This window comes from Erpetoichthys calabaricus, chromosome 14 (genome assembly GCF_900747795.2).
Source record: "Erpetoichthys calabaricus chromosome 14, fErpCal1.3, whole genome shotgun sequence".
Classification (NCBI taxonomy): Eukaryota; Metazoa; Chordata; class Cladistia; order Polypteriformes; family Polypteridae; genus Erpetoichthys; species Erpetoichthys calabaricus.
The window spans coordinates 53,528,529-53,672,707 of record NC_041407.2 but is presented as its reverse complement, the minus strand read 5'-3'; the positions used below and the strand labels follow the sequence as shown (position 1 = coordinate 53,672,707).

The 144,179-nt window shown below is 37.9% G+C and overlaps 1 protein-coding gene across 1 annotated transcript; it reads right to left on the bottom strand.

Moving 5' to 3' along the window:
• Positions 1–34,823: 34,823 nt before the first annotated feature.
• Positions 34,824–134,562, bottom strand: angpt2b (angiopoietin 2b). Its single transcript, XM_028818910.2, has 9 exons — positions 133,785–134,562; positions 90,339–90,494; positions 82,809–82,930; positions 75,437–75,669; positions 74,908–75,026; positions 55,785–55,886; positions 42,039–42,205; positions 39,100–39,230; positions 34,824–35,963 (listed from the first exon to the last, which is right to left on the bottom strand). The coding sequence occupies exons 1-9, from the start codon at positions 134,070–134,072 to the stop codon at positions 35,803–35,805; spliced, it is 1,479 nt and encodes a 492-aa protein (XP_028674743.2). The 5' UTR covers positions 134,073–134,562; the 3' UTR covers positions 34,824–35,802.
• Between the last annotated feature and the right edge of the window lie 9,617 nt (positions 134,563–144,179).

The window sequence follows — 144,179 nt, the reverse complement described above, 5'->3', positions numbered from 1 at the left end:
GCGAGAAGCTAGATTTACCAGCCATATAATGAGTGTCAAATATGAATAGAGTGTGAAAACAGCACAGAGGAGAGAGAGGATACATTTGACATTCATTATTCATACAATTTCTTCTTTTCTGATGCACTATGGGGAGATGTATTCAACTCTGAAGTGCACTCACTAGGGTGAAATAATGCTCAGGAATTGATCTCAGCACACATACTCAGTACCATGAAAATTAAATAACTCTGTTGAGCAACAGGCATTGTGTTACTACGTGATGTTATTTGTTTGTTTTCAGTTACAATATACTGTAGAAAGTGGTAAACACTTTTGAAAACATCAATAAGCTCTGTAAGCTAACAGATATTGGCGTAACACCATTGCCAGACAAACTACAAATAAATTGATCTGAACTAAAATTGATTGTTTTTGCACTAAACTTAATGCCCCACTGTAAGGTAGTGTTGTCTAACATGCAACACACTACAGACGTGAACTCCTTCCCAGTCTTTCTGTGTCTTCTATTTACTGTGCATTACATCTATGTTTACATTTTTATTTAGTTTATTGCCATTTGCATGGAATTTTATTTGGTAAAGGTTGCAGAAATCCATTGTTCTCAGTTTCTAAAAACAATTTGAGGAAACCACTCGACTTGTTTCAGAAGAATTTAATACCATGATGTTGAGTTCATGTATCTTACAGCTAATGTGTAAGAACAATTATGAAGCCTGATCCATTCAACCTGGAGCTGCTCTTCAAGGGTGACCCTGGAGTGAAATGCCATCAAATAAGCTGAAGTATAGAAATTAGGTTAGCTAAATAATTTATTCATACACAACCTATCAAAAATATTCCACATAGTCATGATCACCTCCAGTATGCATATTGCCACAGAGAGGATTCAATATCCCTTGAACTCATGCTATTCTGGCACATCAGGATAATAAAAAATATTATTCCAGAGTCCTGTTTATAAACTACGCTCAGCATTAAGCACTGTTGCACTAGCATAGCTGACCACCAAACCCCTCAGCTTTAGACTCAGTGCCACCCTCTGCAAATTGGATTTTGACCTCCTAAACAGCATGCCTCAGCATGTGCAGATTGGCAGCACCACATCATCCATGCTGAACCACAACACAGGCTCTTCACAGGGTAGTGTGCTGAACTCCTCTTTCTGTACTCCTTGTTCATTTCTGTCTGTGGTGCTAGACATCGCTCTAACACTGTCATTAAATTTGCTGATGACACCAACATCATAAGCCTGATCAATTCAGATAGCACATTGTGGACCACATAGACATCCTTGTCAGAGGGGATGTAATTGAATGAATGAGCAACCTTAAATCTCTTGGAGTGACTATCACTGATGAACTAAAGTGGGCACAACACAATTCAGCTCTTGTCAAAAAGGCTTACCAGCCCCTCTACTTCCTCAAATGCCTGAGGATGGCTAGCATTTCTTTACCTGCTCTCACAAAGGTCTAGAGGTGTGCAATGGTGTCTATCTTTACTGGCTGCATAACATTGTTATATGGTGCCTACTTACCTCAAGATCCTAAATACCTAACATGTTCTGTCCTGAGAAAGGTTGTGAAGGTGGCACAGACCATTACTGACACCCAGATGAGTTCTTTAAAATGCAAATTGCATAATTAAAGTCCTCAGCCATCCTGCATTGCCAGTTTTTTTCACCCATTTGGGCAAATGTTACAGAGCAAATGGCACTTGCACCAGTAGAATCAGGATTCAGGTTTCCAAACAGTTAATCATAAGAACAAATATACTGAGAACATGCTTTACCCAGAGTGGACAGAAAGGCATCCCGGTCAAGAGAGGGAAGGATGGCTCACATAGACAAGGCTTTCCTAATGGACAGACGGTCATCCCAGCCAGAATAGAACATTGTTCCTTACCTGGGTTGGGAAGCCCCAGGTACATGGACAGGCATCCCAACAAGACATATGTGTAGCACCTTCCCTGGCCGGGATAAAAGGGGAGGACAGAGATGGACTGTCTCTGGAGGGTGTTTATTCTCCCTAGTCGGTCAGACCTGGGGAGAGGATGAGCAACACTCAACTGGAGGAGAGCAGTGCGGTGGAGAATGGAGAGGTGTTTGGAGCAGAGATAAATTGTGCTTTTTGTGAGGTATTTGTAGAAATCAACACTCATTTATTTGAACCCAGAACTATATGGGTGTGTTTACGTTGGGTTTGGGCACTCTGATACCCCCGACATTTCATAATATGTTGCACTCTATGTATACTTTTCATTTATTTTTTGTATTGTATTTTTGTTAATGCTTCTGAGGAGTCATGGAAGTAAGAATTGTCATTGTGCTATGTGCACATGTAAATAGACTTGACTTGACTTGACTTAATCCCACATTTAACACTGAAACGGTCTACAGACTGAAAAATTGCCTGAGATATGCTGGTGTTTGGAGCAAAAAAATTACAAATAAAGTTAACACATTGTTTAACAATATTTAGTTATTTTGAAAAGGAACTCTTTACAACTCTGTGCTATTTTATTAATTGACTGATTAAGGGAAAAGTATTCTAACCATCCTGGTCAGAAGATAATGCTGATACTTCCTTTAATGGTCTAGGCTATGTGTCCTAGTTCACTCCTCTTTCTTCTTGTGACAAACAAGTTGGCACCACAGTAGACTAGATAAGGTTTTCCAAATACTTCAAGAATGTCTGGTGAGCATAGCTTCACTTTATGGACACCAGAAGTCACAAAAAAAAGGGTCTGCTCAGTGAGGTCAAAAGAGACCATAAGAACCCTGATCACCTAGTCACTTGGTCACAAGACAGCGAATAAAAGGAGATACCAGAAATCAAGAAGACAGTGCTAGTTATAAACTGGCAAGAAGAAGAACTCTGAAGTGTAGGGATACCATAGAAGGCCTGTATTGGGCAAGAAACCTCTTGTGAGAGACTATGGACTATGGGCACTTTAGGGCGTCTTTTTCTACTTAACGTTCCCAATATTGACGGTAGAGATGTTAAAACTAGTTTATTTGCAATTCATTAAACGTTGTTCCAATAACTGTCATTTATTTTCTAGAAATTCAAGAACTTGTCAGTGAGTTTATGGTTGGCAGAGTGCTCTATTGGAGTCTCACATGGTAATTGCTGTAGCTGTCAAAAGAAGTGCTATATAATGGACTGTGGTGGACGGCCAGGGCTCTTACCCGGCCTGGACACCTCAACAGTGGATGGACCTGGGGAGAGAACTTATCTCCCCCAGAGCGCTAGATGGTAGCCCCCCTGGTTTGCAGTGGTGTACTCAGTCTCCCACAGGACTCCTTGGGAATTTGAGTTTGGAGCAGCCTTGCTGGGTTCTGTGGGTTCTGTGCCAGGGGGCACTGCAGGCGCTGTTGGGCCTTTTATCGCAGCACTTTCGCCACACCTGCAAGTGCAGCCGGAAAAAGGACATCAAGCACCTGGAGCACTTCTGGGTGCTGTATAAAAGAAGCCAGGCGAGGAAGAATAGAGGAGGATGTGACTTGAAAGAGAGACAAGAAGAAACAAGTAATTATACTGGACTGCTGTGGGGAGTAAGGGAAAAGCGTTTTCCAACAGAAATAAATGTATGCTGTGAACTTGTGTCTCTGCCTGTCTGTGTCGGGGTTGGGGAGGCTGGAGCGCCCCTGGTTTCCACAGGACATAAGGAAAACAGAGTCATTTGCAACTCTCATAACTTATCATGTGACTGGGAAGGGACTGTATTATATCTTTTTGAACTGCGAGGAATGATACAGGACCTCATTATATTTCCTTCAAACAGTTGCACCTTAACACCGCTCTTAATTGGGAAGGTCTTGGCCATTAAGGTCCTAAGCGGGATGTTCCCCATCCGCTTCTCACTGTTTATATAATCCATCCCTGGCAGGATTTACCACAGGGCAATGGGTCATAATATAAATAATTAAAATCTAAAACCATCTCTGTTTGGAGATTCTTCTGGGAATAAGATTTTTTGGCTGTATGTACACTTTTTCTTTCCCAGGTTTGGATCCTGTCCCATGTACTTTTACTTTGGTGACAGGCTTAGGCTATCCATAACACACACTGTAAACTTGGGGGGTTGATGAAAATACATGGTATGTTACTTTATATTTAACATTTGATTACTGAAAATTGAACACTAATACAGAAGCAAAAAATATACTGAGCTTTGACAGAAATGGGAAAAACAGCCAAAGAAGATTATGCTAGTGAAAGGGAAAGCCAAGCACCAGTTTTATTACCCAACTGTTTATGTTTGTCCAATTAGCAAATATGCTTGTAAATGTTTGATTACTTGTAAAACACATCTGCTTTTAGTGAGATGAGAGCCTGTCTACCATCCTCCTTTAAGTACTTGTATTTATTTTTAGATAGGCACTTTGTGTTAATGACCTTGTTTTACTCTGACCTTGTTAAAAGATTTAAAAAGGATTTAGGAAACAACCTGCTTGGAGTAACTTTTATATCCTGTATGTTAAAGGAACTCAGCCTGCTTTCACATGGTACATTTTTCACAAAGCTGCTTGGGAAAGACACCAATCCAACATCCTGTCAGACAGTTAATGAGTTCAAAATAAAATTTCAGACGTATTCATCTTTCTTTCAGGAAAACTCAGTTTTGCAATCAATTCTAAGCATGTACTGTTCTCCTGATTCCTGCCCTCTAGCTAACTGACTCTTTCTCTGTTTCATGTCTGACAGGTAAATATATTTGTAACAGATTGCAATGTGGACTGGCAGATAGTGTCCAAACACCTAGTGCAGTACCCTTGTTTCTTTGGGCAAACTCTTAGATTTGTCTCCATTTTGTATCCTTTAGGGGAAATAACATTACTTTGTCATTTTCAATCAGTACTGTTCATAAAAGTGATTGGCCACGTGTAGCCCAAAGTAAAGAACTAAGTAAAGACTTGATATACTCCAAAATGTAATACTGAAGTACAGCATCTACTAACTGTGTTACATTCAGTATGTCCGTTAGCCAAACCTGCTCAGCACCAGGAATTAAATTGTCCTTTAGGGGCCTTTTTGTCGTTTGAGCCATAACAGTTCCATAAAGTTTTCAAAATAAGAATTTTTGATTACCCGAGTTGATGCCTGATTTGTATGTTTTCAGAGGAGTCATGTTTGGCAGTACACCATCTGTCAAAACCCAGTCTCTTTGTCTCGAGCAGGCTTTTGTTTTCATGTCCATTATGCTTTATTGCGTCAAAAATTAATTTGTAAAACCAATGCCATGAGCACAGAGCAATAAATCATGTTTGCCTTTTTTGTTTAACATCAAACGTTAAGTGTTTCACATGAGCATCTCAGTACTGATCAGAAGACGACATTGTTTTTGTAGCAAATGGGGACAAAGGTGACACATAATATTCATCTTGTTGCTTAAACGGCAACTTACTACTGTTCATATGACAAAGGAGAAACATCATTTGTGCAGCTTTTATACAATCATTAAAGACTTCAATTAAAAGTAAGTTCAAATGTTTTTAGTAATGTACTATTTCTTATGCATTTACATGACATGAACCAAAAATACTCAGCATTACTTTAACTATAGTTCTCATAAAAATGCAATAACTTAAATTAAATGTTTGATATTTTTAATGTCAAAGTTATTTCTTTTCAATCCTATTAGTTTGTCACATAAAATCATATCTCAAAGGGAACCATCTTTTATAAATTAAAAAAAAAAACTACCTTTTTTTGCGTGTTAAAATGGAGGTAAAGGGGCACAAGTCCAAATATGAACAAAAAAGCCTAAAATCTACCAGATCCATCTACTCTAAAGGAGCAAAGTTTTCGATTTAAGAAAATGTGCCTTCTGCAGTTCTGAGACATGTTTATGGCAACAAAAGTAAACTTATGTGATTTTGGGCAATACAAAACAAATTGTATTGTATTGTAAACTGCAAGTAATCACTTTTATCACAGATTCTTGATATGATTTTCGTGAAGTATGAATACTTTTCCTGTTCACTTGGCTGCTCCCCATGGCCATTGTGGATAGAGTTTTTACATTTTGCACAGGTGCACTCCCCAAATCATCAAATTTTACATTACATTTTCTTACTTGGCTGACACCTTTATCCAAGGTGACTTACAACATTTATGATATAATTTGTTACATTTCTTTTGGAGCACAGGCAGGTCAGGTGACTATATCGACAGCTTCAACAGGTTTATTCTGACATTGGGTTGTAAAAGTATGTTGTGGCCATGAAATCATCAAAAATGAATATACTTCTGCTGTGATCCAAAACATGTGCCAACACAGGTGTACTTAAATCATATTATTCAATGCCATGTGCAGTCAAATATACAGTATTTCTTGGCTCACACAGACACAGTAGTTTAATGACAGGTACACACTCAAATCATACAATGATGTGTTCCCTACTTTTTGACTATTACAGTTTGTGTTGTTATTCTACATAGCCAACAGAGCTAGATTCACACCAGTTGGCAGCATGCACATAAGAGTTTCATTGCACTTTGTACACATGACAATAAATCTGAGCTGAAGAGAGAGCCAAGACAACATGCATGTCGATGCTAAGTTAACAATGTCAGTTAATATTCAGCATAACATACTTTCTGTGTGTGTCATGTGCACACATGATAAAAAAAAATATTGAGAAAATGAAAATAGCAGGTCAAGCGACAGAGTCAAAACACAATGGAACAGAATTGAAGTTCCTCAAACCTGTTATGGAATTTTATAGCACATACTTGAGTTGCTCTTTCTGAAGATATGAAAATAAAAAAAAAATGTTGACAATTTTTTTGAGTGAGTAAATGTAATTACTAAGTTTCACTGTTTCTTCCTGGTAGACATTTACTCATGCCCTTTATTTAATGAGGTAGCAATTTGAAATCAACTTTAAATTATTTTTATTTTTATTTTTATTACATGCAGTGAAAGACTGATTGTGTGACAGTAACACTCCTTACTTGACAAATTAACATATTTAGTACGTTGTAAGGTTTTTGCTTTAACAATTTGACACATGCTCCATCAACTCTATTTTAAAATACAAGAACAGTCTAGAATTTTTAAAATTTAAAAAACATGCTTCACTTTAGAATACAATTTCATGTAGCAGATTTAAATATAGCATGATTGCAATGAAATAACTTGTAATATATTTTTTCTTTGTCTTAAATGTATATTTAGTAAATTTCTGTTAATTTATATCAGTCATTTTATTCAAAACATATTTTGTTGTATCGTTCATAAATTAACCTTTAATTTATAAAGCAGCACTAAAAGAATATACTATCTAATGTCACCTTATAGAACACAGAATTACATCTGGCTTGCACATTGCCAGACTTATTTTTCCAGTGGTATTGGTTTTAGGTTTTAGCAGAGAGAATTAGTCAAAGCAAAGGTTAGCTATGTCAGAGTTCACTGTACGTGCCTGACATTCTGATGATAATGGACTCCCCACCCTCTCAAAGTTCATAGGACTGAGGTGGACTAGCAGTGAGTGACAGACATAAAATAGGCCTTTTTCAAAAGATGCAAACAAGGTAATGTGTGTAATGTGCAAATAGTAAATTAAAACAAATCCACAAAAAATACTTAAAACCTTTAAGTAATTTCAAGCATCAAAAAGTAATAAAATCCAGGAAAGACAATTAATTGCAAATAATTAAAAGGTCTTCATTAAAATGAGTCTTTTTAAAAAGAGCCAGCAAACACCAGGGGCCTGACATCGTGCGTAGAATTCACACTAAAACATGGCGTATGGACAAAAGCATAAATGTGTGCGTACGCCAACTTCCACGTTCTTCCGCTCCATAAATCCCATTAAATGTGAAAAGTAATGCACGTGCACACGCCTGCCACCACTCCTAAACTCCTCCCAGAATTATGTCTCTTTGAATATGCAAATCAATATAAATAGCCCTTAAGCACAGCGTTCTGTGAAAAGACAATGGCAAAAGCACAGGGGAAAATAGTAGAATATAGTGAAGGCAAGGAAAAACGTACTATTTGTTGGATTAGACAGTGATATAAACAACAAAAGGAAGTTGATCTGTGAAATAGAGTGTCAGAGAAAGTTGAAAGTTCAAGTTGACAAAGTCGCACAGTGCCTGAAATAAAAAAGAAGTTGTCAGATATGAAAGTCGCTCTGAAAAGGCGAGTAATAGCCCACCATCTGAGAGTCATATGGAAGCTTATTAGGGTACAGAGAAAAGAAAAAAAAAATAGGCACACAGTGGGAAAAAAAGCTTGAAATGTCAACTTTAATCTTGAAATTTCCACTTTAATCACGTAGTATATTTTGTCATTAAAGTAGAACATCATAAACTTCATCTTAAAATCATTTAATTTACTAGTTTCTCAAATACCATCGAAATGAAAGTAGCATGTTAAATGCTTTGTATTGCATGTGTCCTTCTATGTGCTCTATGTGTGTGATTCACTATGTGCTTCTTAAATGGGCTTTTTCTTCCTCCGACAGGACACAGAAGAACATTCGTGATAATACAGCTGTCTGAACAATTAAAATACTGAGATGTATACTTGATATCATTTTCATGATGATAGGAGTTAAAGCATGTTATTAAACATGGGAACACAGTGGCGCAGTGATAGTGACGAGCTGGCGCCCGGTCCAGAAATTGTTCCTGCGCCCTGCAAGATGCTTGCTGCGCCTTGCGCGACCTTCAATGAAATAATTTATTGCAGCAGTACTGTCTCTTTCAAACGTACTAACCTCCAATTCCTATCCTTCCTTTTCTTTCTCCAAGTACCCAATCGGCACACAATCAGCTCTGTAATAGATGTCAAACCATCTGTAAACTTAGAACGCCGATTGATTCTTCAAAACTTTTAAGGAACATTGAAATATCTTCATAGTACATGTTTAATTATTCTACCCATCTATCCATCCAGTGTCGCGCCAGTCCCAACAAGCTCACAGCGTGAGGCCAGAACAATCCCTGAATGGGGCGCCACTTCATCGCTAGCGCTGAGACACTGTGTCCTCATATGTTTAATTATTAACAATATAGATTATTTAAATGATGTTAACATTGAAATGTCAATCTGTATAATGTAATAAACATATTTTGTTGCATTTCATCTTAAAAATGATATTGTCATCATATGTAAATACGCGCTTTATAAAGTGGCTCAGGTTGTGCAATATTATAACTGTATCACAGGTTTACAGTGAGGTAATTGTACTTATAAGTACAAACAGTTCAACAAGGAGCACTTGATGGGCTAATTGAGTGCATTTATAGTTCTTGGGATGAAACTGTTTTTGAACCACGATGTCCCTACAGGAAAGGCTCTGAACCGTTTGTTGTATGAAAGCAGTTCAAATAGACAGCATGGCTGAGGCAGCGTGTGCTTGATGCTGTATACCGATAATTCTCTTTCCAATCAGCTGCTGTAGACCTGTGATTCCACACTCAGATACAGTGGGATAAATACTTGAGAGTAACAACGCTAAAGCAGCTATGGAATTTGGAATAGTTTGACCATTCCGTGGACCATTATATTGTTACAGCATAATTACAATCAGACAACTTAAACTAATAAACAATATACGGTTAATTTTAGTGTATTTGAGAAAGCTGCGTCAGGGATGTGGATATAAAAAAGTAAGGGAAACCGCACTGGAAGAAAAGCACTGCTTTGACGCTGGGTGTCGCCAGTTCGCAAAACCGAGCGGAGAACTTGCGTATGCCAGGGATTGAGCTTGCATGAAAATGTGCGTGGCTCTACGGCAAGTTTAGTTTTTATATGCAACATTTTTGTGCATATGCACTGTTTATACATGAGACCCCAGGAGAATAAAATTTGACAGCACCAGAGATTAAACTCACATTTCTAGGACATCGTCCATCTGTCATAAGCAACCGATAGCACACTTCCTTGCTCTAACAAGTTTTGCCTAGTCACAAACACTGGCACTCCCATAGACCCTGACATATCCTAACTGTGATCTTCGTCTCTGCTCTGTGGCAGCCGGGTTCCTCATCACCCCAACTCGTCACACTGTACCATCAAGAGGTATTTCCAGCCACTGTCAGCCATTGGCATCGGCTCTTGGTGGCCTGACCTACCTCGACATATGGGGCTTCTCATCTCCCACCTCATCCCCTCTCTGACACATTACGAATGAGAATTCTCTGTCTCACCCCCAGTGACTCTCCTTCACTTGTAATTCTTGAAGTCAGTTTTAAAATTTCTGACTCTTTTAAAATAAATCTCTTTCCTGATTAAAGTTCATCATTGTCTCGATCACATCCATCTTGCTTCTTTCATCTGTGAACCTCTTGACTCCTCACCCTCTTCTCCTTTCACCATCTAATCTTTTCACAAATTGATGCCTCTTTCCAATTGCTGCTGCGTTTTAAAGCATTTCCACCCCCTCTGCCCCTACCGGCCTCCAAGCACCTCACCCATACAGCGGTGATTATTCAATTTAAATAAGACCAGTAAGGGGATGATGCTTCCAGGATAATGATCACCTATCTAGAAAAAAAACACAAGTTATATATATATATAAAAAAATAACAAAACATGTCACTAAACCCCTTTCATACTGCACCACAATACACATTATAGGCAGAGATTCCTATCCTAAATGTGTAGTCATTTAACAAAATCAAAGTACAAAACATTCCAAATCCTTCACAAGATCTTTCCTTTATTTTCTAACAAATATCAGAGATGTCTGGATTCAAGCATTCAACTAAAATAAAATGGCTGCCATGGGTCATATAACTCTGCATTATGTGCATCATACCAACTAGACCCACCAAAGGTCAGTGCCATTAAATCCAAAAACACCAAATAGTGGCACCCATGCAAACAAATAAAAAAAATTGCCTGCGCCCATGATAAACAAATACATGAAAAAATGATGGCAATATGATAACAAGTAAATTACAATGAAACAAAAACTAAATATTTAAATAAAAACACAAAAATCATTTCCCTAAATTTCCAATAATACAATATAAACAAAATGACCCAACAAGCACAAAATAGAATAGAAAGTATTACTCTAAAAGTATTCCTGCAAGATTTTAAATCAAAGGTTAGAATGAATCTGAACGTGTGTGAGCGAGTATGGGTGTGTGTCTAAACCCTAACCCTTACCCTTAAATTGAGCGGTGATGGATGAACGACGCCAAACTGCAAGTACAAAATTACAAAGAAGGGTAAAGCATTTTAACAGTTCTAGACAAACTACCAGAACAATATGAAATATAAATACCTGGGTTGTGCTTTCAAAAGGTGGTAGACAAAGTAAATTTTGTATATACAGTACAGTGGTAGTGGCAAATTGTTCTTTGTTAATAGAAAAGAAACTAATAAATAAATAATAATCTAGTAGAAAGTCAGAGAGGAAAAGTTTATCTTCAGTTTAGATTTTAATGTTGAGATTGATGAAGTCTAGCCTTGCAGGGCCAGACGTACAGTATATATTACATGTCTGGTTTAAATCTGACTGGTAGTAGACAGATACACTTTGTTAGTTATCACAGCGTTGCTTCACTTGTGTCTGCAGTTGTATTCCAAATGTTTACAGCATATGGAGTGGAGTGAATTAGTGCAGGTCTTCAGAAAGAGCACTTGTGAACATAGCCTTTCCACTGCTGGACTGCACAATATGAGCTACCGAAATTTTAAATAGGTCTCCCCAGGTTTAGAATCACGCCTGTTGCTGTAAGACTAAAAGGGGTTACACAAATAGATGTAACAAGAGAGCTGATATTGGCAGAAGGCTAGTTTTTTTTTCAAATTGTGATTTTGGTTATACAAGGTTTCATTCTTCCATTACTCTGCGTAAAAGAGAACTAATTGTACATTTGAAGAATTTCCTTGCAAAATGTGGTAAATGAAACTTTTAAAACATATGCTGTGGAAAAATCAAGAACCCCATGTTTTTGTAAAAATATATTTTAGAAAAGCATGACAAATTATGTTGCACAGCATTTTAAAATGTAGGTTTTCATTTCAAAATGCTACAATATTCGCACCACTTCCCTTTTAGGTCAAAATGCTATAAATGCTTTTAATGAATCACTATCTTCCAGACATTCAACATGACTGATACAATTGGAGAGCAGAGATAAAAATCAAAGCAACAAAATTAAAGGGCATTTTTGAAAAATGATGTACTGTTTTCTTAACATTAAAAATTATTTAATATTTCAAAACAAAACAAAAATATTTTATTTAGCTAGAGGTTTGAAAAATAATGATTGTCACAAAATTTTGGATGTTTTTTGGTCTTAAAAATCAGAAACTACTCATGAAACATTTGTGACTATATCTTTGTGCTGTAGACCTCCCAAGCCTCCCAGAGGTTCCAGGTGTCTCCTGTAAATCAGCCTCTTCTCCCAGACTCCTGCAAGTGAATCCCAATCTGCCAGAAATCCCTTCTGGATGCACCTCACCCAAACCTCCCTAACATCAGTTCTGCAAAGGTGGGATGTCTGGTGTTGCAATATTATACTGAAATGCATGCTGCAACTGAACAACGTGATATGTCAGGAAAAAAAAATGATGGGAGAAGCAATAATTAATAAAGCTTAGCACACAGAAAAATTACAAAAGTGACGGTGAGAGCATTCAACTTCTGGAAGCTTTAACCAAGTGCTTCATTTATATTTCATTGTCATTTTTCATTCATCATTTCCTGACATTTTGACAACCAATTAAAATGATTCCTAACAGCATTAGTGGCTGGACGAATTTTTTGCAGGTACCGACAGTTCAGCTACAATCAACTCATCTTTTTTTTTACATTCAGTTTTGGTACAACAAACACAGATGAGCCCCTGTTTGGTTTGTGTAGTCTGAAAACGCCCATTTTCCTTCTGTTTTTGCTTCCATATTGTATGCATTGTACATTCTAGCTGATGGCACATTGGTTGTTAACTCCATCAGAAACAGGAGCCCACTCATTTGACTTAAGACCAAGATCAAAAACCAAACTGTGTTGTGGTGAATCACAAAGTTCTATAACTAAGATGCTATGGTTGTCACACCATATGACTAGCGATCACAGCTACATGCAGCGCCTGTTACTCACTATGATTATGTAAATGAAGAGCCTTGGAATGTGAAGCCTTTTTTTTTAAGCTTTTTTTTTTTTTTTTTGCTTTTACAGGAACTTGAAGTGTTGTTTTTAATGTAAGTGAACTTATAAAGCCTTACCTATTATCGTGAAACCACCGCCGCTGATACACAAACCCAGGCGTTTTGCAGGCTTTTTTTTGGGGACAAGGGGGGCTGAATTGAAATCAGCCTCTACTGGTTACACTTAACCCATCACTCCATTTGGCAGTCCTGGCAGTGGCACAGCAATTTTAACTGTGTGGCGCATCTGATTTTGAACTGCAGTGCAGGTGTTATCAGTCGACAAAGCTTGTCCACAGTGTTTTAGTGCTTGGTGGTGTGCTGCACGGGGGTCTGTAATCCCTGAAATTTCTCAATTGTTGATCATATATTGTTTCTTTGTGGCGTTTGATTCTTCGCTGGATACCTCAACCCCTGGATCATCACTCAAGTGTCTAAGGTTGACAGGGGAAGCATTTCGAAGATTATTGAGATTTATAAAGGTAAATTGCTCGATTTGTAGTTATATTTTATGATTTTTTATGCATTTACATTTTCTTTTTTTGAGTTTGATCTGTTCACTCGCAGTACTGTATGTGGTTCAATTTGTGGTTCAAAAATTTGACTTCTCTAACTTTTGTAGGGGGTGTGAACATAAATCAAACATTTTCCAGGAGTGCAAGACATAGAAAAGGTTGGAAACCACTGATACAGACGGATTGCTTTACTTTAAACTTTGATTTGTGCGGTTACATTTTGAATTGACAATTGATTCTTTTTGTTTTCTTTTATTTAGACATTTTTTCCTGTCACTAACTATGCCTTTGTTTGCTCCATTCAGTTAGTGTCCATCTTCTGGTCTTATTTGTTTTTCTCTCTGCCATTTGCCACCTGAGTACTCTAGGAAAATCATAATAAATTTGTCCATATTATTTACTTTCTGAAAATACTTATTCCAATACAGGGTCACTAGTGCTAATCCTGATAGGAGAGAATGAAAGTCTTTTACAGGTCACACAAAGTCAGTCTAATTTTGAATTGGCAATTTATGTGTTTATTTGATATTTAGCATTTTTTTTATTATGAATTTTTACAAAGCCGTCAAAACATTGCATTTCATAAAGCAGCACTTAATCAGTAAAATAAACTAACCAATTCTGAGAAGTTGAGGGGGTTCCTATACCACAATAATACCGCCTGGCAGACACAATTAACAAGCATTCCTATTATATCACACCTTTCATATTCATCTAATTTTGCTCCATATGATCTTTTTTCTGTTCTTTAACATCAAAATGAAGCTGAAAAGATTAATAAAAGTCCAACCATATCTCATATAAGTGAGATACACACACCCTCACACACACACTCAGGTGACACAGTCATGAACAGAATAATGATTGTCTTAATCAACTGATTTGACACTCTAATTTAATTAAATTCTTATCTATATTAAAACATGCTTTGAAAATGACAGGTCTGTGTAATAAAATGTATTTTAAACTGACTCACACAGCAGCATCAATAGACTAATTAAAATCAAATCTATATCATTTTTACGGTTTATTTGATGGGATTTCTCTTGCTGATGAGCATTTTTTTTTCATCAGAGAGCAGTATAGTTAAAATCAATGTTTTTCCTACTTACCACTAATAAAAAGGTAAAATGGAGACATTTGAAATACTGTTGATTGTGTTTATAAATTCATCCTCTTGCTTAAGTAATTTTAATTTATGTTTTACTCCTAAAGTATCACAGAGGGCATCTCTAAAGGTATTCAGTTTCGTATATGAATCTCTAGACTAGAAAGCACAGAAGCATGGCTGAGGCACTTAAAGAATTCTCATAAGATTTTAGGCATTATTGTAAAATCAGCTGAACTTTTTTCTTGAATGTTTAAATTTTAAATTGTGCAGGCAATATATAATATTTAAAGTTTCTACAGACTTACTGAGATTTCTAATTTGTACATACTTATTCAGAACAGGTAATCCACTGATTTTAAGCATGTCCAATACTTGGATGGGAGACCAACCAGGAAAAACTTGGCTTACTGCTGAAAGAGGTGTCGGTGAGGCCAGCAGGGGACGCTTACCCTGTGGTCTGAATGCGGGTCCCAATTCCCCAGTGCAGTGTCAGGGACACTGCAATAAAAATGGCACAGTGGTTTAGGTGAGATGTAAAATCGAGGTCCTGGCTGTCTGTGGTCATTAAAGATTCCTGGACATCCTTTGTAAAGAAAGCGGTGTATCCCAATGCCCTGGCTAAATTGCCCACCACGGCCTAGTCATTCTTGCTCCCTAATCATTCCATGTCTCTGCAGTACTGATGTGCTGACGTCATCTTTACAATCGAGAGAGAAGCAGCTGGGAGTTGCTGAGAGTTTTTGTGTTTTCTGTGGTATGAAAGTCAATTAAAAGAATACATTTTGCCCCTAAAAACTTGGGTTTTGGTTGCTGCTAAGGAACCGTGTTAGAATTTTTAAAGTTTTTTTCCCTTTAGAAAAGATTTTTGCTTTTATTTTTGCCTGCACAGGAGCAAAATCAGCTGCTCGTTTGGGGGTGCACTTGGAGAAGCTACTTGTTATGTGTACCTATTTTTTTTGTTATTTGTATTTGAACTAGAGTCAACGATGCAGGGCAGAAAGCAGAGGTAGTTTTACTGGCATCTGTAAATAAATATGTAAATAACCAGCATTGTAGCAGTAAAAAATTAATAAGTAACAAAAAAATCAATTCCTTAGTTAAAAAAGTAAAAAAGGGCAGTGGCTATCTTCAAAGTAACAAAGGGAAAGTCTCAGTGGTGCGTAATCTGCGCAAGCACAAAGGGCTGTAGGAGCAAATAAGGTAGTAGGAAGTTTGCTAACAGAATATTTTCACTAAGTAGTTTTTTTTTAATTGAACAATTCTTAGCTGCCAGGAAGTAGAGTAGTCAAGAAGGGTGGCAACGTAACGTTTCATTGATACGAAGGAGTACAAACAGTGTGAGTGGAGAGCTTTTATGTAAGGAATAAGAGGAGCGCTAAATTAGGAGAATGGAGAAAGAAAAGTACCTCACAGAAGAACAAACAGCAGGCAGTCGAGAGGGACAAGATTACAGGAGCTTAGGAGGCCAGAAGATGTAAAATAGCTGTAGCAGTTCTATAATCTAATTTGTTTGGCTTAAAGTTTTTTAGTTTTACCATTTAAGTTAAATCATTTAATTTTGATTAAATTTATATTTTACTAATCCTAAATCAAATTTTAACAAAGAGGCCAGTGCAGTGCAGGTTCTATTGGATGTTAGACTTTTAGATGACGGCTTGGAGGAGCCAGTCTTCTATAAGATCTACATCTTCAGGAGATGCCAGATGATCCAGCACCTTAAGTTCAGGGTCGCTGAACTGGAGGAGGAGTTGGCTGGCCTGCATGGTAGTAGAGAACTGGCGGATCTGGCCCAGGTGTCCTTTAGAGAGGTAGTGTGCACCCCTAAGGTGGCGCGGGAGGAGAATCCATACCAGGCAGGTAGAGATAGGTGGGTCACTGTAACAAGGCATAAGGAAAATGGTGCACACTGTCAACCCCAGAATTGGAAGTGTCAAACCATTTTTACATTCTTGCGGAGCTGGACGATGTTTCTGAAGATTCTGAGGTGGTAGGCAGGGATAAGTAGCCCAATGGGCCTCCTCAAAACCAGTTCCCAGAAATAGGGAGGTAGGACTCAATCATTAGGGGGATGTTGATGTGCAGGTTTGCTCCAGAGGCAGAGAGTCTTGCACAGTATGTTGCCTTCTGGGTGCACAGGTGGGAGACATCCCTGGAATGGTGGATAGGCTCTTGGCCAGAGCAGTGGTGGATCCAGTTGTCGTTGTCCATGTTGGAACAAAAGACATACAGAAGGGTAGTCTAACAGTTCTGTGATCCAAATTTAAAGAGTTAGGTACCAGGCTGAGGAGCAGAACTGACAAGGTAGTCTTCTCTGAAGTTCTGCCTGTGCCACACACCAGTCCAGGTAAGACAGAGGAGATTACAAGGCTTAATATGTGCGTAGCACAGGACAGAAGGGTATAGTTTTATGGGGCATTGGGACTCCTTTTGACACACATGGGACCCACTGTGATGGGGGCACCAATGTGTTGGGGAGGCCAATGAGTAGGTTAGTTAAGGATTGTTTAAACTAGGGAACATAGGACCAGGGAGTTTAGGACAGGCCAGGTTTATAAATGTACATGGTGGAAGTAACAATAGTGCAAAAATAAAAATGCATATTACTGTAAATTCTAACCCAACATTCAAATGTGAAAGTAAAAAGAGTAAAACATTAAAAACACGTTGCCTTAATGCTAGGAGTATCAAAAATTAAACAAGTGAGTTGGAGCTGTATGTAGCAGAGCATAATTATGATATTATAGCAATAACGGAAACCTGACTAAATAACAATGATGGGGATGAGTATAACAAAGAGGGATACACATTTTCTAGGAAGGCTAGACAGATCAGAAAAGGAGGTGAGGTTGCTGTTTATGTCAAACAGAATTTAAACACAAGTCCTGTTCAGCTGGATGATGAGCCCCATCTTAGTGAGGACATGTGGCTTTGCCTGGAAAACCTTAGGGATAGAGGTATTATTTTAGGAGTGTGTTATAGACTGCCCAATGCATATAGTAATTGCAACACACAACTTTTTAGTAATATTAAAAAGGCAAGTTTTTAAGGGGATATTATATTCTTGGGAGACTTTACCCAAATATTAACTGGGAAAAACTTGGAAATAGTGGAGCACGAGCGCAGGAGTTATTAGCAGTAATCAGTGACTGTTTTTTAACTCCGTATGTTAAAGCGCCAATGAGTGACAGGTTGAAGCCTGTCTAGATTTAGTATTTTGTAATAATCAGGATAGAACTGAGGGCATAGAGGTTATTGACCCACTAGGACCATAATATAATACAATTCTCAGTGTTTTGTAAGAGTGTGGATGCAAAGAAAAAACTGTTAAGTTAAACTTGTTAGGGCATATTTTGAGCAAATGGAGCAATGTTTAAGGAGGATAGACTGTGACAAGCTTTTAAGAAGGAGTGGAATAGATTTAAAAATGTTTTACAGATAATGCAGGACAGGTACATACCTACATTTGGAAATAATAGTAAATTAAGAAAAACTCTACAGTGGGTTGATAAAGACTGAAAAAAGAAGCTGCAAAGGAAAAAAACACAGTTGTGTAAGGTGTATAATACTAATAACTTCTATCTGAAGCACCAGGGAGTGTGGAGCTGACCCGGACTGCCACAGCGTACTGGCGCAAAATGGATGCCATCACATCATACAGGTGGATGCTGCACATTAGTGGTGGTTAAAGTTTATCCCTACTCACTAAGTATAATGCATTTAGTAGTGAGGAGGGCACTTCATAAATCTAAATAAATATTGTTGGAAACTTTAGCTTTTGCTGATGTAAAGGCTGAATTAAAGTGAAAAAATATACAGGTAAAATTCCGTTACAACGAATATCTTTACAACGAAATTTTCATTACAACAAAGTATTTTTATGGTCCTGACAGCTTCCCCATATGACACGAGTCTATAGAAATCTCGGTACTACGAAATACATTCAGATACTTTCGTTACAATGAAGTGCCCAAAAGACATTGAAATGCCTGAATGAATCATCCACAGAGCAGTTAGCTCTGTGGTCGCAGCTCAGTTGTGCACACCGATCCCCTACCAGAAACACTAAATTTTTTTTTCTTTCTTCAAACTTTCGTCTTACTGTTTTTTGTTTTTTTTTTGCTGTTTTTTTTTTCTGTGGTTTTCAGCGATACCTTTTGCTTATTGCTCGTCAACATTTGAAAAACATCCATTGGAATTTAACTCATTGTCACCCTATAGAAATGGCAGACATGAAAAAACGATAACAGTTCATATTAGCAAAAAAAACCAAAATTTTTGCAGCTCTCGATTGCAGCAAAAAGAAAAAAGACGTTGTCAGCGAATTCAGAATTTCAACTTTCTTGAAAGGCCGAGCAAAAAAAGAAGAAAAATCTCGGGTTGCAAACGTATGCGAACTGCTGCACCTTGAAGATGTCGAAAAAGCAGTTTTTATGTGGTTCAGTGATGCTCGTTAAAGAAAATGTGAGGTGTTTAAACTCTCTTGGGGCCTCCCCCAACTGGAAAATATGCCTAAGAGCCTCCCGAAGTGTGATCCCAGCATCTGTGGAAGACTGTTTATCCATTTCCGGAGCAACAGCAGGCTCACAGCTCTGCTGCGGCTCCTCACCGAAGCAAACAGAAAAGATCTCGATGGGTGATGCAAGGAACATTGTAAATGCAGGGAACAGTATTCCTTGGCCACTAACCTGGTCACGACCCTGCCTGACTGCTGTGTCTGAGTATAGGAGAGTGGCAGATCACGCTACAATAAATAACCCTGCTGTTCCTGTTTCAAGCCAAATAAAGCTGGTTTTGCTAAAGTACTGACATTTTAAGCTAATAACCTTTTGAAGGATACGTTTTGTGTTGTTTGTTATTGTCTTTTATATATATATATGAGTGTATGTATGTGTGTTGAGGTTGAGGTTTGGATTAGGATTGGGAATATACCATTGAAGTTAAAGTATGAAAAAATGTATTTTACTTATTGAATATACCTGCAGAATTGACAGGTGAAGCCTTGGACTGGTTCAGAATAAATTAATTGTCAGGATGATTCTGGTATTGTTGGAACCACCTTTGAATAAATGTTGCCTTTGGTAAGTAAATATGTACAGGAATACATTATTTGTGACTTGCTGATTTACCTGGTGATTGTTTGTTTTGTCAATTTTCATTTGGTAAACACATGGATAAAGACGTTGGTTTGTACATTGCAATAAAGAAATGTGAATATAAGAATATTGTGAATGATAAAATTATTTTAAGGGCTAATACTGTATGGTTTTACATAGGTTTGAGAAAAAGACTGACTTCTGGTCACCATTAGCTTTTATTTAAAAATGACTGCATTAATTATTAATTTAGTGTAGGTGAAGCAGCTCAGACCACCAGGATAGTACTTTGCTTATCTTCTACCTCAGTGCTGAAGAGTCTGGAGTCCACTCCCTTTTGTCATCATAATTTGATACTAGATGTGTACTCCATATAATGTGCTTTAATGTATCTGGGTATAGTGGTCCAATTTGTTGGGTGGCTGTTTGTTGAGATGGTTGCCTCACTCCCACACCCCAGAACTCCTCATTTCATTGAGTCCCCTTATTCACGTATGAGCTCCACCCACAGACGAACGAGTCAGTCAGTCAGTCTCTCCCTCCTCTGTGGTAAGTATTGTATTTTCACTGTCTGAATACCGTCTGGCATTTACGATGTGGCACCTTGCACAATGGGGTCTACCTTTACCTTGAAACCCCTGCTTTTCCACCTTGGCATTTCAAGTCACTCTCCACCTACCACTGTGGAGTCTTTCTCTCTCTAGCTGAAGTTTCATGTAGGATGTCCACCTGTCCTTGGCTGTCTTGGACTTGCGCTTGCCAACCAGCTAATTCTCCAAATATAGTATAGTTGTTTTAGTTGTTAATCAGGCCAAGTGAGGATTTGACTGATGTATTGTGACCCTTGTTGGAACACGAAACATTTACCATATTTATTTCTCTGCCTTAGGTGCTTCTTTGCCTTGGAAACAAGAGGTTTCTGTTATCAATTCAGCCAGTTCATTTAAAGCTGCAAACACATTTTTACAATTTTTGGGCAATGTTATTTTAATAAATACAATATATTTATTCATGGTGTGTGTGCTGCTACCTGGAATTAAAACCCCTTTATGAATGTCACTTTTATTAAGCCATAAAAAACTGTTGACATTCTGGAAGCAATGTATGTTGGGTATATAATTCATCTTGTCCTGCAGAGGAATTTAAACTGTTAGCACTGCAGTTTCCATTTCTGTTGGTTGTTTCCAATGGAAATAATTGAATGCCATTAAGCTGTCACAAATGAAAGACAATTTAAAAGAATGATTGTGGATTTAATGAAAGCTGAAAATGGGTCTCTGTCAATTTTATTGTTTTTGGCAAGAGCAATCTTAAAAAAAAAACAGCCCCTGATGTTCAAAGAGTTATGTAAGGGTTTTAGATGACACAAACAAATAAATGCTAGTGCAGGCAGGAATCTCTTTGAATGAATGGAATTGCATATAACTGCAGAGCACAATATGCAAAACTGACAGCTGTACGTCAAGCCAACTAAAAGCACTGAAGACGTTTGCTTTTGAATTTATTTATTTATCTCTTTATTTAGGTGATATGTGTCTAACACTGTTTTGTAAGTGTACAATCGAAAGTTTCATTATTTGTGTGATTTCTTTGACAAACTTAATGGCTGTAAGAGCCCTGAGACGAAAAATTACATTTGAAGAAAGATAGAGCACAAGGAACATTTTACAAGACTTGAAGTAAAAAACAAACAATTGAGAAAATCAGAAATAAGCATGCTTATAAATGAGAAAAGACCATCCAGTTTTGCTGAGCTAGTAATCATCATTTGTTTGTTTTCTGAAAGATGCAGCTTGCTGAAATGAAGTGCATCTTCGGTTTCACCATGAATGTACAGAAGTTCAGTATGGTGCTGTTTTTAATGTTTGTATTGCTGGCAAGCGGTGGGGCAGGGTGACTGAAAGCAGTGAGCAGTCTAAACGTGGACCCCCCATCTCCCCTAAGAGAGTGAGAATATCACACTGGAAGTATGTGAGCAACTCCTTATGCCATTGAAGGGAAGATGAGGAACAGCAGAGGCTTTCTGCATAAAGAATGCCTGACATGTTAGCTGGAGTAAGCCTGGCAGGAGGCGAAAAGACTGTCAGGTTAATATCTTGATCAAATTCTTCTTTATGTGCTTTGCTTTATGCTCCATTTGTCACTAATTATCATCAATTTACTAGCAATCAAATCACATAAATATGGAGTCAATGTTAGAAACACTTTCAGGCAGTGATGCTATTCTCTGCAGCACCGTAACAGAATAATTTAAGATTTCAGTCCTCTTTAGTTTACACAATTTTTAATTTGTAGATTTTTTTAATGATGATACCTTATATTTACAATGTGCTTGCACCCTTTGATCAGCTTTATCCTAGATATAACATTGCTGTACCTAAAAACTCTTCTTTTTGTATTTACAAGCTGGAAACTTTGTTAAACTGCTCCTACCTAAATTCTATGCCTGAATATATTTTATCTAGTAATGAAGAAAATAGCAGTAGTATGCATAATCAAATCATTCAAAGGGACATCTGTATTGATATTCCAGTCAAGGAATGGAATTCAGTTGTTCACAGTATGCACTCTTCATAAATCCATGTAAGACAGATGTCTGTTTAGGAGACAAGCAAGTAAGACTTTCATCATACTATGTACACTCAGCACTATGTAAAAATGACAATAAAATTGAACTTAAACCTGTCAGTAAAAGTATCCAAAATATATCTAGGATTGGAGCCAAGCTGTGAATGGTGCCATGTTACTCCAGCTTTGCTAGGTTTTATGTATTAAGACTGCCTTACATTAAGACCATTTTGGGGAAGATAATTGCTTACTTGTCAGTGTTAGATTTACTTTTTTGCCAGTAATCCGAGCATTAGCTGGGTTTAAACTATCAAGTTTTAAGTATTCTCCTATACTACACTGTTAGAGCTGTGACTGATTTTGCTTAAATGGAAGAACTGCAATGCCTGCTTCACAACCCTAAGGAAAAAAGTTATATAAAAATATAAAGAAGTCAATCATTCTTTGCATGTAACAGTAAAGAGTCATTTTTAGAGTTTGTCAAGAATTATTTAATGTTGTAATATAATAAGCATGCTGGGTTATTGCCTACATCTCCAGTTTTTAATTAATGTAAGAATCCATAATATGCTGTGTTTTTTAATATCAAATAGTCCTATGCATTTAAGGCAGGGATTTCTAGTTTTGATTGTGACTAATATAATGATTTTTTCTTTAATATGTCACATTGATAATATGTATTAGAATAGAGTAGATTATTATTTAAAATAAACTTTATTAATCCCAAGGGGAAATTCAGATGCATACAGCAGCAGGAACATAAAAAACATGGATACAGACTCAGAGGACAGATAATACAGCCAAAAATCCAATGAATGAATGAATCAATAAATAAATAAAATTATATTGTGCAGAAATTTCAAAATGAACTTAAAGAGTACATCGGGGGAAGCACTGAATTGCCTGTCAGCAGTTGGCAGAAATGGCCCCCAGAGGTGCTTCTTAGCACACCATGGTGGAATAAGCCTGTGGCTAAAACTACTCCAAGATAGCGCCTCCTAGAGTGGATGAAGGGGATTGTTCAAGATGAAATCCAATTTTGACAGTGTCCTGTGTTCCACAACTGCTTCCAGTATGTCCAGGGTTCACCCTGTGATGGAGCAGGCCTTCCCAATAAGTTTGTTCAGGTATTGTGCTTCTTTTGAGCTGAGGTTGCTTTCCCAGGAGACTGCAGCATAGAACATCACACTGGATACTATGGACTGGTAGAACATTTCCAGCAGCTTGCTGCATACATTAAAAGACCAGAGTCTCCTCAGGAAATACAGTCTGCTCTTGCCCTTCTTGTGCAGCTCCACTGTGTTGTCAGACCACTCCAGATTGTTGCTTATATAGACCCCTAGGTACTTGTTGCTCTGCACTACTTCCACGTCCTCCCCCTGGAAGTTGACAGGCCGCAGAGGCTCCTTGGCACACCTCAAGTCCACCAGCAGCTCTTTTGTCTTACTGATGTTGAGTTGCAAGTTGCTGTCCCTGCACCACAAGAGGAAGTCCTTCACAACCTTCTTGTACTCTAACTCGTCTCCATTATTAATGCTTCCTATGATGGAGGAGCCATCGGAAAATTTCTATAAGTGGCAAGCGCTCTTATTGTACTGGAAATTTGTCATGTAGAGGGTAAACATGAAGGGAGACAGAACAGTTCCCAGCAGTGCTCCAGTATTACACACCACCATTTCTGACACACACACCCAGAACTTCACATGCTGCTGTCCGTTGGTCAGCTAGTCAATGATCCAGGAGATTCTGATTATGGATTTCTTTTCTCCATATCTGTGTGTGTTTGTTTGTTTAATTATAATAAAATAAAATTTAATTATAAAAAAGAATTACAGGTTTAAAGCTCATAGCCTGTGGTTGATCTTTTAAGAGGGGGCCCATGAAATTAGCACAAAAGACGTGCACGTATTAGGGTGGCAGCTCCAGATCCCTGATTGGAATTGAGAAGAGTGTGTTGTTTGTTTCAAAGAGCAGGAATCTAAGAGAAGACAAAAGAGGCCCAGTCCCTCCATGGGTGCATAGGTGAAAAGGGATGCAGTGTTGCTGGTGTCTACAGAAAGGAGCTCTAGCCTGGTGCCCCTGCAGAGATGACTAATCCTTGATCCTTTGATATCTTACTCATTTAAGATCTGTGGCTTTAAAAATATTAAAGATGCTCTAGTATGAGAAGTAGTGGCCAGACCTGTGAGAGATAGAAACACCAAAAAATAGTAAAATGAACTAAATGTTAGAGGAACAATGTTTGGTGGTATTCAGGAAGTGAGCAAGTGGGAAAGCAAATGCGTCCCAAATGTAGGAGACGTAGCAGGAGATAGCTAGCCCGGGGGTCAATTTTTTTTTTTTTTTGTATTTTGCCTTTCCTTATGCATGTTTTCCTAAATACAAAATGTCCATCTTCCAAAGATCTTTTAGTCAATCTATTAAATAGTCTTCACTTTATACTGTCTCTTTAACTACATACATTACCATAACGTGCATCACAGAGCAAGCAAAATGTCCTTGGATTTAATCAGTATTCCACAATGAGGACAGATGCCAGTAGAGCTCCATTTCTAAACTGCAGATGTGTCCTCCATAGAAGGGCAATACTGAATTCTGAGAAAAAGTTTCTGATTAGTTATTTAATTACTGCTTAGCTAATTTTTGATATGTTTCCATTGAATTGGGAAAAAATGTATTTCAATGTGAGTCAGGAACACAATACTTCATACAGCATCCATTGCATTTAGTGACTGGATTGGTATAAATGCACCAGGAAACTGCAACTCTGAGGTCTTAGTGACAATTTAGGTTTGTTAGTAAATGCAGACTGGCTAAAGTCAGTCAGTCAGTCAGTCATTCTCCAACCTGCTATATCCTAACACAGGGTCACGGGGGTCTGCAGGAGAAAATCCCAGCCAGCACAGGGCGCAAGGCAGAAACAAACCCCGGGCAGGGTGCCAGCCCACCTCAAGGCACACACACACACCAAGCACACACCAGGGACAATTTAGGATCGCCAATACACCTAAACTAATGTCTATGGACTATGGGAGGAAACCAGAGCACCCGGAGGAAACCAATGCAGACATGGGGAGAACATGCAAACTCCATGCAGGGAGGACCTGGGAAGCTAACCCAGTTCTCCTTACTGCGAGGCAGCAGTGCTACCAAGTAATTACAAAAAAACTTGTTTTCTGGAATGATATAACTATTAGCTTATATACAGACAGCTGTCAGTTTGTTTTAGTTGACTGAACAGCAATACAGTTTGTGCAGTGAGGCACTAAAACTTGACAAAAGATCATTGGGTAGACTTTTTCTCAATGAGTTCCAGGTTATTATGATTTATGTCTTTTTTGGGTAGTCCTGAGAGGAGTACGTTACAGTAATCTAGTCGACTGAAAACAAACGCATGAACTAATTTCTCAGCATCTTTCAATGATATAAGAGGTCTAACTTTTGCTATGTTTCTTAAGTGAAAAAATGCTGTCCTAGTGATCTGATTAATATGCGATTTAAAATTTAGATTACAGTCAACAGTTACCCCTAAGCTTTTTACCTCCGTTTTGACTTTTAATCCTAATGTATCCAGTTTATTTCTAATAACCTCATTGTATCCATTATTGCCAATTACCAAGATTTCAGTTTTCTCTTTATTTATTTTGAGAAAGTTACTATTCATCCATTCTGAAATACAAGTCAGACATTGTGTTAGTGAATTAAGAGAATCAGGGTCATCAGGTGCTATTGATAGGTACAGCTGTGTGTCATCAGCATAGTTGTGGTAGCTCACGTCGTGCCCTGAGATAATCTGACCTAATGGAAGCATGTAGATTGAGAAGAGCAGCGGACCCAGGATAGAGCCTTGTGGAACACCATATAGGATGTCATGTGTCTTTGAGTTGTAATTACCACAACTAAGAAAGAATTTTCTCGCTGCCAGGTAGGATTCAAACCAATTTAAGACACTGCCGGAGAGGCCCACCCACTGACTAAGGCGATTTTTAAGAATATTATGATCAATGGTGTCAAATGCGGCACTCAGATGTAAGAGGATGAGAACAGATAACTGCATTTACCCGCAAATCATTGACTACTTTAACGAGTGCAGTTTCTGTGCTGTGATTTGTTCTAAAACCTGACTGAAATTTATCAAGAATAGCATGTTTATTAAGGTGCTCATTTAACTGCATAATGACTGCCTTCTCTAGAATTTTACTTAAGAAAGGCAGGTTAGAGATGGGTCTAAAATTTTCAAGAGCAGAGGGGTCGAGGTTATTTTTCTTAAGTAGGGGTTTAACTACAGCAGTCTTAAGACAGTCTGGGAAGACCCCCGTATCTAATGACGAATTTACTATGTCAAGAACATTATCAATTAGCACGCCTGATACTTCTTTGAAAAAATTTGTTGGTATTGGGTCAAGGACACAGGTGGAGGGTTTCATTTGAGAAATTATTTTATGTTAATCAGGTAAATCTATCCTAGTGAAAGAGTTCAATTTGTTTATAATGGAATACTGGGGTTTAGGAGGATCCTTAGTGTTGGGGAGATATACTATGTTATTTCGAATATCATTAATTTTTTGATTGAAAAATACAGCGATAGCCTCACAGGTTTTACTTGAAGTACTTAGGATGCATTCCTTTGAGTTACTTGGGTTTAACAGCCGATCAATCGTTGAGAATAAGACTCTGGGATTACTAGCATTGTTATTTATAATCTTAGAGAAATAGCAGCACCTCTCAAGACAGACTGTGTTATTGTATTCTGTTATTTTAACTTTTAATATTTCATAGTGGATAGTTAGTTTAGTCTTCCTCCATTTTCGCTCAGCTTTACGGCATACTCTCTTTAAATCAGACACTCTTTGGGTCTTCCATGGTATAACAATGCTAGAAGATTTTTTAACTGTCAGAGAAACAAAGAATAGAAGTTCATTTTATAAACTATTGAATTTACAAATGGTGTCAATCAATGCAAACATTTACTCTGGTTGGTTCATTGGTTTACACTCAAATGACTTATATAAAATAAAAGTCTGTTATATTATATTCTGGTTCTTCTTATGCCTTTGAGTTGCGCCACCACCCTTGAAATTTCTGTACATATAACAATTGTCCATTCTCATTTATAGAACTTTTGCTGATTTCTTAGTCATCTCTTAGTCATCCTTCAGTACATTTTGTATATTACATCAGCCTTTCTTCTGGTACATTATTTACTTGACCCTCTCGGTATTTTTCCTAAACCACTTCTTGTATTTCAGTGTTTATTTTGTTGTTCACTTAATCACGAGAGACAGATAAATGCAGATCCAGGTCGCCACATACCTATCCAGAGCTTGCTGCTGTCAGTGCCGGACCTGTAACGATCTCGCAATTTTCACAAAACCCCGGGGTTCAGTAGTATCAGGACACGCCGAGGACCTTATGGTGAGAACGTTTCTTTTTTTTTATTTCGGGAGAGGAGCGAATAATCAAGTGCTTACATATTGCAGTTATCGCTGGACAGTTTCTAACCGGTTCAAAGTCATTTCCATTAATCATTAACTGGACAATTTCCTGGACTTTACGTGTGATATATGTTTCTTGTGTGTCATATCTGTTTTATGTTCAGTGAAGGGTCAAGGGAGGGTTTTTACTGTATTTGTTTTTGCTGCACCATTTTTTATAATATTCTGCCAAGTCACTTGTGAGGTTGGAAGTGTTAGGGGAGGGGAGAGGTGAGATATTTACACTGTTTGGCATTTTGTTTTACTTATTTTTCATTAATATATATATTCACTTTATTATTTTACATACTGCTTGTCCTTTCGCTTGTTTTTGATCGCCAATTGGGGAGGTTATTGGAAGAGGTACGGTTTATCTAAGTCTGATCTCCTCAGGTTGCCAGGCCACAGGTTTTGGCGGTGTAGTTGCCGGTCCAGACAGTTGCGCTGACCGTTACACATTCTAAGAGTAGCCTGTAAGTTTTTTTATTATGCTTAATATAACAGGTGTGTTATTATTAGGCAGATATGGAGGATTCCTACATAACCATATCAATTTGCACTTCCATTTTTAATCATACATTAGATCATTAATCATCATCTACAAAGCATAATAAATATGTTCCAACTAACTAAAGTCTCACCTCAAAGGCTAAGTACATTGTTCATCCTCTTCTTAGGGAAACAGCTGCCACCCCACACATTCTGGAAGCCAAATAATCTGCAAGCTAGGTCTTAGTGCATCAACAAAAATGGACCACAAGCATCAAGAGGATACTATGAAGAAGCAAAGAACAGAATAAATAGGCTCTGGTCTTGAGAGGAAATAAAAGAGTTTGAGATGGGAGATGGAGAGTGAGAGAGACTTTAATTTAGTTGTGTAAGCATTATAAGTAAGACAACCCACAGTACTATGCCTTCGTCGTTTCAAGGAATCATGTAATATACTGGCAAATGCATGATTCTTCTTTTCATTCTGCATTTATGGAAAATAAAAAGTCATGTATTAGCATAAACAGACATAAAACTAATTAAGAGCTTCTATAAGCATTAAAACTTAGTATGAATTAGATATGTCAAGCAATTAGTTAAACAAAGGCATTTGTTTATTATTTCTTTTTTAATTTACGCTCAGAGCAAAGCCACCAATATTGAGTAACTTGGAAAAACAGAGCATGACGTACAGAAACTACCCAAGGACAGAGAAGGGGGAGCACCTGTTGTTTGAAGGTCAACTAAGAAATAAGGGAAGCAGAAAATAGTATTGAATGACGAGATGCAGAAAATGTTAGTGGCCAAGAAAGGCCAGTGAGAAGCCAACTGGAGTAGTGAGTCAGAATAGACAGCAAAGGCATTGTTTCAAACAAGATCAAGATGATAAGAAATGATTCAGGCTCAGCTCAGTTTGGCCTAATTGGGTTGAGACTGTGTTATTGTTTATTGCAATAAATCTAATTACTCTGTTTGCCTATGCTTCGACTCCTTGAGCCTTCTTTTAAAGTGAGAATCTTCTGCATATTTTTCACTTTGATACTTGTAATTGGAATATCCTAATACAAAGCCATACAACATCTTCCATCCATCCATCCATTTTTCAACCTGCTGAATCCGAACACTGGGTCACGGGTGTCTGCCGGAGCCAATCCCAGCCAACAAAGGGCACAAGGCAGGAACCAATCCCGGGCAGGGTGCCAACCCACCGCAGGACACACACAAACACCAAGCACACACTAGGGCCAATTTAGAATCGCCAATCCACCTAACCTGTATGTCTTTGGACTGTGGGAGGAAACCGGAGCGCCCGGAGGAAACCCACGCAGACACGGGGAGAACATGCAAACTCCATGCAGGGAGGATCCGGGAAGTGAACCCAGGTCCCCAGGTCACCCAACTGCGAGGCAGCAGCGCTACCCACTCTGCCACCGTGCCGCCCATACAACATCTTAAAAGTATAAAATGGGTATCAGTAATGAACAATGGATTCAAGCATTTGAATCATCATATGAGCAACAGTATAGTCTATGCTTGATATTTATCAACTAATTCCATGTTCTGCACACCAATATAAACAATAGATAAAACAAATGTTTGCTATTTGCAAATGTAGGCTAGCAGTTCACTTTCCTTTACCCGGCTTCTGTTTCACTTAGGGGTCGCTTCCTACAAGGTGAACTGTACTGTAGCTCAGCGTTTTTCTTATTGTGGTCTGGTTGGGCTTGGGCATTGCAAGCCTTGAGTCCTGGTGGAGACTATAGGTAGATTGAATTGGCGATTAGCATGAAATGAGATAACACAATATGAAAGGCTTTTTATCTGAAATTCTTTATTAATTGAATCTGACGTTAAAACAGAGTAGAAAAATCATATATAATAAAAATTATTAGGTATCATTCTATTTACACATGATGAGTTTGAAAATGTAACACGTTTTGTATTGCATCATACTACCTGTACTTGCTATACACAGATAATGAATACATCCTTCTCTCTTCCTTTTAATATGTGTTAATTAACAAATGCACTATAATAAAAGGTTCCACTTGCTCACACATTGCTTTTAATCCCAATACTGTATCATTTTATTCTTGTCACCAGGATACCAGTATTAATAATTGATTAGACGTATGAAATAAAAAAATTAATGTATCTACATTCACAAAACAGCTGAAAAACCTACAGCTCAGCTTTATTTGGCTCAAGGAAAAAGACTTACCAAAAGGCACAGTAAATAATTATTCCATAGTTTCAGAACATTTGCAATATGAAGATTATGAACACTGAGTTTTTCACAGAGGGAGGGCAGGGGTGGTACAGTTATGGCACATAACTCTGTCTCTAAAGGGCTATATTATTTCAAAACAATTTTTTGCAGAGATGATTTGAAAGTTTTCTTACCTGACAACTGCAATATCGGAAAGAAAATAAAATTCTCTGCACAGCAACATTTCACTTTTCTACATGTTCAAGTGATCTACTGTTTAATAATCCATAAGCCCAGATGGAACTTATAGCTAAAGCTGTTTTATGCTTGCTTTCTGTTACAGTCTTATATAGCTACTGTGCTATCTGCCCCAGCTAAAACAATGGAAATTGTAATATTACTATCTTAGAATCTATGTTTATGTATTAAATTAATGTTATTTCCCATTTTGGTAAAGTATTTTTCTTTTATAGTGGAGTGCTCTAAAGTGCTGCCTGTAGCTATTCAGATGAAGATATCTATCTATCTATCTATCTATCTATCTATCTATCTATCTATCTATCTATCTATCTATCTATATATATATATATATATATATATATATATATATATATATATATATATATATATATAGATATAGATATAGATATAGATATAGATATAGATATAGATATATATATATATAAAATATACATTTCACAAACTTTAGGTTTGTCTTTTCGGCATCATTCTATATCTGGAAGATCACCTTCAAGCATGGGAATTACTTTAGGAATTTTGAATTCCTTACGATACAAAGATAAACATCTTTATTACACATTTATATGCCATCAATCTGTCAGGCAGACCACAGTTTGTGAGACTCAAGGACTGTGTTTCTGATACTGATGTGAGCAACACTGGAGTACCACAAGGAACAGTCCTGTCTCCCTTTCTCTTCACTCTGTACTTCTCAGACTACAAATATAACACAAGGTCATATCATTTGCAGAAATTCTCAGATGATTCTGCAGTTATGGGGTGTATTGATAAGGGGGATGAGACTGAGTATAGGAGCCAGGTGGACAGCTTTGTTTTGGTTTTTTGGTGCAAAGAGAATTGTTTGCACCTTAACATCAGAAAACCAAGGAACTGGTTACTGACTTTCACCACACCAAAGAGCCTCTATGCCTAGTCACTATTCAGGGAGTGGATGTAGAGGTGGCCCACTACTACAAGAACTTGGGGATCCACATCAATGACAGGTTAGACAGGTGTCGGAACATGAGAACTCTGTAAGAAAGGACAGAGTTGGCTTTTCTTCATTAGGAGACTGTGTTCCTTTGACGTAGGAAGTGACATCCTTTACATCTTCTATAACTCTGTGATTAGCAGTGTGATTTTCTATGGTGTGGTATGCTGGGCTGGTAACGTCACCTCAAGAGAGGCCCACCAAATCAAGAAGCTAATTAAAAGGGCAAGCTCAGTTACAGGATACACACTGGATGCCCTGGAGGTCGTAGCAAAGGAGAGAGTTAAAACAAAACCAAGTGCCATTATGAACAATGCTGCACATCCTCTGAAGAAGCCCTACGGGTGCTCCTTCTTACTAACATCAACATGTGTGCATAACGCTTCACTGTGACTGTGACTGCCAAGTCAGAAGGTTTGTTTTTTCTTTCTTTTTACAATTTTCTTCATTTTTATTCATGCTGGAGTGTGTTCAGACCATAGTTTGTGTTTATATATATTTATTTATCTATCTGTTTATTTATTTAAAGAGCTTCTGTAACAAGCCAAATTTCCCCCTGGGAACAAATAAAGTTCTATCTATCCATGTATTTATATATCTGAAGCTGAAATAAGAAAAAGATGTATTTACTTCACTGAAAAAAAATTATGTAGTATCTTCAGAGTCCAAAGTGACAGCATATGCACTCTAGGAATTTATGGTCCACCAAAACACCGAATTATGATGTATAATAACAGAGTCAAGTGTCTGACCAAGGTCAAAGGAATTAGGGTTAGATTGATACTGAAAGTTTTCGACTTTGGTACCTGTGGTAGCTTTGGCACCTCAGTACCGATACTGTATATAAATGGATAATTTGGAAGTCTTACAAAATAAAATGCAAAGTTAGTGTTTTTCCACCAAAAAAATACTTACAACACTGAATGCTGGCTATAGTAACATAATAATTGTGCAATTAAATTATTTTAAATATGTTTAGTGTCTGAAATATTCTAACATAAATGTAGTTCAAAGAAATAAACAACATGCAGTGAGAAAATCTTTCCTGGCATCCTTTGAATGATTTAAACTTAAATCTGAAATAAAACACTGTTCAAATGTCCTTTAAACCTTTATTTCTGAGCTCTCAGAGCACTTGTAATTTCTGAAACTACTTTTCTGGGTAGCAATGTTGTACTCTGACAGTCTAAATTGTTATGTATTCACCAAATGTGCTCTATGCAGAATGCATAGACTAAATTGGACATTAATGCTATTTAGTATGGTACAGAATCATAATGATTAGGCATGAACTAGTTTGTGTTTGTGTCATCAAACAAGCTTTGGGAAAGTATTCTTTTTGAACGTGTGCTGTGTGAAAAACCATCAAAATACGCTAATCTTAACCTTTCTTGTTTTTATTGTTAATATCCTTTCAAGTTCTGTACTCCTGGAAGACATTACAGTGATCAAGGGACAAATGCTTGGCAAGACAATCCTGACAGGCACTATAACGTCTTCATAAGCAAAGTATCATCATATCTCACTTCGACCTGTCCTGTTTTTCATCAAATTGTGGATGACTAGTATTGTCAACCGTTCCCATCTGTATTTTTGCAGACTGAATTGACAAGTTTGTAACAAAGCTCAGCCTGCAAGTTGTGGTTTTCTGCAAGTTACACATATGCAGCGCCACACATGAACTATCTGTAGGCCTACTCTTACTTTGTGCTGCTCATGCCTTTCCTAAAAACACAGAGCTTACTTTTCAATAAAAGCACTGCAAAGCATTTTCAGCCACATTTTCATGTATTAACATTACAATATTTTTCCTAATGCTGGTATAGTACAATTATAAAAATGTTGTAGCTTCTTCTTTTTTATTATTGATATACTGCACAGAATTAGCCAGAAGATGTATCAGTTGTGAGAAGCAGGGTACCACAATTGACCAGTGTAAAGGTTCTGGGAGTAGACTCACGGATTACACTACACATTATAGGAAAAAAGTTAACGCAAATGAAGGACAACCATGCTATCTGGTAAGTCATAATGCATACTGACCGAGTGTTACGAGGTTCTGAAACCCCGTTTACCTTATCAGCAGTCAGACTAAATTTTTCTTCATTTTGAGAAATTCCAAGGTTAGCTTGAAATGGAGTACTAGGTGTTGCATTTTGCCTCCTTACATACTTTCTATGACTCAAGAGCCAGGATGGAGCCATACAGTATGACAAGAAACGGCAAACAGAGACAGAAAAAAAACATCCCTGAAATGTGTAAAAAAAAGATGGTCATTGACCCCCCGTTAAAGCAGATGGATCCCAATATAGGTAAGTGGAGATCTGTGATTTTTCTAAAGCTTTTTGTTTTGCCTATTTCATATCATAGCCCTCCCCTGTGAAAAAAGGAAATATATATATATATTGAATATTGTGGATGCACAAGATTTTTATCACTACCTTGCCTTTCATTTGAAAAGTAGGTAATGAAAAGTGAAGTAAAATGTCACTACAGAGCACAGCATGTAACTGAAGTTTAATTATGTTTTTATGACCTGTTCCACTTGGGCAGTGACCAGTGATGATTTTGCTGACTCCTCACTTGCCAAGTTACTGTACTCACACACTTACTGTGTCCATCTGCCAAACCTTGTTGTCATGTTCACCTGTGCTAAGTGACATGAATGCTTTGCCGGAAGGATTTATGTGCCTATCTGCCTAATGTAGATGACTGCGTGTTCTTTGCATAAGATTTGTTCAGCAAAATAAATCTCAGCCTGTAATTTAACCTTGTTTAAGAGATTGAAAAGTAACTTGTTGGTAGGTAGCTGGACAACCCAAGTCCTGTCAAAATGCCATAGGAAAAGGAAACTTAAGTGCCATGTTTCTGGCATTTTCAGGCTCTTTTGCATTCAGCAGATCACACATTTAAATCAGAAGGGCATTTACCTGACCCTGACATTTACTATTTTAGATTAAAATTATTAATGTTTCTTGCTTAAGATGTATGAGAAAACAAATGTGTCAGAAAATGAGCCTTATTAGATAGAGAGTTTGAAACAGCAGAAATAACTACTTAGTGACAGTGGTTAAAGAAACTGAAATCAGAAGCTGTAAGCTTAAAATTAATCAACATTTTGTATGAGGTCTCTAATTGGGCCTATACTTGGAAAAAGCAGACAGACCAACATTTATATGAGGGCCTAGAAGTATAATATGTAAAAAAAACCTCATACTGTTCCAGTGTCACCCGCTGCATTCGGGTCCCAATCCAGGGTGTCCATTATGTGGTGGGTGCAGCAATACGCTGTAATCAGCACATGTTCTCAACCTCTCTCTTATAGCTGGATTTCTACTGCATAATCACAGTGGACTGTTAGATTTGTATGAATCTGATCTATGCTGACAAATCTTCATTACACAGACCTACTGCTTTACTTATGGATATCAAAAGTCTCTGAATATTCATGTTGGGGTAAGAGATGAAGAAAGAAAAGTATTTCATGACATGCCTCTGTAACATGTAATCTTTCTGCCGTCTTGTAATGTTTGTGTCCCCTGAGGAATTGTGGCTTGTATTATTTTTATTTTAGTGAAAAGGATGAGATTTTATATTCCAGTAAGGCTTGGCAGCGGTTAGTGGTTATACTCAACAAAGTCCCATGAAGCACCAATAACAGATAACTAAAATCCCTTTGGGTTTGTTTTAAGCATTTTAAATTGCACTAAGCACAAATGACATGGGAATGGAGTAAAGCCTGTAGCGTCCTACAGAAGTCTATTTCCAGACACTGCTAAGCTTAATGGTGTCATATGGAGAGCTATCTGTTGCTGATATGATGTTTGTACAAATCTTCCTGTGCTCAATGCAAACTCGAAAAGTCCCCACATGTGTGCAAAAGAGAAATTCAAGTCCATACTTTCTCATAGCCCTTTTAAGAATCCAGTGAGAGCCATGCTTAGCCACTTATTCGCCACGACATCAAGGGGATCCTCAAACAGTTCAAAAGTCAACTGGTCGAATCATCATGGTGGTCTCTTTAAGGCTCAGGCTCGGCCCTTTCCAGTAATACCATTTGATTCCATTATAACGGGCTGTGCTTGTTTTCCCGTTGTAGTAAATCCCATTCAGATTGGAGGGCCCACATGCGTCGAACCACCAGCCTGCATTTAAATGAGAAAAGAAAACTTTTATAATTCAAAGAATTCAAGAAAAAAAATATTCTTCCTCTTTCTCTGTCTTCAGAAGTGTGTATTTGCTTTAGAAGGTAGTCTAGACAAAGCAAAAAAAAGAGTTACAGTATGTATGACACATTGAAACATGCCCAAGCTCAAAGTGCATTTGTTCTTTCTAGAAGAACTTTCAACCATCTTTTTAGATGTTTCTGCTGCTGCACTGTTAGCAGAGAAGGCATGAATGATTGTTGTCAGGTCTCATCATCTACTGGCATCGTTTGCCACACCAATCACTTACAGTGACTTCACTCTACAGTCCATTATGTACCATTGAGCATCAATTCATTGCTCAAGGTACTCAAAGTTTCAACTTGTGTTAAGGTGTATATCCATATTACATGTATTAAGTTGACTCCAAAATTTTGTTATAATAATGACATTGCAATATTTTGAACCTTATGAAATACAGCAATTCAATCATATAAACTAAAAAAGTGGAAAGATTTACAAGTACTGGACAGCAGGTTAGTGTACTAGCTGTCATTACTGCTCCTTCATGGTTCCAACATTCTGGTCTTGCATTCTGCAAGATGTTGTTGTCCGCAAGGAGATTTCATGCCTGTTATGTGTGTCGCATTTCTTCTGGATTTTCCTCCCACACTACATGTGACATGCATGTTGGGTTAATTGTTGATTTTAAATTAGCCCAGTGTGATTGATTGCTGAGGTCTCCAGGATTTTAAACAAATCCAAAGCATATTATGTGATATCATCTACTGTTAAATTCTGCTCTGTACTTGTAATATTTTTATTTTACTGTTATACTGTATTGAGGATTACTCGTGTTTTGTTCTGTGTATTGTATTGACCCCCTTCTCTTTGACACCTACCTGGAAAGGGTTCTCTCTTTGAACTGCCTTTCCCAAGGTTTCTTCCATTTTTTTCCCTACTAAGGATTTTTTTGGGAGTTTTTCCTTGTTTTTTTAGAGTGTCAAGGCTGGGTTGCTGTCAAGAGGTAGGGCCTGTTAAAGCCCATTGCGGCACTTCTTGTGTGATTTTTTTACTATACAAAAAAAATTGTATTGTATTGTATTTCATGTATGGGTATGTGTAAAAGTGGACCATCCCATAGTCTGGTTCTCTGTTAAGGTTACTTTTGTATGTTGAATCCCGAGGTGCCAGGTTATCAACCCTGAACTGGACGAAATGGGTTTGAAAGTTTAAGTATGTACTGTATGCCAAGATACTGCACTGAAAGTTTTTAAAATACAAGCAATATGTTGGCCTAATTCAACTATCCATTTTTGAACTTTCATAATGCACTTGAGTGACACATGGCCAGAACTGATATTAGCATTATTCTGACAAATGAAGGAAATGACAATATTAACTTTGAGCAACCAAAAGAATAGGTGTAAACCAAAAGACTGTCAGGATTCAGAGTTGGGATATTCAAACTGTTGCTGAGCCAAACAACACAATTCAAACTCAAATATGAAGCACTAAGTTCAATAACACAGAAAAACCTAACCAGCTTCATTTGTTTTATCCACTATCTCGGATGGCAGGAAATGTGTGCTGTCAAACCTTTAAACAGTTTTGGCAGTGGTGTCATTCGTCATGCACCTCTTGGCTTCCTCATAGCAATGTGGTAGCAACCATTCCACAAAAGAGCGGCACCCATGGAAATTAAAAAGGCATTAGGAAAACACACAATAAATAAGCAACTATTGTCACACACAAGAGCAGAAATAGTTTAGTGGGAGCCCTGGTCCGCTAAATGAAATGTGGACAGGTATGTAGGGGCACACTAACCTCTCCTTCTGTTGCAGTCCGAGAATGAAAGAGGAGACATGTGAGGAGCCCTAAAATCAATTCCAGTGTGACCAGGAGCCCTGCCTCGTCTGGCCCCATGGACACATAACAGACACTCCCACTGGAAGAAAGCGAGCAATCTGAACCCAGCAACTGAAGGAGCCTAACTAGCCCTTAGTGGTGTTACTGTAAAGAGCTCTAGAAATAGAAGGTACTGCTTTTCTTTTAATATTCCTGTGTTGTGTAGTTGTTACACATGCCCTACCCCAAACCTTTACCTTTGTTTTGCACATTTTTTTTCTATTACAGAGTCACACTATATGAAATAATTGTTTAATACAAAACAAATATTTTGAAAATAGGAATCATCATACTCAAACACTTACGTAGAATGCAAGAAAGTAATAATGCACTGGAAATAACAGAAAAAAATTAAAGTAGAAATATATCACAGTTATCTTTGATTACAAAGAACCAATCCTAGATGGGTGCTCATCTACCGCAGGCACATTTACACAGGCACACACACTGGGCCAGTTTACTTGTCCAATTGCCAGTTAATCTAACACACTTATTTTTAAGAGGTAAATGAAGAGAGAAACACATACATAGGGATAATGTGCAAACTGAACAGAGATAGCACCTAGGTGGGTAGTCTAAAGCAGGACTCAGTAGCGCTTACTATTCTATCCTTTCTGACATTATGTGAGTGTACAAACTATCCAGTAATGACTTGCACAGTATGCTATCAAAAGAATGAAAGACCTTACCTTACATTTATTATCTCCTGAACAGATGAGAATGCATTACAGAAAAGAAGAGGATGCATTATATACAGTCAATTAAGCAAACAATCTAGTGTTATCTAAAGCAGAAATTGCATGATACTTAATTTCACATGCAAATCACCCATATTTATATTATGTGACAGGAGGACTACATAGCACATAGAAGCAAACAACAAGGATATTATCTTCAATTGACTTGTTCCGAGTAAATGAAGAAATTATCTTTTTTTCTTAGGCGTATGTTTCTCACATGTCCCTACTAATTTGTTAAACCAACCCAAGCAAAACAGAACAGATTCAAATCACATACATTCAGAACTTTTTACTAAAGAATAATATTTGGTAAAATGTATGTCATTTGTTCAATTTAGGAGACTGATGGCAAGTAATTGTAAAAGAAAAAGCTGAGTCACCTAATGCAGTATCTGCTTCAGTCACTCTGTAATTTAAAATTAAATTATACAAGACGAAAAGTTATTACAGTACCGAGTGTACACAGCGACTTAGCAATGTATTCTTACCTCCTGTTGCCATCTGGGCACACGTGCAACTGCATTTATCGTTGTCTCTGTCTTTGGTGCTGAACTCCGTACCCGAATGGCTGAAGCTGCTTGTACGGCCAGCATTTCCAGTGTAGCCCTTAATGGTCAACCTGAAAGAAAATGTCAGATTTGATTATTTCTTTTTTCCTTTAGTATAGCACCACATGTCTATGGTGTCTAAGGTGTTTCCCTTAACCAGGAGCAATACAGGTTGAAAACTTGTTACAAGCATACATTTTTACATGTGAAATACAGGGAGCTCAGGTATTTGGTCTAGGTCGCACAGTGAGCTGTAGGTTTTGATTGATTATTCTCAATTCTCTAAACCTATTCAGTCATTAGATGGGAGCTGAGTTAGGAGAAAGCCTCATCTTGTAAAAATGTAGGACAAGTCAATAACCATTTTTAAATTTAAATTAACCATTCCAAGAGAAGGGCCTCACCTTATTTCTGACAGTGGTATTTTAGAAACAAAGATAAAAGCACAGTTTGATCATTGAGCTTAAGAAAAGTCCAGATTCTATATGTATTTAGGATTCAACTTAATTTGTAGGATTCTATGTGGTGGAAACAGGGCAACTGAAAGTCGATAATAGTGTGAGGCATCAGTATATTTTCTGACCCCTTCAGTTAACACTGAATCAGAAATACAAGCTGAAAAAGAAGTATCCTTTTGGCATGTTAATATTATTATTGTTAAACAAAAACAGCCATATTTTTTTTAAATACAGCCCTTTGCCTGCTCCATGCCAGTCCTCATCTGGTAGGCAGGCAGCTTGTCACCATATAAAGTATATAAAACACTAGGATATACAGTACATAAAGAGGGAGGGAGTAGCTAGATCTGTCCTAGAAAAATGGAACTGTACTGTTTATCCATATGTTTCTGTCACATTGTTACTTCTCTAAATGCGTATTTTGAACAAAATGGAAACAAAATTGACAAACTGAGACAAATGTGCCATTTTGTAACTATCTGTCTGTAAATACCTTATTCTTCCCAGTAGTATGTTTATGTTGGTGTGTGTTCATAATGGATTTTCACTTACCTCATTTTCAACCATTAGTTTCAGGTTGTTGTTAGAATAAAATGGCCATGTATTATCAGGGAAGCAGCAGCGAGAGAGCTGGCATTCAGCAGGGACGCTGTAGCTAGGCAACATTGCATTTGTGCATTTATGAATTCATGCCAATGGCCCATCTCATGATGAGATTAGAGAATAGATTTGTGATGCTCACAGTCACTTTGATTTACATTGCATAACACTGCTTTTTAATTTACAAGTTAGTATATGCATTTTTTGGCTTTCTTTTTTATGACAAAACAGGTAAAAAAACTTCATAAATATAAACCATGACATCCAAAATGCTGATATGAGATTGGCATAGGAATAATAAAAAGAGAGGAATGAACAAAACTGATAACATAAGAGACATTACAAAGGTGATTTTCCACAACAATAAAAAATATGGAACATAAAGTGCCATGTGGCAGGAAAAACTGATGTTTTGCCTGGCTGTCACCAGTGATAAGGCAGAACTAGCAGCTCCGAGAAGGAATAACAGACAACAGGACATTGTTCCATAAAAACACATCTGAATAAACTATGGAAGCTGAGAAATAATATGTTGATAGTAGCCAACCACAGTGAACTGCCCCACAGCAATTATTTAAATAAAGAGGCTTCTAGATTAAGAATGTGATCCCCACCATTGAAAATCCCTTCCTCAAATTATATACAGTACTATTTCAAAATAAAGTCATTCAAAAGTTTAAATTAGTGACAGCCACCCCAGGTATTCTACACCGACTTTATGTACTTGTCTTAAACCAAGAGGATAATAATCATTTTTTTTTTTTTTTTTGTCATTAGCTGGTTCCAGCTCTTGATTTATATAATAACTGAATGAACTTGTGCATGCTGCCTTGGTTTACTCTTCAAGCATCTGCTCTTCTGAAAATGACCACTTGTTCTGTATCCATCCTTTTCACTATTGCAATGTAACAATTCCTTTCAGTAAGGGTTAGTCATCATTACACTGTAAAGGCCCATTAACCAATAGTCTACCAGATTCTTCTTCTTCTTTCTCTTCACCTTTTCGCACTTCTATGTGGGGTTGATATGCTTGATCAACCTTCTCCAGTCAAGCCCTTTTCTTTCAGATCTTCATTTACTTTATCCATCCACTTTGGCCTCCCTCTCTTTTTCTTCTCCTGTACTTCCATTCCCATCACGCTTTTGCCCACATATTCATTGTATCTCCTCATCACATGTCCATACTACTACTCAAACTACTATCCTTTACTTTCTTTGATACAGTATCTTTCCCACTTTGTTGTGTCTCTAATTGTCCCATTTCTTTTTCTGGCCTGTTTTGTAACTCCACACATGCTCATTTCTACCACATCTACTGCTTTGCTGCCCACACCTCAATTCCATACATCACTGCTGGTCTTACCACTATCTTAAAAAAACTTACCTTTAACCTTCACCTTCATTCTTCATTCAGTCAATACACCTTATACCTTCTTCCAATTGTTCCATCCACTCCACCCACCAGTCTACCAGACAAGTTTCTAAATTCAAAATCAGCTTGGAGATCTCAACTAACTTCAATAATAGATGATCTTAAATTGTCCAATAATCCTTCACTTTGTCTTTTTTCCTACATATCCTTTATATTTTCTGTGCAGAGGTATTATGTTGCTGCTTGTCATCCACAATATAACATTAGAAAATGAATAACCTTAAAGTGTTTTAGGTAAATTTTATAAAGCTAGAAATCTTCAAAAAAATGAATTTTAATTCTTATTTATTCATTTACATTATACAGTGTGTAATCATTAAGATAAGACTGAAGATGACAACAGTTATCATTATGAATGCTCACATTTCTTATAGTTTGCCCTACTGTACCTGTAATTTTGCTCCTCGCTTCCAATGCTGAACTGCTCATACAGTGAGAAAGCCTCATTCCCATCCCAGTCCTTGAGCTGGACCCGCAGAGTGTATGTATTACTGCTTGTCAGTTGATGGAGGAACTCATTGCCCAGCCAGTATTCTCCTGATGGGTCACCAAAGCCCTGTGCAACAGAAAGACCAGAGACAGATTCAGCGTTACCACTCTGTGCTGAAGGAAGGCAATGTTGCAGATCATTTTCTTCTTGTTGCCTTTTACTTTAAATGTGGGTGTGGGTGTGTAGGATTGGCAGTGCTGAAAGACACTGATCATCATCCTTAATTATTGCTTATATTATTATAGATATAATCATACAAAAGAACAGGAATAAAAACTGTCAAGGCAGAGCTGCATAAACTACAACTTCAGTACAAATATTTCTCTGTAGCACCCAGCTCAGTTCAGATCACCTACTCTTCACAAAATAGCATTCGTTTACATTAGTGGGATAGAGTACTGCTGCCTTAAGAATCCTGTGTCCTAAGTTCAAATCTTGTGCCCAATTGTTGTCAGCGTCGAGTCTATATGTTGTGCTTTGTGTTTCTGAGGTTTTTCCCTTTGGAGTAATCTGTTTTTTTCTTCCATGTCTCCAAAGATGAGCAGGTTTGACTAGTTGGTGATTCCACCTGTATCCATGTGCAGGCTCTAAAATGGCCTTGTCAAGGACTGCTTCCTGAGTTGTGCCTAGTGCTGCCACACTAGCCCCCCTATGTCTCTGAATTGGAATAAAATAGTTTAAGAATGTTATCTTATGCTATTGTGTTCATTTGGCAGGTACCTTATAAGATAAAGATGAGTTTAAGTTTTGTTGTCAAATACACTAAGTTCTTCACAACTGACACATACTTGGCTAAAATAATTTGGTGAAGAGTTGAAAATGAGGACTGAACTGACGTAGTCATGGATATGGATATAAATCTAATGTCTTAACCTGTAGCTCCTCTAATTGTTTACTACACTATCAGTATAACGTTTTAATAGTGAATTACAAGCTAGTAATACCTGCTGTAAAGGGTTAATGACAATTTAAGCTGTGTACTTTGTGAAGACCGGCCTCTATGAACAGACACCAAGACAGCTATATCCAAAACACACTCTTTTATTGTGTTTTCTCCTTCCAGTACAGCACAAATCACTCACAGTCCTTCTTATTTTCTTCTCCTGCCGCCTCCACTCCTTTCTCGTCAAGCTCCGTCAAACTACCCCCCAACTCCGGCTCCTGGAGTGGAGTGAGGCGGCCCTTTTTATCCAGTACCAGGATGTGCTCCAGGTGCTTCCTAACGAACTTCCTGCAGCACTTCCGGGTGTGGCAGAAGTGCTGCAGTCCATGTTGCCTGGAACGTTTGGGTGTCCCCTGGCGGTGGCCACGTGCCCCAACAGGGTGGAGCTTCCCAGCTCCAATCTTGTAGCTCCACTGAATCCCAGGGTGGTAGCCCCCTTGTGTCCCGGGGGAGGTATTGGCGCTCTCCCGGTCCTTTCACGTCCCAGACATCCCAACTTATGATATAATACTTATAATTACTTATAATTGTAATACTTATAATTGAGCAAGTGTGTGTTAATCCATCCAGTTATCCACCCATTTTATCAACCTACGTAGTCGCATACATAGAATGTTCATATTTTCTAAGTATTTAGCAACATTCAGATCAATTGGTCATGTTACGTTAGCTAATTTTCTTTAATTTATTCAGTATTAATCAACATTTTTTTCATGAGGGTTTTGATCTCTGTAGTATTAAGTTTCACTTTCATATTTATTTCCATTTCTATTCGAGATTTCTTATTCATTTTACACTCAGATTTTGCATTTACTGTAATGCCAACTTACAGTATCTTTGATATGGGTGCTGGCATTTTGAGCACACATTATATGACATGGGTGCCAACACAGTTTGAGACAATGCCATGTTAGACTCCCCATCTAAGTTTCTAAAACCTTTTACCATTTTGGTTCTTTCTAGTTTGAGAAATTCTTGATTAGGTTCCTAAGACTTTGATTTTGGTTGGAATACTGGGCTTTGTTGCATGATAGTTTGATTCTTGGTTTTGATCCCTGCTTGTCTTAAGGTAAAGATGTTATCTTTTGGTCTTTTATCTTCTTCTGACTTTGTGGTCTGCCAGCTTATACCCATGGTAGAAAAGGCTTTTGATATGAAGTATAAACCGGTGGTCCAACTTTATTCAGTGATTCTTCAAACTGATCTGATCTGGTTGTTTGTATTGGGTAGAACTTTGTGTAGACCTCAATGAGGTATAATGTCTTATCAATTTAACCTTGACTCACCCACTGAACAGGATTCATTTAAATGAGGATCGTCAACACCAATAAGCATGAGAGTAAATCAGTGGTCACATTATTATGGTCTTGATTTTTTCATTGACAGACATTTTAAGAAAACATTTGTACTTTTGTTACAAAATCTCAAGCACCCCCTGTCCTCAATCTTGTATAAAAATTTACTCAGTAATTGCCTTAAGTGGTTTTGTAAATGTTATCTAATAAGAGCTCTTTTTTCTCTGCATCCTGAAATGAATATGAAAAGTGTGGCAAATCCACAAGGTGGAGCCATTTCCAGGCATTGCTTTTCATGGATAAGTAGAACTACAGTACAAATATAGTAAGAAAACTAATCACAAGTGTCTCTGCTGCTTTGCTCCAACATTCCAACAAGACTTGTTTTCACACCAAACATCTATTAGTGGTGGGACTTTTGTCTAGACATTTTTTATTTTTGGACAATGCTTTAAATTACTTTAACTTGAATCCAAAGTTTAAAGCTGCAGAATACTATATTCTTCTCTCTTTTACTCCCATATTTAACCCAAACAGCATGGGGAGGGTCAGTATGGGCTAAACAGACTCCTTCCTTTTAAATTTGTAACATTTTAGAACATTTTAATAAAAGTAAAATAAAGCACTGCATTAATATAGAACATAAAACAATAAATGCACACATTTGTAAGACACACTATATACACAACAGGATTGAAAGAGCCAATACAGAATAGTAGATGGATGGACATCACTGCCAAACCAAGCATTTAAGTAAAATGAGGTCAGGGTGTAAGGCAGGACTCAAATATGGCCTGGTACTGTACATTCACACACACCCTCTGACACTTACGTTAGGCCAGTTAAGAGATGACAAGCACCCAACACACTTATCTTTGAAACATCATAAAAACTCCTGGTGAAAAACGCATGTGGGCAGAAAGAACATTCACACTCCAAATAGACAATGCCCAGCTGGGGATTCACAGCCACCATGCTGCTGCTAATGGCAATGGCACAACAATAACTTGCTTCATGTGAGTGAGCGAGTGAGCGAGTGTGGAACTGAGCAGTGCTGGCTCTCGCTTTGCCACTGGGTGAGGTCTTGTTCTGATGTTCGTATGAATGGAGGAGAAAGCCATCTCAAAACTTATTTTACACAATGAATGCCTTATGAGCATTTTAGAAAACAACTTCTCACAGTCACAAAATGATTTCATGCTGTAATCTTCCTAAATAATACTAAACTACTAGATAAAACAATAATTAAATATGTATGGGAATGTACATTGTGGCCTCCTTTCTTGTCTTGGTCCAGACAGCTCTGTGTTAATGTTAATGAATTTATTTTTTATTTTATAGTAATTGAAATTTACATTAGATAGATAGATAGATAGATAGATAGATAGATAGATAGATAGATAGATAGATAGATAGATAGATAGATAGATAGATAGATAGATAGATAGATAGATAGATAGATAGATAGATAGATAGATAGATAGATAGTCTATGTATAGGAATGTGCATTGTGGCCTCCTTTCTTGTCTTGGTCCACATCCTCCAGGATAAGCTTCCTGTCTTTCTTTACTGAATAATAAATGTGTAGATGAGCACCCATTATGTTTTTGATAAACCTGCTTTTATTGATGTTATGAAGATTAAGCACATCTTTCACATTTGGATGAGGATTACTAAATTTCACCGCCTTCTTTATAATACCATTAGCTTCTTGTACATTTCTCTAAAGACTGACAAATGCAAATTGGCCTGTTATGAAAGAGTGAGGGTGGGATACAAGTGTTGCCTGAAATGGCGTGGTATTTGGTTCAGAAGTTGGTCCCTGTGAGTCCCTGTGACCCTGTACTGAACAAGCACTTTAATTAAGCAAACCTAATTTGGGGAAATAAAATAAAAATCAATGGTTAATGAGTTCTCCCCGTGTCTGCGTGGGTTTCCTCCGGGCGCTCCGGTTTCCTCCCACAGTCCAAAGACATGCTGGTTAGGTGGATTGGCGATTCTAAATTGGCCCTAGTGTGTGTTTGGTGTGTGGGTGTGTTTGTGTGTGTCCTGCGGTGGGTTGGCACCCTGCCCGGGATTGGTTCCTGCCTTGTGCCCTGTGTTGGCTGGGATTGGCTCCAGCAGACCCCCGTGACCCTGTGTTCGGATTCAGCGGGTTGGAAAATGGATGGATGGATGGTTAATGAGTTAAAACTGATATTCTGAACGCTAAGCAAAATTAGCTTTGAGTTATTCAAAGAAGTTCAATTGTGTGGCTTGGCAATAATTTTATTTATTTAATGCAGTTTTTTTTCCAATTCAAAGTTTCAAAAACTCTTAATGATCCACATGGAAGTAATGATCCACAGTTTAAATTGTGCTTTTGTGATTTTTATTTTCTTCTGTTTTTTTTCCTTCTTCCTATTTTCTTATAGTCAAGCATTGGAATGCCATTTTTTTTATATACACGTTTAAATACAATTATGTATTCTTCAACAAATGCACATGGATAACAATCAAATTTCATTTTCAAGCCATCCTTAGTGAATTCAAAATGAACTGTTCAAAGGAAGATGATTTAGGAGTAAAAACACACAAATATCTAGGAATCTTTGATAAATGAGACGCAAGAAATGCATGAGCTAAGCAAGATAACAGGCTCCCTCTGGTGCAGTTATAAGCAATACTGTAGCCGTACATTTCATTGCAGGTGGTAACACTTTGATGAATTTTGAAAGGCTGAAAGAACAATATTTGAGATTTCTGGCTTGCTGCAAATTCCCTCATGTGATTTATCTTTCACACGGATATGAAAAAGCCTGCTATTAAAACATTACAAACACTTTCGAGGTTCATAGACCTTTAGCATTACTTGTTTTTATTGCAAATGATCTAAATGCATCCAGCCATGTAGCTTCTGAATCTGCTTAGCACATTTCAGGGTTGTGGAGACTGGAGCCTTCCAGACAACATACAGCATAGGAACCAAACCTGAATGGGACACCAATCTAATGCAGAGCACATTCTCTCATGTCAGCCCACTTTAGGGTATTGACTAAACCTAACAGGCAAATAAATTAGAGTATCCAGAGAAAGCACCGTACAGGTACAAGTAGAGTATATTAGCAACACACGGACAGTGATCAGGACAAGATTTGAACCCATTCTGCAGGAGGTGTAAGGTCGTACCACTAACTTCTCTGATATCTACATGACATAAATGACTGCCTGAATTAAAATTCATATTCAGTTGGACTTTATCACATATATATTTTTAATTACTCAGTCTTTATTTAATACCGAGTCTCACACATAAAGCAGAATCACAAAGCAAGAAACGCTGAGAAAGAAAGGGAGTATTATGAAGCAAACTTGCGTTTCAGAGGATATAAAATTCATTTTGAAAAGTGAATTCAATAAAAGTGTAACCTGCATTTTTTTTTAAAATGTCAAATATATATTTATGTGTTACTATATTTTTGGCTTTTGTTTTACAACTAAATAACCTGTCCCATTATGGTACACTTTTGAATTAACATTAAGAATCTAATCTATTCATTAAATTTCAAATGAGTGCAATCTCTTGTAGGATTGTGGTGGACCAAAGCCTATAACAAGAGCACTCTCCATCAATCCACTCACAATAATTTTACCAGTTAACCTATCATGAAAATCTTTATGATGTGGGATTAAAAAGAGTATCCAGAGAAAAATGCGCATAAATATGGAGAATGTACAACTTCTCTGTGCAGATATTTCACAGACTCACATTCAAAGTCAGCCTGCATGATTAGCAGTGGTAAAACTGCAAAGGCATTTCATAAAAGTGATTAACAGTTTATTGAGAGGTAAGTCAAACATTTTGCAGAAAGAGGAATGCCACTTCATCATCACCTTGTCCAAATCCATCAAAATCAGTAACTAAACTCATTTCAAATGCCTGGATCTAGTAAGGACTTTCTCAGCAAGACATTTAAAAGATATCACAGTCACGAAAATGCTTAAACATTTATTTCAATATCTGAGTCTTTGTTCATATAAGAAGCATACATGACTGGCACAGTGGCAGACTGTTACTGCTGCTGTGTCATTGCTCCTTGGGCACTCTCTGTGTAGTCCTACATTGTGCCTGGGTACGTTTTTCCTCAGGGTATTTCAGTTTCTCAAAATACATGCATGTCTCCTTCATGTGTCTGCTGTTCCATCAAAAGTTCAGACATGAATGCACTGTTGCACCACATCTGGGTTGTCTTTTGATTCATCCATGGATAGGGATATGAGATCAGCCTGACTGACACTATCTATGAACAGTCTGTCAAAACACGAACAGTTTTCCTCTTTCACAGATCCAGTAACATTAGCCACTGATTTATCTCTAGTAAACTTAGGTAAATGCCTATTATGTGTTTTTTTATTAACAATTAACATTATCAATTGAATTAGTTAACAGGTGAATATTTTTCTGCTGTGATTGTGGCTTGATTTCAAAGCCACTATTTTCCTTTTCCTGTCTTCAGACAATGCACATTAAGATTCATTGAAAGTACAACTCTTCTGAACATAGGCACCTCACATTGCACTGTTCATTGCAGATCAGACAGGACATTAAGCATTTCACAATTCACAGCATTGTAGCAACATACTTTTTGGTCCGTTTTTCATTAAAATGATGATTGTCTATATTAACTTTACTCTTAAGACATTATGACAGAGACATTCTGATGTCTTACTTGCAAAGTGGATTTTGAGTACTGGGTAATCAGTAAAAGCTACTTGATTGGGAATAACCAACGTGAATTTTCATGAGACAAAATATGGTTTCAAATGATTTAGCTTGCTCATTTGGAATAATAAGAACACCGGAATTAATTTAGGGCAGCATATATTTGATGATTCCTTATTTTACACAGATATAGATTTGACAGGTTTGAACTGACTTTAACGTTTCTTTGATGTGAATGTGACCATGTGTCTGTTAAAGGGTGTAAGGCCTGGTCCAATGAGCATTTGTTCTGCAAGAATTTGACTCCACTGCGTGTCAGTTTTCCACCTTGTAAGAGTAATTTGGTGTATAATTAAACATTTGGAGGTTTGAAATTAGAAAGAACGCCTTATTAAAAAAAAAAGTTTACTGGTTCTGGTGGAAAATCCCTCTTCTTGAATTATCAGCTGACAGCTGAATAACAATTGACCTCTTTTGATCCCTGAGATTGGAATATTCTCCAGAGTAAACAGCAGTGCAAACACTAAACAGGTGTCATGAAGAGATATTTTACATTAGACTGGCCTATCTAATTAATCAATGCTTTTCACAATGAATATCAATAGATGGTGTAGCAGTAGAGCGTATTAGTGCTCCCTTGAACCCTCAGGTACGACTCCAAACACCAGGTAAAACTATAATTATTTATTTTATAATAATAATGTGCACCAAGCACTCTACACTCCTCACTATTCATACAAGTACACTACAATCAATAACCAATACAATAACTAATCACAATACCAATCCTCCACTCCCAGACGCGTTGCCACCCTTCCTCCCAGCTCAGCTCAGCGTCTGGGCTTTCCCAGAGTCCTTTTATACTCTCCGACCCAGAAGTGGCTCCAGCCCAGCAGTCCATGAGTCCTTATCACTTCCAGGTCAGATTAAAAGTCCTTTTCTTCAACCCGGACACACGTCGTCCCTTCTGGTCATATGATGATGACGTGTTTCCGGGTTATAGGGCATGCATAAGTCCTTGAGCCTCCCTGCAGCGTCCTCTGGTGGACCCCACGGTGTCCAGCAGGGTTGGGAATAAAAACTCCACTGTCCATAATTCCCTGCTGGTCTTTGGGGCACTCCCATGCCACAGGGAGGACTCCATCTAGCGGCCTGGGGTGCTGTCCGGGATAAACAGCCGGCCATCTCCCACAATGGTAAATCAAAATCTACTATTAGATCAAAGGGTGAAATTGTTTCGTTTTTATCTGAAAAAGTTAACATTTGCCACATGGGAAGGAGTACTTGTCCGCATGTACTTGTCAACTGTTTATGCAATTGATTTAATTACAAAGGTCCTGTAATTATTGATCATTTTCCTAAACCATTCTAAAACTCTATATTATGTTTTCCTTGACCAATCTAATGTAGACCTCCATATGTGTTTACATCACTGTTACTCTCCAGAGGAACTCTTTATAAACAGAGCAGAGTCCCATGTTTCTTCAGTGATGACAAGTCATTCAAAAATGCGTTTCTTTGTTTCTTTCATTCTTGTAATGGACAGCCGGGTCCCATGCCCGGCAGGAACGCCTCTGCTACATCTGTTCCGGGGGAGCAGCTATGGACAGTTCAATGCCTCCCCCGGGACGCTTGGTGGCAGCCTCCCTGGCGGACGATGACTCCCCAACCTAGCGCATGGCTCCATGGGAGATGGAGTCCTCCACAGCCTGGTTGGGGGCTCAGATGGCGGCTAGGGGGAGCTGCAGGGAGTCAGCAGCCCAGTTGGACGTATTTTCAGCCCCACCCGGAAGGGCAATTAGGACCAGGTGGTCAAGCACCTGGAATACTTCCGGTTGGGATATAAAAAGGGCCAGCCACCCAGAGTTGGGAGGAAGGAGACGAAGCTTGAGGAGGAGTGGTGGTAAAAGGAAGAAAAAGAGTGTTGTATAGTGTGGGATTGGTGCTTTATGGACTGTGTATTGCCTGTGGGTCACGGGGAAGATGTGCGCCCACGGGTGAAGAAAAATAAAAGTATTGGTGTGTTTATACGTGTCTCGGTGTCCATCTGTGTCGGGTCGGGCGCCTATATAGCGCCTTTGTTACATTCTATACACCTAATTTTTGTTGACTTTTCTCTGAACATTGGAATGTCCTTTTTCCTTTTTTATACAGTAAACCCACATATTTTTCTTTGCTTCTTTCTTTCCATCTTGGCCAAAAGCTTTATGTCCAACCAATACCCATCCCTAAAAGCAGAAGGACTCCAAACCTTAAAATCTTTTTTTTTCTTGGTGTCTATAACCACCAGAAATAAACATGCCCTTTGGTTGGTAGATTCCTATCAAAAGGAAAAGATGCTATATCTAAAATATCACCTGTTACATCATAGTTTTCCATGTAAGCATTAATATATATTTATGATGTACTCAATACATTTAATTTCAATGCCCTAAGCACCAATTCTTAAACATAGACAAGACGTCAAACAAACATAAAAAGCAATGGAAAAATGATACAATAGACTGAAAAAAGCTTAGAAAAGTACTGTATACAAACATCTACAGATTTTGTCATCATTTACAGTGCCATAAAAAGTATGGAAGTTTTCACATTTTTTGTTGTACAGCATTGAATGAACTAGAATTTAATTTGGCATTTTGTGACACTGTGTAGCACTGCCACATAAATAAAAATAATATGTTTCTCTGCTGTCGATCGGGCTTCGTGGGGACTGTACTTACAGATTGAGATTGACAGCGGTACCCCAGAGGTGGGACGTCCGGTTTCCTTTTTTTTCATTTTTGGGGAGCAATTTGCATAAAGCACGCTGTTTAAAGGGAGAGAAGACAGCCAAGAAGAAGATGGGGAAAATCGAACGAAGCAGATCAGCATCTGCCTGGGCCATGAGACGAAGTCCTGGAACTTCTAAAGTCCTGACGGTTAGGTAGAAGTCGGTAATTCTTTTTTGACTGGAAAATTGGGCGTTCCGCTATTTCCCACAGACGCGGGTGAGCTTCTCGAAGACCTTTGTGTTCTTTATCATGGCAGAGTCTGACTGTATAGCTTTTACTGGGAAGATTTTTCGCTGCTAGGAGTCAGCACCTATTACTACTCTTCGTTTCACCTGCTGCCCACAGGGGCTGGAACTGTGGACTTACTTATAAGTTCTGGAAGGGGAACTGGGGGGGGGGGGGGTATTCTTATTGTATATACAGTAATCCCTCCTCCATCGTGGGGGTTGCGTTCCAGAACCCCCCGCGAAAGGTGAAAATCCGCGAAGTAGAAACCATATGATTATATGGTTATTTTTTTATTGTCATACTTGGGTCACAGATTTGCACAGAAACACAGGAGGTTGTAGAGAGACAGGAACTTTATTCAAACACTGCAAACAAACATTTGTTTCTTTTTCAAAAGTTTAAACTGTGCTCCATGACAAGACAGAGATGACAGTTCCGTCTCACAATTAAAAGAATGCAAACATATCTTCCCCTTCAAAGGAGTGCGCATCAGGAGCACAGAATGTCAGAAAGTGAGAGAAAACCAAACAAATCAATAGGGCTGTTTGGCTTTTAAGTATGCGAAGCACCGCAGCACAAAGCTGTTAAAGGCGGCAGCTCCCACCCCCTCCGTCAGGAGCAGAGAAAGAGAGAGAGAGAGACAGAGAAAAACAAACAATCAAAAATCAATATGTGCCCTTCAAGCTTTTAAGCATATCGCTTCATGAAGCAGCTGCACAGAAGGGAGCAACATGAGGATAATCTTTCAGCATTTTTAGACGAGCGTCCGTATCGTCTAGGTGTGCGAACAGCCCCCCTGCTCAATCCCCCTACCTCAGGATCAGAGAATGTCAGCGCAAGAGAGAGAGAGAGAGAAAAGTAAGTTGGGTAGCTTCTCAGCCATCTGCCAATAGCGTCCCTTGTATGAAATCAACTGGGCAAACCAACTGAGGAAGCATGTACCAGAAATTAAAAGACCCATTGTCCGCAGAAATCCGCGAACCAGCAAAAAATCTGCGATATATATTTAAATATGCTTACATATAAAATCCGCGATAGAGTGAAGCGTGATATAGCGAGGGATTACTGTAGATATATTTTTTGTATCACCACATAAGGGATTGATATGTTTTTTTTTCTCCTGTCTTTTCTTTGATGTAATATATTCCTCATGTCCATATTTGTCTCAGAATATAAATGTTCAGGTTTGATTGAACATTTAAAATAGGGTGTGTACAGAGGGCTCTACGGGTTGTGATTTTGGCTTAACCTTTTTATCATCTGCCGCAAATTGGGACAGATTAGCGGTAACAATCATCTTGGTTCAGTGTGGTGGGCCGAATTGTTACAACTGATCAATAGAAACATGTCAGTTGATTAATATGACACACTAAATCATCACTGGTGCAGCCAATTGGTTTTAGAAGTCACATGATTAGTTCAATGCAGATCATCTGTCTTGGGTTTCAGTTGATTGCAGTATAAATGCACCTTATCTAGAAATGTGTGGTGAGTCAGTCTTGTGGTCTAACTTACATAATGAAGACAAAAGAATGCTGCGAGCAACTCTGTGAAAGGATGATTAAAATGTAGAGGGATGGAGACTGGAAAAATCGAGGATGCTGAATATCCCTAGGAGTCGAGTTAAATCAATCATTAAGAAATGGAAAGAGTATGGCACATGGAAAGAGTGTTGTCCATGCAAAATGAAGACTTGTGAGGAAGGCCACTAAAGAACGTATGATAGCTCACATGGAGTTGCAAACTATGGTACAGTATATAAGACTGTCTACAACATCTGTTGCCCGAGTGCTTCTGCAGTCACAGCTTTATGGAAGAGTGGTAAAGAAAAAGCCACTGTTATAAAAAAAAAAAAACCACACATACGACATATTGGCTTGAGTTTCCAGGAAGCCACACAGGAGACTGTGAAGTCAGCTGAAGGAAGATGCTATGGCCTAGTGAGGCCAAAATTGAGCTTTTTAGCCATCAGACTAAACACCATCTTTGTCAAAAGCCAAACACTACAAATTATTAAAAACACACCATCCCCATCGTGAGGCATGGTGGTGGCAGCATCATGCTGTGGGAATGCTTATCTGCAGCAGGCCCTTGCAAGCTTGTAAGAGTGGAGGATAAAATGAATGCAACAAAATACAGGGAAATCCTGGAGGAAAGCCTGATGCAGTGTGCAAGAAACCTGCATCATGGGAGAAGATTTGTTGCCCAGCAAGACAAAACCCTCAGAATTAAAGCCAAAGGTACAAGTGAATAGCTTAAAAACAATGTTAATGTCCAGGAGTGGCCGAGTCAGTTGGAGAAATTGTAGCTGAACTTGAAAAAATGCTGTTGACTCACAATCCCATGCAACCTGATAGAGCTTGACGAGGTTTTGCAAAAACGAATAGAGAAATGGCGGTGTCCAGGTGTGCAAAGCTGACAGAGACCTGTGCATACAGACTCAAGGCTGTCATGGCTACAAAAGCACATCTACTAAATACTGACTTGAAAGGGGTGAATACCAAACTCAGTCAATTATTTTGGGTTTGATATTTGCTGTTAATTTAGCCTCTTTGCAGAGATCTGTATTCACTTTGACATTAAAAAGTCTTTTACTGTTGATCATTTTCAAAAAACAGACAAAAAATCCACTGTGATTCAATGTTGTATAATAATAAAATATGAAAGCTTACAAGGGGGTGAATACTTTTTGTAGGCTTTGTAGGTGTCTTTTGACAAACTCGAGATAAGACTTCATATTCTTATTTGGTAATCAGCTTAAAAAGATTTTTCTCATTTGTGCATGCTCCTCACAAACTCGTGAGACGATTTTCCAGAAGGTGTTTATTTAAGAATATTTTAACCAAAACAATGCAATTGCTTGAGATGTTAGGAGCGTATGACATATGGATTATGGATTTTATAAATGTTTTGATATTATTTGTTGTTTGTTCAGCTTTGGTGCCCACAGAAGTCCATTGCTTTAGGACTTTGTTATCTCTGTTCTCCAAAAAAAAAAAACCATGAGATCCAAACTCTTTCTCAGCGATTACTAAAAAAAACAAGAGGTAAGCACTAGATAGAAAATGAAAACATGACCATTTTTGGGTGGCGTATTCGTATAATTAAACTTGTATTTTATTTAATGTCCGGAATTGGCACATGTTTAATGAGCTGGTTAGCAAGAAACTCAAGCTGTCCCTGGGATGGCCAGAAATGAATATCGCAACCCCTGTGCTGCAGTTTTTTTGATCTGCATGTGTGTAATCTGCTTCAGAGAAATCCCAGGTGCAGTCACTCTCCTGACTGAGAACACTTCTTCATAGCAAATAAAGAGCTTCTTAAGGAAGGGTCAAAAGCCAGACAGTAATTAAACTAAATAGAGCAAGGACTCCTGTGGGGATGACGAACATTCATACAGCTTTGGTAGTTTACATGAGACATTGTTGGCTGTGTTGAAATGTTCCAGGGTATGCTAAGGTCATACATCTGTATGTGAATATTGTGTTCTTTCTCTATTTCCTAAATGGGAAAAACTGACCTTGTTTTGATAGTTTGGTTTCTAGCAGAAGGCTCCTTGGAGAAAGATTAAGAGATTCTGGTATCTTGGGGGTACATTACATTCTTTCGCCTGGGCAGACATTGCTGGTTCCAACAAAGAAGGCTTATGAGAGGGCTGAGTGCTAAAAGGCAGTGCTGTATAGTGGAGGCCTTGTTTCCTTACCACTTTGTAGTCCTTCCACGTCCGATGGAAATCCTGTGTCCCATCTCTTCTACGCTGCAAGACAGTCCAGCCTCCTTTGTTTGTTTCCATGTCACAGAATACCTACAGGAAAGAAGAAATGGTTCAGTTGTGAAGACAACAGAAAAAGAAAAAAAACATTTGAAAAGGATTAAAAGAAATAGGCAACATTTGAATCTGGGATGAATGTTTAAGACAGGGTCTCAGTCAGAAAGTGGCAAGACAGTGTCGCCTAGTGGTTATGGGGATGAGTTTAGAATGGTCTGTGGATCAAATTCTAATGTTAATTTCCAAGCTTAACTGCCCCTCGGATTCTGAGGGTGCATGATTCTCTGTTTTTTTTTTTTTTTTTAACTATACTGTATGTACTGTTTTTGCAAATTTCAGTGAGAAGATAAGAGCTGATGTGTGTAGGATGTCTTTAACTGGAAGAAATGTGTTTTTATTGCAGGGAAAGGATTTATTACCTTCTTCAGAATTTGTTTATACACATTGTTTTACAGAGAAATGGTTGAGAGGTCACAGATAATATTCTGATTGTGAAATTGTTGTCTTCTACAGAAATCACATTCTTGGCATTCTCTTGTAATCCACTCATCTAATATCTGATATTAAACTCTTTCTCAACAAATGCTACTTACTAGAACTAGCATAAGCACATATACTCTAGCTACATTTAAATTTTTATTTTGGTGACTTGGCTGTAATATAAATTGTTATTATACATAGGGTTAGCACTGAAGGAAGTTTCTAAGCTTTTATGTGAAATTTTTGGCTCTGTGCTGTTGCCACCTGGCTGATGTTTTAGTGAGGACAGCGAGCGAGCAGATGAATGCTTTGGCACTTACTCTTAAAAACTGTCAACAGGCTTAACGAATACACTTCCCTGCTGACGGACTACAAACTCACAGGTGTCTGGGAAAGAAAAAGCATTTTCCCAACAACACACAAGCAGTGTAATTTCAGTTCTTCCTAATAAACAGGCCTGTTTTCTTAAAAGCCCATTCAGGAAGTATAATGACATAGATGTTCATTGTTGTTTTGGCATCTCGGGGTAAGAAGGTAAAAGGGTGTATTTGCATTGTAAAAGTAAAAATAATAAAATTGAAAAATCATTTTGTAGATCTTTCCATTAATCCTCCATAGCAGTTTTCATGTGAACAGAAAGGATGGGCTTTTGAAATCTATCTCTTTCATTAAGAATTACAATAGAGGGACCCGTGAATGTAAGTAAGACTCTCTTGGGTGTCCCAACAGACGTTTCATTATTATGTGCTGTCTTAAAACAAAATTGCTTTGATAAAACAGGAAGAATTTGTGTGTATATATATATATGGGTGGCACGGTGGCGCAGTGGGTAGCGCTGCTGCCTCGCAGTTGGGAGACCTGGGGACCTGGGTTCGATTCCCGGGTCCTCCCTGCGTGGAGTTTGCATGTTCTCCCCGTGTCTGCGTGGGTTTCCTCCGGGCACTCCGGTTTCTTCCCACAATCCAAAGACATGCAGGTTAGGTGGATTGGCGATTCTAAATTGGCCCTAGTGTGTGCTTGGTGTGTGGGTGTGTTTGTGTGTGTCCTGCGGTGGGTTGGCACCCTGCCCGGGATTGGTTCCTGCCTTGTGCCCTGTGTTGGCTGGGATTGGCTCCAGCAGACCCCCATAACCCTGTGTTCGGATTCAGCGGTTTGGAAAATGGATGGATGGATATATATATATATATATATATATATATATATATATATATATATATATATATATATATATTATATATATAATATGTAAAGTTCCTGTTCAAAGCATACCAGAAAAATGTTCACCAATCCAAACAAGCACAAGTATGCCACTAATATAATTAATCAAATTTGTTTTCAGTTTTGCTAAAATATTTATGGAGATCTAAACACTGAAGAAAATGCCTAAAGGTAACTCACTTTTTCTTTGAATACTCTTGGCCTAGAGGGACAGTGAACAGTCTTTCAAAATTGAAATTACCCTTCTGTATATAATTGCTTTAATGTTTCCTGCTTTTTAAAATACACATACAGTAGCCCTGCAATTTTCCCTTACTGTTCCAAAGTCCTGGGTTCAGGTACCAGTCTGAGCGGTGGCTTTGTGGAGTTTGCACATTATCACCGAATGTGTGTGTATTTTTCTCTCAATATTCTGGTTTTCCTTCCACACTTAAACAATTTGTGTATTAAAATGTGACTGTGTGAGTGGATTTGTGCCGCAGAGTTGGTTCCTGCCTTGGTGTTGTTACTACTGGAATAGGCTCCCGCCTCCCACAATAATGAATTTGAGTTAATAGGCATGAGAATGATTTGTAATGTTATGTAAACTGGCTCAGCATGAATGAGTACGGGTGAGCATGCAAATATTTCCTACAATGGAATGGTATCCACAGCTTGTTACTGCCTTACTCACATTTCTGCTGAGAGTTGCCTCATTTTGAACTGGATAAGCAGGTACGAAACAGAAGGATGGATATTTAATAAAATATGACATAATAAAATACAATATACACATACAGTGTTAGGCGGCACGGTGGCGCAGTGGGTAGCGCTGCTGCCTCGCAGTTGGGAGATCTGGGGACCTGGGTTCGATTCCCGGGTCCTCCCTGCGTGGAGTTTGCATGTTCTCCCCGTGTCTGTGTGGGTTTCCTCCGGGCGCTCCGGTTTCCTCCCACAGTCCAAAGACATGCAGGTTAGGTGGATTGGCGATTCTAAATTGGCCCTAGTGTGTGCTTGGTGTGTGGGTGTGTTTGTGTGTGTCCTGCGGTGGGTTGGCACCCTGCCCAGGATTGTTTCCTGCCTTGTGCCCTGTGTTGGCTGGGATTGGCTCCAGCAGACCCCCGTGACCCTGTGTTCGGATTCAGCGGGTTGGAAAATGGATGGATGGATGGACATACAGTGTTAAGTGTCACAAAGACCTTCAACCTATTTTGGCAGCACCTGAGCACAAGGCGAACACAAAACCATCAATGGGGCACCAGTTTATCACTGGGCACAGAAATTCCTGAAGAAAGAAGCAGTTTTGAAAGAAATAGAATTAGACTAACTTAATCATTTTTTTCTATACTATCTTTTTGCTGTAAGGATTAAAAGCTGTTGAAGGTAAGAGACAGACTAGAATCTCTTTGCACTGTATACTACCAGTTTTATACAGCACGGTTATTTATTGTAGCAGAATCTACTACTTTCCTATACACAGACACAGCAATCAGGTAGGATCATGGCCAAGTAATACTGTTCCCTGCATTTATAATGTTCCTTACATCATCCATCAATGACAGGCACTTATAGTGTGAACATGGTTGGCTCAGAATTGTTTTTGTGGCGAGCCGCTGCAGCGCTTGGAGCCTGCAGTTACCCCGGCAACGGAGAAGCTGTCTTCCACAGACGCAGCAATCGCACTTCGGGACTCTCTTCGGCATGTGGTCCTGTTGGGGGGAGTCCCAAAAGAGTTTAGAAACCTTACTATATATATATATATATATTATATGTTTAAATCAAAAAGTAAAGGAAAACTAAAAATTATGCTGTAACCGCAATGGACAGAAGCTTACACAAAATAATAAAACATTCTCTGTGGCTTATGGGCAATTTGGACACATACAGCAGAGCACTCTGCCATTAGTCTAGTTCAAGCCAAGGTCAAATGAAATGGAAACTCCACTGCAACCATAGGAATGCACCATTGTTGAATAATGTGTCATAGTGAGATTTCTTTGAGCAGAGGGAGTGAACCTCACTGAAATTCACCAGAGGATGTTGGCTCAATGCAGAAGTGAAAACAGCATGATTCAAGGAAATATTTATGAATAGGTAGAAAGGTTTAAAGTTTAGAACAAGTGTGACCGATGGAACTTGATCTGGTCGACCAACAACATTGTGCTCATAATCCTACACTGACATGGTGAATGCCTTCATCACAGAAGACCAACAGATTACATTGTTTGTTGTTGCTGCACATTTGCATATAAGCTATGGATCTGCACATGCCATAGTGGATGATGACCTGGAGTACTGTAGTTTGCCCACAAAAGGGTATCCAAAAAGCTTACTTATCTGCATCAACAACAGTACGAGGAGGTTTTGACTCAATTCCTGAAACATTATGAAGAAGATATGAGTGTTTTGGAGTGTATTGTCACTGGAGATGAGACATGGGTCCATCACTGAGAGCTGAAAAGCAAGAGATAAAGGATGCAGTGGGAACACTCATCTTCTTCAGAAGAAAAGAAGAAATTCAAGCAACATCCTTCTGTCAAGAAAGTCATGATGGCCTTATTCTGGGACATGAAGGATCCAATTCTGGCACATTAGGAAAAGAGACAATCACTGACGTGTGAATTGTACTTTGCTATTCTTGGTGAGAAACTGAAACCTGCAATTAGCAGAAAAAGAAGAGGAATGCTGTCATAAACAGTCTTGCTACTCTATGACAGTGCACGTAACCATGCAGCAGCCAGAACAGTCAAGGCAATAAAACAGCTGCAGTTCCAGTGTGTTGAACATACCTCATTACATCACTGAATAGCACCATGTGACCATTACATCTTTGGTCCACTTAAAGAGGCACTATACGGTCACACATATACCTCTGATGATGAGGTTAAAGAAGTGGTGCAGACCTGCATTAGGAGCAGCCAAAACTCTTCTTCTTCCAAAGAATGAAGAAGGTTAGTGATGCGATAATAAGAAGTGCATCGACCTGCAGGGAGACTATGTAGGGAAGCAAAACAACTGTTGAGTTCATCTGCTCACAGTTACTGGTGTTAAAGGGTAAGTTGCCTTTACTTTTTGATTCTTCCACGTATATGTCAGCAATTGTAATGAATTTCAATCCTGTTTGGTCTGTTTGCCAAAGGTATCTGCCAGATATTCCCATTTTTACTGTATCATCCATTTTCTGGCTCTGACTAACAGTCAGACAACACAATTCCATATGTGGTGTTTTCTTTGAACATGGCAACAGCTGCTTAGATTTTGCTTTTTAGATTATATCAATCAACAGTGCTTCCTCACCTTAAAAGTGTTTGCAAAAATATACAAATAATGCAATTGATTCTAAATATGTATTTGAACAATTGTTTACACTAAACAAGTAAACCCATCTATATATATAAAATCCCTATGTGCATCCAGGTGTCCGTGTGTGGGTGTCTTCTGATGAAGTGCGCATGCGCGGGGCACGGTGCGACTCGCGATATTACTGTCAGAGAAAGTTAGAGGCGTTTTACGGAAATACAAACCAGTATTACTGCGAGAGGAAATTAAAGGTACACAATACAGTGACGCATATTACAGCCACATACAAGCCAGTATTACTGTCAGAGGAGATTAAAGGCATATTACAGACGCGCATGCCTGTATTACCGCCAGAGAAAATTAAAGGTATATTACGGACGTACAAACCAGCGGACGTACAAGACGGTATCCTTCAATAAGGGCGCACACAAAAAGGCGAGCCTCAAAAGGGCGACCTCAATTGGGCGCAGTGAATAAAGGCACGCGTAAATAAAGATCTGTACCTTTGTTGCTCTTCACATATTCCAGAGCCATTTGAACTAAATTATCTACGAACGCCTTTATTCGCCGCGCTCAATTGAGGTTGCCCTTTTGAAGCTCACCTTTTTGTGGGCACCCTTATTGAATAGAGCTGTACAAGACAGTATTACTGTCACAGAAAATTAAAGACACACAATACACGGCGGCAGCCCATGAAGAACGGTCAGCTCAGCAAGTAAACAGCAACAAAAGAAAGGCTGAAAGAAAGAAAAATACGACCAACAAAAAGAATGAAGTCAAAGTCCCTTGCCATTTAATATAGACTGTTCCTACTAATGTTTCTGCACTACTGTTCTAGCGCCCGTTATTGTAACGGGCTAAATGACTAGTATTATTATAACAGTTTACATACATAGAATTGTAAAACTGTTATTGGCAAGCAAAGGCATTATTGCAATCTGCCCTATTTTCTAGACTTGGTACTTTTTCATTTTTCTTACTAATAGCATTCTTACTAACCTTGAAAGACACTTATTTATCATTATTGAAAATACAGAAATTCATAGCCAATGAACTAACTGGCTTCAGAAATAATGACTTTAAATGTTTTGAAGCACAGCACAGAAATTACCTTAGGTGTACTTAGGAATGAATGTTTCAGGCAATGATCTCATTTTATTTACTGCTTTTGTAAACTAAATATATTTGTCTCTGACCTATATGAACATGTATATCTACTTTAAATGTAGGTAACAATCAGTTAAATATCATCATCATTATTTTCTTACCAGCTTAGTTCTGAACAGGGTTGGGTGCTTCAGCCGATCCCAGTCAGCTTAGGGCACAAGGAGGCAGAAACAAACCCTAATCAGGATGCCAGTCCATCACAGGGCAAACACACACACACACACATACAACCCCAACCACACACTAGGGCAATTTAGTATCGCCAATCCACCTAACCTCCATGTCTTTGGACCGTGGGAGGAAACCCACGCAGACATGGGGAGAACATACACTGTAGTACAAACTCCACGCAGGGAGGATCTGGGATGCAGTCCCTGGTCTCCTTACTGTAAGGCTTCACTGATACCACTGTGCAATCGGCCTCAGCATCTTAACATGCATAATCTAAATTAAATCCTATTTTGTGCAATAATTAGTTTTATGCTTAAGTATATATCATAATCAAATGAGCTAAGAGAAAGTCTACACAATGGAAGTGCAAACAGTTCTAGGGACTCAGATTAGCTCTCCTGCTTGGACTCTGTCTGTTTAATATTGCCATGTTCTGTCTCAATCTTAATTTTTCCCAGAGAATAAAGTTTCCTCTACATCACATCCCACAGATGTGTGTGTTAAGTTAAACGGCATCAAGTGGACTCTGAAAAAAATAAGGTTCCTGGCACCTCATTTATAAAGCTTCGATACACACAAAAACAGGTTTGAAATGTGAGTCCACAACTTCCCACACAAATGCTGGAATTTATAAAAGAAAACTTGACAGGTTTAACTTGCCTATTTTCTATTTATGGCAACACTGACCTATGTCTATACAACATTTCTGGCGACACCCATTAAAAAGTAGAGAAATGAAGTCAAATGGGGTAAATGATGACTCACAGTCATAAAAATTCATATTACTGAGCCGTTATTGTAATGATGACTATGATGTACAGGCTGTATTTTAATTCCCTTTTAAGAGGGCCAGTGCTGGGTATCTGCACTGAAGAACTCTTTTGGTATTTCGGCAGTTTATGTTGGCTACTTTTCAGTTCTCAGTGAACTGGCCAACAAAGCAACAGTACCTCAGCCAAGCTTCACTCCATCGTGCCTGCAGTTCTGGAAGCCATGGTATGGGTGCAAATACATAAATCATAACATGTTTTTCCAACATAAAAAGGCAAATTGCACCATTGTCTGGCTCTCCTAATGTAATCAAAGCAATTTACTGTCCTTAAGTTGCAATAATGACACCTAGCGAGAATTAAGCTGCTTTTATTCCATTAACACACAAGTTATCTGTGATGCCAAGATGTGACTGACAAGCGTCATGTCTCAGTGGCCTGGGTCAACTTGTGATTCATTTATTTTGAGGCAAAGTAGCTTTGACAGACATGATAGATAGATAGATAGATAGATAGATAGATAGATAGATAGATAGATAGATAGATAGATAGATAGATAGATAGATAGATAGATAGATAGATAGATAGATAGATAGATAGATAGATACTTTATTAATCCCAATGGGAAATTCACATTCTTCAGCAGCAGCATACTGATACAATAAATAATATTAAATTAAAGAATGATAATAATGCAGGTGAAAAACAGACAATAACTATGTATAATGTTGAATGTTAACGTTTACAAGTTCCCAAGTGCAGTTCCCAAGACGCACATACTGAGGTCTGTCTTTAAGATAGTCCACGATCCATGCCACTAGGTATGAATCTAATCCCATCTCTGTCAGCTTGTCCCTAAGGAGCAGAGGTTGGATTGTGTTGAAGGCGCTAGAGAAGTCTAGAATCATAATTCTTACAGCACCACTACCTCTGTCCAAGTGAAAGAGGGATCGGTGTAGCATATAGATGATGGTACTGTACATGGTGAATGGTTTGTTGGTAAAGTAACTTGCTGAATTCTCTTACTCACTGTAACAGCACTGATTTCATTATAATTGCTAGATGATAGTGGCTACCTGTTCAGATGCTGGCACCTTACACATTTCCCTGACAATCATGATGCAGAGGACAGGAGCTATAATGCCACACATGATCGTGTACTCTCAGTTGTGAAGCACAGCCAGATACTCCTGAATGCAGGTGGTGGGGGACTCGACATATCAGGCGGAAGGCTTCTCTACCAGCCAGTGATGTTCTGCAGGATCATGACTGAATATGTATGAGGTTGAGTCGTATGCTCCATATATAGATGTTTCAGGGTGGTATTCGAGGTGCGTTCACGTTTGCATATTTAAAGGGGTAATTGTGAATTATAATTTAATTTAAATATAAAAAGTTCATGTTGTTTTTCTATTGATGTCTTCTTTCTGGGAGAAATGTAAGTGAAGAAAATATGACATTTTTTTGAGAGCAACAATTTGTTAAGAAATATTGACTTAAAGTAAGCTACTCTTTTCTCTGGTTCCAATTTAACTTTCCATGTGTGAATTGTGCAATGTGCAACAGCATCCAAAATGCTTTTAAAGATCTCAAGGGTTCCAAATTACTCTTGTGAACTATGAAGCATTTTTATAACTTCTGCCATTAAACTTGTAATATCCAGTTTTTAAAATAATTATTGTTATCATTAGAGAGTCCAAAAATTATTTGAAGTTTAAGGCATGTTTTACACATGTCTTTGTTAGGTGGAATTTTAAAGTAAGTAAATTAATTTAACCACAAATAGCTAATTGCATCTAATACAAACAGAATTTCTACTCTCTGCACTGGCTGTTGAATGCAGTTTTGAAAACAGTGAGATCTCCTACTAACCTATAAAGGAAAAAAAAAAACTTTCAATCCAATGAATTGCAGGATATCGGCATTCAAAGTAGTATTGTAATAATAATTAATAATAATTCTTTGCGTTTATATAGTGCTTTTTTCACTACTCAAAGCGCTTAGCAATTGCAGGTTAAGGGCCTTGCTAAAGGGCCCAACAGAGCAGAGTCCCTTTTGGCATTTTACGGGATTCGAACCGGCAGCCTTCTAGATCCGGCTAGATCCCTAGCCTCAGAGCCACCACTTGTAATGTGCAACAATATTTTCTGCAAGACACTTTCTTTGGAAGACTGTAGCAATGCAACACAGTGCTTTCCCTGTCCTGTTTTTATTTTCTTTTTAATGTTCACCTTTGTGACAGTGGCTCTCATTCATGAAATGTGAGCAGAATGAATTTGTTCATAAAGCGTTCATAGAGGGAAAATCTGGTATTTATCGATGTTTTAGTAAGAACCGTCTATTCAAAAAAACGAAGGGATGTTACACATGCTCTGGACCAAGCATAGTGTGTGTATAAATAATAAAAAGCATGATACAGTAATCCTTCGCTATATCGCGCTTCGCCTTTCGCAGCTTCACTCCATCGCGGATTTTATATGTAAGCATATTTAAATATATATCGCGGATTTTTCGTTGCTTCGCGGGTTTCTGCGGACAATGGGTCTTTTAATTTCTGGTACATGCTTCCTCAGTTGGTTTGCCCAGTTGATTTCATACAAGGGACGCTATTGGCAGATGGCTGAGAAGCTACCCAGCTTACATTTCTCTTTCTCTTGCGCTGACTTTCTCTGATCCTGACGTAGGGGGATTGAGCAGGGGGGCTGTTCGCACACCTAGACGATACGGACGCTCGTCTAAAAATGCTGAAAGATTATCTTCATGTTGCTATCTTTTGTGCAGCTGCTTCCTGAAACGACATGCTGCACGGTGCTTCGCATACTTAAAAGCTCGAAGGGCACATATTGATTTTTGCTTGCTTGTTTTTCTCTGTCTCTCTCTCTCTCTCTCTCTCTCTCTCTCTCTCTCTTTCTGTGCTCTTGACGGAGGGGGTGTGAGCTGCCGCCTTCAACAGCTTTGTGCCGCGGTGCTTCGCATACTTAAAAGCCAAACAGCCCTATTGATTTTCCTCTCTATCTTTCTGACAGTCTCTGCTCCTGACACGCACTCCTTTGAAGAGGAAGATACGTTTGCATTCTTTTAATTGTGAGATGGAACTGTCATCTCTGTCTTGTCATGGAGCACAGTTTAAACTTTTGTAAGAGACAAATGTTTGTTTGCAGTGTTTGAATAACGTTCCTGTCTCTCTACAACCTCCTGTGTTTCTGCGCAAATCTGTGACCCAAGCATGACAATATAAAAATAACCATATAAACATATGGTTTCTACTTCACGGATTTTCTTATTTCGCGGGTGGCTCTGGAACGCAACCCCCGCGATGGAGGAGGGATTACTGTATATGAATGCCATATGCACAAAACACATTTTAAATGAATTAAGTAAAATAAATACTGTATAAATATGCAAATAATACAGTAGATTACAAGATATGACATTGTTCAATGAAATCTCTATTCTATCTATGAGTTGATGATTATTAAAAAACTCAGGTGTCATGTTTTGTTTCTCAGAAAACACATCATGCAGGTCTGTACCTAATTGAGCGTATTTTCTTATAAAAAGGCATTGATTTGAACCTGATTTAATTTAACATAACAATGGCTGATTTCACACTACTGCATGATTTGGCCCAGGGCTCCCTGGAGAGAGAGCGCAGGTTCCGGATTCGCACTGACGTTGTTGGCAGAGAGTGATGAATGGTTGACTAGTGGTTTTAGACGTCTGGGACACATTCTGGCACATTCATGTACTATTATGGTTCCTGTTCTGAAAAGAGCAACAACAAGAAGCCGAGCAATACCTGTACATTGGCAAGTCCTATTGACAGTTAGGCTTTTTAGCTACAGGGACATTTCAGCAGGAGATTGCAGGCAGGTCTGGGATTTCGAAGCCATCTGTGAGCCGCATACTACCTGGAGTACTTAATGGCATATTAACACTAATGTGGGATTAAATCCAGTTATCATATGGTGGTGAAAGGCAGATGGAAGTTAGACAAAGATTTTACGAGCTAGCCAACTTACCCAGGGTCATTGGTGCAATAGACTGCACACAAAGCTCTATCCAATGATGAGTTTGAATTTATGAATAGAAAACACTTCCATTCTATCAACGTGCAGCTTATATGTGATGCAAAGTGTGTGCTGCTCAATGTCGTTACTTGATTGCCCGGTGGTACGCATGATAGTTTCATTCTGCAGGACAGTTCTGTTAGCATGCGTCTGAAATAAGGAGCTGTACAAGAATGCAGGCTTCTCGATAAGAGTAAAATTTTCTCCCATAGATTAAATTGTATTTATTTGAGAGGTATAAATAGGTTACCTGTTTATATCCATAGGGGACAGGAGTCGTCCATTGAAGACGTGGCTTATAACACCTCTAAACAACCCACAGACGCCACAGAAATGGGCTTATAATAATGCACATGCAACAGAATGGGCTTTTATCAAGTACACCAATGGGATTTTGAAGGCACAATGTCTGTGCTTGGATACAAGGAGCGGCCCTCTTTTATATTCACCTGAAAAGGTGTGCAAAATAATATTAGCTTTTTGTGTTTTACACAACATAGCAATGAAAGAGGGATGTACTGAATGAACCTGAACCGCAGCCAATGCTTGAGCCACCTGATGAAACCTCCAGTGCTGAAACAATTATGAAAGAATAATACAATGACTCTGAGATAAAGATGTCTCATTGTATTAAAAATGCTGAAAGCAAAAATTAACCAAGTATTTGGAGAAAATCCAAGCAAAATGACACCTTTTATTGGCTAACTAAAAAGATTACAATATGCAAGCTTTAGTGGCAACTCAGGCCCCTTCTTCAGGCAAGATGTAATCATTGATTACATGATTACATCTTGCCTGAAGAAGGGGCCTGAGTTGCCTCAAAAGCTTGCAAATTGTAATCTTTTTACTTAGCCAATAAAAGGTGTCATTTTGCTTGGATTTTCTCTACATTCATGATGGCTAACATGGTACAACACCCTAGTACTTGGTGAATTACTTAGCATTTGGTACCATTTTGTAACAGTTTGCATTATTCACTCATACTATTGCTTATTTCTTTCAAACTGGTTTGTATGTCTTTCAAAGTAGAGTAAATTCCTTTGAACAGCTTGGTCGAGTTGCTTTTGATTTGCCCGCTACTCTGGAATGCAGGTTCCTGATAATGTGGAATGCTCTGCGCTGCACGTGAAGTCTGCGCATGGCAAGTGGAATGTTCCTGTTCATCTTAATAATAAATTAAAGAATGAATAAATTAATGTTTCACCTCATCATTATGAAGCAAGTCACTTACAAATCACATTTGATGACTGTAGTTAGACACATGTCACTGTCTCCTTCAGGAATAATACCCACTAAAGATGCCTCTCCAATAATAGATGTGCTTGCGGAGTTACTTTTTCGGGGAGCAGCTATGCGTTTATTTGCATCTAATTTCAAATTGAACCATTTCCATTTTATTTCTCAAATGGTTTGCTCTATAGAAGACAATGAATTAATTTCATTCATCACCTCTTTCCAAGCAATTCCTTCACCTAACCTAGTGACACCACTTCTCTCACTAGAGAATAATTGTTTTCTTTTCTTAACTTCTGTTAAAAGTACCTCAATCTCCATTTCTTTGAAGTTTTTTTTTCTTTTGTTTTTTTGCGCTTGGCATTTTGGCAGATCCCAGGCATGTGTGGCAGCACATCCTTATATGTTAAGATTTGGGGCTTTGATGGGTGTGGATTGTGGCAATGAACGGACAACATACACACGGCTGACAATTTACGATAGATTGGTATTAATTAACCTATGCAGGGTACTACTCATGGGCATGAGATTTTAGTAAAATCATGTTTTATGCAAAAATGTGTTAGTTAATTTCTGAACGCTTTATGAATGACACCCAGTGTGTGTGCAGTGTACATTTTAATGGTAAACATTATTTCAGGACAGCGCCATACTTTAGTGTTTTATGTCATTTAAATGCTTGTTTATATTCTTTTTTTTTAAACAGCAATAGAACTGTTAAAAATAACATTTTCAACTGTCTCTAATTACTGTACTTCACAACCTTCTAATGGAGCTCAACATCAGGGAAGAAGCTATACATCAATGATAAGTATAAGTCATCAGTCTTCTAGTGGAGTTTTACAGTATCAGACACTCAACAAGTAGGACTAAACTCTTTATTTGCCTTCAAAAAAACTTTCATTTATCTCCTCCTGCAGTGTATTTAAGACATTTATTTTGTCAATTCCTTCACTTATGTTTTCAGTTTGGACTGTCATTATTGTACAGTATATAATACTGTGTAGTTGGGAGGTCCATCTGCCTCAGGTGAGGCTTTTTTCTGGGAAAGCTAGGGTGGATCCTGGCCTTTTTTTTTGCTCTTTTAGAAAGCCTCACACTATTTTTATTTTGTGTGCTGGAGAATTCCTCCAGGGATGTCCTGAACTGACCATTTATTTTTGGTGGTGAGCTGACTCAGAAGGACAGTGTCTGTTGCAGGATCTTCTGCAGGGTATGTTTATTTTGGATCTTTTTGGGTATTTTGTCCATGTTTTTACTCTAAATTGTAATGGTATTTATTGTTTGGTTCTTTATTATGATACCGCTGATGATATCATTTTGTATTTCTTGTCACGTTTGTGTCTAAGGTTAGGGTTCCATGGCAGTATTGTTTTTACTAGTGGGTCAATGGGAGACATATTCACCTACATCATATTTAAGGGCAAGATGTTACATTAACTCTGTGTCTGAATTGTACTTAAAATTATGCAATGATTCTCCTAGAAAAACATTTTCAGGTTAGGAACAATTTCTGTTCATCCTGAATTGCGAAAGTCAGCCTGATCAGTTCTCTTAAGGTTACATTTTCCAGCTTTGTGTTGTAACCCTTGCCCCAGAAAATATTACAAATTATACACTCTATTAAATGAATTACCTTATTGATTATTACAGTCTGTTTGACAGACCTGGAAGGTCCAAATGCATGATGAGAATATTCTGAAATTGGCTGGGCTGAATAATTTGTTTTGAATAACTTTAACATTGTTAGGAGAGGCCGGGTACATAGAGTGAAGATCTCTAAGAAATCGTGGCAAAAAGGTGACAAAACCTTATGAAACAATGGCAGGCACCTAATGTAAGAGAAACTGTCAAATTAAAGTAAGGCAATTTCCATGCAATTTTAGAAGTGTGTTATCCACATCAGAGTAAGAGGTTCTAGTGAACAAGAAGGGAGCAGATGAAGCAGTGGCAAAGTAAAAGGTCCACGCATGGGCGATATTCGGTGATGTCATGGGGAATGACTTTCAGGCACCCTCAAAGAGCTTCTGGAAGACTTTACAATGACTCGCGAAAGGTAATCATGATGTTGCCCAGACTGTCCTCAGGAAAAATGGTGAAGTATTGACCTCTCTCTGAGATACTAAAAAGGTGAAACAAGCACCTTTAGGGAATCTTAAATATGACATGTATGCATACACTATACAGGAGGTGGTTAGGCTGGTGCTATGTCATTGGATTAAGTATTTGATTTACCAATCAGTCTCTATCCCTATTCTCAAATAAGATCACATGCTCTTGAATCACAAATACTAGTATGACTTTACATATAAAGACTTTTTTATTTCTTGTATAGCTATGTTATGTAAGTGCGGATTTATTCTAATCTATTATTTTTGGTATTTACTTATTTTTATCTATTTTTAAATGTTGCTCTTTGTGCTATTTTCTATGTATAAAAAATGAACTGTAGAAATAAATGTTGTTGTTGTAGCTGAAATGAGCTTCATGTGCTTGGCTATTGGGCTTTCTCTCTGTGGTACAGTGTAGATTTCAACAATAAGTGAGAAACTCAGATTGGAAATGGAAACCTTTCCAGACTTGAAGAAACAAGATGAGTTGGTATCTGTTAAAATTTTCCCGTACCAGGCACAGCCCACCAGAGGAAGACACAAGAACAGATCCAGAACATGCTGAAGGGATTACATTTCATTACTAGCCTGGGAGTTCCTGGGAATTTTCCACAGGGAGCTGAGGACTGTTCCTGGCAATTGGATGGCCTAGTTTGTCCATCATGACATGACGATTAAAAGACCCTCATCAGAGAAACTGTATGGAACCCATGTAAGTCCAAAAGATATACTGTAAGTGAAATGACAACACTAAACTCCCCAAATATGCATGAATGTGCCTTGTGATTGACTGGCACCTTATCAATGTGACTCTGACTCAATGTAAGCCTTGTACTGGAGAAAGACGGCTCTGAAAATGAATAGATCCATGGAATTCCCAAATCTGCTTTTGATATGGCTTACCAGGACAGTGAGCCTTCGATAACACAATACATATTAACAGGCCACATAAGGAAGCGGCTGTAACCCAGTTCAGTAGTTTGTATACAGTGCATCCGGAAAGTATTCACAGCGCATCACTTTTTCCACATTTTGTTATGTTACAGCCTTATTCCAAAATGGATTAAATTAATTTTTTTCCTCAGAATTCTACACACAACACCCCATAATGACAACATGAAAAAAGTTTACTTGAGGTTTTTGCAAATTTATTAAAAATAAAAAAACTGAGAAATCACATGTACATAAGTATTCACAGCCTTTGCTCAATACTTTTTCGATGCACCTTTGGCAGCAATTACAGCCTTAAGTCTTTTTGAATATGATGCCACAAGCTTGGCACACCTATCCTTGGCCAGTTTCGCCCATTCCTCTTTGCAGCACCTCTCAAGCTCCATCAGGTTTGATGGGAAGCGTCGGTGCACAGCCATTTTAAGATCTCTCCAGAGATGTTCAATCGGATTCAAGTCTGTGCTCTGGCTGGGCCACTCAAGGACATTCACAGAGTTGTCCTGAAGCCACTCCTTTGATATCTTGGCTGTGTGCTTAGGGTCGTTGTCCTACTGAAAGATGAACCGTCGCCCCAGTCTGAGGTCAAGAGCGCTCTGGAGCAGGTTTTCATCCAGGATGTCTCTGTACATTGCTGCAGTCATCTTTCCCTTTATCCTGACTAGTCTCCCAGTTCCTGCCACTGCCACCACCATGCTTCACTGTAGGGATGGTATTGGCCTGGTGATGAGCAGTGCCTGGTTTCCTCCAAACGTGACGCCTGGCATTCACACCAAAGAGTTCAATCTTTGTTTCATCAGACCAGAGAAATTTCTCTCTCATGGTCTGAGAGTCCTTCAGGTGCCTTTTGGCAATCTCCAGGTGGGCTGCCATGTGCCTTTTACTAAGAAGTGGCTTCCGTCTGGCCACTCTACCATACAGGCCTGATTGGTGGATTGCTGCAGAGATGGTCGTCCTTCTGGAAGGTTCTCCTCTCTCCACAGAGGACCTCTGGAGCTCTGACAGAGTGACCATCGGGTTCTTGGTCACCTCCCTGACTATGGCCCTTCTCCCCCGATCGCTCAGTTTAGATGGCCGGCCAGCTCTAGGAAGAGTCCTGGTGGTTTCGAACTTCTTCCACTTACAGATGATGGAGGCCACTGTGCTCATTGGAACCTTCAAAGCAGCAGAAATTTTTCTGTAACCTTCCCCAGATTTGTGCCTCGAGACAATCCTGTCTCGGAGGTCTACAGACAATTCCTTTGACTTCATGCTTGGTTTGTGCTCTGACATGAACTGTCAACTGTGGGGCCTTATATAGACAGGTGTGTGCTTTCCAAATCATGTCCAATCAACTGAATTTACCACAGGTGGACTCCAATTAAGCTGCAGAAACATCTCAAGGATGATCAGGGAAAACAGGATGCACCTGAGCTCAGTTTTGAACTTCATGGCAAAGACTGTGAATACTTATGTACATGTGCTTTCTCAATTTTTTTATTTTTAATAAATTTGCAAAAACCTCAAGTAAACTTTTTTCACGTTGTCATTATGGGGTGTTGTGTGTAGAATTCTGAGGAAAAAAAATGAATTTAATCCACTTTGGAATAAGGCTGTAACATAACAAAATGTGGAAAAAGTGATGCGCTGTGAATACTTTCCGGATGCACTGTATACAAAATGGAAGAACACAAGTATCTCAGTGGTAACAATCCCATTCTCTATAGACACCTATAAACCCTGCTTATGATTAGATCCATTCAGAAAAGTAAATGCTTCGTATGCAATAATATTTCTTTCGTCTATTAGTATTCTTATTCCCCATTCATTGGATTTTAATAATCTGATTTGCCAATTCCAAACAGTCCTTAAAACTGGTTGACATGATGGTGCAGTGGTTATTGCTGCTCCCTTACAACTTCAGGGGCCTCAGTTTAATTCCTGATGAATGGAGTTTGAAACATCACCCAGTGTCTGCATGCAGTTCCCTTCTACTTTCTAAAAATGTGCATGTAAAGTTAATGGTGACTCTAAATTGATCTTATATGAGTAAGCAAAGAGGCGTGCATGAGCTTTCCATAAAATATACTGTCATTTCAGCCAGAATTTGTCTCTTCTTTACATCAGTATTGCATATGTTACTTTGTAGTTCCATTTGAAAAAAGCAACCTGAATCTGGACAATATTGGGATGTCTTCCAGGGTTCTACACTGCATTATTTGTTCAGCATCTGGTACATCCCCAAACATGCCGACATATCACACAGACGTTTCAGCACCATTCACCCCAATAACTTGATCCAATCAAACACACTGAACTACTTAGACATCCTTGTTAATTTTGTTTTTTAATTACACTGGCCCTTGCAATGTTTGACCACAACTGCTAATTCTTATGAGATCCTTCATCTTTCAGAAAATTAAACTTTAACTAAACTTTAAATTTTCTATCTGATCTGTGTTTTATACTTAAATATTTATTCTCATCCTGGAAAGAGACAGCAAAAGTAAAACATAGCCATCAAACTAACAGTGCACATTGTAAGAAGCCACTTCAATTACACAGTATATTATTCAGAATTGAAAGCAGCTTTCCAATAATATGGAAAATAAGCTATTGTATACCCAGAGAAGATGACTTGAGTCAAAATAAAAAGTCATTTCCTGAAGATGACAGAACAAATAAGCAAAAAATAAAGATATCATTCAAAATTAAATCAATCACTTCATAAAAATTCATTACATGTATTTATTGTTTCATTTATTTTTATGAGTTTCTCTTCATTTAGCACTTTTTTGTTTATACATACATTTATTTGAGCTTTTTGAAATAACTTTTTTCTATTTGTTTCTGTCTCTAAGGATCTATAAATAAAATTATCCATTTCTTATATCCAATTTTCTTGCAGACTCTAATGTTCCATTTCCAAAATATTATATCTCATAATCTGAGTAATGTTAATTGAAGTCAAGGGGACTGAGTGCCTGAAAGTACTTATTAAAAGTGTAAATCATCTTTATTTATTCAATATTGAAATTTACTTTCAGTATAAAGGAATCCTCTAAATAATGGCACTGTCTTTATTGCAGTTTTCCTCCAGACTCCGTACATCAATTAGTTATTCCAGCAGCATTGCACCTAAATGACCAAGATTAAGAATTTTATAAAACGTGTGTGTATAAAATGAAAGGATATGGACCTATAGTGCATGCACTAGAGGTTTAAGGTTTTTTTTTTTCTTTAATACATTTTGAAATGTAAGTTAATATTTATGAGGGGTAACTCAGCCTCACAGTATGGAAGTTAGGGTTGCAAACCAACAAACTGAAACAGAGGAGAGACAGTACTACCTGGAATGAAATGGAGCCATCAGATTCTTATGGCAATTAAATTTTGTTTGCTTATTGTCTCACTTCTTCAAAAAGCCCAGTAATAGGGCATTTATAATTTCTATTTGTATACTCTAACCGTTTTAAAATTTGTGGATGCTAATTTCTCTTTTTATATTTGTCATTCTAATCTGGAAATAATTTGAATAATGTAAATATGCAGATTAGAATCAATTTGAGCAATGTCTTTTTGAATATCAGCTGTCGCATATTTAGTTGGCCTACTTAGTTAAATATCATACCTTAACAGTTTCATTTGAGTTGTTTAATGTGTAGATCCCGCTGGTTGTGAGCCCAGATTTGTAAATTTCTGCACAGTCCTTAAACTTTACAGCCTCCTCCTTGGGAGGCACTGAAATCTCTGTGAGGGAAAGAAAAACACACACATTTGGATTTTGTTTTCAAGCACTTTCCTAACACAATAATGCATTTATTAAATCCAAGTCTCTGTGTAGTGGACTGTAAACTGAATCTCCTTACTAGGGCTAATTTTCCATGTGGTATTAATTAAGAAAAGCCCACAGAGGATTTTTGTAACAGGATATAGTAATTAATGTTTTTAAATTCTTCTTTATGCCACCATGATCAATGTGATTTCAGATTTTCTTTACAAGGTCACAAAAAGCATGCAAATTGTAAATATTTGAAAAGAAGCAGACACTTATAAGGAAACAGAGTTTTCTCTTGAAAGCCTCCAGTTTTCATTTCCCATCTTCTCACACAAAAATCTGTTTTATACATTCACTTTCCTTGAACAACAATTGCACTAACCGTTGCACTGAGTCACCATGTTAAGGAGTTGATGGACAGTTTCCATTAGCGATGATTGCTGACGTTGAAGGAGGGTGCTGTTTAAAGTGGCAGCCACCAGCTCCTTATCCAGCTCCTCTATTAGCCCACTTTGTCTCATTAAAAGCTCCTGTAATTGGAGTTTCTCTGCCTTGAGGATCTGCAGCTCTTGGGCCCGCAGCTTCTCCATGTCTTGAAAACGTTGTTCTAGCAAGCTAAGGGAGAGAAAAATACAAATTTAAAATTTTGCCTCTAGAGCTCGGGGTGTGTTAATTAGGTTGTATTTTTTTTATACTTTTTAAATCGTTGTGGCTGACAGAATAGTTGTTTAATGTATATGTATTTTTAAAATTTCTAATATCACTTTTGTTACAAGGAATAATCTGAACTTAAACATTGGTTTGCCAGAAAGGCCTTTAAGCAAATGACAACCCAGCAAACATGCTGACATTGGGCCAGTGTAGGCCCATGGTGGGCAAACATATTGGCCCTACGTGGGCAGCCAACAATGACCCAAATGGGATTTGGGCAAACAGACAGGAAACCAAAATTTGATCATGAACCAGAAAAAAGTTAATCTATCCATTTTCTATACCTGCTTATCCAGGGTAGGGCTGTTGGACACCTGGAGCATATCCCAGCAAGCAATGGGCACAGGCAGGAACAACTACTGGACAGGGCACCAGCCCATCACAGGGTGAACACAGTCACACAGAGCAGAGGGCCAATTTAGCCCCACCAGTCCACCTAACCTTTAAGATTTTGGACAGTAAGAGGAAACAAAAATGGACACAGGGAAAACATGCAAACTCCATGCAGGGTGGACCCAGGATATAAACCGTAACCTCCTTATTGTGAGGATGTATTACTTACTCAGTGACAACATTTTAAAAAGTGGGCAACTTTGGGGTGGTGATTGCATTGGACTGCATTACCAAATCATGCCTGGGCCAATGAGGGGCTTACTGAATATGTACTACCAGCTATTAGCCCATTTTGGATAACTAGGGGAACTTTGCTAAGGGGACAGTTTGGTATTTAATTGGGTATTCCAAAGCCCAAACTTTTGTGTATTCAGTCAGTTCAAACAGTATGTAGTCTCCTTTGTTAAATACTTTTATTGAAGAACTCGACCTCAACCAACAAAAACATCTCAGAATCAGCTATCAAGATGGAGATGGGAAAATAAAAAGCACAAACAAATAAGAGGCCGTGATGGCCGGGACACCAGCGGGATGGAGATGGCCGAGGCCTCCCATCACAAGGCTATATTTAGTCAGAACTTAAACACCCTCTGAAAATGAGATATAAACCCATGATGCTACTTAGTTTCTGAAAAACCCTTGCAGACAAAAGATTAGATAGTAAGAAAGTCTACTATTACATACATGGTGTGCAATTTCTCTAAGAGGACTGTGGTAAGTGTGGGGTTTTGTGGCAAGTCCTATCACCATTAATAATACCCAGCGTGGAACAAGGTAAATACAATTTCACCTTCATTAGCAAAAAGAACATAAAGAAGTGGTGTACAAATAAGCAGAAGTAAAACAATATAATTGCAGCTGTTCCAGAAAAAAAATTTCCGGGGGATTTGCTTGCCCATTTGCCAACCATACAATAACACACAGAAGTACTCCATAGTATCTTGTGTTCTGTCTTTCTCTCTTAGTTTATGGACTTAGTTTCCTGGCCTGTATTGCTCCCGCCAATTAAGTTTTCACTGCCATGTTTCCACCTTCAGATCCAACTAACTACTGGCAATAAGTCAGCTTTTGCTCAAAGGACACCAGGCTACATGGTCCTGTAGCAACTCCCAGTATTCCTGCTCCCCTGAGCCTTTAGTTGCTATTAAAGGAAGGCGTCTCCAAGGCAGTTTCCCGGGTGCTTACTCTATTAGAGGGATATCATGGACACATACAGAATGCTGCCTTCTAGACAGTGTGTCCTCTAGTGGCCAGAAGGTGTTTCCACTTCTAGTGTTTTCACTCCGGTTTCACATTCTCTTTAGATAGGGATGGTCAGGCATCCCTTCCTACTGCTGGATTATCTTCTCTCTGTGATCCCAGGAAGGATAGAATGCCCTCGACCCGCTCTTTTGATATGAACTGTCGCTAAGGGCCCCTTTGCTCATACACTAGTATAGGATCACTCCTAATACCAATGTGGCTTTTTGTGGAACATTCTTCTGCCTTGTAACAACCTGGCAGTGCCCTATCTTCAGAGTAAAGAGACTTTGAAAATAAAAAAGGAATTCCAGCTGAGGGTAATAAAGAAAATCAAGCAGTATAATTGCTGTGAATCCCTTGGGGCTAAACTATAATAAAATCTATCATATGCCTAGCTGTGGACTGGCATCTTGTCAGGTTTGTTTTGTGCCTTCTGCTCAAAAGTGCTAGCAGAGACTTCATCTACCAGTGCCCCTGATTTGAAATAAATGGATTTAAGAAATGAAGAATGATTTAAGAATGATTAATGTCAGTATTTGATAAAATAAGGTTGAGGCAGAGTTGTACCAATCACTGGATGTGTACCATAATCATTTAGAGATATTTGCCTTTTTTCTAACTTTCAGACAGCCTTAGTTTTAAAACTAATTTTGAATGCAATAAATGCAGAACTCAATAATCAGACACCTTTGTTACTGTTGAAGAAAAAATTAGGCATACATAATCTGCATCCTTTTTTTCTTTGAATAGCAACCAAAGATGCAGCTAGACCCAGAAGCTCTAATTGCCATCTGTTTTTAAAAGCAATTACTCTATTAAACCTGAATTTAACTTAAATTAACCAAGTTATTTCCCAAACTGTAACAAGAAAAATCTCAGATAATCAATCAATTCATATAAATAGCTCATTTTCCAATTGGAATCAGCTGTGAAATATTCAGGTATGTATAGTAGGAGGGCTGGCCACAAACATTAGCAGCACTCTGTACTTTAACTAGAATTAACAGGAAATGACTGCAACTTATTTTTTGGTTAATTTGAAATATCTTGCTTCCTACTACTGTAGCATTGTGGAACAATCTCTGGTCTAGCACATATGCAACTGGCACACAAAATGGCACTGGCCACTGATTTGTATTTTTTACGTTCAAAGCAATCACAAAACTCAGGTGGACTGTTCTTTCCCATCCACATTGCTTCCCAGATCTTGCAGCCTGACATTTCCAATTGTTTGTAGCTTGCAAAGATCCATCCATGAGAAACAGGATGGAAGTAACTGAAAAAGTGAAGTGTCTACGAGTTCCGGATTTAGACTACCTTATGCTTTTGGTTTTCACTGACACAAGACTGTTAACAGTTGCATGAAATATGTAGTGTGGCCTGCTTTGGGGGGGTGTCTCTCCAGCTCCCCAAACCCCATACAGACAGATGCAGACACAAGTTCACAAGCACAACACTGGCGTTATTCAGAGGGAAACGCTTTTTAACCGTTTCCCACAGTACAGTACAACATTGTACACTTCCGGGTGAGGTGGAAGATTAACAAAGTAGGACTCCGCAATCCCTGCAGCACCCCTGGTGGCACCCATGGAATCCAACATGACTGTGCTGAACTCCAACTCCCATGAAACCCTATTTAAAAAATGTCTAAACTCAATTAAAAGCAGTTAAAAAATCATGCTCCAAAACTTTCTTAGTAAAACTTATTAATCCCACTGCTTGACAAAGAGTTAGGACCCAATTTAAAACAAACACCTGTTTTTGTTCTGTAAAAAAGAATGTGTAAAGTTGTATTTCAAAATTAGTCTTCATCCATAGCTGCCTGCCATGAAGTACCTGACAGCTTGAAATACCTGACAGCAAGATTCTGAAATGTCTTTGTGACATAAACTGACAGCAGATGTTGTGACTTGTAATGCAGAATGGTTTCCATTAAATTCTATGGCTGGTTATGCTGTTAAACATCTTAATTCAATGAAAGAACAAATTAATTGATGTTTAGCTTCAGTTTATTAATCCAATACTGCCTAGGAACATTAGCTACCTTTGCACCAGTCATTGAGTGCTCTTCATTATGAAAATGGTCCCATCATTGAAATGTACAGTACAGTTATAATATGTATTAAACCCTCCTGTTGCAATGTAAAATTAATTCTTGTCCTGCGCACTAAACTGGGTTTTAGTACTGTTGCTGCCATGTTATCGACATCTCTACCTCTTCATATTCGACAGTCTTCAACAGTCTTCTGCAATTGCTGTTTTTATAACTAATTTAAAGATATATCTTTTTAAACTCGGTTGTCTTTTATTTGACTGTCTTATTTTTCTGTTTTTGATTTTGATTGTCTTTGACCTGTTTAATTTTAATTTATGTACTGTGTCTTTGAGTCAATGAGAGGCACATATAAATGAAATGTATTATTTTTACCATATATACTTGCGGATAAGTTCTCCCACGGTTAAGTCAGGACTTGATTTTACAGTATAATTTCTGGTATTTTATAATATCTGTCATATAAGTAGACTGCGGAAAACTCACGCTATCGGTACAAGAGATTATGACATGCTAACGGCCACCTGATAGAGTAACCACAGAGCAGACTGCCTTTTTCTCTATGTGGATGCGGCAATGCGCTGTATCAGTGGGTGCTCCTAACCTCTCTCTCTCCTTCTCTCTATCGTGCCTATGTGACCACGTGGTAATACCCGAACTATTCCAAAGCGACGTTGGCACTCTTTTGTGATTTTTGTATCTTACACCCTCATCTACCTTTATCATAAGAGCATCCCTTATCTACGATGGAGCGTTTGATCAGAAGAAAATATGAAGCTGGTTTTAAATTAAACATCATTGAAGTAGTGAAAGAAATTGGCAACTGTGCTGCTGCAACAAAATTCAATGCGTCTGAGAAACTGGTATAATATTGGAGGAGGCAAGAAGATGTAAAAAAAAAAAATAGATCAATTTTAAGTGCTGCAGTGGGTTGGCACCCTGCCCAGGATTGTTTCCTGCCTTGTGCCCTGTGTTGGCTGGGATTGGCTCCAGCAGACCCCCGTGACCCTGTGTTCAGATTCAGCGGGTTAGAAAATGGATGGATGGATGGAATTTTAAGTGTCACACGTCAGGGTCTGATTTTATGATCAATTTTTTGGGTTTCAAGACCCAACTTATATATGCGTATATACGGTATTATAATTATTATTATTATTAATATCTCTTATTTTTAAAGTATGAAATAAGTTAAATGAAACAACAATGACCTTCACAAATTGCAATAAATCCTTCTTTGAGGCCAAGCTCTTTGGAGCATCCTGTTCATGCTGGACTAGATTTCACAAAACTGGGGACCAACATCTTACAATGGGCAATGAAGAAACAGCAACATATTTAAGGAAGCCCTTCTCCTTAAATATTTTTGCCTAAAAGTGCATTTAATTTTAACTAAACAACATAACATAATGTAACATTCTGAAACCTGCTTAATCAAATTCAGCATTACAGAAGGCTGTAGTCTATGGCTAGTCTTTTTTATTATTATTTATTTATTATTATTATTATTATTATATTTTCTGCGGTGGGTTGGCACCCTGCCCGGGATTGGTTCCTGCCTTGTGCCCTGTGTTGGCTGGGATTGGCTCCAGCAGACCCCCGTGACCCTGTGTTCGGATTCAGCGGGTTGGAAAATGGATGGATGGATGGATATTATTATATTTTTGGATGCACCCTGTTCAACTGACCTTATCATTGGGCAGTCATTTAGAAACTTAAAAAAAAAGCTCCCATATTCATTATATATTTTGACACATGTGCGTCTTAGCACTTCCTTACAGGCTCTGTGAAGATATGTAATAACCTGCCAGGTTGAGAAGGTGCGCTGTTGCTAACAGTGTCATCTCCTTCTTTCCAAAACGTGTAGAGAAATCGGCTAGTGAGGACAACTGACTCTACCCCTTCTGGTTTGGCCTCCATAAAAGACTGAGCTTCCTAGAAGAGCAATCGGCCGGATGGAGCACAACCACCAAAGTGAAATTACTACTGGCTAACCAGCCTAAACACCTTCTTTTGGAGTTGATTTCCTGGTTTGCAGGACACACACACCAAAGAACGTTTGATTTTTTGTTTTGTTTTGGGCAATAAACAGGACAACCCAGTTGGCACACCAAATTTCTCCAGTTCATAGAGCTGTCACTCCTGTACCCAGCCACAATACAGTATATATATCATGTAAGTGTGCAATATTAATTTTGCAAACTACAACTGTTGCATTATTATTCTTATCTAATTTAAATTTTTTGCACGTAACTATTTCTTTGACATCTGGTAAAGCACTTTGAGCTACAATGTTTGTATGAATGTATGCTATAGAAATAAATGTTTCTGTTGTTGTTGAATCAGCCGTGGACAGGGCACCAGTCTGTCATGGGGCCCACGTACACGTTTCCCCACACTCACACTGGTAAGGGACGTTTTTTGAAATTGACAATTAACCTAAAATGCACATTTTTGGGAATGTGGGTATATACCAATATAGATAGTACAAAATCCACACAATTAGCAACATGGATGTGGAATTTCAACACAGCATACAGGTTCCTTGATGCAACTATGCTTACCATTACACTGCTCATTCAACTTAATGGAGATATTAAAACACGTAAAAATGTATAATCAGGTTGTTATAAAGATTACATTGTTTGAGGCAAATAGTTGCCTGTTCAGTCCCCCACTGTCCCACTGTGACCTTCTTTCATTAATTCAACCTGAATGTTCTCTATAAAAATAATTTAGAAATTAGGAACACAAGAAGTCTTGAGAAAAAACTAAATTTATTCAAGACTATGCACCCGACATTACTCATGGTGCGCATAATATTAAGACTTGGCACGTAAGCACTGACTAATCATATAGACCATTGGCAAGTTTCAGCTGTCTGAATAACATGTGGCCAATAGTAAAACAGGTCTTTAAAAATAATGATAAAGTCTGCCTAAACAATTTAAAAATCATTAATGATCCAAATTCCTCATGTAAAAACTATGGCAGAATTCCTGAGATCACATAGTAAGTAAAATAATTGGATCAGAGGTTCTATTGGATTATCATGCCAAAAACAAAATCCTGTAAAAAGCAACAGAAATCAAATCTTCTTTCAGTTTGCTATGACAAGTGGTAGGTCATGCAGTGTAAACTCTAGTAAGGGATATTAACAAAAATTACAGGAGTCCTCCGGACTTGTACAAATTGCAGATTTGAACTTCTGTTTATGAAAAAGTTCCTTTTAAGAAAAGCTTCAATTCACAGCAATTGTGGTTATGTTTGATACAAGGAACCATCAGATTTTCTTAACTTGAAATTTTATTTTGTTTTAATCAAGTTTTAGAAAGGAATTTTATTTTTTTTTTCTTACCTGTTTCTCTCGTTCAACTGAGATATTTCCTGGGTTTGAATAAGAATCTGTTTCTCTAGCTTGTGAGTAGACAGAGAGTTCTCCAACAGCTGAATCTCTAGACGAGATGTTTGATTCAGTACCTGTAGTTTCCCAAAACAGTGCATTAGCTTCATGCCCAACAAAGTCAGCATCATTGCCAAGGCAAAAATTTGACATATTGATCATTCATTCTGTATTTCACTTGTGAGTATGATTTTTGTGAAAGAGAAAACACTTGCACTGGTCCTTAGATGTTTATATAATAAAGATACTTATTTTTAACAACACTCTTTTAACCAAAACATCTAAAGCTGTAGAGGTGCTGTCTAGAAAAAACATGCTGTGGTTTTAAAGGTTTTCTAAGAAGCAATGACGCATTATTGTCCATAAACCAAACTTGCCCATCTTTGGGATTTTAGGAAGGAAAGTGAAGTACCTGAACAAAAACTACTCCAGTGTGAGTGTGTGAGTGGGCTATGCTATGAAAATGTTGTCTTTATCATTGTCATAGTTTGTCCCAGGAAGGTATCATTACAGATTTAGAAACATGTGGTAGTCACATAGGACCATGTCTAGAAATATGGGTGGCTGTGGCCCTCTCTAAATCCACATGAAACAGATTGAGGAAGGTTGGAGAAGAGCCCAGTTAAAGAGCTCCGCAGCTCCATGATTCAGCAGCTCTGTTGGGCAGTCAATTGGACAGCACGATTTTGTCACTTGGTTTACTTGACTTTAGTCGAATGATCCCCTCAAAACCCTAATCTTACCTATAGTGCAAAGCGACAACGTCCTCAACGGAGCAGAACTTTGGAGGTCTACACCTAGACTCTATTGGAAGGTTGAGTGCATTCCGTGATGATTCTCCTTATTGCTACTGTCAAACCAAAGCAATGGAATACTGCTCAGTTTTGTGGGCCTTTTGTAATCAATAAGAACTATGTCATCAACATCATAAAAATGTACACGTGATCTTGTTGTGAAAATCGTAGACTTTGAATTTCTTTAGTGTTGGAGAATTGCCGTGCTTCAATTTCTTTTATTGTTCTTTGAACTCTCAGTCAGAGTAATGTATCAAAGTTTCAGCCCCATTTCCAAAATGTGTATCAGTTCAAATTCATTAGCTAAAGCATCTTCTTGAAACAATGGATGGAGCAATGATTTATTTCGGGAGCCAACGTTCTACACATCCAACACGTGCAAACCACTACTAATATTTAATTGTTCAAGAAAAATGGATTCAACCAAGCCATAGCTAATCTCTATAGTGTCTGCTATGCCTTGCACTATTACTCATTGATATAATCCATTACAATTCTTCTGTAATTGATGTTAGGCAATCTTCAGTTTTCTGCCATGATAATATAAGTAATCTATTGACTATGGCATATGATGAAGTTATGAAGCAAGGAACATCCACTATACACCACTAATGCTAGAAGCTGTAATACACATATTTTAGGAATCTCTGACCTCTCACAAAACAGAAATATAGAACACCCTTTTCAAGTCGAGGCTTAAAGCACAGCAACCTAGGATTACTCACACTGTTGAATTCTTGTCTTCTGAAGATAAACGTAAGTATTCTGAGGTCTGCTATGAGAAGGTGCTGAGATACAAACACACAAATTGGTCCAAAGTCATTATTCATTTCTGCTAAAGGGTAGCTTTTGGCAGCTACAAATCAACGTCACTTCATAGCATGTGGTTTATGCAGTGGTGTTTATATACTGTATATGATACACTATCCATCCATCCATTATCCAACCCGCTATATCTTAACTACAGAGGCACAGGGGTCTGCAAGAGCCAATCCCAGCCATCACAGGGCGCAAGGCAGGAAACAAACTCCGGGCAGGACGCCAGCCCACCGCAGGGCGCACACATACACACACACACACACCAAGCACACACTAGGGACAATTTAGAATCACCAATGCACCTAACCTGCATGTCTTTGGACTGTGGGAGGAAACTGGAGTACCCAGAGAAAACCCACACAGACACGGGGAGAACATGCAAACTCTACGCAGGGAGGACCCGGGAAGCGAACCCGGGTCTCCTAACTGCGAGGCAGCAGTGCTACCCGCTGCTCCAGATACACATTATAAAATTGGAAAATAATTATTTGCTAGACAGATCTGTATAATAGAAGTCTGTAAGATATCTTAAGCATTTTCCTTCATGCTGGGCCTAGCAGCTGCATAGTATGTGTCAACGGTTCCTCTCCCACTCACCCTACTAGGGTTTCTCCTTCAGTTAGCCAGGGTCATAATAATCACCATATTACTGTAGCTGATCAAATCTACTTTCTATAATGAAATACTTTAAATGAAATGTAAATATTAATATCTTCTTTTGAAGTCTTCTCAACTTCTAGGAAGCCATAAAATGCAAATTATGATCATTCCATGACCAATAAAAAGTACATTTTCTGTTTTCCTACACTGAACCACTCACTTGTACCTTTTTCCTAATAATGTAATATCAATATTCATTAATTGATTATCCCTTCATTGTGGGCCACATGCTGGCCTTGATTTTTCAGTTTTCCTCCAACACACCAGAGACATACAGCTTTGGCTAGCTGAAAATTATAAACTGGCCTAATGGATGTAAGGGTTCAGTAGACTGGATTGGTTGCTGCCTTGCTTACGATTTAACTAGGATGTTTTCTGGCTGATGCGCCTCTAAATTGAATTAGGTGAATTTCATTATTGATGCATTTTATACTTTTTGCTTGTGTTTTACAGATTGGATTCACCCCAAAAACTAAATGTATAGCTAATTTCCAAAACTGGATGAGACTAAACACAATTCTGTGCAATATATACTGTATTGTGGATATACCAAAATGTCTGCATATTTAATGTGGCTAAATCACATCAGAACAGCAGTGTATATGGCAACTTGTAGCAGTTGTGTGCATAATCCAAAACTCTTTGAGCAGCTTACATCATTCCCTCATTCCAGAGAAAAATTGACTCCAACACATGAAACCTCCCATGAGACAGCGAAAAATCTCAAATGTATTTCTGCTGATTCCTGACAGTTGCTGTCAGCAAAGTTTTCAATAGTCCCTTCCATCACCCATCTTTCACCTCTTTCATTCAAGTTAAATGTTTCGACTGAAAGAGGACTTTCAACACAACACTAAGGTCCAGAGAAAGTCAGTTGCCTGCTGATGCATAAGCAAGCTGCAGACTTCTGCTACCATAAAATTAGAGTTAATAAAAAAAAATTAAAAACACAGTCTACCTTGTACAGAATTGCCCGGCCACAAGCAACATACAAGTTTGTTTGCTTAGTCTGAAGTTAGTGAGGAATGCTTTTATCCACTAACCATTTCTCTTTTTCAAAAACCGATGTGATGTAAATAGTTTAATGAGGACAACATAAGTGTGGATTAACAACCCGCAATGGTTTTATACCCTGTGGATATTAGATTAAGAAATATGTAGCATGCACAGTGTCTTTAAGATTCAAAAAAATCAAATAAACAAATATTGTTGTATTAATAAGTGCCATTGCACTCATTTATTTAGTTAGGATGAGTTAGCAAAAGCTGGTGTTTGCCGCAGTAGCTGTAATAGTAAGAACACTAATGCTTAATATGAGGAAAAACTAGTTGCTGTTTGTGAAAAACATAATTTATTCATTATATGCCATATATTTTTGTCTAAAATACACCTAACAAAATCACTCTAAAAAGGGTAGAACCTGTGATAAACAAAATGACACCACAGCAAAAATAATTCAACCTTTTAGCAACACCTTCTCTATACAAATTAAAGTCAAATTCAAAATACTTGGGTAAAAAAACTTAATTATATGCAAAGATTTCCAGAAAGAACCACAGGAAAATCACCAAAAATTAAAAATAAATGAATATTGTAGGGGATGAAAATCACTCAACTCTGACTGCTCAGTTTGCAACAGGATGTCAGTTAAAACACAAAGATGTTTCAGGAAAGGAATATTTTGAACAGTCATAAAGGAAGTATAGATGAGGCACTTAATTTTCAGTATCTTTTATTGAAGGCTTGTATTGTATTCTAATATAACAAATTCAATGCTGTTAAACTCGGCGTCTTGCTGTCTTATCCATTGAGTTGTAGGAATGAACGGGCAGCATTCGTAACTTGCAACCAAAATAATGCCACTTTACAGTCAGTCTTTAAATGTAACTAGGAATTATAAAACTGAACATTGACTTATTTTCTTTATAACACATATAACTTGGTCTACCTGTACTGTTCCACACTGCCCACTAAGGCTGTGACACACAATCCGAACACCTGCCAGAACAGCTTCCCGCTATATGGATATTAGACTCTCTCTGACTTTCTTACATTGCCGCCCCTCCTTACATAAGCAGAGACATCATTTAGGGTTTACCTGCTCATTGATACTCTCTTCCAGGATCTCTGGCAGCTCAATCAAACGAATAACCGGGCAGTGTAAACCTTATCTTTTACCCTAACCTCTGCAACTCTAACATGTCCGTCTTGGCTGAGGAAGGTCTTGATCACTTGACCAATCAAGTAGAAGGATCTAGGAATCTTTGGATCAATAAGCATAACTACACTCCCCATAGGAATATCCAATGTATCTTTACTCCGCTTCTGGCACACATGCAGGTTAGGCAGATAATATTTAATAAAGTTTGCCCAGAAATGATCAGCAATCATTGAATAAGCCCTCACCTTCTTTTCACTATAGACTCTATAGCTAAATATGCCACTTGTGAAAGCAAAGTATCTAGCCACCCCCATAAGCAACACATTTGGTGTAACTAGGTCAATATCCATAACATTGGAGGACACATATCCTTATGGTTTACTATTCAAAATTCCTCAATGAGTACAGTTTGGGGTATCTCCTCTGTCAATATCTGTGAACCTATTACAGTACAGAGTGCTTGTTTGACTGATCTTATTTCCCTTTCCCATGCCCCACTGAAATGAGGTGCATTCGGTGGGTTAAATCAAGGCATAATTTGTTGTTTAACTAAGTGCTGCTGCAATTCAGGACTTAAATTTGCAAAGGACTCTCTTAGCTCTCACTACCCACCATGAACATTTGTACCCTGATCAGACAATAGTTCATATGGGATACCTCCTTGTGCAACAAACCTTCTTAATGTCATCAAAAATGAATCAGTATCAACAGCCTATAACAAGGTCCAAATTAACACCTTTTTGTGGTAAGGCACTTAAAAATTATATCCCACTTGTTTTCAGAATGTCTTCCTATTTTGATGTGAAAGGGTCCAAAACAGTCCATACCAGTACTATAGCAGGCAGGTTTAAATAGTCTAAGCCGAGCAGGTCGGAGATCTGCCATTTTAGGAATGGCAGGTCTTCCCTTTCACTTCGTACAGTCATGACACATTCGTTCAGGCACTGGATGGCATAACTTATTGTTACAGTCTTGAATGATCAATCTGGTGAAAGGATGATTAGGTTCTAAAACTATAACATGAATAGAGGCAAACTCCAATTCCGTGGCACAGCTCAGATGACCTCCTATTTGAATATGCTGGCTGGACTCGTTGAATTTTGGTGACAAATTATACAGTAACTGTCCCTTCAGCATTCACCTGTTTGTACTCTTGAAGTAAACTATCTTGTTGTACTCTCAGGAAAATCAGCAGCTCTGTTGCTTGATAGTCTACTGCACTCGGTGGGCCTATATTGCAAAGCATCTGACCCTCTTCTTTGGAACCACTTATAGCTACTGCATGCTTACGGAAACGTAGCAGCACGCCCAGAAGTAAGGGGTTTAAGGCAGGACCTGGCAACAGGTAGTTATTAAAACTGATGACTTTATATTTGAAGGAGCAATTAAACATTACTCTGGTTCTTTCCAATCCGCTGGACTAAATGATGTGGAATAAACCAGGACTCACTATTAGACAGGTTGGTCTCTGGTGAGAGCTTAAGGACATAACCAACTTGCTCCAACTTCTTAATCTCCTCTGTATAAGCTGTGGCCTTAACTGGATCCTTTAGCAGGTGCTTCTCAACATTTCTCAAATTGGGAATAACAGTATTGTTGAGGGGCCTGTAGGTATGGCATATCCTTCTTACGCAGTAAAGGTGTAGCAAAGCAATTGATTCCTTCTACCATAACTCTTACAGTCTTAGTATATAGGATGGTGAGGGCCTCTTTGTCCTGCCTAGACCTTGAAACTTGCTTCTCATTTTTGTTAAGGAATTGTATCAGCTTGCCAAAGTATTTGAACATCTCTGATTAGATCAGACACTGTTGAGGTTCAAGCTGTTCCTGCAATAACCGTGCAGGGACTTGTAATGTCCACTCCAAAGATGATTGCTATATAAAATACAGAGCCATGCTGTCATCAGAGGACATCATGACTCTGTTATTGTGGGAAGAAAGGGGCCAGTATGGGTATTGTGTCTTGTACATGTCCTGTACGCCACAGAAGGCCATTCATCTTTGGTTAGCAGCAATGGCACATGATTACAAAACAACACAGAACGTCCTCCCATGGAGTTAGAGATGCCTTGTTCTATGGCTGAAAAGACAGTCAAAGCAAAAGGGCAACACCTGAGATGACAGCACCTCCTTTAAGAGAACATTAGAAACCATGCTGTCCTTCTGAAATAGATGGGAGACCTGAACACCCAATAGTGATTTTGGGATTAAGCTGGAAGTTACCCAAGATGCTATTTAAAGTTAACTTTGCAGAAAGAGTATAACTGATCAAAAGCTCTGAAAAGAGTTTATGGTGAAGGATGAAATGGTGGGAAGAATGGGAAGAAAAAATGAAGGAATAAGAAGTAGAAGGTGTGATGGGATCTGCTTTTGTGAGATAATGTGGTGGCTAACTGCATAAATCACACTTCCAAACAGGCAAGGCATGAAGAAACACAATAAAGCCAAGTTCTGGAGGGGATGCAATTTTATTGTTTTACTTGGGATTATTTTGAACTTTATTTGATGTCTTTTTCCATGTGCAATTTCTGCTTAGTAAAGTTACAAACCTTATTTTTTTTCTACTTGCTGTTTAACTGTTGCCTTGAAGGCATCCTGTTTCATAGTTTGAGGTCACATGAATATGAATTGAACTGAACGGAAATAAAAAGACACAGTTCAGTGCATTATTGGTTTGTCTCTCTCTAGTTTCATGAATTGCTTTGCAGATTTAGGATGTTGGGTTCTGCTCAATCTGTACCTTTCACATTATTAGATTTTACTGATTGACACCCAGTTTTCCTAGCAGATCTTAGTTGGTCAAGTATGAGTGAACATTGCTTTGACAGACTGGTGCTGGGATTGGTTGCTGTCTTACTCATAATGATGCTGAAATGGAGTGTGAAGTCCCTGATCCAGAAATAGGTTAACTGGTTTTAACAATTGTTGGAAAGATGGATGTAAAAGAAACTGACAAACTCAGCAAGATATCACTGTAAGACAATATTGGCCAACTTTGTTTTTCTTATTTTAGCTATATGTAGTCCCCCAATGGCCCTTGCCAAGTTTTACCTGTGTTTCCACATCTGTGAGCTTCCGAGTTTGCTCAGCTGACTGACTCAAGAGATTGGTGCCAATTTCCAGCATCGCCACAGTTTGGTTATGGGCAGCAGAACGCTGCATGCGTGTCATTTCCATCTTGACGTCTTCTTGGATGTAGCTCTCAAGCTGCCAAGAGAAACATGGAATGAGTACAGTATAAATGACAACACCAAAGACAAATAAAGACACACTAAGTATATTCCCAACATGTACCTCCTTTCTAGCTGAAATTCAGCCTGGCCTTCCAGTTAACATCCACCTGTTTAAATAATTAAATGTTGGTTTTTCGCACTATGCCATTTCCTTAAAAAGGTGGAAGAAAATGTGTATAAAACCGAGAACATGTGTCAGAATCATTTGTGTTGCTTCTTCTGTGTGAAGGATTACAAAGAATGTAAATCCAAACCACAAGAGGAGTAAGTCACTACTGCTATTTCATTTTATTTCCATATGTCCTGGAAACAACACCTAAAAATCTGTTTAATTTATGGTTTTATATTTTCTTTTCTGATCCAGAGGCATGGCTCAGTATAATGAGTCTCTCCTCTACAAATCACTAGCACATTTTGTTTACCCCTGAATTGAATTTCTCTTGTTAAATATGTCTCATGAAGTCAGCCCTATGACTGCTTAGTGCCAGAAAATTATCGTATGGGATATTTGCACAATGCATCTCTCTCTCTCTATCTTTCTCTCTCTTTTTGTTAATGTTCTCCTCCTGAAAATGCTGTGATGAGTTTTCCCATCATTCCAATGCTTTGTATAACATTTTCTGTAGTATTTTACACAGGACACTCCAGGGTGATACCAGGGGTGACCTTATGCCTCGTCTTTGAAGCACAACATTTTAAATTCAATGCTTAAAAAAGTAGGAAGGCAAAGATCATATAGCATGTCAACAGGTTTTTTTTCCCTCCTCTTATCTATGAGACTGTGGATTGATATTGTCTTAGGTGTATGAGGCACACTTGATGGTTGATGTATTTGTGTTGGGGTCAGAAGATGACAGATGGACAATGTTCCCTTGCAGCATTCTGCATCATCTGCTTCGTATTGCAATGGAGCTCTTTGAACATAAGAAACTGCTTAACATAAAGTAATAATTGTCCTGAGTTAAACTTTTGAATTATTTTCTTAATGATTCTTACACATGACAGTGATTAAAATAAAAGATCTATCTGGCAAATTAAAATAACCAATTCTTAAAGTGAAAATCAGCCGCATATCAGAGCAATGCTAAAAGAGAGACACATGTGGAAATGTAATCAAGCACCCTTGAACTTCACATTTTCTGTTACAGAAGCCAATGCCCTGTATTTCCCCTCAGTTCTTTAGGCCATCATATGCTGTAAAGACTACAGTGCCCTCTAGGGGAAGTAAAATGACATTATCTATATATATAAAATTCTTTTCGCGTTTGAAACGGAAATTACGTATGACCACGTGATATGGAAATTACGTATGAAACGGAAATTACGTATGACCACACAATATGGAAATTACCTATGACCACAGAACATATTATAATACAGGAACTAGCTAGGCGCGTTCTGACAGAGAAGTTTTATTTTTTCGTCCATGTGACTGTCGCTGAAACTGCCACATTGTAACTTTTTTTTAGTTGGCAGTACTTGATAGTAGAAGAGATGAGGAAAACAGCTTTGTGTCTTTCTACTTTTTAACTGTGTCGAGCTGTAAACAATGTGAAGACGAGACTGCCTTCAGCTACGAGGGGTTGTGAGAACAAAGTGGACACAGGAAGGTGCGGAATGTCGGGCTGCTCCGCCGAGTCAAGACCTTCGCAGTTTCGGACAGCATCCTCTCTTCTCGCACTGTTTGTGACACTTCAAGTCCCCTGTCGGCTCCTAGGAGAGTGGAAATCTTTGCGAATAAGTGCAATCGGTGCCATCGAAGCAGGACTCCATTTGTAAATTGCCCTGCACAACTACTTACTGTCCCTTAAGGTAAGTTCGGGTCACTAAAACCCCACAACATTCAAGGTTGCTTTTGTGATTAATTATTTTAACAAGTAAATCACAGGCATGTAGTGCAAGGTTGTCTGGCAAAAATTTGGACGATCACATAGAAAATGTAATTTCTATACCACAGCGGTCGTGTAGCGCCTTTCACAAGGGATCTACTACTTACCTGTTGTGTTATAGCGCCTTTAAAATGTAGTTTACCCAAAACCACTCCAGTAGTGCTCACTGTATCTTTACTTCTTAAATGTTAATGTTTTACTGTTTAATAACTTATAGACTACATTTTATTTTTTTCCCTTGCACTCAGTGAGTGAAGCCACTGGTTAATCAACTAGTACAAAAATAAAAAAGAACAAACATTGAACTGATCAAGGGGTTCTTCACAGGGTCAGTCCAAACACACCACTGCAGCTGCAGGCGTTCATTCCAACCAAATTCACAAATCAGTCAAACGTTTTTTAATCAATCTTTTTTTCTCTTATTTTAGATTCAGAAAAATATTTCTAATATGATATTTACATGTAAAAAAATTGGGATAATTTTTATATATTTTACTATAGCTTTAAATGCTTAACTTTCTTTTACTATATTCTTTTTCTTTACTTTATCCAAATACTGAGAAGTATTGATGAGTGGTTCTGATCTAAATGACACTGAATGCTAAAAGGGATCAGCCATGTCAGTGTCATATTCACTTTACCGCTTGTGTTTTATTTTCTTTAACACTACCCCTGTAAAAATATGTAAAAAAGTATATAAAAAAGAATGAGTGCCTCAATACTAAGCAGACAATCACCTAGTTTATATTATGGTTTACCCAAGTTTTTTTTTTCCCTGGCTTAAGCAATATTTTTTAATTTAACATTTTTGTTATTTTTTAAACATAATTTTGTATATTTTTCTATTGGCAATATGTTTGGTTCCCTTGGGCTATATGTTTTAAATAGCAGTTTATTAATTCTTTGTTTTGTATGTATTATGTTTATTGTAGTATTGTATTGTAATAGTGCCCTGTCCCCTTAAAATAGAATATTCGGGGAGTGGCCACCGTGACAATCAGCTGGAGGACTACCCTCTGCCCTCTTACTTGAGGTAAAGAGTCTGATCAGCATTGTCAGTTAGTGGAGTGAATTTCTTCAAATGAGTAGTGTGATAGATTTTCTGTTTTTTTAATATATATTGTTGCTCACTTTTGTGACTAAGGATTGGATTATGGGTTGGATTTCTTTGTTGATGATTGCTTTTTCTTTATTTGTTGTGTCTTTTCTTGTTTTTGTTTTTTAATAATGTGGACTATATCCTGCCTGCTGCGTATGTTGTTGGGCTGCCTGCACTGAAACCACTTTTTGAGTTCAAGACTACGAGAGTGCTGGTCTGGATTTGGTTATTTTTAGGCCTGCACTCCTTTTTGCTATGTTTTATGGACAACTCCATAACAATTACCAGGAACTAATACCACCCCAGTAGAATAGAATATTGCTTCCTAATTGCCCAGTGAGTATATCTATCAATAAAAGCAGAGAATCCTTTATAGTGTAGCGACCTTTGCATAAAGTTCGAAAAAAGAAGAAAAAAAACAGACGGACAAAGTAAAGCTCACAAAAGTTTACTTGAACAATAAAGAAAAAAAAAACAGGGTTTTAACTGCAAAAAAAAAAATGAATGTCTTTGATTTTGAACTATTTACAGTCTCCTATATTTCTCTCATATTTGCAGTCGTGAGAGACACCGTTAAAGAAAAACAAAAACAGAAAAAGAAGAAAATGCCGACTTCGTAACTCCACAACTCAACCCTAACCCTAACCCTTCTCCAACGAACCTTTCGACCCTTCTCCCATCCTGGGTATCAGCCACCCGAGCGTCCTCTGCGCTGTACTCTGCCCTCCCTCAATCGGACCCAAAATCACTCCAAAAGGAGCTTCAACCTGGCTGGGATGCTGCAATAGTATTTTTTTCCAAGTGGAAGTAGCTGAAATGTATTAATCATTAAATGAAACAGACTCAGGACAAACAGAAGTTAGCATTGTTTGTAGTGACAACTGAGAAAAACTTTTAATCTTATTTTTTCATGAAGAATGGAGATTTAGTGGATTTCAATAAGATCTGGCTTGAACATCAGCAAACAATATCAAACCATCCATGAAAAAATCTCCAATTAATTTTGCTGCATAATCCACATGTCAGATATCCAGTTGGATGCTCACAATGTGCATTTTGGCTAAAATATTATGAAATAAACCACTTCTGCTGAAATGGGATTGAGTTTTGAATTGAAGGTCCACCTCTTTCCTCATTCATTGGATGTTAAGCCACCACAGTGGTAGTTCTCCAGTGAACTGAATCCCAGCTATGCACAATTACAAGGCACATGTTCTACTTGAAATGTCTTCACTCACTTTAATTTTTAACTTCTCTATAACCACGCTTTGCAATGTTAATATCGTGTGAAGCACCATTGTATCAAGTGAATAAACAACTACTGGGCTAAACTCCAGACCAATGAGTGCAGGGGGAGGGCTATCATGCACTAAAAAGCTTGTTAGATACCACATTTGCTCAAAAGTGTAAAGAAAAATAATGCTCAAAAACAGACAAATGGATAAAAATAATATACAGTTTGAGCAAAAACAATAGGAAATGAGTCTGGCATTTCCAAAAAATTAAAAAAAAAATCACTTCTACTTTCCTTTTACACTTCTGTTCTGTACTACAATACAAACAAAATAGTCAAAATCAGAAATTCAAAATGAACTAACATCAACTCCTAACAAAAAACATAAGTGAAAGTGAAAAGTCGAAGCTAAAGTTCTTGTAACAGGAAATGCTAATCAAAACATTTGTACACTACATTTTAAAGGAGTTTATCTGTAAGCTCATATTCCAGAATGTGAATATTTAGCAATATTTAAACTGTTGCACCAGTGAGTAACACTTTGTGACCTCCTCAATCCCCCCAAGGCAACAGGTCACCATGTCACGGGAATGATTCCACAAAACAGAAATGCCTGATACTGGAAAAGGTGCAAAAATAATTTAGCTACTTTAAATAAAATTTTAATCAGAAAACACACCTCATAATGGAAAGAAAAGAAACCAGATAAACAATCAGAAAAAATTATTAAAAATCAAAGTTAAAACAGACTGTTCACAGTCCGCAAATCTTGAGTACAAATGTACATATAAAACCATGGAATTAAGATGAGAAACATGGGATGAAGGATGAACTCGAAATCCAATGGTACCAATGCATTTAACAATCTTAAATAGGCCAATGTAACGGAGCTAGCTTCAGAGTTATCAAAAGTGACAAACTAACATGTACTGTACCATTTTGTGGGATGCCAATAGATGGACATGATCGGACAGTTGGCTTAGGGCCATTGGAGTTTACTGAGTCCAAAGCATCATAGACCTGAGATTTATTTCTCTAGTAATGCTGATAAATGGATTTTCTTTGGTTTTCCTTTCCTCCTTTGCTAATTGGCCCTTACTCTTATTTAAGGCCATGCTCTCTTAAAAAATCTAAATGCTGCTTGTTTATATATATTGCATGGTTTTGTATTTTGCATATTTTCAGAACTGGACTTCTTTGAGTGAGCATGGGTCATTAGCATCCCATCCAGGGCTGACTCCTGCTATGCATCTGATGCTGCTGGTGTGGGCTTTGTGGCCCTATATTGAAATAAATTGGTTTAAAACTGAATGAATATATATACTGAGAATGGATTGCATTAGAAGACAATAAAAGTCAGTAAGGTATTAACAATGCAACCCATCTGTTTTTGCCCTTTGCTGTCATACATCTGCAAGGCAAAAGATTACTGTCATTGATTAGGTGCAAAAACGGCTGCAAACCTGTGGGATACATTCTTAAAGCTCTTAAAATGTACTGTGGTTTTTACCATTCAAAAATGAAAGCAAATTTCCTTTGATTCCTTTATAGTCCTCTTTAAACGTGTAAGTGAAAATACAGCTGTTGGCAGAATGAAAATGTGTATCAATCTTGGATATTGCTGATGGACCCTCCGGTGAATAACAGTCAAAACGTGGAAGGAGAGATCTTGAAACAGGCACTGAAAGGAGAGACTAATGCTGAAAATGCCAAAAAAACTAGTCAACATTATGTGAAATGCAGAAACAGAGGTCATGTGGAAACAATTATGTCCCCTAAAAAGTTTGGTCTCAGTTGGTATTCTTTCCTTGTTTTAATCATGCATGATTAAGTGCAGCAGCACTGCAATAAACAGGCTGGCACCAGTGGTTCTCTAACAGATTTCAATTGTTTACTACTATACAGTAATTGCTTTGGCATTGCTGTAGCGCCATTGTAGATACAGTATCTGTTAATAGATTGTTAACATTCACTTTCTTCTAGCAGACTAGCCAAATGATAACCATTTTTAAGTATTCCAAGCAAATTGCTTAGTATAGGCAATGGTAAATATCTGCTGACGCTTATCTGAGAAGAGTTATTATTGGCAGGTATGCAGCCTTTCAGTTCTTTATACTTTCCAGATGGCTTGGCACTCTCTCTATGTCATCTCCATTGCCTCTCTGATCTGTTTTTAACTGTTCACCATGTGAAAGCTTTTTCCTTTTCATCCAGAACACTGCATCTTTCCACAGATATCGGATTAAGCAGGTTTTTAAGGGCTGCCCCTTATGTCAAATAATTGGTGAACATGCTCCCCACCACTCCCTCTTCACACTTCATTGAGTCCTCATGAAAGGCGGGTTGGGGGCCTGGTGGATGGTAACGAGAGCATCTGGAAATCCTCCAAATTCCTATTAGATTGTGAGGAAGCATGTTGCTACCAGCCGAGAGTACAGCATATTTATTCTATCAGGAAGAAACGAAAAATGTCAAAACTGTAAGCTTAAACAGTTTCAGGTTCACAGTTTTTAGAGACTTGAATTAGGCCAACTAAGCTAATTAAATAGCAACATGAATTTTCTGTTGCTGTTGCTCAGTAATGCTGTTAGTGGCAGAATTATGCTTACTCCCAACTGTGGTGAAAAACAGCTGACAAAAAACATTAATGAAATAAAATAATACAGCTTTATACAAGAACACACAAATCACCAGAGCTTGGAAACTTAATTATACACTCTTGCATGTACTACCTTGTAAAAACATCACTTGACTATTATGTATTGACAGTAGATTCTGTAAGTATTCACCATAATGACAAAACGAAAACATGCTTTTCGAATGTTTTGCAAATGCATTAAAAATTTAAAAATTATAATCTCTCATTCTTTAAAGTAATCAGACCCTTAATTCGGTACTTTTTAGAAGCCTTCTTGGCAGCAATTGGAGATTTCAGTCTTCTTGGAAGAGTCTCAAGGTATACAAGCATTGTACCTAGTAGATCCTCTCAAGCTCCATTAGATTGGATAGGAAACTTCTGTAAATTGCCACTTTCAGGTCTCTCCACAGATGTTCTGTGGGGTTTAAGGTTGGCTTTGGATGAGCCACTCAAGGACAGTCAGAGACTTGTGCCAAAGCCACTTCAGCATTGTCTTGGCTGTATGTTTCTGGCCACTGTCATGCTAAAAGGTAACTTACTACGCCTGTCTGAAGTCACATGCACTCTTGAGCAAGGTTTCTTCAGTGAACTGTCTGCTTTTGGCTGCATTCATCCTTCCCTCGATTATGACCAGCTTCCCTGTCCTTCCCACCGAGAGGCACCCCTACAGAATGATGCTTCAACCACCATGCTTCTGAATTACCTCCTTCTTGTCCACTTACTCAGTTTTGGCCAAAAGGCCAGATCTAGGTGGAGTCCTTGTTGTTCCACATTTCTTCCATTTCACACATTTTATTAAGGCCACTTTGCTTCTAGGGTAACTCCATATTTTAGAAATAGTTTTAATACCTTGCAGTGATCTATACCTCACTATAGTTTGATAAGTGAAGTCTACGAAGATTTCCTTGGACATCATGGCTTGGTTTTTTCCCTGATATGCAGTGTGAATTGTGGGACCTTATATACACAGGTGTGTGCCTTTCTAAATGATGTCCTGTCGATTTTAAATCGCAATAGACAGACTCAAATCAAGTTCTAGACACATCCCAAGGATAACTAAAGCAAACAGGATGCACCTGACCACAGTCTGAAGTACCAGAGAAAAGGGCCTCAATACTTATTTAAATGAGAGATCTCAGTTTCAGACTATTTAGCTCCTGTGACATATTTCCTGCCACTTTACCTAATGCACAATCTGCTTCAGAGAAATCTACAAAGCCATTAAGAACACCACAACTAAGAAAGACTCTAAACCACTGGGTTGGACAAGGAATGCATAGCGAATCAGGCATAATGATTTTAAATTGTTAAAAGAAGGGCTCAGGGGCGAGAAAGTGCAGATTGACCACAACAACATATGTTTAACTGTAAACCAAAGTGTAATGGAACATCCAATAAGGAAGCTGAGGAGGTCATAAAACATCTGGGTTTTTCACAATCTGGAAATTATGTCATTTAATGAAATATTAAGATGCTACTGCTTTGTACAAGCGATCCTCAGAACAGATCACAAGTATCAAGGGGGTGAATGTAATCAGAGTTGAAAAAGAACTAATTGATACTGTGATTTGTGAGCCTAATTACATTTAGTATACATACTGTACATTTTTCTAGCTGAAGCAAAAACAATTCTTTCAGGCAGGGGCCTTAAATGATTAAAGCAGATGCTCTGTTCACAGATAATTAAAGAATGTGTTCTACTGGGGTCTTAGAGAGCCTAATCCATACAACGAACATGCAAATATTTAACTGAATGTGCTGAATTGGTAGTAATTCATATATGGTATTAGTCAGTGAAAAGTGAGCATATATAATAGGGATGGCCAACTCCGATCTTGGAGAGACACAGTGGCTACAGGTTTTCATTCTAACTATTTTCTTAATTAGTTACTAGTTTTTGTTATTAATTAACTGTATTTAATCGATTTGTTATTTAAGACTCAGACCCTTTAAAATTAGGGCTGAACAATGTTGGACCTGGAGGGCCACAGTGGCCCCAGGTTTTTGTTCCAAGTCTTTTGCTTCATGAGAAATCATTCATTGCTGATGAAGCACTTATTGCTCATGACATTTTTCTTTTTTATTTTAGTTGTCTCGCTTGTTAAGATTTTTGAACACTTAATTGCTTATGTTAGTCTTAAACAGCTGTATTCATTGTTTTAGTCAGTCAGTCATTATCCAACCTCTATATCCTAACACAGGGTCACAGGGGTCTGCTGGAGCCAATCCCAGCCAATACAGGGCACAAGGCAGGAACAAATCCCAGGCACGCCAGTTCTGCTCCTTATTTGTAGTAAGGTGCAAGTGCCAAAGGAACCAGCAATGCTAAATTTAACTTGTCTCCACTACTACCCGTATGTATTCATCATTCACTATTTCACTATTACTTAAGTACTCAGAAGGAAACTGAAGAGAAAATGAAGAACTGAAAATTGCTCATCCGTTTTAGGCTACAAATCACTTGGATGATGCATGTATCATTACAAAGGAAAAATAAAGAAACTATGATTTAAGAATGAACAGGCATGGTAGAGTTAAAATACTAACAAGCCATGAAATTAAATAAGATCTGTCATTAGTGAAGGTTTTCTTCTAATTAAGCAAGCTGGGTTGGAAAAAAAACCTGCAGCCATTGCAGCTCTCCAGGATCGGAGTTGGCCACCCTGGAATTAAGTAAGGCCTCTGAGCATGCGTTAAAGCCAGAAGCCCCATTGGCACAGACATGAGGTTGACTCTATGCCAAGGAGAATGCCTCCATTCCACTAAAAGATGGAACAGTAATCGGCCAGGATCCCACTAAAGAACTCAAAGACAATTGTGCTGTTCCAATAGGTTCTCTTTGGCTGTATTTGTATGTATAAAAATAACTATACTGCACTAGGGGTGAAAGCTGTGTTTAAAGCAAGTTAACTACATCCCTTTTTTTATATCATATTTCTCTTGCCTTAAAACTTCCACGACAGTTACTGAAGGGATATATACAGTACATAGTTTCAAAATATGAACTGAATTTCTAAAAGAACACAATCCCAGGGACCATGTGTCCCTGTTGGACACAACTAGCATAGTTGGCAGGATGCATACTGAGTCACTTGCTTTAATGTTAGCCAGGGAGGAACCAGCCTCAATGCAGTACTGAAGCTAGGTTTGACATGTCATGAGAAGAATGTATCAAGCTTCAGGAGAAATACTGGTGTGATCCTGCTTGTGGCCACATTTTATGCAAGTTGGAGTTAAGGGTCCAAAGGATAAGAAAAAAAGAAGTGGGAAATTAAAATAAATGCTAGCAATTGGTGAAATACAATTAACATTTGAGAAAATTAGCATTTTCAAAGTCAAAGTCAAAGTGAACTTTATTGTCATCTCAACCATATACAAGTATACAGATAGATGAAATTGCGAGGCACAGGGTCCACAGTGTAACAATATGAAGTGCAAATAATAAATTAAAAATAAATTAAAAGTAGAATTAAAATAGAACTAAAATTTAAATTTAAAATTAAAACACAAACAAGACAAGACATTGTGCAAAGATGAGACAAAGAAGTAGCAGCGATATTATAATAATAATAATAATTCATTACATTTATATAGCACTTTTCTCAGTACTCAAAGCGCTATCCACACAGGGAGGAACCCGGAAGCGAACCCACAATCTTCCACTGACGTGTACATTTTGTTGTAGAGATTTGGTTTAAAGGTAAAATATATGTAGCATCCATCATAATACAGATCTGAGTACAGCAGCACGTCTGAGACAGTTAGCTGAAAAAAGGATATAATAAAATAAATAAAGGCACGAAAAAAACCAAAGTGTATTTATGACACATTTTGATTTACTTAAGATAAGGGTAGCTTTTCAATATATAAATGACTAGCCATCCCCCGCAGCGTCACCTGTGTAGAAGTGAAACCAGCTCCCCACTCCTGACGTCACATTTCCCCCTCCCCTTGGCCCACAGCCTCTGTCTCAGATTAGCATGAATATATCACTCTGGCAAGCAAAGTATGATTCTTAGCACGATGAGAGAAGTCAAAAAATCAACAGGAATGTTCAAGCAAATTTTAGAACAAAGCCAGATCTAAATCCGTTAAGTACTTCTATCATTCACTAGCTAAGCGGATGTAAGATACGCACCAAGGCTGGCAAGTGAGTGAGGAGGGTGACACCCCCCTCCCCTCGGCCCTCTGCGTCTCGCTCTCTCAGATTTGCTCAAGTAAATTGGTACCGCAAGCGAACTAGGATACTTAGCACAAGTATCAAGCAAATTATAGAAGAAAACCCGATTTAAATCCGCTAAGTAGTTCGCTCGTGAAAAGCGAACAGACATACATACAGACAGAAGTTGAATTTTAAATATATAGAGAAAATCCAAGCAAAATGACACACTTTCATAATGTGTACTACATATATATAGAGATAATACATTTTTTACAATACAAAACATGTAAAGCAAATTACAGAAAGAAGAAAATGTAAGCCACTGAAACGAGAGTTGTTAAGCTTTTATTAAGCCATTCATGTTGGAAACAGAGAAAAGAAAGAAAAACAAAATGATATTGTCTTGTGGTACCACTGACACTGTTAAAGCAACTGTCTAAAAAAGGAAAAAAACATATGGTGTATATAAAATAAGAGAAATCAGATTTTTACAATGAAATAGATATAAATTTTTCTAAGTTTGGCCTAAAATGCAAATAATAAATTCCAATGAGTATTGGCTCTACTTTTAGGATGATAACCTTTTGATAATTACTGTATATAAGACAAAAAAAATCTCTCAAAAAGAAGGAAAAAGAAGAAATTATAAAATATGTATATTAATTTGGGGGTTGATGGTGTAACAATATGAAGGAATAAGAATTACTGTCATGGAAGGCAAGGTTGAGCTGACATCCTGACAGGGTTGTTGGGTGTGTAGTTACCTGGCCAGGAGGCCATTATAACAGATGGACAGTGAGAGAGTGTCGCTTGTTTTCCCCAGTACGTTGGGCGTTACTTATCCTTTTTTGGTTATAACTGAAACAAGGGGGCTCCGCCCCCTGCTCGCTTCGCTCGCCTACCCCCGGCGTTGGGTATCCTGAAATACATTTTTTTTTCTTTGGAATTGTTTCAATTTCATCATTTGCACTTTTACTTTAAAGCTTCATTAAAAACAATTTTTTTTGGAGACACATTGTGACAATGCCCGTAAGTGAATATTGTTTCTGTTTCTCTAATAAATAATCTGACCTTTTGTAATGTTTGTCCCAGTGATTTATTGATTGTCATAGCAAATGCTATTCTGACGGTAAACTGTAAACATTTTAATATGAATGGCATGTCACGATCTCCTTTGGTGTGTAATGTTATTTGCGGAATATATACATTACCTTTCTTTTTTGCCTGTTAAAATTTGCATCGCTTCTCCGTGATCATCAATATACACCTGACCGAATTGTATATTGTTTGAAATTTAACTTGTTGTTGCTTTAACTGTTCCGGGACCACAGATTCTCATAGCGTATGGTCCATTATTGTGTAAATGCACATTTTGTGCATTGAATGATGCAAATGCGAAAAGACTTTGTTGTTTACTCTTTGCCTTTTATTTCTGACCTCGATTTGTCCTGCTATTTTTTCAATTACTCCTGGTTCTGATGATTAATCACTTTTTGTTTGCGGTAATGCGATCTTTTCTATCTTTTCTTTGATACTGTAGTGACTGACATGATAAAATGTCACAAAAGTTTTACTTGAACAATCGCCGACTTCCTAACCCCAAACACAACTTTCTAGCACCCTATTCAACGCCCCCCCCCTTACCGCATCAATCAACACCCCGCTATCAGTCTTCCGTGCTGAACTCCGCCCTCCCTCAATCGGACCTAACAGTCACTTAAAACCAAAAAGCCCTCAACCTGGCTGGGACGCCACAATACTTTTGGATTTTACTGCTTTCATATTCTGTACCTTTCTCTGCATGTGTATCGTGCCATCGTTTGTTGGACCCTTTTGAATTCCACTGCTTTCATAATATCTTTTCTGCCTTTTTTTCTCTGCAACGCCTTTGGGTCTCTATTCTCCGTATTGTCCTTATACGCTTTATATGTGCTGAGAGCACATAATCTGTGTGTACTACATGACTGAGTGTTTTTTGATGGGTGAGCTCTTATATGATGAGCTCGTTCGTCTTGGAGCCATGCCCGCTTTGCTTGCGGCATTACATACGCGCGTTGTAGGCGCCTGCGTTCATTGATTTTATCCAGGCGGGCTCGCGTTTGTATATCCGTCAGTCGAGCGCGTTCGTTTTGAACCCGTGCCTGCTTTGCTTCCGCAGTTTCAGACGCGCGGTGTAGGCACCTGCGTTCATTGATCTTATCTAGGTGGGCTCGTGTTTGTATCGTTGAGCTGTATTGTGTTTGAATTCGGTGTAAAGCGTTCAGCGGTTTGTTCTATCCCAAGCAGCACATTATTCCTAACTTCACTCCGCAGTAGTGCCACACACAATATGGCGGGGACGCCTGCGCCCTCCGTAGTAGTGCCACTCACAATATGGCGGTGACGCCTGCGCCTTTCGTACTATCTTTGTGGACCTGTGGGGCTGCCGTAGCCTCTTCCGTTTGAATCCGGGCTGCAGCGCAGAATCCTCTTTTTGGCGTGGCTGTGTCGGTAGTCATTAGCTATGGGCGCCTTGTTGCTTCATTTCTCATTCACGTCAGTTGAGCTGTTTCGTTTTGGGCCGTGAGTCCTTCGTTTGTGGTGGATACGACTTCGATTGCGGTTTATGAGACGTGCGCTGTACGCGCCTGCGCAGTACGTGTCATGGTCCCATCGCCGTGTACCTGCATCCATGCCATCCGGTTTAGTTAGTAAACCTGCGTCCATGCCATCCGGTTTACCATTCTTGGTTAGTAATATGGATACTTTTTGAATTCAAGTTCCTCTGTTTGAACCAAGTAAGTTGGGAGTGGAGCTGGCTAAAGCTTATCTGAAGAGCAATTGAAAGCATAAGTTGTATTTGGGTTCAGAAGAAGATAAGAGTATTATGTTGTCAAAAGGAAGGCTGTTTGGGATCCAGAATGCTTTCTACAGGTCTATGTATATGTATATGTATATGTATATGATGCATATATATGTGTATGTGTATAATATGGGTATGTGCATATGCATATTTTAATAGACAGAGGGGTGAAAGAGAAAGAGAAGGAAAGAGAGAGAAAATATTTGGAACCATCATTAATATGTGACTAATTAATAATTTTAAGTACCTCTGAAAAATAGGGGACACCCTAAACAGCAACAGGGGATCATATCCAAATTTTACACATAATGCCTAGAGACGCGAGTAATGATAAATTCAAAATCAGTAAATAAAATATGTAAAAAGTATGTAATATGTTTTCCAAAAAGATAAAACATGAAACTGCACATTGAATTTGGTAAAGTTTAAAACAGGTGCAGATTTTAATAAGGCAATGACCTTTATAGCCCAGCTGATTCTTGGGTGTGAAGTGAATGCTCATAGGACAGCAAACGGCTGACTAAGCTCAAGAATGAAGTAGGGAGCTTTTTATAAAGAGCCCGTGCAAGCAGAGGTTAGGGAGAATAATAATAATTGAATTTTAATAAAATATACATATACACACAAAGAATATATTAAACACCCAAACCATAGATTGTGCTCTTTCCCCAGATTCAGCAAACGCTCTATGGCCAGATGTGTGGAACACCCTGGATATCTTAAATACAATATGTATGAAATTTGCCCAAAAAAAGTTTGGGTAAAGAAATCAAAAGTATAACACACCAATGGGTGGTGAATGTTTGCTTACTAAACACGCATTGGTGAGCATTGATTATCTGGATTATCTTTCTTGCAAACTGGCTGCTTGTGCAAGTGTAAGTGGTCTGAAGTCCTGTATAATACAAGGTTTCATTGGGAACAGGGATCAGCGTCTTGAATAGTCTGAAATTCCCTAAAGGTTTGGAGCATGCAAACAGGTTCTGAATGTTGCTATATTATGATAAACTGATTTATTTTCCCACCTTTCATGTACAATATGTTAAGAATAAGGTTTACATTTTTAATTGTAAAAAAAGTGAACTTAAAAAATAGATTAACAACACACATCAGTGATAATGAAATGTAAAGTAGAAATGAATAATTGCACATTACTATATGTATTAATTTAAAATATTAAGAGGTCAATTTTATGCAAAAGAATTAAAGATTTCTGACAATACATCAATGTAGTAAAATTATTGCTTAGTGATAATGGACTTAGATGGGTAGAGTCAGTTGTCAATGATCAGGGGGGAAGGGAACACATCAGCGACTACAGGATAATTCTGATGTTAAAGCTGATCTATAAAATCCAATGGGTAGCAAGTATAAAGTATAAGAGATCAGAAACTGTGCTTTTGTTACACCTTAAAGTATTTTAAGAGATATTTATCTGGGAGAGATAAACTACGGTTTAGCATAATTTAAGAGTTTTTATTTGGGAGGAATACAATGAATGCACTTATACAGGTAGATTCATTAAAACTGTTAGCTGAGAAAAAAATGAAACATACCCATATAACACCCTTCTTTAATATAAGAAAGATGAGTTGACAAATGTGTGTACTGAATGTATTCTGCTCAATATATTGTAAAACAGCAGAAGATTTTTCATTCATCTGTTTAGAATGCCACTCCATGGTCATCCATGGTATATGATATGAAACTGGAAATGAAGGTGTTGAATTTTAGTCAATAATGTTGTATATTGTACTAGCTGATTACCCAGTGGCTTCGCTCACTGAGTGCAAGGGAAAAAAATTAAATGTAGTCTATAAGTTAATAAACAGTAAAACATTAACATTTTAAGAAGTAAAGCTACATTGAACACTACTGGAGTGGTTTGGGGTAAACTACATTTTAAACACAACAAGTAAGTAGTACTAATAGCAGCTAAAATGTATTTGGATCATCTCTCTGTAGTAGATCCCTTTTGAAAGGAGCTACACGACGGCTGTGGTATAGAAATTACATTTTCTATGTGAACGTCCAAATTTCTGCCTGTGGTAATGTGCCTTACTGGCATTACCAGCAATTAAAGAATTAGTTTTGTGTCCTCTGCAGTGTTAAGAGAGAAAGGCTTTGGTTTGGGATAAAAGGAAAAAAGGTATAAAGAAAGGAAATTTGCCTTTTTCTTTTATATAGTGTAGAGAGACGTCTTCGCTGACGATATGAACGCCTTTTGGGGAGCATTGCGGCGGATCTCGTGTAGACTGGAGAGACGGCCCTGCCATTAACCGGACGGGATGGCACTGTCGGTCCTCCACTCTTGTGCATGCCTCCCATGACCTCATAACCCTATACGTGGAAAAGAAAGTGCGAAGCACCTTAATATTAGTTTGCCGCGGTCTAGAAAAGGGATCCAGTGTTTGCAGTTGTCTGGGCTATAGCTCAGGGGAAGGAGGTAAAAAATTAAAAGTGCTTACTTTCACTTAAGCCAGAAGCACTGTCACAGTCTCAATGGCTGGCACAGCTACGCGCGCGCATCGGCTGATCGACTTTTATAGTATTTTTGCAGGGCAGGAGACGCCACTTTTTGCAGACACGATCGTGTGCCTACGGAGGGATGACGTAGAACAGGTTAATTGGTCGACGCGAGGGCGCTGAATACAAAAAGGAATTACAGCGCCGGACAACCTTGCACTACGTGCTTGTGATTCATGAGAAAAATAATTCTGATAAATGTGGACGATGCCCTTCCGTGCTTAATGGGAAGAAGGTCCAAACAATTCCCAAGTCCAACACTTTACATGAATAAGTCTGTACATCTTCTTAGATGTAAACTCTCCATCTTCTTAAAATAATTGATTACAAAAGCAACCTTGAATGTTGCAGGGTTTTAGTGACCGAAACTCACCTTAAGGGACAGTAAGTAGTTGTGCAGGGCAATTTACAAACAGAGTCCTGCTTCGATGGCACTGATTACACTCATTCGCAAAGATTTCCACTCTCCCAGGAGCCGACGGGGCACTTGAAGTGTCACAAACAGTGTGAGAAGAGAGGACGCTGCCCAAAACTGTGAAGCTCTCGACCCCACAGAGCAACTCGACATTCCGTGCCTCCCAGCATCCACTTTGTTCTCAACATAATTTCCATATCGCGTGGTCATACGTAATTTCCGTTTCAAACGCGAAAAGAATTTTATATATACAGTAATCCCTCGCTATATCGCGCTTTGACTTTCGCGGCTTCACTCCATCGCGGATTTTATATGTAAGCATATTTAAATATATATCGCGGATTTTTTGCTGGTTCGCGGATTTCTGCGGACAATGGGTCTTTTAATTTCTGGTACACGCTTCCTCAGTTGGTTTGCCCAGTTGATTTCATACAAGGGACGCTATTGGCAGATGGCTGAGAAGCTACCCAACCACAGCGCGTATTATGTATTAAATAAAACTCCTCAAATATATTGTGAGCACGGAGGCTGTTTGCACCCCTAGAGGACACGGCCACTCCTCAAAAAACGCTGAAAGATTACCTTCACACTGCTCCCTTCTTTGCTGGGCTTACATGTGGCTGCTTTGCAAGCGATATGCTTCCCGCATGGTGCTTCGCATACTTAAAAGATCAAACAGCACGTATTGATTTTTGATTGTTTGCTTTCCGCTCTCTCTCTCTCTCTCTTGCTTGCTCGCTCGCTCTGACATTCTCTGCTCCTGACGGGAGGGGGTGTGAGCAGAGGGGCTGTTCGCACACTGGCCTAGAGGATACAGACGCTCCTCAAAAAAATGCTGAAAAATGCTTGCTCCCTTCTTTGCAGCTACAGTACTTTGTCCGGCGGTGCTTCGCATACTTAAAAGCCAAACAGCCCTATTGATTTTTGACTGTTTGCTTTTTTCTCTCTCTCTCTCTCTGACACGCACTCCTTTGAAGAGGAAGATATGTTTGCATTCTTTTAATTGTGAGACGGAACTGTCATCTCTGTCTTGTCATGGAGCACAGTTTAAACTTTTGAAAAAGAGACAAATGTTTGTTTGCAGTGTTTGAATAACGTTCCTGTCTCTGTACAACCTCCTGTGTTTCTGTGCAAATCTGTGACCCAAGCATGACAATATAAAAATAACCATATAAACATATGGTTTCTACTTCGCGGATTTTCACCTTTCGCGGGGGGTCTGGAACGCAACCCCTGCGATGGAGGAGGGATTACTGTATAGATTAAATACATATGTCTTATTAGATCAGAGGTGAAACATTGTTTTACCTATTTGCTCTACTCTTTCACCCATCTCAATTTATTAGCATAGTAATCATTTCAAGTTTTGACACTCAATTTCATGGTACTTCAAAACTCTTCAGCCCATATTTGGTATTTTTATCAGCCAAGAAAATCAGGTGTTCTATGGTGGTTTTAAAAGTCAAATAAATGACAAGGACTGTATCAATGGCATTTGGTTTGCTGCACATAGATAATGATATAGCTGTCGAAGAAAAATTATCTGACCCCTGGTGGGAGAAGTGCAGTATAATGAAGATTCTGCAAGAAATTGCAAGCTCTATTGATAGCAGTCAAAAAAACCTTCATGGCACATGTAATAGTTGAGCAGACACCAATGGAAGGTTGTAAAGTGTTTGTAGAATCTTAATTGTCCATTGAAGTGGAAAATGTGATGACAACTATTGGGTGCAAGGACTCTCATGGTAGACTGTTGTACAAGTTGCAAATTGTGAAGTGTTCTTCGCCTGGTTTAAAAAGCCACAGTGTGTATTTATCTTCAGTGCATCTCATTTGTCTGTACTGCTATCAGACTATTCAGCACATGTGGCACATTTCCTGCCATTTCACCGAATACACAATGTGCTTCAGAGAAATCTTCAAAGCCATGAAGAATGTCACAGCTAAGAAAGATACTGCCTATAAACCACTGGGTTGGATAAGGAATGCATAGAGAATTAGACATAATGATTTTAAATTGTTTAAAAGAGGTCTTAAGGGTAAGAGAGTGCTGATTGTCCACAACAACTTGTTTATCTCCAAACCAAAGCATAGTGGAACATCCTATAGGGAAACTAAGGAGGTCAGAAAATGTCTTAATTTTTTCACAATCTGGGAATGACGTAACTAAAGTAATGTTAAGAGATGGGGACAAAGTATCATCTGCTTTATAGATCCTCAAACCTCCTCACAAATCATGAAACTCGAGGGGGAGAATTGTAACCAGAATTGAAAAATAACTATTTGATGCTGTGCCTTGTGAGTCTAATTAAGGTTAGCAAAGACAATTGTTTCAGGCAGAGACCTTACGTGATTAGAGCCGATGCAGTGTTCGCAGATGATGAAAGAAAGTGCTATATTGGGGTCTCAGAGCACCTAATCCACATATAGCACATGCAAATAGTTGACTGATTGTGCTAAACTGGTAGTAATCCAAACATGGTATCGGTCATTGTAAAGTTAGCATATATAAGGCCTCTCTGGAAGCCACAAAGCCAGAAGCCCTGTTGGCACAGTTTTCAGACTGACTCTGTGCCAAGAACAATGCCACTGTTCTGCAAAAAAGGAATGGAACTGAAATTGGCAAAGACCCCACTGAGGAACTGAAAGACAATCACACTGTTCCAATAGCTTTTCTTCCGCAGTATTTGTAGGTATAACAAATAATTATACTTAAAAGTATGTTAGGTGTAAAAGCTGCATTTTAAAGGAAGTTAAATATATCCTTTCTTTTGTACCATATTTGTCTTGTCTAAATATTTCAGCCATGGTTCCTGAAGGGATATATACAGTATACAGATTCAAAGTATGTGCTGCATTTCTGAAAAAAATATAATCTCGTTGATCATGTGCCCCTAGTTGGACACAAAAACAGTAAAGTGTGCAGAAAGTGAAGGGGTCTGAATGCTTTCTGAATCCACTGTATGACATGAAAATAAACTACTATAGGCCTGAGTAAAGTTCTGCATTGGGTTGTGTAACCGTGATTTACTCGGTCCTGGTAGAAATATGAAGTCACAGAAAATATGCAGTAAGCATTGTAAGAATACAATAACAGTATATTGCTGTATTTGGTAACATGTTGTTTTTCTCCCTTCTCTCTAACAGTACAGTGGGCAACGTTAGTCAATACTGGGAGAAGCCATGTGTAGCTTTTGTGCCTACAAGGCAGAGAGGGAAAGTAACACCTTTTACCTGATTCTCCAATAGGAATGCCAGTTACCTGTTTGTGGGGCCTTCAGTGTCATTGTTGAAGGAAAATTACCAATAACATGATAGCAAAAATAGCCACGGGAGAATATAAAACTATTAAAATCAATTATTCTTGCATTAAGTCCAATATATGGAGACAATTGTTGTCATTATTGATAGGGAAATAAAATTAAAAAAGGATATGGTGCTTGCAAAATATAATGAAATTTGCTAGGTTATGATAGCCAAAGAGCAGATTAAAAAATATCAAATTCACAATGGGGTTATTTTTATACTAAGCTCCTGTACAACCAGATGCATAGAGGCCATATTTCCTATATTAAAGTGTGAAGTTGGTATTTTTATAGTTAAACTATAGACCACAGGTGTTATCTGTTTATTTCTTACTAACAAAATATAATTTATTGTTCAGTGATCATAAAAATACTAAAATAAATAAAATTACTTAAAATGCATACTTCTTTAACTAATGAAATACGTAGAGAAAATAATCCATAACACATATGGCATTAAAGAAAATAAAACATTTCTCATAATTATAAGCTGTCAAATTCTTTAATTTCTTCAGTAATGCACTTATCTGAAGCAAAGCTTAATTTTAAAATAATAGTTTTCACCATTTCCCTAACAAGACATAAATATATTCTAACATATTGATTCAATTAAGAGATATTGGCAATTAAACAACATATACATACAGTATAAATATACATGCACTTATAGGTTTTAATCCTTTGTAATCATTAATTTCATAGATTGTTTAGCTGTTGAAATACACATTTACTATATTTATTGTTATTTTGTTGTTTTTTCCAGTGCACTAGCTAGACAATTATTGAGATATAATTATAAATATGGATTATCATTTTAATTATGCAGTATTTGTTTCTTACCAAAACCTATACTGTATGACACCCACAAACAAATAGTAAACACAGTACAAAAATTTAAAAAACACAAATCTATCAAATCTTCATAAGGCGTTTATCAAGAAGACACAAGATTAACATGTTTAACAAGTTTATAAGCGAAACAGACAAATTTTGTTGTTAAGCTAACAAACCTATTATTTACTAAGAAGCAAATTTCAAATACTTCTTTATCTCTTCTTTTTCTAATTTAAACTGTGAGCTGCTGTACTTAACACAAACTCACTCATTGTCCAAACTCAGACAAGCAGTGTTCATTTTAATTAAAGGACGAAATAAAAAGGTCTGAATTCATTAAAGTAGCTTTTCTTGCTGTTAGTCTAATTGCACAGGACAGATCCTCCCATTCCCTTTTCTCAGTTTATTACTCCACTTTCTTTAATGTAAAGGCTAATATTATGGTCTTCTCTCTCTGGTAAAGTAAATCTTGCTGCTCTCTATTTAGTGGAAGTTCACCTAAATTACCATAAAGTGCAGAAAAGCTGATGCTGAAAAATACCAATTTTGTGATCAGATAATTTACTGATCAACAATCAAGTCTTTTGTTGTGAAAATCGGCTGATTTAGATGGGTGGCCAACAGATTGGAGCATCACTAGTTCATAAATTGAATAAGGAGTTATGTTAAGGAGTTGATGCATATACTGTAAATGATTATGATGTGAGGTAAGAACAGCTGTACATTTACAATGTACAATATCATACTGCAGAAGGAGAATGGTGACGCATAACTGCAAACCCAAGGTTTGATTAAAGAGAATTTATTTCTCTTTAACTATTAGGTTATACACACTTGCAGGTGTGCAATGTATGTGCCATATAGTAAAGTGGTAGAGGAACTGCCAGGTATGCAATAACTGCAGCAAAAATTACCTCCAGCTGTCCTACATGCTAGAGTACATGCTGAATGGTTACAGAGGATAATACGAGGCGAAAGCAGGCTAAATTGTTCAAGGAAGTCTATGTCTTGGCTAGTTGCAATGTCAAATAAAAATAGAGCCTTCTATCACTGTCCAGAAAAGCAATCATCCTGGCTAGAGTAGGAGAATGGCCATGGAAACCTTTTAGGTCAAGGTTCAGGTTGATAAGCCAAAGGCAGATAAAACAGATCTATGTGATTCATAATGAAAAGGATGTTCCCATCCATTGAAACCCAAAGCATTTTTTGCAATGTATTTTTTTTTAATTCCTTTTCATTTTTTTTCAATATTAGCATACCATTTGCGTCTAAAGTAGGTCAAAACCAAATAACTCAGATTAGTGGCTTATGGGGACTGATTTAGGAATGCATAGGAGGAAAGAAAGAGGAGGAAGACAGTTTGATCCTTAGTTATTATAGACAAGCGTATACATTTAATTCATAAAGTAGCAATATGAGCATTACGCACAATGAATCTGAAGCCTGTGACAGACAGAGTTCAAAAGTAAGTTTTGAGAAATCAAGGAAAACAACACCTTTTATTAGCTAACTGAACAGATTACAATATTCAAGATTTTGAGGCAGCTTAGGCTCCTTCTGTTCAGTTAGCCAATGAAAGGTGCCATTTTGCTTGACTTCTCAATTGCCTCCATTATGGTTAACATGGTACAACAACCTACTACTAAAAATAAGTTTTAAAATTTAACAGTAAATTCTAGATTGGCCAATACCAACTAACACTAAGCATTTTCCAGTCACGTAGTATGGTATTTATGTATGAACCAGTAACGGTGCACTGCACGATAACATGCAGTGAATACACTTGACTTGAGCATTCATAGTTTTCATACTATTTCTCTGTACATTTAGCATTCATTTGCTCAGAGGTTGATGCGGTTGCTGCTTTGTGAGCAGCTCTTCTTTTCTCCACCCTAGCGGCCCACTTCTTCTCTTTTTTCGTCGTTTTCGCATTAAAACTGATTAAGTCAAGCTGGCACTTAAGTCTTCAATCTGCCGCAGGAATGATTTAGATATAAAGAGGTAGAGGAAGTGGAAGAGGTAGAGCGAAGGTGGTAGGGAATGAGAACGGCGCCCGTACGCATGCGCTGCACGGTTGCCCTGCTGGCAGCTGCCGAGAGTTCATTCTACAATAAAATAAAATAGCGTATTATATAAAAAGATAGCAAATTACTTACTTGAGTGTTTCACTACAACTGTCTACTTTAAATACCAATGAATAATAAAATATAGTAAAAAGTAAAAGTAAAACATAATTAAATCTAATAAAAGTAAATAAAAAATTAAATTACATTAATGCCTCGGCAAAAAAAATATTATGAATTACTTTATCTTCTAACTTACATTCTATAAAACGTTGCTTTTTTGCATTTCTTTTTGCATATTGCTGATAAAATTTTTCTCTTTTTCATCTGTTGTTCTTGATTTTTATTATATGCAGGTGTTTTTTGTTCATTTTCTTTTTTTCGACATTCATTACCAGTTCTTGCCGTTCTTTTTCTAACACAATCTAAAATTTGATGTTCTTGAATAGATAATTTGCCTTTCTGCCTTTGCCATTATAACCGACTGCATTGAAGGGTGAGTTAGCAGCACTGAGAGTGTCACAGGATGGTACGGAGAGAGGATGTGTGCAGTAGAAGTAATGATCGGGTGAGCGGTGTGGAGGGGAGTGCTTAAGGCTGTATAATGTAGACACTGCGGAAAACGTTTTTAATATAATAGAGAGACAATATGTAAGAGCAAATATTGTTTATCCTTCTGGTATGGGTATTAAGACAAAAACACCTGATTCCATTCCAGCAAATCCCATTCCCATATAGCTAGGGAGTGTATATGTAATATTTAATAATAAGGGCATACAAAAAAAAACTGATAGGAGAATAAAAGTTCACTTAAGTTTTAGAAAATCTTCTTGGAGGCCAACAACTAATATCACCTGGAATATCTTGTCCCTCTTTACAACAATCCAGTCAGAGAAAGAAACAAAGAGATATCCATGTCAAAGCAAAGTTTCAGTGTGATGACATGTCAGCACGTTGACTGACTAAAGAGTAGCCTCCCACAAAAGTGTTATTGTTTTTAAAAAAAGACATTCTTTCAATGAGATACTGGATAGTCCCTAAGGTTGTTAAATTCTGGGGGAAAAAAAACACTTTTTTCAGTGAGGTTTTTGTTATAGTGTTTTTTTTTTCCCTCTGCTGTTCATATCAGTGGAGCAATATTTTCTTACTCTAAGAATGAGAAAAAACATAAAATTAAGGCTTAAGTCTGATATACTGTAAAAACATAAGAAATAAAGTCAAAATTAGCCTTCCATTCCAAGTGTATGTTGGCTTTTTAAGTTCAAACTATGTTCTAATGTATAAAAGTATAACTATTGTTAAGGTCAGTGTGGAAATTTCCCAACACAGATAAATGGAAAAAAAACACAGAAACAAAAGTCTGTAGACTCAGACCAATTAGAAAATCCTCCAATTTGCTAAACCCCTTTACTGAAAAGTTGCAAAGGTAACTGTTGAAACATTGATAACACAGATCCTTATATTAGCCATCATTAACATAATTATACTAGCTGAATGTCATACATATAAGCATGCAGGAAACGTTTTCGTTGAAAGTTAATGGGACAGAAAGCTAAGTACAAATCAAAATGAAACGTAGACCATTAGTGATGAAAACCCACTAGAATCTGTTTTAGGACTACCCATTCATTGAACTACTTTTAAAACCACCCATCAACCCATTACTATGTTCAGTTAAGGGTTGTAGGAACCCCAGCATATACTGTAGCCCACTTAGTAGTAGAGAAATAGCTTACATTTCAATACAAAATACATGTCTGGAAATCATACAGTGCGATCGGAGGTGACCCTAGATTGATGTCCCGAGAGGGACGGATGGCATTCTTTTTCTTGGATGATTACTATAAAATGGATGGACAGGACTTTGTGCTTCCTCAATACGCTACGTGGCCGCACTCCTGGGCAGGTGCACGCATGCACACACCCGCAGGGCATACTGGGAGCTGTAGTCCCATTGGGCAGCCCTGCTGGATAAATTGGGTGCCACCAGGGGAAGCCACAGAAAATGGTTATTCCTACTTTGAGGATGCTTCCTCGTGACCTGGAATTGCTTCCTTCATGTGATGTTATAGCACCTGAAGTACCCCTGTATCCAGCATGAAAGGGACAAAGTGCACATGGAAAGAAACTTGCAAATTTTGAGTTTGAATTTGAAAATGTCTTTCTATTAAAACACTGCAATTGTTCATCCTACTTTTCTGATTTAAAACACTGAATTTTTTGCAGAGTTGTGCAGGAGTTGAAAGCAACATAGAGGAAAAGGCAAAGTGAGGTCAAAAGTAATAGGCTGAAGGTCTATAACCATTGAAGTTAAACAAAATGAAGATGCCAAACCTTGAGTGCTAATAAGGAAGGATGATTATTAACAAAGGTGATACTAGCCAAGGATCTTAACTAAATTGGGATTGCGTATCTCGAGTATTCTGCTGCAAGATGTTTTTAATAAGGTCCAACACTAGGATACTGACTGCTGCGTACTGCCATTTGACATAGCTATAGTATAAAGACACAGTGCGCCACATAGTCTTTGTGTCAAGTATTTGGCAACAGGCCTAGCAACCAGTAACATGGCTGCAGCCATGCAATGATACTACAAAAGCATGCTGATAATAGCTAAGGACATTCGAGATGGCTCCATGATGGCATCACTGTCATCACATTAAAAAATAATAAACAACATGACATATAACAATATAAAGTTGAAAAATGTAATTAAATGGTTCTAGGTAAGCTATCATGTGGGCTTATTATAGACAGTGTTCCACTAACCTTTGAGTAACATCTCTCAAACAATAAGGGCAGAGGGTGGGTTTGAGGCTAGGGATGTGCTCCAGCAATCGGAAAGTTGTCGGTTTGAATCCTGTAAACAGACTCTACTCTGTTGGACCCTTCAGCAAGGCCCATAACCTGCTATTACTTTGTCCTGGGTATGACATTAATCTGCATCCAGCCCTGCAGTCCTCCAACAGCAGGAAAAACTTAGGGTTTGGTGGCAGGACTGGCATTCCAGCCACCAAAAAAAAAATAAACCTCACACTGTTCCAGTGTGGTGCTGAGGTGTCAACCGTTGCATGGCTGCACTCGGGTCCCAATCTGGGTGCTTCATCGTGTGGTAGGTGTAAAATCAGCGCATGCTCATACTTCTCTCTCTCAAACAATAAGAAGACCATAATAGCCCACAAGATCTCAAATATGGGTCTGTTCACCATGACACATTTGCTGTGGACTAATACATCAGATATTAAGGATTTGTATTTGAAGCACCACATCTGCAGTTATTATATACATATTTAACCACATATGGCATATCACAAATTGTCCAATGAGCAAACAACCCCCATTAAACATCAAGAGGTGAAGATTCCTGAAGATGAATAAGAATACAGTATACCCATTCTAGAAACATAATGAGGGTCTAACATTTAGTGATGTGCAGACTGCAAAGAACACTGCAGGCTAGGCAAAACTTATCTTAGTCTTACAGAAAGCATCAATGTTACCAGTTCACAATTTCATGTTTTCAGTGGTCAATGTGCCACTATCCAAAGTCAGCTTTTCCAAAGAACAGTGGTGGAAAGTAATGGAGTGCAACTACATACTTACTGTACTTAGTTACATTTTTCATGTATCTGTACTTACCTTAAATTGATTTCACTATGGACACTTTTGAATTTTACTCTACTACATCTTATAGCAAATATTTTGAGTTTCTACTCAACCATACTGCTGTTTTTCTAACTGAATGTTGTCAGAGAGAGGAGATCAGAATGCACCCCTTCATTTTTTGACAATGGCCAATAAACATTAACCAGAAGGAAGACAACTGGTCCACTAAACCAATCAGTGCAGGCAGGTAGGTCCTTTATTGGAAGTGGAGTGCCTGCAACAGCAGCTCATCGGTGACGTCAGACCCAAAATGGACTCAGGAGAACCCACTACCAAGCCATGTGCCACCCATGGCTTATTTACAACTGTTATTTGAAGTAACAGGTTCCAAAAATGGTGACTCTACCATTTATGTTATCTACATTAGCTGTTAGATTACAGAACTCTTGGTGATTTTCGACAGCTTTTTTGCCATCACTACTGAATGGCATATTGATTGATTGAGTGCTGTTCCATACAGTTTAGTTAAGGTCCACATTTTTAAATTAATTTTTGGTGATAATGGTACCAGAGAGTAGTGATATGTTGCATGTTTGTTAGACATGTAAGTAAGAATTTCACTGTGCTCTGTGTATGTGACCGTAAGCTTGGACTATAGTTAACCTTTTGTTGAAATGCAAACACCAGCAAAAGGTTAACACAACTAAGCTATTATAATCTACTCCTAACTGGCAAGCAAAGCAGGAAGCTTAGCTTGCTATGCACACATTGCTAATGCAATGGAGTTTCATAGCCGGGCATCTGAAATAATTGTGATTATTTTGTCAGTCTGTGTGGTTAGGGGCTCTTAAGTCCTGTGCTCCTTCAGCAAAGTTAAAGTTTATGATATACAGAATGATAGACTGAGGATTAACACTGCAATAAAAGGACCAGTCTTTCTGTATTGATAATTTTAAGGTGTAATGTATAAACCTGTAATGTATGGCTGCAAAAGAAAAATGATTATTTTCATTATAGATTAACCTGTAGAGTATTTTCTTAATTGATCAATTAGTTGTTTTTCCATAAAATGTCAGAAAAAGATGAACAATGTTGATCACTGTTTCCCAAGGTGATGTCCTCAATTCACGTTTTCTTTCTCCAACCAAACAGTTCATAACCTGAAGAGAGGGCTAAAGAAATCAGAAAATATTCACATCTGAGTAGCTGGAATCAGAGAATGTGTACATTTTCTTCTTAAAATGCCTCAAAACAATTATTCAACTAGCAAACTACTTGGCACTTAATTTAGTGGTTGGCAACTACTTGATTAATCAATTAATCATTGCAGCTCCACTTTAAAGTAGGATTATTGTACTAACATACAGTTAGGTCCATAAATATTTGGACAGAGACAACTTTTTTCTAATTTTGGTTCTGTACATTACTACAATGAATTTTAAATGAAACAACTCAGAAGCAGTTGAAGTGCAGACTTTCAGCTTTAATTCAGTGGGGTGAACAAAACGATTGCATAAAAATGTGAGGCAACTAAAGCATTTTTTTAACACAATCCCTTCATTTCAGGGGCTCAAAAGTAATTGGACAATTGACTCAAAGGCTATTTCAAAGGCAGGTGTGGGCAAGTCCGTCGTTATGTCATTATCAATTAAGCAGATAAAAGGCCTGGAATTGATTTGAGGTGTGGTGCTTGCATGTGGAAGATTTTGCTGTGAACAGACAACATGCGGTCAAAGGAGCTCTCCATGCAGGTGAAAGAAGCCATCCTTAAGCTGCGAAAACATAAAAAACCCATCCGAGAAATTGCTACAATATTATGAGTTGCAAAATCTACAGTTTGGTACATCCTAAGAAAGAAAGCAAGCACTGGTGAACTCAGCAACGCAAAAAGACCTGGACGTCCACAGAAGACAACAGTGATGGATGATCGCAGAATCATTTCCATGGTGAAGAGAAACCCCTTCACAACAGCCAACCAAGTGAACAACACTCTTCCAGGGTCGGCGTATCGATATCCAAGTCTATCATAAAGAGAAGACTGCATGAAAAGTAAATACAGAGGGTGCACTGCAAGGTGCAAGCCACTCATAAGCCTCAAGAATAGAAAGGCTAGATTGGACTTTGCTAAAGAACATCTAAAAAACCCAGCACAGTTCTGGAAAAACATTCTTTGGACAGATGAAACCAAGATCAACCTCTACCAGAATGATGGCAAGAAGAAAGTATGGAGAAGGTGTGGAACAGCTCATTATCCAAAGCATACCACATCATCTGTAAAACACGATGGAGGCAGTGTGATGGCTTGGGCGTGCATGGCTGCCAGTGGCACTGGGACACTAGTGTTTATTGATGATGTGACACAGGACAGAAGCAGCCGAATGAATTCTGAGGTGTTCAGAGACATACTGTCTGTTCAAATCCAGCTAAATGCATTCAAATTGATTGGGTGGCGTTTCATGATACATATGGACAATGACCCAAAACATACAGCCAAAGCAACCCAGGAGTTTATTAAAGCAAAGAAGTGGAAAATTATTGAATGGCCAAGTCAGTCACTTGATCTTAACCCAATTGAGCATGCATTTCACTTGTTGAAGACTAAACTTCAGACAGAAAGGCCCACAAACAAACAGCAACTGAAAGCCGCTGCAGTAAAGGCCTGGCAGAGCATTAAAAAGGAGGAAACCCAGCATCTGGTGATGTCCATGAGTTCAGGACTTCAGGCCGTCATTGCCAGCAAAGGGTTTTCAACCAAGTATTAGAAATGAACATTTTATTTCCAGTTATTTAATTTTTCCAATTACTTTTGAGCCCCTGAAATGAAGGGATTGTGTTAAAAAAATGCTTTAGTTGCCTCACATTTTAATGCAATCGTTTTGTTCACCCCACTGAATTAAAGCTGAAAGTCTGCACTTCAACTGCATCTGAGTTGTTTCATTTAAAATTCATTGTGGTAATGTACAGAACCAAAATTAGAAAAAAGTTGTCTCTGTCCAAATATTTATGGACCTAACTGTAGTTGGTCAGTCTAAAAAAGGGCAAAGTAAGTTTCTTTATTAATCTTATGTAAGAATTAAAAAATGTAAGATTAATTAAGAGCATGTTTTTCGGATTTTTACTTTTTCAGACAAGGCACAACTCTCATCATAAGTGATACCTTACACTAAAGGCAACTGTCCGCCAAAGGAAAAAGTTTCATTCCAGTAATGGTGCTTCAACCAGCAAGCAATAAACATTAGGGGAAACCACTAAAGTTTCTCAGAAGAGTATTAAACATGCAGGGATAAAACTTTATTAGCCAGAGTCTGCACTGTTTGGAAAGTAGAAAAGATGAGATTTAAACCCCTGGTGCAAAAGCCTCTGCCTAATTTTACTGTGAGGTCTCGTAAAACAGTATGAAGCAAGACTGAAAGAAAAAAATACAACAGAAATTAGGGCAAATTTAAGCAAAGCAGTGCAAAATATCAAATACCTAGCGACAATAACAGATCGCTGGACTGCACATCAGCAGAGTTTTATTAGAGTGACTGTTCATTGGATAGACCCTGACAGTCCAGAGATGCTGGGTTGTTCTTACATGCAAGTGGCTTAAAGGATACCATGCATTTGTTGTACTGGCCGGTGTCCTTAATAAAATACATCCTGAGTACAACATCCATGAGGAAATTATAAGATCCATCACTGACAATCAAGGCCTTCAGGGTTTACAATCTTGGTGAAAACAACGATACACACACAACTTGAGAAGAAAGTTCACCTGGAGAGGAAAAGTTAGAAGAACTGAATGACAATAAGAAAGTTGAGTTCTGGGATTGGAGGCAGAGGCTGCTGAAGTAGTATTTTTCATGGAGGATGAAGATGATTGCTCAGATTATCAGCTGCCAAAGCATCATTGTTGTGCCTGTTGTCTCCTCAAACTGGTCTCAACAGTGGATGCCACAAAAGCAAACTCAAATGAAACCTACAAAAATGGGTTAATATGCAGCAGGTTCTAAGTGTTTGGGAATGCCGCAACTGTACTGGAGTACATTTTTGCTTGTTTACTTGTACTTTTACTTAAGTAATTTGTTTGTGTAGTTCCTCAACAACTGCCAAAAAAGAACTCATAGCTTCAACCATAGTTTATTAGACTGAAGTCTAGACCTAAATGCAAATCGGAAAGGACTGCATTGCAGTTCATCTAATAGACTATCAGAATGAATTCTGGAAAGCAGCGGATAATGTTACTTGCACATTTAAGAATAGCAGGTATAACACAGAAAATATGGCTATGTGCTGAAACTGGTTTCTCTTCTGAATGATGATAATTTAACATTCACTGGAATAGAACAGGTTGTTTCTGTAGGGTATAATATTAAACCATTTACTTATCCACATTTAATTTTATGATAGCACAATTGGAAAATTAGCACTTTATACATCTAGTGAACTAAAGCTAGAATCTACACACTGCAGCATTAAACGTTTCTGAATGGCCAAAGGAAGTCAGGGCTTGAACCATAATAAGGATTTATTATAATTGAGTTAAAAAATTCTTACTGCATGATATGAGGTGAAAACCCAGCACACTTGGTTTCCAGTGGTGATGAACAAAACAGCTAAGTTTTGTTTCATATACAGGTTTGAAAAGTTGTCTCTAAATTTGGTTGTGGATTCAGCTTTGCTATTGCTCTTATTAATGGATTAAACATCAAAAATGCCTGCAAAAGATCAAGCTGTCCCATCTTTTAAGACAGACAATGTACATGTGACAGCACACAAGCAACAGATGGTTAAGAACATTATTGTCTTGTTTCAGTTTGCTGAAAGAGTAGGATTACATTATGATTTAACAGCATGAAATTACTTTGCAAGTAAAGTGAGCTTGTCTTTTGTAGAAACACATGGGTCTGCAAATTCATTCCTGAGCTTTGGCAGATTTTAAAATTAGTAATTTAGCTGCAAATAAAGTTTTTGATGGCAACATGACCTTTAAAAATATGAAAACTTGTATTTCCCTTAATAATAAGAAAATGAAGATTGCAGGGATACTTTCTGAATATGTTACACATTGGTGATGTGGCTTTTGTGAGAAAGAGGTTTGTGGAAAATGATGCAAGACTGTTTTAGGAGCGTTGCTCACAGATTTTACATAGTTGCTTACAAAAAGACTAATAAGTAAAATTAAGTCATCAAAAATTAAATAAAAACTATTTAATCTGAGTGAAATACAGAACCAATTTAAGAACCTAAGAAATATGACAAACAAGAGGAGACCATTCAGTCCATCAAGCCTGTTTGTTTAGCTAATAGTTAAGTTGTCCCAATATCTCATCGAGATTCTTCTTAAAGGTTGTCAAGGTTTCTGTTTCAACAGCGTGTCTTGGTTGTTTGTTCCAGTGCCGAACAACTCTTGCAAAAAGAAGTGCATCCTAACTTCAGTCTTAAACGCTCTTCCCTTTGATTTCCACTGATGTCCTCGAGTATGTGATTCACCCTTAAGCTAAAAGAATGTCACTGGATCTTCTTTGTCAGTTCCTTTGAGGATTTTAAATTACTGGATTAAGTCCCCACACAGTCAGTCTACTCTGCACAGCTTCAAGTGCTGCTCTTGTACCACGTACCATGTCTTTCTTGTACCATGGTGACCAGAACTGCACACAATCCTTCAGTTGCAGTCTTACTAGTGCATTATATGGTTTGAGCATAATGTCCCTTGACTTAAACTCAACACTTTATGGTATAACCTAACATTTTATTTGCCATTTTAATTGCTTTTGTACATTACTTAGTTGATGAAAATATTTTTGTATTTGTATATACCCCTAAATCCTTTTCAGAGGTTGCTTCCTATATGACAGTGCCTTCCATTTTGTATTTATAATTGATGTTCCTTTTGCCCATGTAGCACTCTGCACTTTTCTACATTAAACTGCATTTTCCAAGTATTTGCGCAGTTCTAAAGCTTGTCCAGGTCTTCTTTAATTGTTTTTGCTGCCTCCTCAGTGTCTGTCATCCCTCCAATTTTAGTGTTATCTGTCAATTTCAAAGGTTCACTAACTATACCAGAATACAGTAATCCCTCGCTATATCGCGCTTCGACTTTTGCGGCTTCACTCTATCGCGGATTTTATATGTAAGCATATTTAAATATATATCGCGGATTTTTTGCTGGTTCGCGGATTTCTGCGGACAATGGGTCTTTTAATTTCTGGTACATGCTTCCTCAGTTGGTTTGCCCAGTTGATTTCATACAAGGGACGCTATTGGCAGATGGCTGAAAAGCTACCCAACCAGAGCGCGTATTACGTATTAAATAAAACTCCTCAAATATATTGTGAGCACGGGGGCTGTTCGCACCCCTAGGGGATACGGCAGCTCCTCAATAAACACTGAAAGATTACCTTCACATTGCTCTCTTTTTTTGCTGGGCTTACATATGGCTGATTTGTCAAGCGATATGCTTCCCGCACTGTGCTTCGCGTACTTAAAAGATCAAACAGCACGTATTGATTTTTGATTATTTGCTTTCTCGCTCTGACATTTTCTGCTCCTGATGGAGGGGGTGTGAGCAGGGGGGCTGTTCGCACCCCTAGACGATACGGACGCTCGTCTAAAAATGCTGAAAGATTGCCTTCACTTTGCTCCATTCTGTGCAGCTGCTTTATCAAGCGACATGCTTCCTGCACGGTGCTTCGCATACTTAAAAGCTCGAAGGGCACGCATTGATTTTTGATTGTTTGTTTGTTTTTCTCTGTCTCTCTCTGACATTCTCTGCTCCTGACGAAGGGGGTGTGAGCAGAGGGGCTGTTCGCACACTGACCTAGAGAATACGGACGCTCCTCTAAAAAATGCTGAAAGACTACCTTTACATTGTACCGGCGGTGCTTCGCATACTTAAAAACTCAAAGGGCACGTATTGATTTTTGATTGTTTGTTTGTTTTTCTGTCTCTTTCTGACATTCTCTGCTCCTGACGAAGGGGGGGGGGGGGGGGGGTGTGAGCAGAGGGGCTGTTCGCACACTGACCTAGAGGATACGGACGCTCCTTTAAAAAATGCTGAAAGACTACCTTTACATTGTACCGGCGGTACTTAAAAGCCAAACAGCCCTATTGATTTTTGTTTGCTTTTTTCTCTCTCTCTTTGACATTCTCTGCTCCTGACGCGCACTCCTTTGAAGAGGAAGATATGTTTGCATTCTTTTAATTGTGAGACGGAACTGTCATCTCTGTCTTGTCATGGAGCACAGTTTAAACTTTTGAAAAAGAGACAAATGTTTGTTTGCAGTGTTTGAATAAAGTTCCTGTCTCTCTACAACTTCCTGTGTTTCTGTGCAAATCTGTGACCCAAGAATGACAATATGAAAATAACCATATAAACATATGGTTTCTACTTCGCGGATTTTCACCTTTCACGGGGGGTTCTGGAACGCGACCCCCGCGATCGAGGAGGGATTACTGTAAATGTCATTAATATTGTGATGTGTGAGTCCCTGTCTTGCACCCCAAAACACGAGGATGAGTCTCAATACTTTAGCAAAACCAGCTTTATTCAGCTTGGAACAGGAACAGCACGGTTATTTGTTGTAGCGGGATCTACCACACTCCTATACACAGACACAGCAGTCAGGCAGGGTCGTGGCCAAGTAATACTGTTCCCTGCATTTATAATGCTCCTTGCATCACCCATCGATGACAGGCACTTATAGCACTAACGTGGTCGGCTTGGATTTGCTTTTGCTGCAAGCCGGTACAGCGCTGGGAGCGTACGGTTGCCCTGGCAACTGATAGGCTGTCTTCCACAGACACGGCGATCGTGCTTCAGGACACTTTTCAGCATGTTGTCCCATTGGAGGGAGTCCCAAAAAGGTTTAAAAATCAGTAAAAGTAGTGGACCAAGAACAGTGCCCTGTGGAACTCAACTGCTCTATGTGGAGAATTCTCCTTTTATCTGTACTCTGTCACCTACCGGTTAACCAACTAGACCTCCAGCTTCTTGTTTCAGAATTCATCTTTCGTGTGGGACTGTATGAAAGACTTTTTGAAAGTCTAAGTAAATTATGTTGTATGGTGTGTTTCATCAACTATTCCAGTGGCTTCTTAAAAAAAATCTAAAAGATTGGTTTGGCAGGATCTTCCTCTCATAAACTCATGTTGGTTGTTATTAAACGAGTTTTGAACAGAACTGTGCAATATGAAACAGTCTGTGCTGTTGTTTTTTTGTCTTTTTAACCATGTCTAAGTGAAAAGTTGGAGAGAGTTCAAGAAATACATTGAAGAAATGTTGTTTGGGGTTTAAAGCGAAAGCTGACGTTTTGTTAAAATGGACTTGCCGCGTAGCACTGGACAGTGCTTCTGGGAGAATCTTTAACTACTCGGAGACAGAATGATGTAATTTGTAAAATATGTTTGAAATCAGGATCTTTTAATAAACTGACTTTAGGGAAAGCATAGAGTGGCTAGAAAGTGGAGCATTGCAATTTGAACCAGAAATGTCATATTGATTTGGTCACAAAACTTAAAAATCAATGAAAAGGTTTGTTGAAAAAAAAAATGTGCAGAATCTAAGTAAGGAATGTGAAGACAGAAAATACATTTTGCAGCCAAAACAATCAACACCTGACAAGGTAAAGGTTTTAATAGATAATATTTGGCAACTATAATAATAATAATAATACATTTTATTTATATAGCGCCTTTCCCATGCGCAAGGCACTTAATGAAAATAAATTCTTTTGCGTTGGCATTCCAGGATATTCCTGATCAGGTTGCCAAATACATGATAATACTGGATAGTTGGTGAAGTAAGAATTACACCTTTGAGTCTGTTGAGTGTATAAATTCAAAAATCAAAACCAATATGTTAAACGAAATTAGAAAATTAGCCTACTACACTTTGATTGTAGATGAATCAATTGTCATAACAGTTTCAAAATCATTTTTCGTATTGCATTTTGGAATGGATGCGGATCCATAAGTAAAAACTGTGTTCGCTGATATAATAAAGTTAACAGCATATGACCATTCATCTATTCTTGGGGGCTATTCAACAGTCTTATATGGAAAATAAGTTCATCTTAAACCAGATGGTAATGTTTACCTCAGTCAGCACATCAGTCATGTAGAGGACAAAACGAAAAGGTGTAGCTGTTGTTTTGCAGCAATCCATTCCACACTTACCAGAGCAACATTCCATAGCCATCAGGAGGACCTGCTTATAGATGACACTTGGAAAGACATTCCCGTAATGAGTGATATTGAGACTTTTAAAGACTACTTACAAAATTTTCTGTAGGTTATCTGCTGTTAAGAAGGAAAAATATGAAGAACTTGTCAAAGCTGCAGAAGCAGATATGATTGTGTTTAAACCACTAAGTGAGGTTCAAGATACCAATTAAGAAACAATTAAAAAACGGCACTGTAAAGACATTTTAAGATATGGTTACATTTACTAAAAACAGGATCACTTTAAGGGGTTATTTTCACTTTTGGACATTTGTGGTACATTCCAGACCTGGAGTGCTGAATATAAAAGAGGATTTTGTCTAATGAACAATATAAAAACTAAATTTTGATTTTTTTTTTTCAATAGGGGGCTTTGCCCCCTACTCGCTTTGCTCACCAACCCCCGTATTTGGTTTTCCAGATACACACTTTGAAGATTTTTTTTTCTTTGAATTGTTGCTATTTCATTAGCTTCACTTTTATTTCAGATCTTCTGTAAAAACAATATTTGTAATCTTGCGAGTCCCAATATGCTGAATCTTTTTAATGAGGTTTCTCTTTTTGGAATTTCAGCATAGACAAAACGATCTACATCATCAGCATTTAATATTTTTTTTTACAAAGTAAAAAAGTAAGTAGAGTTCTGCATTGGACTCCTGTTTGTAAAGTCATGCTATTTTCCTCTCACAGTTCCAAAAGTAGATGGGTTCACCAAGGTGATAACCCAGCTTTTGTCTAGGTTTTTGTACAAGGGCTAGACAGAACATTTTTGACTCCTGGGGTAAATTTAGGTTTTTAAATAAGCAGTCAGATAAATATATATATACATTTACTAAGTAACCAATAAATGCATGTGCGGTAAACTCCTTTTTTGAAATTCTCAAGATTCTTTATTTGTCACATGCATAGTTATACAGGACAACACGCAGTGAAGTGCATCCTGATCCACTTATCCAAAACTGTGCAAAGTTAGAAGAATATCAGTTAGATTAACAAAAAGTCATAGATCGTAAGATAACAGTATAGTAGAACATAATAAATAAGTAAAATTATGTGAATAAAGTAGAATTAAGTGTTAAGGTGCAATAGTGTAGTAATTATTGTGCAATACCAAAGTTAGACTGGTGCATAGTTAAATGAGGCACTTTGTTTGTTTGCGCTACTGCGATCTTTACTTTACTTTTTTACTTTTTTATATTTTCTAATTTTCCTACTTTCATATCCTTTAACTTTCTCCACATGTGTATAGCGCCAACCTTTTTTTTTTTCTAATTTCCCTGGTTTCATTGTCTCTAACCTGCTCTGCATGTGTTTAGCGTCAACGTTTGTAAACGTCTCTATGAAGTTCTACTTTGTCTTTTACTCACTGTCATTTAATTCTGAGCCGGATTGGATGTGCTTTTTTTTCAATTCTGCTTGTTCTGGGCTGATAATTACTTTCCTTATTTTCTGATTTTGCACCTCGATTATTCTTTTTTGCTCTTTTTTCAGTCCAATGCATTTGAATCTCTTTTCTCCACTCTTTTCTTTCTTCTTCGTTTAATCGTCGATGTTTCATTTCTACCCTATTCATTTCTACCATAATGACCTTATACACTTTATATGCACTGAGAGCCCTGGAGCTGTGTGTGCTGCATAACTGCCTTTACACTACTGATTTGGTTTTTTTTTTGATATTGCTTGTAAGTAGGGTGTGTCTTGCAAGACTCTTGTTCTATGTTCCCGTGAGACGCACCGTGGCAGGTCTCTTTCGTCTCGCGGGTCTTTAAATTATCTTCCGAGAAAGATCATGTATCGTAGACTATCAGGACAGGGGACAGGATTTCTTTTTATAATAGATAGAAATGCTAAGCATCATTTTAAATTCTGGAGACTATTAATATCGAGAGAGTTTATAACTTAAGAAAGACAGAACAGTTCAGAAGAGAAACATTTTGAATATTCAGTAAAATTCGAGTAGAAATAATCTTCTTATAAAAAACTTTTTTATATCACTTCAGTTCATTTTTCGACATTTAACATTAAGTATGCAATACTGTAAATAATCATGTGTATGATGGTTTTTTTTGCTACACTGTATACAGAAATTCATTGCTAAGACTAACAATTCAAAAATTGTTAGTTTTTAGAATTTGTTACTCACTCAAAGAAAAAAATTGCATACAGCAGGCACTTCTTAGAAGGAACATTTGGTGTACACACTAGATATTTGGTCAAGGGTACTGACAATGTTGATGTCTGTGTTTATAGTTAAAGAAATGGAGATGACAGATATGTTTCAGTTTATCCTGTGAACTTTTCAACAATTCTATGCAATAAAAGGGGAAATGAAATGTGAAAACCTACATACCTTATTTTGTTAATAAATGTGTCAACATTAGGAAGAAGACCACAGTTTTTAAGTTAATACGTCAAACATGTAAGCAAGCTCAGCGTTTCATGGAACGCTGTTTCTGCCACGTTTGCAAATACCACTTAACACAATATAAATGATATAATTTTAAACCATTGCACATGCACTGCATGCCTGCCCCTCCCCTCCAAAAAAGCACACCTTAGTGTTTCAAAATAAGCAATCAGCATCAGTGCTTTAATGTTGTGAGCACCTAATCAGAATTTTCATGACACTGACAAAGGTGAGCCATAAAATGTAGATGCACTCCCCGTGTAATAAAACATACACTTGAAAACTTAGATTTAAGAAAAAATTAAGGCAGGACTTGGAAAGTGAAGAGAAAGTCTAAAATCCCTGAAACAGTCTGACCAAGTTCTTCAGATACTTTCTTATATTCAAAGAGCAAACTACATACATTACTGGAAGATTAAAGCAATTCTGGTATAATCTTGATGACAAACCTTTCGCATGCCCTGATGAGTCTTGTTACAAGAACATTTTACTTGGTAAAAGTGGTGTGGGGGCACAAGGAAAAGTTTTGCATTGCCCGTTTCCACTTTTTCATTATACTCTGGTGATTCTGCCAATACCTTAGTCTCTGTCTGAGCCTAATGTATTATGAAGAACTTCACATTATTATGATCAAAAGGATTGCAAGCATAAACGGTATGAGCTAACTGTATGCTGGGCACAGTTTATCCTTCTACCTAATATACTAAATGAGTCTTTTTTTTTTTTTTTGCATTCTAAGTACTTGCGGGGATTAAATTAGATTTCTAGATTTTAGGACCCGTCTAGAAATTTTTAATTCCAAGATAATTATTTAAATCCCTCAGGCTATCTTCAGACATATTGGTGTTTTTTCTGAGTTAAAATGAAAACAAAGAGGGTTATAATTTTGAATATCCTGAAAAAAAACATTTGTGAGTGCCCAAAAAAGCAGAGTAGAAGTTTAAGTTATTATACACGTCCAAACATACTGTATACACAGTGTAATGCTTAAATAAACACATATTTAACATAACAAGACTTCTTGTTCCAATAACATTATTCAAGTGTTTTGGCCAATATTTTAATAACATTAATCTTATTTTTTATAAGACTTTTTCATGGAACAGTGTTTAGCACTTCTGTCCCACAACTCCAGCAACCTGTATTAAATTTCTGACCCAGTAAATATTTGTGTGGAATCTGCATATTCTCTCCATGTTTGACATTCATGTTATGTTATCTGTAAAACCTAAATTGCTCTTGTGTGAGTAGAAATGCCCTGTAGTAGTCAGGCAAACCATCCAAGGTTTTCAGATATGGTTACATTTACTAAAAACAGGATCACTTTAAAGGGTTATTTTCACTTTTGGACATTTGTGGTACATTCTAGACCTGGAGTGCTGAATGTAAAAGAGGATTTTGTCTAATGAACAATATAAAAACAAAATCTAGAATTTTATTTAATGCCAAGCATCATTTTAAATTCTGGACACAGTTAATGTTGATAGAGTTTATAACTTAAGGAAGACAGAACAGTTCAGAAGAGAAACATTTTGAATAATCAGTAAAATTCTGAGTAGAAATAATATTTTTCTAAAAAACTTTGTTATATCACTTCAGTTCATTTTTTGATATTTAACATTAAATATGCAATACAGTAAATAATCATGTGTATGATAGTTTGTTGTGTTACATACAGATATTCATTGCTAAGTCGCTCAAAAATTGTTGGTTTTTAGAATTTTAATTCCTGTGTGTTTATGTCTGGAAAATGGATGGTCAGAATGTACAGTATATTAGAATATTAAAACAGTACAGACTTTTCATTCCAATAAAACTAACTAATGCTATTCATCTAATTTCTCAAAAATAACTTTTAGTTTTTAAGGTTCCCAAAGTCCTACTGTCTACCACACTACTTGGTAACTGATTCAATGTGTCTATGGTCTTGTGTGTAAAGAAAAACTCACTAGTTTATCAAATCTACCCTTAACAAGTTGCACTCTGTATCCCCATGTTCTTGTTAAACAGCTGGGATTCACTGTATTGATTCTTTTCATAATAAGGTGTCACAACGTTCATCTTCATACATGCAAGATCTTTGAAATATAATGTATGTGCCCCATAATACAGTACATCTACAGGCCTCAGCAGCCACTACAGAATAGAAGAAGAATAGAAGGAGAATCTGTTGCACTTTAGTATAACTACTGGATTAGAAATGAACTACACTTGCAGTATACTAAATGGTTGAAAAGCTGCGGTCTGATCATGGTGTATGTACCTATTGTATCCCTTGTCTGTGCATTCAGGTAAAAGAATCTGTTTAATCTGCTGCTGTCTCTTTCCTATTACTTTTGTCCAGAGGTTGAAAATCCACAAAATTGCAACTGGATTTTGATGAATGTGACTGCGGCTTAGAATGAAAGATGGGACTCTATTCTATAATGCGGTCCCTGGTTTCTATCAATCTAAAACAATGCTGTGTAACAATGTTTTAAAGGATATGCACTATTTGTAATTAGGTTTTTATTTTGATTTTTTTAATTTGGGGATAAGAGAAACTATGGAATATGACATTGTCACTATTAAGGGGTTTTATGTGGCTACAGATCATTTGTTGCTTATGTACATCCATTTTATGCCTGATGTGTCATGTAGAGCATGTACATGTTTGTTATAAATTACTCTAAAACTAAGATATGGACAATACTCTTGTAACATGACATCTGTCTCTTTGAGCAATACTGTATGCTCCAATTTGTTTTTTACAATAAATTTTTCACATAAAGGTTTCATACTGTACAAATTAAGTCATATAATGTTTTCTGACACCAACCTTTGTTCCACATTGACTTCTATGAACGTTAATTGCCAGATATAGTCCAGAATTTGTCTTTAATCTAACACCTTATTTCATCACTCCCTACTTCATAATGCTTTATTTGAATTTCTCAAAAGCTCATGTCCTGCTCGAAGTCTGATTCATCAAACCTTAGGGCCTATGCCTCAATACAGCAACGTTTGCTTCATCACACCATATTGCTTAACACTGTATTGGGTAAAACCCTAATCCCTTACTCCCCCCTTTCTTTGCCTGGTCAACACTACATCCTTAATACCACTACTTAACCTAAAGTTCCTACACCTCATGACAACTATATTCTTTCTGTTCATAGCAACTGCCCTCCCACACAAAGCCACCGATATAAAACAAAGTCCTATAACACATACTTGTGGTACTGAATAGAATCAAGTGCATGTATTGGCTTCCCCCTGTCAACCACTACTACATCTGGTAGCATAAAATAATGTGGACTGGTGAATAACTTAAGCGGAACACCCACTGGTGCTCCTAGCAGGTGTTCTTGCTTCATTCAGTCTACTGCAGTGAAACATATTTGAGCATCTTAACAGTTAATCCTGTGAAATGTTAACAATTTACTTCTGGAGTGTCTTAACTGTCTGGGTTTTTAGATTCTTATCTCCCAAAGATAAAACCTCCTATACACAGTAATCCAAAAATATTAATTTATATTTGCTCATTATTTTAAAATTTCACATCTCAGTTTTATCCATTTTTCCTTTTTTAGAAATTATTTACCTTCATTTTTTGTGATACCACTTATGTAATTTCACTTTTTAGGAATATTTTTCTACTCTCTTTTTTATTGTTTTGCTCATTTTCATACCTTGTAAACCTTATTTGGTAGTGATTCAGTGATTTTTGATAGTCTGACCTCTCTTTTAGTTAAACGACTCATTTCTGTACCCACCGAACCCTGAATTCACAAACATGCACACAGTCACTAGTTGTTTTATATACACAGTATTTAGAAATTTGGTGATATGAAGCAGGCTGTGTGAAAGCAAGAGACCAGCGTTATTTTGTTAACCAGAGCAAAAAATTCAGTTGTGTATTGGAATCTTTATAGTATGTGCAAGTAGAAAGAAGTATTTTTGTGGAATTGGCAGAAAGAACAATAAGGACACAAAGCTAAAAACTGTTTTTTACCAATGTGTTGAATGTATACTTACCAATATTGTTTGTAATAAATATTCTAATTTGTAAGTAAGCTGTTATATGAAATTGAGCCTTAGCATTCTCCAGTGGACCGGAATGCACACAAGAGACATAAAGAATGTACCTCAATTCAACTATTTTTCTCTTTCTTTCTTTCTTTCTTTCTTTCTTTCTTTCTTTCTTTCTTTCTTTCTTTCTTTCTTTCTTTCTTTCTTGTCAGTCTCAAAGTGCCATTCATTTGTCCAAAGCTCATTTTGGAATCATACAATAATTTGTAAACTGCACCATTTCAATTTAAAGAAGCTTTTTTGATTTTGCAGTCAGTGGAGGGCTTCTAGAACTTCCAGCAGTGTCCCCATTCATGTGGAATCCATTATTTGTATTCTCAACATCTGAGACTGTGATAATGGCCAATTAAAACCTATTAGAAATGTCCAACATGGGTCTGCATGTTGCAGTATACAAATCAGTTAAGCAAAATAGTTATTTTGGAGATTGCAACTTCCTCTGTTTTAAAATTTACTGTACTCCATTCATTATATAAAAATGTAAATGCAGTAAAAGGCTTTTTGAGCCTCCTTTGAAAGGGAGTAAAATTAAACGGTAGGAGTCAAAGTGTGATTTCAGAAGCCCCCACGCTCATTTCACTGTTGTTATAATAACAAAGGGAGAGAAGCAACTGCCTATATTATATTTAAGTCAGAAGTTTATTTATAAAACCAAAGCAGAAACTTTCTCATGAGAATTTTTTCTTTGGATTAATTTGTGACTGCTACACTCATTTTAAAATCTATTAAAGCAAAACTGTTCCCTGGTAACTGGTGCAATTCATCAACTCTATTAATTACATAATCTTGCCGTCCCATGCATAAGAAGGCTACCTTGTCTCAGGTATATAACCAGATGGCTTCTCTTCCAATTGGGCTGACAGCACTTGATGAGCTCTAATATGCTGCACCTCCCAGAAGCCAATAACTTTGATTTGTCTTATGTGACATCCTCTTGAAAAAAAACTTAGCAAAGAAAACTTCTCATACCTTTTGCAGCCACTGAGTGTTATTCTCCAACACACTTTCAAGTGCTTCAAGTCGTTTTTTTGGCCATTGCTCTTCTGCTGTTGCAGGTGGAGGTGAGTCTTGCTGCAGTGAGTTGCTCACATGATAACTGTGACCACTCCGACAGTGGTCCACCTCAGGCAGAAGGAAAGTGAAGCTGCAGGGCCCGTGTTGCAGGCGATGGTGGCGTCGCTCGGCTACTGATGCAGTTGTCCATGGATTACTCATCCCAATTAACCAGCTGACAAAAAGAAATATAAGTCTCACCATTGTGCAGGTGATAAAGGCCTAATTCACAAGAGAAAAGTGAAATACAATTGAAATACTGCTAAACTTCTTGACAGAGTTGTCTCACTGAGTCTCTGTGCTCTTGCCCTGGTCTGTTTCTGCTTTCTAAGTTCTTTAAGTCTTGCACTACCACTGTGCTGACATGTGTTTTATGACAGCTTGATGTCGAGTGGCTGCCAAGAATTTAGTCCTGAGCCTGGATTGAGTGGATAATGCACTGGATTGCTTCCTGTGTTTCCCAGAGCTATGCCCTGTGTAGCTCCTGCAGGAAGAAGCCTTGTTTCTTCTTGTTTTCCTTTTCCACTCAAATGCCTGAGAGAAAGAGAGAGAGAGAGAGAGAGCAAGAGAGAGCGAGAGAGAGAGAGAGAGAGAGAGAGAGAGAGAGGGAACATCTCTCGTGTTTTCTCTCCTGAGATAACTAAGCTTGAACTCTTATGTTGCAGATGCCTGGACTGTTTCAGTGCTTAGTCAATTCCTCCTGACCCTAATCCACCCCCCCCCACCACCACTCCCAACCTTTCCTGGGTTGACTGATCGAAGCCACAGAAATGCATTGCATGATCTTTTGAATGCCTAAAACATCACAGCAGTACATTTCCCAGAAGAACAGCCCCTCTGCAGTTAAGAACTGTGTGCCTGTGTCTTAACTTACAAATACTCTGGACTTGCCAGTAATGTAAGATGACGAAGGGCATCTTGCGCCCTGGATTCATACACTGTATAGATTTACAAGTCCCATCACAGCTGTCAGCCATCCAGTCACATACAGGGCATTTCTTGGATTATAGAAATCAGAGGTCTGGCTGAGGTCCAGTACAATACATGAGAGGGAAACAAACATCACACAATAGATATTGGCATATCAGACTGTAACAGCAGTAGAAAAGATGTTTTAAAAATGGAAAAATTTTAGTTTTAGAAAAGCAAGCTTTTTTTTTTTGTTGCATAGTTTGGGCAGTTAAATATATGCTGCAGCTATTTCATCAACAGTACCTCATGCTGTTGCATTCTAATCTAAAACCGGGTTGATTCAGAACTGCAAGCTTTCTGGATTAATTATTTCAATTGTGTTTACCTACAGTTCAGATTTTCAATAATAGTTTAATGTAAAACTTTTACTTCCTAAGAATGGTAAATGCTAGTAATAGATTCACACCTTTTAATTTGGAAACAGTATTGTATTTTGTTACTGTTGCACAGTGTTTGTTCTTGACACCTCACAGATCCAGAATGCTCTACTATATTTGTATTGCCAATGTGGTACGTTTTTCTTTGCTTTCCAGTTTACCATTAGCTTCCCTAAAATGCAGTTAATGGGTGATTGTACTTTGGTCTAGTTTGAGTGTGGGTGAATGCAAAGTGGACCCTGTGATTTACTAGTACCGAGTTCATGGTTGGTTTTTTGCCTTGCTGGAAAAAGGTTACAGAAACTCATGATTCAGAATTGGTTTTCAGAATCTTATGGTTTATAATCGTATTATGTATTTGTACACAACAGACTTCACTAGCCTTTACATCATTTTCAATGATATCATTCATCTGTTTGGATTACTTGTGTTCTGTTTTGTTTATTGTATTTACCCCATTTTTTAACACCCACCGCACACCCAACCAACCTGGAAGGGGATCTCTGTCTAAATTGCCTTTCCCAAGATTTCTTCCATTTTTTTCCCTACAAGAGCTCTTCTTTTTGGAGTTTTTTCTCATCTTCTTAAGAAGTTAAGTCTGGGGGGTTGTTAAAAACAGGGTCTGTTAAAGCCCATTGAGGCATTCCTTGTGTGATTTTGGGCTATACAAGAAATAGATTGTTGTAGTTGTTGTTTCATAGACAGCTGAATTAACCATTAAACAAAATAAGCACATGCTTAGGGCATCAACGGAAGGGGAGCACCACAGAAATTTTCCATTGTCGGATTTACCGTGGACCATATGGTATCAAACTGCAAAAGGTGCAGCTGAATAAGGTTCCACAAAATGGGGCTTCCACACTAAATGAAAAAAATACATATATTATATATACAATCCATCCATTTTCCAACCCGCTGAATCCGAACACAGGGTCACGGGGGTCTGCTGGAGCCAATCCCAGCCAACACAGGGCACAAGGCAGGAACCAATCCCAGGCAGGGTGCCAACCCACCGCAGGACACACACAAACTAGGGCCAATTTAGAATCGCCAATCCACCTAACCTGCATGTCTTTGGACTGTGGGAGGAAACCGGAGCGCCCGGAGGAAACCCACGCAGACACGGGGAGAACATGCAAACTCCACGCAGTGAGGACCCAGGAAGCGAACCCAGGTCCCCAGGTCTCCCAACTGCGAGGCAGCAGCGCTCCCCACTGCGCCACAGTGCCGCCCGAGTAATAATATAATGATATATATTAATCTTGGGAATACAACAAAATCTGGTATCTGCCGCATGGTCCACCAAGGCTCATGTGATCGTTCTTGTCTCGGTTATGTCTGCTGTCTCGTTTAGTCATCCACTGAGAGTGAGCAATGCCAGATGTATGATAATTATTTTAAATTATTGTAAATGTACAATAATTTTATGGCTTGTACAATAATACATAGCATACCGTTATCGTACATATGTTGTATGATAATTTCATATGGAAACAAAACAAATATTTTTAATGTCATGTGTTTTGAATGTACGCACACAGATTCCCTTTATTACTTTACATGCATGTGGTGCTTAGCTATGCATGGGGGCACTAAAATCTTTTAAGTGCTTAGGCCCTCTAAAGGTCTTAATCCGGCCCGGTTCACAGATGACCACCATCTATTGCTATAGAATTAGTTATCTTGTACAAATAATTCCATGGCTGTCTTATTGTCATGCTTTGATTTCTGTCTTTCCCATATACAAATAAATGTCTCCAAATAAGTTGTCTAGTGGTGAGTGACCCTACTGAGTGTTTTCAACAAGTTATAGAATGCCTACAACCTCCTCAGCATCAAAAACAGCAACAATATGGTCAACAAGAATTGCAACAATACTACACTAAACAGCGCAGATGCTTTCTAATAGTAATAATATGTTTTATTTAAGGTGTACTTCATGATGCTTTAAGTCACCTCACAGGTTAAAACAGACCAATAGTATAATCCACGGTAATAAAACAACAGTAAATATTAAAAAACATTAATCAACAGTGAAATCAGCATGGTCTAAAAAATAATAGACAATAGTAGGTAGTAAATATCAAAAACAATTTGCTCACATTGCAAACGCCTATCAAAATAAGTGAGTTTTTAAAGCCGTTTTAAAGTTTACAGTCCACATTTCAGATGTCGGAGGGTAAATTGTTCCAGAGTTTTGGTATAGCAACAGAAAATGCCCCAGCACCCATAGTACTGAAGTTTATAGCTAGCTTGTTTCAGTTATTAAACCTGCAGATGAGGATCACATGGAACGAACAGGAGTAGAAGGGTAAAGAAGGTCAGTAATGTATCTGGGCCCAGGTTATGTAAATCTTTAAATGTGAGGAGAAGAATTTTGAAATTCCGAAATGTGACAGGGACCCAGGGGAGCCGAATAAGCTGAAGTGTAAAATGTTCAGCTAGCTTGGTGTGCATGATGATCCTGGCAGCAGAGTGTTCAATAAGTTGTAATCTATGTAGGAGATTGGGATGCCAGAAAAAATACCACTACAGTAGAAGTAACTAAGGCATTTGACAAATACTTCAGTACTATGTCTTGTCAAGGCAGCACAAATTCTGGCAATATTCCGAATTTGGTAGAAGGCATTCCAGGAGACATTATATGTGGGACAAAGGAAAGGATTACACTGTTGCACTTTACCTGAATAGAAATGGGTATGGTGCAATCATCAAAGAGAGGGAAACTGTTGTATTTAGCAAGTTTTGATTTAATGCCTGTGATCAGTAATTTCATTTTTTACTACCGTTGTGCTTGAGCAAATTATTTGTCTTTCCATCCTTATGTCCTGGAAGTCAGATGTAGAGTGGATGTAGGTTTGGTGGAGGGATGGATATGGAACTGAGTATCATCATCATAGCGATGGAACTGAGTACAGTGATGATGGAAAATATTACCGAGGGAGAGAAAATAAATGATGAGCAGGCGTGCCCCCAGTATAAAACCCCGTGGAAATCTCTGTGTGATTGTAGAACTGTCAGAACAGATGGTTTTGATTTGGAGACAATGCCATCATTCTTTATGATAGGAAGAGAGCCAGTGATAAGCAGCACGTTAGACACCAATGTTGGGCAGGTGTTCAAGAAATAACTGGTGTGATATGGTGTTGAAGGCTACACCGAGGTCAAAGAGGACAGATGATGGATAATAATCCAGTGTCACCTGAACGAAGGAGGTCAATATTGACTTTCCCCAGCACAGTTTTTATACTATGTTTTGGATTGGAATGGTTCTTAGGAAGGCGAGTCTGGACTTGAGATGCAACTACCCTCTCAAGAATTTTAAAGATGAAAGGGAGGCTGTATATAGGCTGGAAGTGACTAAAGGCATCTGGACCCAAACCATTTTTTAAAGATAGGAGTAATAGAATGAGTCATTAGCGATAAGGATAATGTGGCAGTAATGCAAGAGGCCATAATTGTTGATGTTATCTGGGGGGTAATAAACAGCAGACAGGCTTTGAACAGACTCGTGGCTATAGGGTACAATTGGCAGTTAGAGGAGTTTGACTTTCTTATAAGTTAAGAGATTTGGCTTTCAGTTGGTAGACTGAATAGTTGCTGATGGACCCACAACATTGGAATGCAAAAGACAACTGCTACTGAACTGCTGTAATTCTGAAGCTGAAAAATTCCAAAAATGTAAAGCAGCGTTCATTAAAGAGGTAATGATGGTTTGTTGTGTTTAACAATTTAGTTAGCTTATTTACTGTAGAGAAAAGTTCTAGACTCTGTTATCAGAAGTAGATGTACCATAGTAGGAATACAGATATACAATGTAATAACCAAGGGGCCAGTAAAAGACTTAGGCATTATTTATTGTACTGTGGCCCCTTTCTTGGGCACCTTCCAACACCACTGCCGGTTGCAGAGAAGTGCTCTCATGGCTTCTTTCATGCTTTGCACCAGCTTCATTCATAGCTGAGTGGTAATTCCTGTGGTATACAATTATACATTGTTTCTTCAATTTACCTTTTAAAGGTTGATTTTTCCTCCTAATGTCACATACTTATCTATTTTCAACTTACAATGCAACTTATTTTTTGTATAGCACTTTCCACTGAATGGAAATGCAGACTGATGGAAACAATTCTCAGTTAAAATACAAGTACAGATTATACTAATTACTAAATACAGAATTTATGTACAGATTAATACAGATTTGTTAAGACATATAGAGAACAAGGTAAAAAGGAATTTAACATAAATAGAAACCAACAATATTTGTCTGTTAATTAAATGATGAACTATGGAGAGTTGACAACAGAGGAGAATAAAATTGTAAACGCGAATGTCAAAAACAAGGTTTCAGCCCTTGAGACTTTCGCCATATGTCTGCCTACCCCGCCTTTTTTATAGTGGAGTCTGTGCTGGCTGTCCATTCTAATGAGAGAATCTTTCCATCGGATGATTCCAAGACTCCTTTGTGTAAGTTGACTTTTTGACACACAGGAGAGCAGCCTGGCTGTAGAACAGTGGCACCAAGTGAAGAGAAACAGAATAGAATATTGTATTACTTATATGTTTGTGCAAATGACTAGCACACAGAAATGCAGTAATCAGCAGCTTTAGTCAGGGTATGCTAGACTAAAGTGGTGAGTCGTCAGCCAGATTTTAAAAGCTAAGACTGAAGGGGCACCTCTTATCTTAGCATGCAGATAATTCCACAGTTTCCGGGCCCTGTAAGTAAAAGCTCAACCTCCTGGTGTTATTTTTTATTTGAAATCTTAAGTAGGACAACATCTTGAGATTTCAATGTGCACTCCAGTTGTAAGTAATGATTCTGAATTCGAACTGTGGATTACACATTAAAGGGAGCTGTATAGAGTGGAACACAGAAACCAACCCCAGAGATGATGTTAGTTTATCACAGGGAAATATATTAAAAAGGCAATCAAAAGAGAAATTCCCTGTGCTGACTACTTTAATTTCGATGAAACATCTCCTTAGCCCACTCTGTTCATTAAAGTATGCTAGATTTTAAAATGTATTTTCAAGATGTATGATAGTGCATTTAATTTAAAAAGCACATGATTCAAATGAGTCATGTAAAGTGAAGAAGAATAATTAAAATATACTTTGACTAAGAATTGGTTCAAAAGGTTAAGCTGTATAGTAGATGATTATGGTGGTGGGTATCATTACAAGGAAACAAACAAAATATACACTATAAAGATCTGCTTGAATGTTTTAAATTAAACTTTTGTATCTTGAATGAATAACCTAAAATTTCCAAATTCAAATATTTAATTGATAGTCAAAAAGCATACATGCAAAATACATACCTTTCCAGTATTTAATGAATAAAACATGTTTATTTAACAAATGCTTAAAGGTCATTGTGTGTAAAAATAATAAAGTGGCACATCCAGCTATGACAACAACCAAACATTTCCTGTATGTCTCTCACATCTGCTTCGAATAATGTTTGCCCATTTTTCCTTAAAAACATTTTTGAGTGCTGCAGATTTTTTAGATGTCTCGCATGAAAGATTTTGCAACAAAATTTCAATTTGATTGAGATATGGACTTTGTATTACTCAATTTAGTTGATTCTTGTATAGCACTCGTCACTGAATACTGGTTCAAAGCACAAGCACAACTGTAACATAACAGTAGTAAGGGAAAATCTCACACAAAAACATGTAAATAAAGTAAATTAAACAGAAATGAGTGCTTTGTTAAAGATAAATAAAAATATGCCAATATAAAGACCTGCAAGCATAAGAACTGAGATAAGGCTAGTTGACAGTGTTGAAGAGTGAAAAAAATCTGCTGTTAACAGCATTCTGGGACATAAACGTCTGAGGAGGTCGATGGTCATTTACAACAGACACAGTCACAGTTTTGATGACCTAGGCCATCTATCCCCTTGCCTCCTTCTGTTTTTTCTACAATATCATGAACATATGTTAAACCCCTCACCTGAATAAACTAAAAATCATCTGAATAAAGTAAAAAAAGAAGGTCTGGTGTTGTATCAGTAACATTTCAGTCTTAAAGTTCTGAATCACATTAGCCATTGCAATACACAGTTTTATTCTTCTCTTTAGTAAATTTCCTGTAATGTTTAGGATTACTTGTATGACAAAGATCAACAAAGATTTCAACTGAAGGACAGAGTACGTGACATTCTTTTGCAGAATAATTTGGTATGACTGGGAATGATGGAGATTCCCATGACTCCTGCAGCACAATGCTTTAAAGTGGAGTAAAGGTTATTTAGGAGGTAGGCATTTTTTGTTTTCAACAAAAGCTGTTTATTTTTTCCATTCTGAGAAAAACGTTAGCTTCAGAGTTACTGGGCTAGAGAGCATTCTTTCAGATATATACAAGATTAAACAGAATCTTTAACAAATGTAATAAGATCTTTTCAGCTTTTGTCATAATTGGTGAGGCGTGAAAACTGATAACAAATACAGCTGGGGGTTTCTGAAAAACCTTGGGCAAAGTCCTGGAGTTCTTTTGGATGTCCCGTAGGAAGCGTTAGGTTGCTCTGTGGGATAAATTTGAAGTTATCATTGGTAACCAATAACCCTGGTACCGTCTTTCATTATACTTTTTGACACAACTTTCTGTCTCCCTTACCTTTGCTAATTTTTAATCCATTTCTCATGAAACAAGGATGTCCAGGCCACATTGTAGCAGTTAAAGACCTGCAGTAATGGTTCACAAAATTTAAAGCAACATTTACTAGCATCATGACACAAAAGAGAGTGTTGTCTCTGCCAAATTATGTTTTTGGCTTTTAGAAATCTGTGCAATGTAAAAATTTCCTTAATGAAATCCCTGTATTTAATAACTCTTTAGCCAATGAGAGTTTCTTTAAATGGAGAAAATGTACACCCATAGAAAATCTGTCTACTAAAACTTTTATCTATATATATAAAGGAGAGTTGTGATCCGTGTGACTGTGTTTGTGTGTTTGTGGAGGGACGGAGAGTTAAGGCGGGTGTTGGAGTCACATGATCATCTCCCCTCCCATTCACCTCATTTCATTCACTTCATTTCGCTCCAAGCTGAGCTCCGCAGCTGACGCGGTCTTGCCGTCCTTTCTCCTTTACTGATTTACTGTTTAGTAGACGCGGTACAGACTGAATAGTATTTTTTCCTTTAGTGTTTCTACTTAGTGTTTCTTAGTGTTTAGTAGACGCGGTGTGCCAGTGTTCCCGGCAGAGTTGCGGTTTAGTGTTACTTTCTACTTCGTTTTTGTACTTTAGTGTTTAATAATATATAATAATAATTCATTACATTTATATAGTGCTTTTCTCAGTACTCAAAGCGCTAAAATAGTGAGTGATACTTAGCTGATTGCAGTGTAGAAGCAGCACAGCACAACGCAGCTGGTAGGACAGGCGGGTGTGGTAGTGTAGGTGAGCGGCGATAGCAAGCAGCAGGAGGAGGAAGCAGGATTTGGATATTCCAATACACAGCCATAAACAGTAACGCTTGGTAATTTCAGGCGTGATCGCCCCGGAGCCATAAGCCATAAACCAGGTTAGTATGAACATCAGATAAGTTCCCGGTCGTAGGGTACTGTAAGATGAAACGGGAGCAGATCAGCATAGCGAATATAATCATGGAGACAGATCATCCCGAGGTGCTAGATCGCCAGGTACAAAGAAATGTTCGTAGGTCTCGTCCCGTGATCCACAGACTCAGCTGTTCCCAGTAAAGTGGAGTCCATAAAATCTGTAAATATTAAGCCAAATCCATGCAATTCGAGTCAGCTGTATCCACGAACTATACATACAATAAGCGAAATAAAACAAGTGTAAGAGTGCAGAATTAAGGCGAATTTTGCGAAAAGTGTTGTTAACAGGGAGGAGCGGCAACAACAAATGTGCACCAGCGTCCCCTCACCTGCTATAATAAAGCAGTTATAATAAAGAAGTTTAGTAGACTTTTACTGTATCTCATTTAGTGTTCTTCCCAGCGGTGTTGTCGTTTTTTAATGTTAGTGTCTACTTAGTGTTTGTGTTTAGTGTTATGGAAGGAGTGATCTTACCACTGTCAGATTTTGCAATGAATGAGTTGGTAAATAATGATTATTTATCAACAGATCACATGAGCAAATTCAACAAAATTTTAGCTGTGCATACAATTTTCCAACCTCAAGAGGTTTTGCTAATGCGGACTCCTGACATACCTATAATGCCCATTCCACAAAATGCAAAACATATTCAAATATTACCTTCTGCAGCTACTGAACGAGTGACTCACTGGGTGTGTACCTATTATGATGGTGCTGTAATTCATGTCTATGACAGTTTAAGCGCTGATAATAAATTCAACCTCACCGAAGAGCAGCTTCGTTTCCTTCATGCTTTGTTTCCTTACAAACCTCCCATAGTTTATGAAGACACACAGCAACAATTAAATCATACAGATTCTGATGTATTCTCAATTGCATTTGCTGTGTGTATTTCTTTAGGTATTGACCCAAGTGATCAAGTTTTTACTATTTCTTCAATGCGAAATCACTTACAAATAATTTTTGTTACTTGACAATTGCTTCCATTCCCTGTTGAAAGTAGCCGATGGGCGACACCAGTTGCAAGTATTCAGTGCGTTCAAAGACCTGTACGAAGTACGGCCACTAACACAGTCACTCATAAAAGGGGAGATGACTCGGTGCAGGAAATGGGTATTGAAACTACCTTGGAAGACATGCAATCGACGAGGTGATTAAACGGATTTCAAGAGAAGTCTTCTAGGTTGGAAAAAAAGCGCTTGGCTGCCAAAACCATATATATCTATACTAATAAAAGGCAAAGCCCTCACTGACTCACTGACTGACTGACTGACTGACTCACTCATCACTAATTCTCCAACTTCCCGTGTAGGTAGAAGTCTGAAATTTGGCAGGCTCATTCCTTACAGCTTACTTACAAAAGTTAGGCAGGTTTCATTTTGAAATTCT

Bases quoted from the DNA above. Each gene is read 5' to 3' on its own strand.
- angpt2b (XM_028818910.2), bottom strand. From the start codon at position 134,072: ATGGTGAGACTTATATTTCTTTTTGTCAGCTGGTTAATTGGGATGAGT. The intron at 82,931-90,338 runs GTAAAACTTGGC...GGGAAACTACAG, and splicing joins TCACAGATGTGGAAACACAG to GTACTGAATCAAACATCTCG. The intron at 35,964-39,099 runs GTAAGAATACAT...ATTTAAATGCAG, and splicing joins TGCCCAGATGGCAACAGGAG to GCTGGTGGTTCGACGCATGT.